Below are 111,080 nucleotides of genomic sequence, written 5' to 3' on the forward strand. Positions count from 1 at the left end.
ATCATATTTACGTAGTCCTACACAAGTGTAAGAGTATTGTATTAATCTTTTAAATTTTGATTTTATCATGCATTATCTTATAATAACCCTTATAGCCTGTTTCTTGTGCTCCTGTAACATTTGATTATTATCCCCATGTGGATCAATACAATGTTATCTTATTTTTCCAGTGCTGTATTTCACACTGTGATTGTGTTCATGTATTAACTTCATTTATTAAGGTTCCACGCGCTAAAAAAGTATGGTGATTACCAATAGTGTGCTGCAAAAGACTTTTAACAATAAGTGTACTGCAAAGGATAGTTTTAGTAACTGATACAAACCTTCACTGTGATGAACTACTACACTCAATCAACCCTTTACAGGCCAAAGTTCACTTGAGTTGAGATTTCTTCTTTTTTTTTTTTATTTATCAATTTCTGTGGGTCATCATGATTAGGTAACAGGAAGTATACCAAATAAGGGTAAAACAACAATGAAAAAAAATGTAAGTTTCATCAGAATTTCATCTCTACTTTTACATACTATGCTTCCCTCAATACTTATTACAGATTATACTGACCCACCCCTACCAACCCACCTCCCTTCCCCCAACCCACCCTACCATCCGCCCACCTCTTCCACCCCCGCCCCCATTTACCTGCCCACCCCGCACATTGCTGGTCCTCATTTAGGACAGGTCCCACATATACACACACACACACACACACACACGATAAAAAAACAAAAACAAAATAATAAGCAAAGAGAGGGTTCTAAAGACACGCTCTAGAGGGCATTATAAAAAGATTTCTCCTTTTTTAAGTGGCTTTCTCACATTCTCCAAACAGTCCTTTACAATTCACCGAAACGCCACACTGCCCCTAAACTATTACAGTAAGTCCAATACTAAGGAACCGCACCCTCTCAGCCACTAACATGGCTTGAGGTCAAACAAGCCATGATCAGAGAGAGGGTAACACTTTGCCTCCATTGTGGTAGTGAAAATGAAACTTTGTATGCCAGTTAACTACCCCTTCTACTAATAAAGTTAACTGGAATAACTAAAAGCACAAAAGAAAAAAACACTAGAGTCGAGAAGGAAAGCATGCTGATTGTATCTGAATTTGTCTGCCACAAGATGTCAGCAAAGCTTCTTTACACTGAAGTCACACACAATGAGGGTTTTATCAACAAATGAGGCCTTCTGCTTCTTCATGTTTGAACATGACTTATAAGATAAACAATTGTACAAATCAGTGGTTAATACAAACAATTTCAGTATGAGCACACATCCTGACGAGGCATTATACATGTGTACATGTTTAAAAGTGAGGCAGTATGGAGAAATGAAAGCAGCCCACACACAAGTGGACATTTTCCATGTTGGAAAGTTGTTGGTATGACTCACCAGATAGCCTCAACACTGAGGCCCCTTGGCTGTTCATCACAGTTTCACATTAGTGTGTTAAACAAGCTAAGCTCAGGAAATCCAGCTGTTGGAGCACATTTAACATGTGTCAAAAGTGCAAACCTTAAATAATTTCTTCTTAAGCAGACACGTGTTGGTGTATTTTTAATGTTGTTCCCTTTTTATTAAAGGCCTTTTTTTTAATCACTTTTGTAACCAACCTTGAGTGCCTGGACATGGTTTTTATGACTTTCTTGGTCATAATTCTTTTTGTAACTTCTTCTTCTACTTCTATTGATGTTGTAATAGTTGTTGGTGTTGTAAGTAAGCATGCCAATCTCATTTCCAGCTGGTGATGATGTAATCACTTTCCTTTGTGTGTGAACAAGCCCGATGTAACTTTAGCTTTATTACTATGTAGGGGATTTTATGGTGGCTTGTTTGTTTGCATGTTACGTGACTTGTTCTGAATTGGCTCTTATGAATCATTACTTAGCATAAAGCACTGGAGACTCCATATAAAAAGGGTGGTGGATGTTGAACACACAAATCAGATCATCAAGGTTTTTCTTTGGGCACACTTGAGAGACCCAACTTTAACATTTTCCTGCAGATCAGTTTCACCCTTCTTCCCACACCTTGACAGTCAGTTATGTTAGAGCACTTAATGACGCATACCTTGTTTCACCGTCACTGATTGAGCAGATAATCTACCTGAACATCTCAAGCAGAACAAGTCATACATTACCACAATTAAACTGAGCACAAACTACACATGTTACAGAAAACAAGCTTGTATTTAAAGAGAAACGAGAGAGAGAAAGATTTTTAAAAAAAGAGCAGCAAAACTGGTTTTAATTCAGAAGCTGCTAGCCTACAGCCAGCTAAATCAGTTCTGTTCCTACACACTTATCTTCAACAGGTAGTTTTTATTTATATTGTATTAAGTTATAATTTGGCAGTAAACATGCTTCATGGACTATCAAGCTAATAGTTTAATGTCCTACATACAAAGCTTTACCATGGAGGTGATGAGTGAAATATTATGGTTTTGGATGTGATCAGTTTTCCATCCACTCCATGTGTACTGGGCCAAGATGTCGTCACTTTCCAAACAGTCTGCATTCTAGAAGCTCTAAAACTAAAAGTGGCCCTCGCCCAGATACAAGTACAAGAGCAAACACACAACCCTTAATAATAATAATAAATACTTTATTAATCCTGCAAGGGAAATTACAATGTTTTCACTCTGTTGATAGAATACACATTACACACAGCCCTGAAATACACACACATGCTCAGTACCATACCTGCACTAATGAAGAGATATCAGAGTGAGGGGGCTGCAGCTGTTGATAGAAAGGCACCCCGAGCAGTTTGGGGTTCAGTGCCTTGCTCAAGAGCACCTTGGCAGCGCCCAGAAGGCGAACTGGCACCTCTCCAACTTGAACCAGTGACCCTCCGGTTCCCAACCCAACTCCCTACAGACTGAGCTACTGCCACCCCAAAGGTTGGGAAAGTACACAGGACAACCCACGGTTTGACATTGGAGAAGATTAGTTTAATAAACTCTGTTAAGTTGCTGCTGATTGGCAGTCATGTTGTTAGTCTGTACATCTCTGAGCGGTGCTCAGCTTTCATCTACGACCCGTCCTGCAGATCTCTCTCCCGTTGCACCATCTCCTCCCTGCTACCTGTCAATCACCTCCAGCTCCGGCCGTGGCTCCAGCTGTCTGGCCCTCACCGGCCTCGGCTTACGCATCACCTCGCCTCAGGCAGCAAAACCAATTAGTGTCTGATAGTAAAGCAGAGAACTTCTGAGCTCTGTTTTAATTTCCTTCTCCCTGTGACCACAAAACAATCTCCACCATTGACCCAAGGCATCTCTGGTCAAGTGGAAAGATTTTAGAGGGCTACAATAATGATTTTGTGCTTCATTGTTCATGAAAAGTGAAAAATAAACCGCCTGCCTAATGTCGTTAAAATTCTGTTTGTATTCCTCTGTGTGTTTGAACGTTGAGGTATTTTAATATTTACTTACTCTTTTTTTGAAGCGTAGACATATTTACATTACAAATATTTGATTTCCAGCCCTCTTAAACTCCGTCATTGAACACCAAACCCGTTATACTTAACAGAAGCACTGCAAGCACAGTGTTCTGGGCAACATATTTTAAAATTATGAACTTTTGTGATCCGTGCTCAATGTTTCAGGTCTGATTTCAAAGCCATAAACCAACAGTTGACTCTGATTTTCTGAACCACCTTTAGGAAACATCAATCGGTGTATTGTTGCTTCGTATAGTTTTGTGTTAAGATTATTTCATGCAAAAGAGAAGCAGACTGAAACTTAGAGAGAGGGAGAGAGAGAGGGAGAGAGAGAGAGAGAGAGAGAGAGAGAGAGAGAGGGAAATACGCTTAATGCCATATGAGATTACAGATTGAATTTGGTCGTAGATCAAAGAGATTTTAGAGGGATACAATAATGATTTTGTGCTTCACTGTTCATGAAAAGTGAAAAATAAACCTACTGCCTAATGTCGTTAAAATTCTGTTTGTATTCCTCTGTGTGTTTGAACGTTGAGGTATTTTAATATTTACTGACTCTTTTTTTTAGGCGTGGACATATTTACATAACAAATATTTTATTTCCAGCCCTCTAAATAGAGATGAAACAAATAATAACATCCCTTTTGAATCTGTTTGTTTGTTTTATCTGCATGTATTTGTATCCAAAATGTGCTTTATTGTTTCCTAATGAGTCACTGTGTGTTTTTGCATTTGGCTGACAGAACAAGATTAGCTGCTGTGATTGTTTCCGTTGAACAAAACCCAACACGGTTAGTAACAAAACAAAACATCATCCTCTGTCTGAGTCATCTCATCAAAAGTTCCCACTCCTATTGTTGTTGGTGAAGCTGGCAATTAAGGCCAATCTATCTCGGTGCTTTGTGGGAGTTTTGTTCACCTGCATCGATCATTTTGTCATTTCTACCTCTGCACTGCGTTCTGTTTGGCTGGCAGTGTTGGGCAAGTTACTTCCAAAATGTAATACATTATTGATTACTAGTTACTGTCATTTGAGAGTAATTAGTTATATTACAATATTACTGTCTCTGAATTGTAATGCTTTACACTAGTGCTGTCAAATGATTAAATATTTAATCGCGATTAATCGCATTAATGTCATAGTTAACTCGCAATTAATCGCAATTAATCGCACATTTTTATCTATTCTAAATGTTCCTAGATTTCTTTTTGTCCAATTATTTTTCTCATTTTAATGCTCTTATCAACATGGAAAAGTGGATCGGCTTGCTTTGTGCTTTTGCTGCCTGGCTTTGACGAGGGGGCGGAGAATTCGCATCAGCTGTATGCTTGACCATCAAGTGGTATTTCAGACTGGACGTGCTGCGATGATAGCTCAGTTCACAACGACAAAACACACAGATCACTTTGGTCTTGTCAATGGAACCATTTGGCAACTTTTTAAAAGTAAACTTTCCATTCAGAATCTTATTGGCATCCATTTTGGCGTCTTGCGCTCGCCATCCACTCAAAACGTAACGTTAGCCTACTACTCTTTGGCCGGCTCGCAAGCCCAAATAAGTGTGTGCGGCGTGCCTGTTGTTATGTTTCCGGTCTAGCTAGATCCGGTGTGGTGTTGTAGGTTTTCTAACGTTACTAGTTGCTGCAACAGCATGTGAAAAAAACGACAAAGTTTGCTTGGCCAAAAAGAACGTTAATCTTGCGATAAAAAAATTGACGCCGTTAAAATGGGTTTGCGTTAACGCCGTTAATAACGCGTTTAACTGACAGCACTACTTTACACTACTTTTGCGTTACTTTTGAGTCTCTTTCACCAAAATAAACGCGGAAGTATAACTTGGCAGGTAGCTTGTGAATTTCACCACGGGATCAACAAAGTCTCATCTTTATCCACTATGTACATCATAATTTATTCATATTATTTTGTATTATTAATCTGAATCTACAAAGTAACTAAAGCTATAAAATAAAGGGTGCCCAGATGGCTCAGTTGGTAGAGCGGACGCCCATATATAGAGGTTTACTCCTCAACGCAGCGGGCCCGGGTATGACTCCGACCTGCGGCCCTTTGCTGCATGTCATTCCCCCTTTCTCTCCCCTTTTATGTCTTCAGCTGTCCTATAAAAATAAAGGCCTAAAAATGCCCAAAAAATAATCTTAAAAAAAAAAACATAAAAAAAAAAAAAAAAAAAAGCTATAAAATAAATAGTTAAGTAAAATGTACAATAGCCTACTTGACTCTGAATTGTGGTGGACTAGAAGTAACCAAATAAGTAGGAGAAAATGAAAATACTCAATTAAAAGCACCTCACAATTGAAGTAGCCTACATTAATTCCCAGTTATCTGTCAGTTGCTCGGGCACATTGCTGTCGGCACTGACAGGACACAGATGTCCCTAGCCTACCGTCTCTGGTTCTGGCTCTGACCACAGGAACAGTGACGGGACAGCTTGTTTCAACGCAGCGTAAAAAACTCCTGAAAATAATGTCCATGTCGCAAATATATCAGTCTCTGTCGTCATTTCAACCACCGAATCCAGCAACAGGAAATAACACTCATGGACTTTTTTTTGTCTGTGCCAAAATGTTTCTCAGTGTTGGTGAATTCTTAAAAAAACAAACGCCACTAAATGTCGGGTTAAAATGCGTTGTAACTTGCGTTACTGACATTTTATTAGTAATGTAAATAGTAATCATTACAGCAAAAAGGAATAATATGTAATTGCATTACTTTTGTAACGCGTTACTCCCATCACTGTTGACTGGATGCAGAGGGCAGCGCTTCAGGAGAAGATTGACAGTCATTGCCTTGAGATAAGGAGGCCTGGAGGTGGCTGGAAATAAACTATATCAGCTTGGACACGCTGTGATATCTGTATTATTTGGACAGTTCTGTGGTTATGAGTGGTAAGGAAAGGATCATGGTTATAGTTTGTGATGATGACGTGATCATTTAGTGAGGGAGGTGAGAGGTCAGGCTCAGTATATCAGGGCCTGTGCACTATCCTCTCAACTAGTGAATGATCTCTATTTTTATTGTCCTAAAGTACATTGTCTTGTTATATGTTATCATGTACTGTACTGTCTGTGAAAAACTATATGATTAATAATTAATGCATGTGTTTGATTGCAGCTGTTGTCAGCGCTTCCTCCAAAAACAAATTTCCTACGGGACAATAACGTTTTTTTCTTATCTTATCTTAACCCGGGTCCGATACTTGAGTTGGTTCACTAACATCTGGGTCCTTATAATAACAGGTTGAAGGATAAATCAGAAAGTTTGCAAACAAATTTGAAACAGAGACTGGAAGTCAGTTCATTCTGATGAAGAGTTTATTAGTGGATAATAATAATAATAATAAAAAAAATTTAACTTGGAGGGCTGGCTCATGATCACATAAATACTTGATATTCACTTTTGTTGCACCATTTCACTAATCATGAGAACATAAAGGCAACTATATTCAGCAAGGACTTAGTTCAGTTCAGTTGTCCCAGGGCCGTCAACAAAAATGGTCTGACAAAATGGCAGAGCAAATTGTGCATGTGGCGTAAAGAGTAAACAAAATATATTACTTTTTAGGCTGTGAACTCTACGAACAAAACCTCTGAAAATCTGCAGGGTTCTTTTTTGTTTCCCTTCAGAGACAGTGGTAAAAATGCCCAATGACATGCAACAACATACTTTCTGTTACAGACTGAAACTGTGTCACTGTGTTTAAGGGTACGGCACCCCGGAACCTTTATTAATTAACCCAGGTTCCCCCAGGGACGTGAAGAGGGGTACCCCGCCCTGTTGACATGTGCTGCTACCTGTGTGTTTTTCTACCTGTGTATGTGCTGCAGACGTTAAGTAAAGTCTGTTAACCGTTTCAAAGTGTGCGTGCATTATTAACCATCTAAGGTTATAACACTTTCCATTATATTTTTGATATATTTTGAATTGTCATCTGTGTTTTTCTTCTTCACATAGGCTAAATAAAGGTATTTCCACCGTAAAGTGGTGCATAAAAGTGTATCCGAATGGAGGAAATGAAAAAAGAGAAGCAGACTGAAACTTAGAGAGAGAGAGAGAGAGAGAGAGAGAGAGAGAGAGAGAGAGAGAGAGAGAGAGAGAGAGAGAAGGAAATATGCTTAATGCCATATGAGATTACAGATTGAATTTGGTTGTAGATCAAAGAGAAAGATGATAAAAAGGATACAGCATGACAAAACCACCACACACACACACACACACACACACACACACACACACACACACACACACACACACACACACACGTAAATGGACAGGACAAAGTGAACAAGGGTTTGCATCATGTCCTCAGCTATGAAACAAAAGGCAGGTGATTTAAAGAGAATCAGGATGCTGAATCACCAACGAGGAATCTCTCTGTGGTGAAATGAAAACACGATAAAAGTAACTAAAAAGAGAAAAAGAGGCAGACAGAAGGTGACAGAGAGAGAGGGAGATCAGAGTTGTCAAGGTAGACAAAGGAAAGGAAGAACAAACAAACGTTTCTTCTTTCACCTTAACTGTCTGTCTCTGTCCTTCTCATCCCAGCTCCCTTTTATCTGAAATCATGAAAAAGGAGAATGCTGTTTTTTTCTTTTAAAGATGCCAGAAATATATTATGCAACGTTTCAACCTGAGCTCTTCATTAGATATCTGATGTTAACAGGACTTAAGGTCAAAATATGAAAACACTTTATCACATGGGATCATATTTTGATCAATTTGTAAAATGTGTCAGTCGGATAGGGTTCATCTTTTCTTTTCTACTGGCTCTCCAGCCTGCAGGATGATAGCTGGCTTGACCCTTGAGCATCAAGTTTATAATTAAAAACAGCACCAGCTTTAATCCCAAATCAGATTGCAAAATAACTCTGCAAAACACTACTAAAGCAACAACTGCAAGCTTGACTCTATAAATAGAAATATGTTGTGTGCTATCTATGTTGCATTATACTGGCCACCTGTAGGACTTTAACTATCAAACTAAAATGGAAGGAACCTCTCTGATTTTCTCAACAAGCATTCATCCCATCGACTTCACACTTGGTGTGTGGGTTGCTGAGGACCCAAGGAAGTGCAGTGTTGAGTGCGAGCTCTTTAGATCTACAGGAAATATGTATTAGTAGTGTGTTACATACACACTTTGTAGTTTATTACAGAACTGTTACACAGCACAGCATTAGCTTTGTGTGTCTTTGTGCAGGCATGGGTGTATAGTGTCAAGTATTTTTTATTTGTTTATGTAACTGTTTATACATAGCAGGAAATATGTTTTCCATGTCCAAATATTCAAAGACACCCCAGAAACGGGAAAAACAAATTAATAAAGTGTGGTAAATGTTGAGCTTCACACAGAGAGGAAACTATCGGTTTCCCCAGAGCCTCCCTAACACCACATTATTCCAAACAAATTAGCCGTATACTTATGATATCCCCTCTGGAGGACCAGCCTTCAGCTAATTAATGGGATTTATGGGATGCTGCTGTTTAAGCTTGGTGATGTCTTTACGAAGGATAAGATGGAAACAGATGGAAATCAGCGAGAGAGAAAGAGGACCAGCGATCCATTTATCACCATCAATTACACTCATTTTTTCAATTAGCCTCTCATACCTGTCGGTGTTTAGTTCATTATCGCTGCTGTAAACACTTGGAGCAAAATGCAAGAAATATATGCGCATATTGAAACACATTAACATACAAAAGAAATGCAATTAAGCAAGACAGTCAACAAAAAAGGATATTTTTCAGCTTCTACAGGCGCAGCTGCTACCTATACTCTTTCTCCATATCCCATGGGTCTATACAGTACATGCGGAGGAATTTTAGATATTTTTTGGAATGAAAAACCATGTGACGCATTCTAGCTGTCGACCACGGATGAAAATAAGAATGTGAAGCAGAGCCATGACTATAATCTAAATGGCAGAATATAAAAAGGGTCGACAAAAGCAGGTTTCACACTGAGATGGAAAAATGAAACCAGGCAAAAATCAAGACACACTGACAGGAGCCGCAGAATAAAACAAAGTGAGGATGAAGTAGGTGGAGGATGAAGGCTGTTTTTTTATCTGAACGTGTGACACAACCAGCATTCTTTCTTCTACTTTTGGCAGGAAAACCACTCTCTCCTCCTCTGCGAAAAGAAGCAGCGCATCAACACGATAACATACTGACAGGATCCAACACACACAGTGCCAAGAATTCATAATAGAGAGAAGGTTCAGAAGTATTTATAATGGAGAGACCAGCAGCTCAACTTCAGCTGAGGACAGGAATTTTAAACAGACATTTCTAGTATCTTAAAGCAACCTCACATGCAAACAGCTGCACAGACATCCTTATACTGACAAACAACTTGTTAAATAGGCCATTCACTCTATTGATTAATCAGCGTATGCATAACCATACTACATTCATATACTTCATCATTCAGGGCTGTCTCAGTCTCTCTCACCTAAACCAGGTAAGTTACAAAATGCTGCTTGTATCAGTAAACATCATTAGTACAAACCAGACATCAATATTCCTCAGTGTAGTGCCAAAAAAACTCCATATTCGCAGGCTAATTCTAAATCACATAACATTCATGCCAATATAATCCCCCCCAAAGCTAATACAAAACTCAAGAAAATCGAGATTAACAATGGCCGAACCTAACCAAAAGTGTTTTTAATTTACCTGAAAATGTTGATGGTAACTGTAATACATCATAATGCTAAACATGAACAAACCCGGGATAGTAAGTGGTTGCAAAGCTACAGATTATGGTATGTTGAAAAAAATAAGCATGATTAGAAATATGTAAAAGTGTAAATGGGATAGATGTTCTGTCACTCACTTTGAGACTGTTCTGCTGAGACTGTGACAGAGCAGCAATAACAGAAATGTGCAATGATGTGTGAGTTCTTTGTCCAGCCTCCTTAATGTTGTCTTCAACAGTCTCCACCAGCATCAGAAGCTTGTAGGAAAAACACACTCCGCCCATGTTAACATAAGGCCCTTTATCTCATAACTATAAATCCCCCAACAACAGTGTGCATTCAAAATTGGTGGGGAAATGGCGGAAACAAATAAAGAGTCTACAGCTATGCTAGCGGCTCTGTGTGAGGCTGTACAATCAAATCAGGGACATCAGATGGAAGTTAGCCTTCTAGGCTAACTATATAGATTAGTGGATGGCACTGACAAAACTACAGTATGATCTCAGGCTTTCAGTGCAGATCAGTCACTTTCTTATTGAAACCAGTTTCATGAGCTGCTGTTATAAGTTAAAGCGCAGTTTACGGTGTCCTTTCATTGTTCTTACGGTCACACACACTCACTCACACACACACACACACACACACACACACACACACACACACACACACACACACACACACACACACACACACACATTGATGGATAGATAGATATGCACCTGCTTAAGTTAATTTTACTGTTTAGTGCTGTTGACAGTGGTAATTAAAAGCTAATTAGAAAGGAGATCAGAGCAATCAGCCGTGTAACACATGTATGGGGAATCCAGCTTAAATTAGTTTCTCCTTATTGCCAAGCACGAATGCAAATATATATACACCTTCTTATATTCACTTTTTAAACTTCAGCATACAGTAATAGAGGAGACTAAAGAAGGGAAAAGCGAGTTTAGCTGTTGTTTGAAATGGAATGAAACAAGATATTCTTCTGTAATCTTTGAGGGTTGTATTGCACACACACACACACACACACACACACACACACACACACACACACACACACACACACACACACATACACACACACGCACACACACACATTGTAAAAACATCAAAACAAAGTGAGTCACTTTTCCTTTCTTTAGTCTCCTCTATTACTGTATGCTGAACTTTAAAAAGTGAATATAAGAAGGTATATACATTTGCATTCATGCTTGGCAACAAGGAGAAACTAATTTAAGCTGGATTCTCCATATATGTGTTACACGGCTGATTGCTCTGATTCCCCTTTCTAATTAGCTTTTAATTACCACTGTCAACTGCACTAAACAGTAAAATTAACTTAAGCAGATGCATATCTATCTATCCATCAATATCACACACGCACACACACTGTAGAAAATATCAAAACAAAGTGACAACAGCTGTGGAAAATTAAGAGCTTGTCCAACTGTGTGTACCCACGTATGAGTCATCTGTCTGTGTGTTTTTGAGAACGTTGAGCACCATTCAAAAGTGTGTGTCTCTGTATGTGTGTTGCTGAGCCTGTGTGTGTGTGTGTGTGTGTGTGTGTGTGTGTGTGTGTGTGTGTGTGTGTGTGTGTGGATCTAGGCAAGTGTTTCCATCAGGGATTCATAATGTGTTTGATCCCTTTTCTCTCAGAGGGAAGCGAGGCGTGTGAAAATGATAAAGGATGCGAGGAAGCACTGTAGCCGACTCAAACACTGCCAGCTTTTGACTGACGGCCGCGGCTGCCAAATCTATTGATCAAATCGATGTATCAGTTCCGAGAGTCAGATCTGAGCCACACAGACTTTACACCAACTCTAACAGCAGCCTTTAGAGGATCCTTCTGAGTATGTCTTGTTGTGAAACTCGACCTACCACATGTTAAAACAACTAATTGCCTCTCACTGGAACTTTTGTTGCAATTGACTCATGGAGACAACTATGCTCATTTCAGCTATTATCTGCATTAAACTGTTGCTAATTGCAGCATTCTGTATGGCCGGTGCTTTGCTCAAATATACTTGGCTAGTTAACGTCAGGCTGCTCAATTTTATTTACAGTCAGTGCAGCGAAGTGACTGCCCCTGCTGCTGGCATATGCATAGGAAAATTAAAAGCGCAATTTGATCCTCCCGCTAATTGTGAATGCTGGTTTTAATATTTGAGAGAAGCTGACAGAGATTGGGATGCCAAAAACAGAATTGTAGCCCTTATGGCACCATATGCTTTGTGATTATCCTGTCACAGCCTCAAAGATCTTCTAATAGGAGCCATGTGCTCCTTTTTTCAGCAAAGCACTCACACTGATTCACTTCACACATTAATGCACGGGAGATGTCAAGTGTGACAGCAGTCTAAGTGCCTGGTCACTCCAGATAGTGGCACCGCAATATCAGTGCCATTTTTTTTAAACTTACAGGGATAAGTATGTGACAGTCAAGTTTTTTTTTTTTAACCATTTAACATTATGTAAATTATTTCCTCACTAGAATGCTTCATGTCTGGCATGTGGCTCTTAATATAATTACAATATTAGTACTCATCCAACCCGTTCTCACTCTGAACTCGTAAAATACGGACGTTCGGACAGTGGCTGTCGGTGGCTTTCAGCGTCTGAAGCGACGAAAAAAGCGCCCTTCAGTGTGTTTGTTTAACGTACCGGGGAAAGCAGCAGCTACACGGGGTTTAACGAGTAGTATGTAAGGCCGAAATTCCACATAGGGATGTTGGTTGGGGTGGCGGATGGGTCAAACACAGGACTTTCACCTAGGAGACTGGGGTTCGTGTCCCGCCTGGCACATTTCTTAAAGTTGCTTTTTTCTTTAACCGTCCCGTTATTCCCGCGTGTCACGGAAGAGTAAGCCCACCCACGACTTTTTCCTAAACCCAACCGTCCCGTTATTCCCTCGTATCACGGAAACCTAAGCCCATCCACGACCTTTTCTTAAACTTAAACCGTCCCGTTCCCGTGTGTCACAGAAACGTAAACCCACCCACGACCTTTTCCTTAACATAACTGCGTCAAAAGGGACGCCAATAGTACCGACCAAGCACGTTTAGTTAAAGCACGTTATATGATGCTAAAGGAGACTTTTAGCGTCAATAACAACAACAAAGGCACCTGACCAAGCGTCTGTATTTTACGAGATGGGAGTGAATCTGTTGACTCATCATACTTTGATTAGAGATATTTTGATTAAAGGAGGGGGGGGTGTAATCAGAGACAGTAGAGGAACAGAGTTTGGGATGCTGAGGCTGACACATCAAAAGTCAGATCACGACACCTCTATTTACATGGAGTCAATGTGACTCTGAGACGGACTGGGCCACGGCATGCAGACAGTGTCAGTGGATTTGACAAAGTAGGAAGCTCTCAGTCGGCAGCCCGCAGGGAGCAGGAAGCCACGGCGGACTGACTGCTGAGTGGGTTTCAGAGAATCAGACACACCTCAAACACTGAAGACTGAACTGAACAGATGCTCGAGTAAAGACTGCATGTTGTGTAGCGATTCAGTACATTTGTCCACCTACACACTAATGAAAACAAAACCATGATTGCTTATCCATACTACACATTGTGCTGTAATTATTCTTTGAAACTGAATAGAAATGCTGCATTTATGGTTTATTCTAGTATTTCTTTACATCTGTGCCAATCGTTAATTGCCTCTCGGCACACATTCAGCTCATATGAGAGATCCTACGGCTTGTTTTCCTCGCTTCACAAGAAGACATTTGGTTCATGCCATTCATTTTGTTTAGTGTGGAAAAGAACATTCCCAGAGCAAGATGATCCATCACAGCAAACATGAAGTGTCTAATTAGTTTTCTTTCAATTTCAGTGCCGTCATCTGACACCAACAGAAGTCCTTACCAGGAAATTAACCTCATATCACTTCAGACACAACCATGTTTTCTTTTTTGTACTTTTTATATCTGTGAGCCTCAACAGTTTATAGAAAAATGTTTTAAAAAGCGAGTAAATGTGTGGGGAAACTCAGACATCAGCAGGAATTACAAATGTAAACTGGATGTAGAGAGAATCAAACATACGTAGGTGACACTGGTATTTGCATTCAAGGAAACTACTTCACTTTGTACTCTATAATAGTTTCTGGGTGAAGTAGTGAAGTACCTTAAGGCTATGTAAGGCCTTAGAAGAAATAGATATAAAGGAATAATTCAACATGTTGCTTTCTTTGTGAGAGTTTGATGAAAAGATTGATACACTCTCACGTTTCTGCACTAAGTATGGTACTGGAGCCAGGAGGTGATTAGCTTAGCATAGCATTAAGACTGAGGAACAGCTAGCCTGGCTCAAATTTGAAAAAATCCACCCTCTAAAGCTTACTAATATATAGTAAGCAATGTTATTCCAATACATTTTTTGTCAAATTCAGAGAATATCTCCTCTCGTTCACCTAGCTCTCTATTTTCTGTGTGCGCTGAAAATGGCTGTGTAAATGCAAAACAAACAGAAAGGTGTGCAAGAGCCACAAAACACTATTCCAGCCAATCAGCAACAGGTGGAGCTTGCAAGTAAGTGATGGGGCGGGGGAAGGCAGCGGCCGGGCCAGGAGTTGTCAACAGGAAGAGTTGGCAAATAAACAGCAAAAGAGAAAAAGGAATGAAGAATACAAATTTCAAAAGAAGTTGTATGACTGGGAAAGAAGGAAGAGCTATGTCAACATTGGTGAGGCGTTTCAACCATGGATTCAATGCTGCAGAAACCTCCGTGATTTCAAAGGAAAGAAAACCGATGAGTCGTTACGGACAAGTGAGTAATAACGTTACCTTCGCTGTTTCACTGTTTGCTGTATTCAACAGGTCAGTTTAACCCCGTACGTTTGCTATTGTTTGTGATGGCTGCATACCAACTGGCTGGCTTTACAGCAGTAGCGACAGCTTGGTAATCCACAACCTAAAGTGAGCTAAGATTGACTCTGCCATTTTTTTTTTGTCAGCACAGACACTAACAGAAGTGGTTGCTATGGCAATGTGCGTCCATGAATCTGGGGGGCGGAGATTCTGAAGTGGGGGTTGTCCTTGTTTGGCAGTTGAGTTCAAATATCAACGATCTTCACGCAGCATCACTTACTGCACCTTTAAGTGTTAAGTTAAGGCAAGTGAATTAGTGACCAGTGGGGATGACAACACGCCTCAGAGCTCACCTGCCTAACAGGCAAAAAGGAAGGAAGCACTCTGTACATCTTGCACTAGTGCACAACTGTCTAAATATGGTCTCCATCCATATCAACATCAAAATATACGATGACAGACAAGATGGGACTTGTGCCTGATGTTTGAATGCATTTCTCATCAACAGGTTCGAATGATATCGTATGGAAACTTATGCACAACAATTCGTATTGTATCTTACAAAATTACAGCCCAGTGGTCACTGTTAGGCCTACGTGACAGTTAAGTTTACAGCCTGTGTTTTTCATATTTTAATACATGCAGAAGTTCATGATAAAATATGTCCCGCAGAAATCCTTGACAACATTCCTGAATCTGCACCAAAAACACATCACTCGTTTCCTGACCTACAGCTGAACTTTCCAACAAATCTAATTAAAATCTGGTCACACTTTTGAGATATCCTGCTGACTAACAAACAGACAAACAGAAACAATTGGGAGTGTTCTTGGGACCGAAAACAAACCCTCCTCAGAGGAAATAATAACTGTTCAGTGTGAAACTGACAAAATGTTTGATGGGATTTTTGTTTGTCTTTCTACCCAAAAGCAGAGGATATCTGAAAATGTGTTGATTTGCTGACTGAGCCAACAGAGGGTATTGTTTGGCCTTTAGCCTCCTGTGTCCTAACACACTGATTAACAAACATGGCAAAACTCATTTCTAACTAAAAATCTGCCCTTTTTGTTTCCAAATTAAGAAAAGCAATGAAATAACTTTTTTAGCATAATGAAAAGCCCCACTCATCTCTGGATGAGATGGTTGAGAGTAAACAACCAAATTATGCTCACATGAATTGATTCAGATCTTGTTGTAGCTGCAGGTGCCATCTTTCTGTCGAGAGTGAATTTATTCCAACTAATTAGGATGTTGTCGGGATTTTAGTGAGAAATACATGATATATTTAAATTAGGGTTACTTGTTTGGTGAGAATTGGTGTTATTGCTGAATATGAAATGTGGCCATATGGTAGAGGTAAAAAGAAAAAGACAAAGGGAAGGTAATTCATATTCTGGATTGGATGCATATATGTGCTGGCATGGTTGCACAACAGTTGTCTTTGTCACCATGCAAAGACAATTATGTCCCTTTCTAAAGAGGCTAATAAAAATAAAGAATTCTTCTGATGCAACAGACTTATCAAATATTTGCTGACTGCAACTTTTCTGCATCTTATCTCTGATTCTTGTTTTAAAACTAACCTGTTCACTGATAATAATGAAAAAGCAGCCTCTGCCGCTGATATGCAGAACTTTTATGTTTTGTCCTGATGTTTTGGAAGCCCTGCAGAGTTGTGTTTGGTAAAAACTCTGGAGATTGGAGTAGAAAATAAAGGAAATCAAGCCACAGCATGGCTGAGAGATTGTGTGGGATGGTGGCACACAATCAGTGTGTTCATGTATTCCAACTTAACTGTGAATGAACAAAAACAACTTCCAGCCAAAGTTTGCTTTCTTCTTGATGTCCATCCAAAGGGATTCCCCCTGCTTTTCAGCCATCATGCTAGAACGGTTTATTATTTAGATGATGGGGAAAGACAAGCAAGAATCTCAGATGAGATTAAACTAGGCTGTATGAAGGTTAGCATAATGCAACAACCCTGGATGAGTTGTGTTTACTATCTAATATAAGACAGACAAACTGGCAGGAGATGTGGAAGGAATAGGCCCTTTTCACATGTCATTGCAGGGCAAACACAGGTGAAATTGGTCAAATCAAATGAATTATGGTCCAGTTCTATTTAGTGTGTCACAGCCATTTCAGTAAGCCAGCACCTGCATAGCTCATACCAGGGCCCTGGCCCCCCTTAATGGAACAAGGCCATAATTAATGTTATTAAATACACCTGTGTTTGCCCTGCAACGACATGTCAAAATGGCTGCTGTGAAAAGGGCCTTTTGAATCACTAGTCTTATATATGTATTCTGCAAAGTATATAAATACTCAAATTCAACTGATACTGAATTCACAAAGTAACATACGTCGAATTTAACACAAAAAATAACTTTAGATTTGGGTCTAAAGGCAGATACACAAAGAACAAAGTGCTAACATGTACACGCCCCTATCAACCTGACCACACACCTGTGTTGGTGTGCAGAACTTTTTTTTTTTACAGAAAGGCTTATATTGGCTAGCTTACCAACACATACCATCTCATTCTAAGCACTTTGTCTTTAGTTTATTCCTTCTACGATACAGATGTTATGATTATATGTACCCCCTGTCAGTGTAGTCAAATAATAACATGACAGTCTCTGCTTGACACCAGCTTATCTCTGTGAGTACCTATAGTAAGAACGTCAAGGATGAGAGGCTGAATGTGCTGACAACTTAAAAAACAAACACCTCGCTGTAAAAACAATGTAGTGATTATATATGTTAATATAGAGAAACACCAGGGAAAGACAATAGTGCTGAGTACAGGCAGATGTGTTAACGGCAAAACAACTACCCATTAGATGAAGCGGAGGAGGAGGAAGATGAGGGAGGTTGACTGTGTGGCAGGGAGAGTAAAGTTTTCTTTTTAACCCTTGTGTAGTCCTCAGGTCAAATTTGACCCGTTTTCAAAGTTCTTTATATCAGAAATATGGGTTTCTTTCAACCTAATTGCCAAAAAATTAACATGGATGCATGGATGTACATACAACGTTCTTTGCAAGTAAAATTAATGATGACTTTTGTTCAATTTTGGGTGTTTTATTCAATTTTATAGCATTTGAAAGACCCAGAGGGACATTTTTTTTTCAAATGCACAACAAGTTAATGGTCGACAGGAAGGCAACACAAGGGTTAACAGTGAGGCGATGACTGTTTCCTCAGAGGGAAGACATTTCATTTATCCTACAGAACGATGAGGGTCCATACACATGCAGGAAAACTCTGAGGCCATTTTTCCTTCAGGCGTTCTGAGGTGTCAAAAAGACTCAGAGGCTCCTTTTCTTGATTTGCTGGAATCTGTCACTGTCCTGCAGAGTTCAAGGATCGGGATCAACAGTAATCCATCTCTGCCTTGACTCTCTGGACACTTGGCTCTGACCTTGAGCCATAAACAGCATTACTGATGTATTATAGCAACTGAGACTGAATAATTACACAGAAGAGGAGAGGACATTTAGCACACAGCCTGGCACTCTCACGGATGGCTATAAATATGGATAGAGAGGTGTGATTTGAACCATCGCAAAACTGATTATATGCCGAGAGATAAACACCATGTGGGTGGCCATTATGACTGAGCTGGAACACCAGCTCGGGTGGTTTCCAAGCAGAGCTGTCACTCTGAACCTCATCTGTGTTTAATGAATATGTACATGGCTGCAAATGTGTTATGTAAAACACACAAGCAGTGATGACTGCGGTTTGAATACAACAATGTGCAAGATGGTTTGGATGTGTAAATTATGCTTGGCAGAGGTGTTCCGCCTGTCCAAGAAGATCACAGTTTGAAATGTGACGAGGTGAGAAATGCATGCCATTAAACAACATTGCAGGTTAGCGAAAAAACCCAGGAGTGCATTAAAGTGAAAAGTTTCCTTTTCTCTATAAGCAATCCAAATTGCGAAATATGCTTCTTCCAGCTGAACTTTGGAGCTATGTGAAGTTGACAGCATAACATATAAGTGGTGTAGGCCTATTTAGCTCTGAGTGTTGGAAACATTTATATTAATGTTGTAAAGTGTCAGAGTCAGATGAGGTGTTTGATAAAGCCTCTGAAGACCCACACAGGTGTTTTAAGATATTCTGGTTGGTTAGAGCTCTGCTGAGGTCTAAGGTGGGCCGGAGATTTGATGGGAATTCATTACGTCACAAATTTCATCTACCAATAAGAATGATAAAGCCGTCATTTGTCCTGCCCTTACAGGTGCAACAAGGCTAACAGGAGACACAGGGAGATGTCAATCAATCAGAGTATAAACACCCACACAGTCCTGGGAAGAGGTCCAATCAGCCAGAATAACTAAAAAACAGCGGTGTGGGTGTCCAGGGCCTTTAATTAAATACACAAAGCAGTGAGGTCCATGCTGACAGAGAGGTATATTTAGCATTCAGAGAATCAGGTGATGGAAGTCAGGTGTCAGCTGAGGCAGGTGAAGTGAGTGCCTCCCTCATGAGAGGTTAGGGTTCATATTTGAAGCCACCTCTTGTCTTTTTAATTTAGTTTTTTATTCTAACATGATTTTAACTTTTGTTTCCGTTTCCAGAGCAGTTAAATATTTGCGGCATATTTGAAAAAAACTCAACTCTCCCGTCTTATAATGAACAGATATCTGGCAGCTTTGACACTTCAAATGTATTTACCCCAGATTAATGATGCTAATTGGGCAATTTTGAAAAAAAGGTCTGAGAGCTGCTGCAGAAATAAAGAAAAAATAATGTGAAACTAAATGTAAGACACTAATATTCTTATGCAGCCACTGATGAGAGACTCTAAATCCACTTGTTGGATGAAAACAGAATAGAAGCTTTTTAACCCTTGTGTTGTCCTTCCGGGTCAAAATTGAAAATGAATTTTTTTTTGACATCTTTGACGTTTTTGTCACTTATTTTGTTGTTGTTTTTTTAAAAGTTTTTGTCTCTTTTCAACGTTGTTGTAGCAACCCCCCCCCCCCCCCCCCCCACTACCACCAGTTTACACTAACAACAACTTATTATCACTATTTTTGGAATTTCTGGTCACTAAACCTTATATAGCCTATGAAATTATATCTAACTTTTGAGTTCAGAAAGTAAGAATTATTTTGACTAATATTTAAGATCAGAGGATGTTGATGGATAATCACATAATCGGAAAAACAACACAGACGGTGCGTTCAATGAAACTGGTAAACTACAGCCTCGTGGTGCATTTGAAGTTATTGTAAATGTCTTTTTCCCATCTGGTGGTTGTTTTTGTCGTTCAACAGCAATTTACTAGTGAAATAAGTTATTATTATTGTTATACATTATTATTAAATCATTTAATTCTGACCATATGGCCTTAGCAATAAACAAGCCGTTCTTTAATGTCACCGACTGTTGTTTAGTACCCTTTTTTTTTCTTTTCTTTTTTACTTCAGGCACCGTTAATTATGTATGCGATTAATTTCGATTAATTAATCACAGAGTATGTAATTAATTAGATTACATTTTTTAATAGATTGACAGCCCTAATGGAAATATTTATCCTGTTTCTTGCTGGGTGCATGCATTATCCTTTTGCAGAGTGGTTTTGCATCTTTAAATACATTTTGAACGATGAATAATGAAGGAGAAAATATGGTTTAAATGTCAGTCTGTGACACTGTTGTGTAAATCATCCAACAAAAAACAGTCACATTATGCAAGATATCTTTTTATTTTAAGGTTCTTGATCTTAACATTCCAAGCTTTAAAGAAAGATATAATGTAACAGGGTTAAAAGATCATGTTATCTGTTATTTTGGCCAAAACACCCACTTAAGGTTTTTACCAAATGTTAAGTTAAACTTAAATCAAAATGAACTATGACTTTCTCAGCATTGTCAGAACTGATCTCCTCCCACACTCCCACACTGCCTCTGGCCGTGGCAAAGAACTGCAATCACTGGGTCAACACTTTGAACAGCAACGATCAACCCCATCAGATGTATAATGGCTATCTTGTGCTGTGGGGTATTACAGATTAAATCAAATAAAGTCTGAGAGAACAGTTCTGTGCCAGGTTTCTCATTTACCTAAGCCAGTCAGTGCAGCTTTTCAAACAGCAGAGAATTTTGTTTTTATCATTCCCTTGTTTTAACCACATTAATATGATGAATTGAGAGGACATTTGGGAGTATATTTAATAATATACTGCATTCATGTTTTACTTATAATAATAATAAATGTTATGCAGCCACTGATGAGAGACTCTAAATCCACTTTTTGGATGAAAACAGACTTTCTGAACACAAATAGATGAATTCCATCTCATCTTCTGAGAGTCTGTGATTAAAAGATGTCCTCTAGAATTCTTATTATGGCATTGCAGATTAGCCCAACATCCTCTGGGTGTGTTTATTCTTCATCAGCATTCTCAGCATTATCTCAATTTAGGAGTTATAGGCAGCTAAGCACCTAATGTTCTGAGAGCAATTGCATTAAACTCAAACATATTTCCAACAGACCAGCAGCAGTTTGGGATTATTCCACAGTAGATAGTTGTTCTTTCAGACGGGCCAGCTAAATTTACCCTGAATAAGAGCTCTCATTTTACAATCGTCATGGCATGAGAAAGAATTGTGATTTAGACAGATGAGACGGGACACAGAGTCCCAACAAACAGCACATAGATGCAGGAGCTGAAGTTCCATTTCTTTCTGTTATCTTCCCCTATGTCAACCCGTTTTCACTGCCAACTTGTAAACTACGGACGCTTGGTCAGCGGCTCTCAGCGTCAGATATGACGCAAAAAGCACCCTTCAGTGTGTGTGTACAACGCACCGCGGCGCGTGAAGATGATGAAGTATTGAGAGCGACAGTGGTAGCGAGTAGTATGAAAGCCCGAGATTATGCGTAGGGAGGGTGGTTGGGGTTAGCCTGGCTCCGCCCTCCTACGTACCTACGCTCAATTTTCATTTTCCTTCAGTAATACGTCTGGGTTCGCGGCATAGTCTTGGGTTTTCTCCAGCCAAATTTTTGGCGGTCCAATCAGCGAACAGAGGGAGTAGCTGAGAACAATGACGTTGAGGCCGTGCGCTAGAGTTGTAGAAAGATGCGAGCGAAGCCATTCGGTCCGTTGTGGCAACTCTGCCGAATATCCTGAAGTTAAAGCCCGAGCAACAATCTTTGCTGAGTTTTGTTGGTGGCCATGATGTTGTGGCCCTCCGCCCCACGGGGTTCAGGAAAAGTTTGATTTTCCAGCTCGCTCCGTTAGTGGTGAAGGAGTTGGTTAAGGTGAAAGCTAGCAATGCTAATGCTAAATATAAACCTTGTCATTCTCCCCTCTCGTTGCACATGTGCATGACATACGTCACGACCAAACATTAGCGATTGGTTATGGCAGATCCAGAGTGGCTCTGGGCAGATTCAACAGTTTTAAACTTCAAACGAGTACCCGCTTTCAAGGAAGTTAACACTTGTCAATGGAGAGTGGCCAGACTCTCTGTACAAATGAAATGTACGAGAGTCTGGTAGGACCAGGCTAGGTCGGGGTGGTAAGAATATCATAAATAGCTGTATTTCTGTCACATGGATGTTAGTGTGGCTAGTCTACACAGCATTCCGGGATGGGAGAAAAACGTGCTCTGGTTTATTGGCATTTCTTTAAACCAATCACAATCGTCTTGGGCAGCGCTAAACGCACAATGATGATGCCTCTGCAAAATAGCCTCGGGAAGGAACTTGTTTGGGTGGAAGTTGTTTTAGTCGTAAAACAGAAAACTCAGATTGGACAGATAGTCTAGCTAGCTGTCTGGATTTACCCTGCAGAGATCTGAGGAGCAGTTAACCGTAGTCCTCATAAATCCACTGTTTTTCCACTGAGAAAATCCACTGAGTTTAGAATGCCCACACAAACAAAGTGGAAGGTGAGGGACATCCGGCGGAAATTTCCGGCGGCACCGGAGCAATCCCAGAAATGAAACATCGTCGATATAGACTACATGGATTTTAACATGTTAAGTTTTTAATCTGCATCTAGATTTGCATCAAAAAACATGTTTTCTCCTTTTTGGAATTGCAAAATTTCAGATTGATGACCATGAGTTACGGTAACCTTAATTCATCATGTTGCTTTATTCTTGTAGGATTGTTAAGCATTGATATGTGCATGTTCTCTAAAGTTGGTTGCAATTGCATTATGCATGTTCTTTCTAAAATAGACCACACTACAAGAATTTTTAAAGTAATTATAGAAAAACAGAAGTCAAACATAAATCAATAAATATCTTTTTGGGGATTATCAAAATACTGGTTATTGTTTGGTGTTGAAGTTGGTAAAAAGATGATGGTGTAAAAAATAGAAAATAAGATTAATAATAAATGGGTGAAAATGGGTGTGTATATACCCTATACCTGGCAAATTGAGCCATTATTGTTAGTATAATTTAATATGTGGTTCGTATTTGTGATATGTTGCTGCTGTGCAGCATGCACCATGGGAAATGTGAGATGAAAGGAAAGAGGAAAAGGGAGAGGAGAGGGTTGACAGCCATGTTGTGATATCTGATGTGGTGTAGGTGGGTAACTACCAGTGTCACTGCTTTGAATAAAGTTGAAAAACAAAAGCATCCAGTGACAACTAGAACTGTGAAAAGGTTCCTGTGATTTAGGTGTCATGTGGTCGCACTGTGTCTTTCTCAACTGACATCTGCTGCAGCCGAGAAAAAAAAAGAAAAGAAAAAAGTTGTCATGAGCTAAATTTGACTCAGTGGGAGTTTCGCTTCAGTAGTCCAACCTGTGGCCTGCATGCTGCTGACCCCTGACGACTGCACTGTCAGTGTCCAAACATGGGCGGTCCACATGCTGTCAGCAGGGCCTTTTTAGCAGCACCGTCCAGCTGACACGAGGGACAGCGGGATCTTGGCTGTGACACGGCCGGCAGCAGCAGCAGCAGCAGCACACAGCTGAGAAGTCTTTCAAAATCAATGAATGTCACATTGATATTTTGGATGCATTTCCTTGCATGATTATGATGGATGCACCGGCGATACAGAGCCAGAGGTCTGTGCTATCGTTTATAATCAGGTGGTTTTTGAAGCTGTGTCTGTTTGTGCTGCTGCAGTCAAATGGGATCTCTAATCAGATAGCAGGCGGCTGTTAGTTATCCAGATCGCATAGTGTTTGTAGAAGAACACGACATCACAAAAGCTCTTCTCCTCTGTTCAAATTAAATACAGTTTTAGTTATTTTTAGAGCACCTGTATTGACTGAGCAGGATGTAAAAGAAGGCTGTGCAATGCATATGTCCACAAACGTCTTAAAGGCAAGTATGAGTTTTTAGTTTCTTAAGTATCTACTTTTAAACACCTCCATTTAACACAGGATATGTCTGCGCCCTAATGAGACACTTCCATTATTCATTTGACTGTACCTCTGGTTTGCTCAAGTGCGTCTCTCTCAAAATTAACTCTACTACACAGTCCTGAAATTTCCACCACAGCCAGACCACTAACATATTTTTGATGAGAGCAGCTTTACTGTAGTTAAAGATGCAGTAGGTAAGACTTATAAAACTAACTTTCTGTCATATTTGCTGAAACTGATCCTATGTTTGAGTAGAACTACATGAAGCAGGTAATTAAAAAAAAAAATCCAGCTCCTCTGGCACCACCTACAGCCTGTAGTGCGATTTGCAAAAATCCACCGCTCCCTGTTCAGATCCTCCAATCAGGGCCAGGGGGGGTGTCTAACTGCGTGTCAATCACTGCTCATGCACACACAATAAGCTCGTTCGAGATGAGCCAGGTCTGCGCAGAATTGATCACCGGCGATTGCTGCCCAATGCATGCCGGTTAGATTTGTGTCCGACTTGATCCCGACTTGCTCTGACGCCATGCACACGTGGGCAACGATAACCTCACGAGATCAAGACGGCCGCAGTTCTGAGACGCAGGCAGCACAGTTGCTTTTCACCTATTGCAAGACCCAGGCGGACACAGGGCATGCTGGGAAACGCCGGCCTCTCAGCTGATCTAACAGCTGATTGGTTCAGAAACGACTCAACATGATGACGTTTTATATAAACTTTTTTATTGATTTTGAATTGGAAGGATTTTAACTGCTATTTGTCTGATTTAAAGGCTTATTCTGTACAAAACACGTGTGGCTGAGAGTTATGTTTAGAAGTCAGAGAGACTAAATCTGTTCAGATTACAGATCATCTACAGTCTGTTGTTTATTAACATCAGCATCAGATCACATGTAGAGCGTTTTGAGAGCTACTCTGTCATAATTAAAACAACTGGAGACTGTGTAAAAGCTGATATATGGGTCTGATAACATTTTATTAAATCGGAATCGGACCACAGTGTTTCTGTGACTTCCAGTTCAGCCTGAAGGCTGCTGGAATCGGCTGGAAACTGTCCAACTTGACAGCGGATTTTTGTCACCGCCTCTGGCTGCTGACGCCTGCTCTCGTCCACTTTACAGGCGAGGCGCAGTTCATCTCGAACGAGCCTATTCATTCTGACTTGTGAGGGGAGGGGCTTAGGAGACCGTTTGGGCTTTAGCAGAAAGGAGGGGAGGGACTGAGAAGTTGTTGATGTTCAAATTCTTTGGCTAAGTCCTGGATCTTCACAATCCTACCTACAGCACCTTTAACCAACCATCACTCACACACAAACAAAAACTTTAAACCTCTCTCCACGGATAAAGCAAACAAATCTAACCCTAAAACAACACTATTTCATGAAACAAAACTGACTCACATCACAGAAAAGTTTTATTTTACCAAGCAGTTGCCTGCTGTTTTTTTGTGATGCCGCGAAGCAGATTCACAAACCTTCTCAGAGACTTTGCTGAAAGGTTAAATCCAGAACACAAACTTGACAACCTGAACTTCTGTCTTACTGATTTTACTCTTCATCTTTTCCTGTATGAATGACCATAAAACACACATGTACATATGTTGAAGTGTTACCCATATGTTTGTATGTAGGGCTTGGGGTTGGGCAGGGGATGCAGAATGGTGCACGTGTAATGAAGCAAGACAAGGACAAAACCCTAGCATTGTAATCAACGTATCATTGTAATATTATCTGGTAACATTTAATGTTTAATAGTCATATTTACACCACATTTTAGCTCCAACCTAACTTAGTCTGGGAGTATGCCAATGAAAATGGGCCACAACCCAGCTTGAATTTGTTGCAGAACTCTATTTAAACATAACACAAGCCTGTTTTTTTGCCCTGGCCCCTTTCAGAATCTGTTCCCTCCTGTTTCATTGCCATATAATAACTACAGTTTCTCCTAACAAATGAAGCTCACATTTGTGGTGTTAGTTTCCCTATTGCAGTCTAATTTTAATAATCAGAATTATGGCATCACATTGTCATATAATTCAGATTTAGTTGGAAAAGCATAATGTTCATATAATTGTCCTCACTTGGAATAACCGAGGTGATGATCTGGACTTATGATCTGAATTGGTGCTGCAGCATGTGTCATTACAACACGTCCTCTTGTTGTTCTCCCTAATGAGGTGTTATTAGAAGCATGTAAATAATACCTGCTGACACCACGCAGTCAGAGTCCGTCTGTCTGTGTGTGTGTGTGTGTGTGTGTGTGTGCGCACGTGTGTGTAAATGGTCCGTGTGTTATCATTTCAGCCACTAGCGAGACTAGCCTGTGACAAGAATAAGCACGACTTCTCCAGCACATGAATGCTTCACAAAGCAGCAGAAGGTGAAGTTATTTCCTCTCTGCAGACAGATGCATTTTAATATCCATCAGAAATGTGACACTGTGAAGAATAGACCCATCAATAGCAACTTGTGGGCATTATATTTTGTGATGAAAAAGTGGCGTATTCCAATAAAATATAAAAAAAAATCTGGTCACAGCACAGCATTTAAGTGGAAATATGGATTTTGGAGTTTTTCAAACTTCAAAATCCAGTCATTTGCTTAAAGCTAGGGTACGCAGTTTTCTGAAAAAGGCAAAACAAATGCCAGAATTTGAAAAAAATTGCCCTCTGCTTGCAGCTCTCTCCTCTGTCCTAAACCCCTCCCTGGCTGTAAACCCTCTCCTCTCCCTCCAGTAACCTGCTCAAGTGTAAAAGGGAGGGGTAAGGGGAAAAAAGTAATTGGAAGGTAGTGTTACGGTTCTTGGTTGGGTGGGGAGCAACAATAGGCAACCGAAGAGACAGACTGCTATGCAGAGTTTAACACGTTTATTTGATAAAACACATAAAAGCCTAATGCATTCAAAAACATCTAAAACACAGATACAGTAAAAGTCTTTGACTAAAAAGGGGGATTGAAATGTCCTTGTGTATAAGGGGTTTCACCGCCAGTCGACTCCCGTGTGCTGTAGTCGCTGCCTGTCCTCTCCTCTCCATAAAATGTTTTAGTTGGAATTGTGTTGGGAACAGAAAGTCCACAGTAACTTCATCTGCCTCAATACCTTTACTATTCAGAACTACACTGAGAGCTGGAGGCAGGAGAGCCACAGAAAGAAAGGAATATAAAGCAAAAGAAATATAAAAGTAATAATTCATCAGAGTTAAGTTTTTCTTGAAGCTGCAATATAATGAAAGAGAATCATGGTGGGTTAAACTTTTTGAGAAAATGAGAAATGTGAACGGATACATTTTGCTTTGCCATACTTCATAAAGAAGGTGCAAAAAAACAAAACGAAAAAACATAAACAACTGGAAATTTAAATAACTAGGCTCTCTCACTCAAAACAGCAAACATTCATTTTCCATGTTGGAAAATGTATTTAAATCACCTCGGACCCAACAATCCCATGAGTTCCTCATACAGTTCCTCATTTAGTCATTTCAAACATTTCAATAGGACAGAGAAAAGACTGATTGGTAGGAAGAAAATATTAACAATTCTACTGACAGTATTGATGTATTATAAATTCAACACGTTCCATGTGCATCTATATACAGTCTTTACAAAAATACAACCACAGAAGCAAAAACAAAACAAAAGAATACAGAACATGAGTGTATTAGTTCTGTTTGTGTCTTCCTGTTGAGCCTCTGCTCGGGCTCAGTTTGTAGTGTAAAGCACTGAGGCTTGACAAGGCATCGCTGTCTCTCCTCAGCTCCGAATCTCCATCTAAACCTAAATAAAATATTCTTTCTGGTTCTCACTCGGACCGTTCTGTGAGCTGGTCTGGCTGCTGAATGCCAACTCCGGGCTGTCTTCTGGCTTTACTGTTTTTACTTCCTGGCTCTGACACGTCCCTTTCCTCCTGTAGAGGACACGGGCCATTATGGCTAATGCAGACACGGTCACAAAGATCACCACCGCTATCACACCTGCAAAGCAGAGGAAATGGCAAGTTATAGCGGCTCAGCAGCGGTTGTCTCGCATTGCCAGATCTTCCTCCACAGTGCTGCGGAAGAGGTCTGGCTAGTCCACACAGCTTTCCGGGATGGGAGAAAAACGTGCTGTGGTTTATTGGCATTTTTTGTCAATAAACGTCGTTGATATAGACTATAGCAGTGGTAGTCTATATCCTCGACGTTCCACTTCCAGGATTGTTCTGTTGCTGACGGAAATACACTGGATTTCACTCATTTAGGCCGGATATCCGTTGCCTTGGGCTTCCTTTATGTTTGCATTTTAAACTCCGGTGGATTTCTGAGGACTATGGTTAACTGCTCCTCAGATCTCTGCAGGGTAAATCCAGACAGCTAGCTAGACTATCTGTCCAATCTGAGTTTTCTGTTGCACGACTAAAACAACTTTTGAATGTACACGTTCCACCAAAACAAGTTCCTTCCCGAGGCTATTTTGCAGAGGCGCCGTTGCTCCGTCTGGCGCTTAGCACCGCCCAAGATGATGGTGATTGGTTTAAAGAAATGTCAATAAACCAGAGCTTTCTTCCATCCTGGAATGCTGTGTGGACTAACCAGACCCTCCTCCGCAGCGCTGTGGAGGAAAGTCTGACAAACGAGACTATAGCAGTGGTAACGTGGGCTCTCTTTACTCACATGGTGTAGGTCATGTTGTTTGAGAGTGGACTAATTAGGGACTAATCAACAGAAAAAACGACTTTCTTCACAGTGAAAAGATAATCTACAACATTGGACTGTTAGATACAAATACAAAACAACAATTAATTGCACAAGGATTTACCCCTTAAAGTCAATATTTAGAAGAGGCACGCTGTGAAAGTCTTTAAGCTTTACACAGCTGGACACCTTTTCTTAATTCTTTCTCAAAACTGCTCAAGGTCTGGCAACTTTCCTGAGGATCATGAGTGAACGTTGATTCTCTAGTCATGTCAACAATTGTGGATTTGGATAAGCTGGAGGTCTGATTTGGATAGATTAAACGTTGCTGTGTTGCAGACATTCCTGTGTAGCGTTGGCTGTAGATTGGCATGCACCTGCAGCAGCTTTTCCTTCAGGGCTTCTCTGTGTTTTGCTGCATTGATTTTACCTGCTAGTTTAAGAAGTTTCATCTAGAAATGTACATGATTTCATTGACCAAAACGATCTTGAGACAGAGCCCTTGACAATTGTGGTAATCCTAAAAAATAAAATAATTTATGAGTTAACGTCATTATTGTACAGTGACAGAAGTAAAAAAAAATTGGTTTAGCAGTAATGATAACTGTGAGGTGAATTAGAGAGGAAAATGTCTTCAAAATGAAAGACTCCCCATACAAGAAATGTATGTCAAAGTTGTAATATATCCTTTTAAAAGGGTTCAACTACATCAAGCAAGAATAAAAAGTATTGTTTATTTTGAAAATTGAGTGTTACTTACACAGACAGCTACAGTGGAGTAGATAGTTGCTGTAAATTCCCTGCTAAATAATGTATGTTTCATACAGTAGCTAATTTGATAACTGTGAGGTTTATCTGAAGTTTATGCATTTACATGATGCCAGTTGTCTCTTACATACTGTATACGTTAGGATATTTTAGCATGCAGGTATTATATTATAATTGAATGCTCTGTGACTTTATAAACCTTTTAAAATTGAACAGATTCAATCTGAAGAACCACATTGTAGATGAAACATTACATTAGGATAAAAAAAGATTAGATTAGATTGCTTTCGCTCCATCATTAGTGGTGCAGTCAGCCCATTTACCCCAGGCTCTCAGAGCAATTTCAGCTAATAGAAGGTCTCTGCAACGGTATTAGCAAAAAAAAAAAAAAAGAAAGTACAGTCGCTGTACTCGGAGTATAAAGTAATTTGTATTCCAATTGGTTTCCTTTGTGGCACGGTCACGCTGTTTGAGGGACAACCTAGGGCTTTCATTCAAACTAACTAACTGCTACACAGCATGCACATTTCATGAAAACGCTCCAAACCAATACATATTTCAAAAGAAAGGAAAAGTCTACACAAAACTTAAATATACACATTGAAATTTGTAATATAACTATTGAATTGTATCCATCATCTCACTGTCTGATTGAGGACAATGGCAGCGTGACAGTGAAAAACGTTGCTGCTGCAGTACCTCCAATCAGAGCTGAGTCACTCCTGATGGCATTCACCAAAGGCTGACCTCTTCCCACTGATCCAGACTGGCCTGCAGCACAGAAACACAGAAGAAAGATAAAGGACAGACGGAGATGCAGAAGTGAAGTAAGAAAGGAAAGAAAAGACAGGACAAATGCAGAGGAAGCATCACACGGGAATACAAAGAGTGATGAGAAGGAAAAAGAAGAATTGGTGAGCAGATGAGAAGAAAAGAAAAAAGAGAGAGGAGCAAGGAGGTCATTTGTGAAGTGAAAAATAGAAATGGAGAAAGGTACTGCAGAGAGATGCTCAACAGAGACATAACAGCAATCATTTACAGTCATATACCATCAGTTTGAGCAGATAAGGCATACTGGATACAACAGCACACCTCTACACAATTCTCTGTATGAGTAACCACAAGGGAAAGCTATGGTAGAGGAAACTCTTCCCTGGTCTGCATTAATTTCCTCATCTAGTGATCATTAACCCAGTGTCTTTACATCATTAAACACCCAAAGGTCCCATCGCAAAGTTTGAGAGGCAGCACCCACACAGAAAGTTTACGCCTACGAGAACCTCAATACTGTTTATTAATTTAAACCCCTTCAGAAAGAGGATGCTCTAATTGTAGGAATTTACATTCAATATGCGGCTAGAGTGTCAGTGCGGTCAGCCAAAGGTTTCTAAGGAAACATTATAAAGCCTGGGGATTGGGTTTGCTACTTGCTGACCATTATCCTCTCACTTATTAAATCCGAAATACATGCAACACTTAGAACCTTAGTCCAGGAAACACATCTCCAAACACACCCCTTCTTTAACTACAAATCTCTACATTTGACATTATTTTTGTTAGCCATTCTACAAAGAACAACTTTTAGATTGAGTTCCTGTTTCCTTTGTTATCCATGATTTCTGTGTTCGTCATTCACTTATCCACTGTAAAAAATCAATGTGCAGAGATTCAAAACACACACACACACACACACACACACACACACACAGTGTGGCTTTAGATTTGAGTCTGCATTGTAAAATTGAGCACTGCATTTATGTTAATATTGAAAATTAAAACCATTTAGCTGTTGAGCTAAATGTGCAAATGGACTTGTTCTACTAACAAAGGATAGTTTTCCTCAAGACCTGCATTAAAAAAAAACATATGCTATAGTAAAAAAAAAGAAGAAAAAAATTGTGAGAGAATACTGAGTAAAGCTGATGCCCAACAACTGTTCAATGTACAGGCAAAACTTTAACTTTTCTCTTATAAGTGTTAAAGTTGAACTGAAGTTTAAATTATTGTCACTTTTTGTGGAAGGAAATATAAAGTGAGTATGCTTCTGCAGCTGCTGTGCGATAATACATTTTAAAAGAGGATAAAAAACGTTTTTGGACATATTTGAGGACAAAGAGTCAAAGTTTCAATCCTCTGTGTTGATGTTTTTCCATTGCAGATATTGACATTTGAGAATTGGGACTCCTGAGAGAAGCACTATGAATTTGTTTCTGTTAAATGATTGGTTGTCTGTCCTTTTACAACTTTTAACATTTGGGAAGTTATGTTATTCCAACTACAGTGTAATAAATCAAATCAGGTTTTTTTCCACATATCACACACACTTGAAATTACATAATTAAGTATAGATGGAGCCTAAGGTGGTGAAAATGCCAATAAGGAAAACAACAACAATTTCCTCTGACCTGATAGGTGGTGTGTCGTTTCCGCTGCATAGGGATTGGCTGAATTGGAGCCACAAATGGACTGGACCAGTGGGCCAGTAACGATGACGGGGCTGGGGACTGGGTGGAGCAGAGCAGCTTTCAGAGGGCTGATGGAGTTAAAGAGGACGGCAGACAGACAGCCTGTGAAACCCAGAGAGGCAAGCTGAGACAGCTCCGGATCCAACTCACCAGAGTCTGGAGAGAAAGAGAAAGATTTGACCTCAGAAACCCTGACACATATATCAATTGCTGAATGCCGATAAAGAAAAGCATAACATCTTTTTAACACCCTATTTCTTAGTCTGTCTCTGAAGGCGCTCTTCAGAAAGAGCATAACTAGGTCATGACAAATAAAATTAAGTAAATTACAGTGAGGCTGTCTCTGTTACATGTCTGATCTGTCTGAGGCACACCAGGCAAAAGGAAACAAGAGCAGAGGTATTTTGGTAGAAACGCCTTTCATGCTTAGAGGTTAAACTGTTCAGGCCGACTCCCTAGCTTAGTCGGATTTCATATAATGCAGTGGCCAAATAATCAGTATTTGCTTTCATCACCTCCAAACAGTGTTCCAACATTTATTGTGACCTGTGTCACATTTTCTTGGCCATCAGCTCTGTAGACGGCCATATTGGTCTGTTTGTTGGTCCCACCACTTTGGTCCCGACTTCAACATCTCAACAACAAGTGGATAGATTACCGTGAACGTTTCTACAGATATCTATGGTCCCCGGAGGATGAATCCTACTGACTTTGGTGATCCCCTGACTTTTGCTTTAGCCACCATGAGGTTGACATTTGGGGTCATGAGTGAAATGTCTCAACAACTATTGGATGAGTTGCCATGGAATTTGCACACATTCATGGTCCCTAATGGATCAATTGTAATAACTTTGATCCCCTGATTTTTCATTTAGCACCTTCATCGGGTCAAAGTTTCAGATTGTTCAATACTTTGTTTTATGACCAAATACCTGTAAAACTAGTCTATATCACCTTCCGCTTTCTTTGTGTTTGCATTTTAAACTCCGGTCGATTATGAGGACTATGGTTAACTGCTCCTCAGATCTCAGGTCTGGCAATGCTAGACTACTGTAAAACTAACAACATTCCCATCAGCCCCTGTACTTTGTGATTAGTGCTAATTAGCTAATGTTATATTGTAGCATGCTGAGCCTAACTGGAGCCTCACAGAGCTGCTAGCATGACTGTAGACTCTTAGATAGGAGCGTGTATTGCTCTCTGCCACACAGTGTCTTTTTGATATTACCAAAGTTGGATAATGTCAATTATACACATTGTGGCTTTAATGTCGACCAAGTACGTAGCTTGATAACTGGTACCATGTGTCATTAAACTGCATTGTCATATAAGGTTTTTTTTAATATGACAGCTAACAGGTTTCAGCTGTCATATCAAAAAGGTTATTAGTACTTTACCGTTTGCAGTCATCTCCCTGTTGTTTTTTTTGAATATTATTTATTGATGATATATTTGGATCACAATGACACAGTTAAGGTATAATTTGATGTTTAATTTGACTTTCTCACGTCATAAACATTATGATCTTTCTTTCTGGTCTACCCCTGTCTTATATCAGGAAACACCAATGATTAATAATTAATACACTTATATTTTGTTCAGTTATTCTCTTAGTTAAAAGAGCCTTGTGCTGTTGCATTACTTGTGTTAACATGTGGAAAAATATTTCTAGTTACATTCACTTCTGGAAGGTCTAACCTACCACCTATTAAATTGTGATTTGAATAATGTCCACCTTAGTGCCGGGCATTTGTATTTATTTCTATGTTTGTTTTACCTGCTATATCGTCTAGACCTAAACAGCTGCTCCGGGGATCCAACCATCACGATGGAAGTTTCCAATGACTCTTTGTCTGATGAGGCAGACCCTCTCTGAAATGAGAGTCTGAGTGCTCTGCAGTTTAAAAGGCCTTGTCTGGGTTTGTGTAGCTGTCTCACTTACCGTGCACTCTGCCGAGGACCAGTGACCTGATGGCATTGAATTCTACATCAGATGTCAGGTTGAAGTCCTCTTTATTGTTCTTGTCAATCTGAAAGAAAATTATGATTTCACTTCAAAATAAGTTTAGGAAAAAAACACCTCAACATCGCAGGTAGGTAAATACTTTAAACCATACGACTGATTACACAACTTAAAATGTTAGTAATTTGATTTGAAATGTACACGTTTCTGCAGATAAAAATGCTTTGTTTTTGTGATTTTCCCCATTATTGCACAACTTTTACATCTGAGCAAGGATGCAATATACTAAGATGGGTAGAAATTCTGGCTATTGTACTACAGGGACCTAAGATGAGAATTAGTGAGACAGTGAACTAGAGGTCCATATGTGGTGTTTGTTTGTGAAAACGCAGATGAAGGTACAGCTGTGTATCATCAGCATACAAAGTGAAACTATCATTAGGCAAAGATTATGTCATTGAATAAAGTGCCACAACATTAGTATAATCTATAAAAAAGGCAACTAAGCATTTTATAAGCAGGAGGATCTTGTGCCCAAAGCCAGCAGGCCAAGTCTTATTTTGAAGGTAAGACAAAAAGCACTTTGAGAGGTGTTTCCGAGCTGCTAACCACATGTTTTTGTCCACTGTTTCACTGCAACTCAGTCTCTATTATCTGCTGAGTGTTTCCTGCAGCTAGTCACCACTGTTATCTTGTAGCTTTCCCGCTGGCTGCTGAAGAGTGACTCAGGGTTCAGTACCGACTGAGAAAAATATTTCAGTGAGCGTTACCTGCACAGAGACGGCGTCTGCCAGTCTGCTGATGGTGACAGCATGTAGCTGTCCGTTGGCGAGGTTCCTCACTTTGCTTCTCAGGATCTCTACATCTTTGCTGCTGTCCAGTCTGTATCTCACCTCCAGCATATCTGCACACACAAATCAAACACAGGATCCTAAGATCTTTATAATAAAAAAATGATCAAAACCAACCTTTTATTATTTAAGCATATATTGTGTTACATGAACAAAAAACAATGTTTCTGTAGAAAATTATAAAGAATATAAAAAATCCAATTAAATTCGTCTTGGACTTTATGACGTTCTTGGCACACAGCAGTAATATTAACAAATGATGAGCAAAATACCATTAGCCAAGCATGGTTCTTCATTTATACAATCACTTTGAATATTTAAGATTTTAACTTATAAAATAAACATATTTTTGTAAATTGCTAAAAGCCACCCAATTACTTGTAGCAAAAACAGAACCACTAAAACGTTCAGTTATTTTCTTTGCTGAATCTGTCCTCGTACCAGTCCCATACTTTAATATACATCTCTTTTAGAGTGTTAATATGTATCAAGGGGGATCTGGATGATCCAGTGCAACAGCAGCTGAATAATAAACCGAAAATGAATTCAATATTTAGAAAATTAGTGCCAAGTACTGACAATAATGGTATACATAATCAAGTTCAGTTATATGATTCTATGCCATTCCCATGCACACAATGTTTGCAGCCTGTATGGATGATAAGACATGCAGTATAGGAAAAGACTGGAAAGCTTAATTTCTATTTTACATTGCAAGCACATAATAACTAGTGCATATTAAAATATTTTAGAAAGTGAAATGAGCATATCTTGGAAAACAATTGTGAATACATGTAATCCTGATGCCACAGTGTGATATGACGATAGGCAGATAGTCAGAGAAATAGAGAGAGAGAGAGCAGAAGAGAAAATAAGAGAAAGTTTTCCAAGTTTTCAAATCATGCATTATTTATATTTTTCGGCTTGATAATTACTTTTGACACTTAATGCTTGCCTTTTGTACCGCACTTATTAGAGGAAAAGAGACAGAGAAAAGTGAGAGGCAGTTGAACAGTTTTTACACTGTGATGACCACGATTAACAAGTCACAGGAGGTGACTACAGAGCTGATAGACCCAGATCGCACCACTGACATGGAGATAGTCAGCAAGCTTGTAAGTGGTGAAAAGTTGGTGATGGCTGAACTTTTTGCCTTTTCAAAAGTTGTTAGCAACATCAGATTTCCACATGCCCTTGTTTTCTGAAGAAAGAGTTACATCTGGCGGGTGTAAATTGCAGGATAATTTGTTTCTAACAACTGAGAACTGACCAGTTCTCTAGTTCTCTTAAGTGCTTTTAATTATAATCATACTTAAACATGATTTAAAGGGGAATACAGTTAACATAATCTATAATGTTCAGCTTACACTTTGAAAACTGACAAATGATATCCCTGGAATTTGATTCAGCCGCAGAAAAACCTTGAACCCTCATTTTTTATGAAAAGAAACAATGTAATTACAATATGTTTTATTAAAATTATTATTTAAATAATATAATTAATTAAAGTATGATAGCCATTCATATTGGTGCTTTGTTTGTCTTCTGGGTTTGATTATCAATAACGCACTGTAGTATAAAAAGACCAAAATCAACAAGTGTGTTAGTCTGCCTCTCAATACTTTCCAAATTGTCTGTGGCACTCAGTCCCAAACCCATTGATCCTTACTGAAGATGTAGTCCACTGAAAAGTCACATTTTATCACCAAAAGAAACCTGTTCCTGGGAAAGTTTGAACTGCTGGCAACCAGCTTCCTTAAAGTAGCCTATTCACAGCTAATCTAGGTTTATTAGACTTCTTTGGCCTTTACAATTCAAATGACCCCACTTGCCACTTGCCTGGCTTAAATCACAATGATGAAACACTGAAGTGAATGGCAGCGGAGGAGAGGAAAACTGGATGGAAGGAGCCATAAGAAGAGCAAAAAGTGAACAGAAAGGAGTTGGAGCAGACAAAGAGGAGGCGACTGACAGGAAGTCTGCTTTCGGAGAAGAAGAGGGGGTTATGGATGATTCCAACAGCCAAAATGTATCGACTCTGAGCATAAAGCACATTATCCGACAGTTAAGAGGCTTTACATCATCCCTCTCTACAAAGCATCACAACTAAGTAACACAAACTCAGATAAAATCAAAGTTTTCACACGTCAAAACATGTTTCTTTCATGTTAATTCAAAGGATTTACAGAGCCACTAACTAACTAATTAAAACCCTAATTATTTAGGCACCGTTTATTATAAATACTGATGCCATACTGGAACACTCAGGGTCGCCCAGTGAAATCCAGTGAACAAAAATAACAGGTTACAAGGGTAAAATAGAGGAAGAAACAAGCGCCTCCATTCAGTGGAGAGGCAGATTAGCCCTATGACAATGCTAAAGGCCAAACCCAATGAGTAGATGCAACATAGATTGCATCAACAGAAATTAATAAGTAAGTATACAGGTAAGTGGATCCAAGTGCTCACCATGCTTGTTGAGCAGCAGAGCCAGGTACTCTCTGTGGTAGGAGCCGACGTAGAGGAGCAGAGCGGGACTCTGGCTGGTTCTGAAGCTCAGGGAGACGTTTTCTGCTCTCAGGGTCATGTCAGAGGATATGGAGGAGGGCAGGGCGCTGCTGCTGCTGCTCCTGTTCAGCTCATTAGACACCGGCTCCTTGATGGTGTAGCTGACGGCTGTTCCCGACTTGAAGCTGGCTGAAACCTCTGCAGGGAGGGAGATAATGTCCGAAAGTTTAATTACAAAGTAAAGTTACTGCAGTTGTCTTTTTTGTTGCAGTATGGTAAACAGCTGTGCTGTATGTGTGGGATGTGCAATTTTTGAATTTGGCTGTTCAAAGTTTGGTTTACAGCTTTATTTTTGCTTTGCAGACACAGTATAATTTTCATTGAAATTTGTATAAGTACATAGGCTACTGTATGTCTTTGCTCTGCATCTAACAATTCATCTTGCAGGGGAAAGTACCAGTGAATCATAAACTGTTCAGCACCTCAGCAGCACTAACAAGACCTAATTAGTGAGCTCATGCCACAGGAAAGCAGCTGACAGGTGAAAAGAATAATGCAAAAAATGTGACTGCCAATTATAACACTGTCGTGTATCAGAGTTGTGATTTCCATCGCAGATACACCCGTGGAGCTCCAACAGACAACAGCTGGGCATATTAATTATTGAACAAATATGAGGCTGTGATACTGCGCTGACGTGATGACTCAATATTCCTGTGATAACTTAAGTAACAGGAAGTCGAGGTGTGTAGTCTTACTTGAAGGCAACGATCATATGACTGGATGTCTCCATCAGGACTTTTTTTTTTTAAGACAATAAGACATCTTTTGGAAATGTTGAGTAAAAAATCTGCACATAGCTCTTGCTTTTCATTTTAGTATCGTACAATTACAATACAGGTGGTCATCGAACTATAACGACCTGTTCCACATTGTAGAAATCATTTAAATATTGAGCCATGGCACTGACAATCTTTTAGATAACAGGAGCCTATCATTTCTGTAGCCTACTGCGAAACAACAGACTCCCAGAACGCCTTTTTCTCGACTCACATTCCACTCTCCACACCACTGTCTTCGGACAAGAAGTCACAACGTGAGATCAATAATGTTGTCACTTTAAGTAACAATCTGAGCCTCTCAGTAGCACAAAAAAAAAATCTCGCTATTAGACACAAATGCATGGGGAAATGTGGGCCCAGGTTGAAAAAAAAAAAGAGGTAGTTACCCTTTAAACAGGCCAAAATATTATTAACTCTGTTGTTTTATGCACTAAATGACAGTTTCCAAAGATACCAAATGTGTCAGGCTAAATTTCAGGTAATAATTATTTAATGATGCACAGGAATTAGAAGAGGTGGAAGGGATACAGTATGTATACAATACTGTCACACAGGACAATATCGTATACATTTTAAACGGTAATACAGTTTATACCGTTTAAACGGGTACCTGGGTTTGTTACAGCACACAATATGCTCTCAAAATCCCTATCCTTTCCCCTCTTCAGCTGCTGCTGGGAGATAAGTGACAAACCCTGTGTACCTCTTTCGCAGAAGGCTCCAGTATAAGCAGACGGGCCACAGTCACAGGAAAAGCTGTTTGGCCTCTCCACACAGCGGCCTTGGTTCTGGCAGAGTGAGCCATAGCTGCTGCAGTGGCCTGGACATCCCGCCTGAACCCCGGGGGTGATCTTTGCTCTCTCCTCCAGGTCCAGGGTGACGCCATTCAGCTGCAGAGAGCGAATGCAACCCCGAAAGCCCTTCTGCCTGGACGCCGTGCCTCCTAAAGACACTCACAAAGAATAAACTTGAACATGCTGCAATGCATCTTGTCTCTTCTTTTTATTATTTTACTCTCCTTAAAATACCTTGTTTTGTCGATCAACAGTCTAAAACTCAAAGACATTCAAGTCACAATGATAGAAAACACAGAAATGTGGTGGTGTAATCCTCAAAATTGAGAAGCTGGAACTGGAGAATGTTTGACATATTTTGCTTGATGAAGGATTCGAAGCAATTCATCTATTATCAAAATCATATCAAAGTCGACTACCATATACTGTGCTGTGTATTTGAATCGCCCTTTTTCCTGCTTTTGACCGCAAAGGGTCTCACACATTGCTTATGCATAGGCTGATGCTTCCAATGCCAAAACCTGGGAGAAAATATGCCTATTCAATAGCTCTACTCAATATATCTACCGTAAATGACAAGTTATGGCCATTTTCAAAAGAAATGAATGGAAAGCAAATTGTATCATTGTTGTGATCAAATTGGGGAGCGACATACCCTGGAAATCCAGAGTTCTTGCGAGAGCACAATTTGAATTTGCTCAGCAAGTCACTCTGGCATTGAGTAATGATGCTCATTAACTATGCCCTTGTAGCCGAGCTACACCAATCACATCGGTGTATCTGATATAGGCGAGCCAGAGGCGAGCTAAACAGATGACGACAGTTTAATCTAATAGTTAGCTCCGCTGGTAGCTAAGCGTATGGGGCTCTGGATACGTCACCCAGTGTATTGTTGTGATTGGTCATAGTGTTATCCAATTGCGTGCAGTGAGATTTTCAAATGCATGCTTTGTGCTGCCCCTTGAGTTGGGCCATTTTTATTACTTGATGCCAGACCCTTAATCTTTCGGATTTGGGTCTGGATTTCCAGGCTACGAGTGACACTGACCGATACCTGATTTTTATTATAAACAGCCGAACATACTCTGCACTTCCAGAAACAAAGATGCGTCACCACCCTCATACTGAACTTTTGAAATAATCAGCTGATGAAACATTGTGAAACACAAACTGGCAGGTAAAAAAATTCAAGGAGTTGACTTTTTACTGGCTGTCTGTCTGCCAGCTGAGCTGGTTGTTCATATCTGGAAAGTAGGCGAGCTGTCAATCTGTCTGATAGTCTTCCTGTCCTTCCTGGCTGGCTGACTGTGACAGGAAAATATTTTCCCCTTTTCCAGGGCAGAATTTAAACTAATAAAAGTTATTGTTTTCTTGCATTACAACCTCCAACTGTCCTCAGAGTTTAGGCTCTGCTACATTATAATTATCTCAGAGTACTGGCAACCTCAAGACTGTTACGATGAGATAAACAGCTTTCCAGGACTGCAGAGTTGATGAGGTTCATATCAGGGCCCGGAGTTTTATCAGGAGCTGTCCGGAAGGGACTACCTGAACTAATGGACTGGGTTCAAACACTGTACCAAGGTTACTGCAAGAGAACTGACCACTACAAACTGCTTTTCACTGCATCATCCTGATGATATTTCTATCAATTTGTGAGGATTTTCTCTCAGTCTATTAAGTGTACACGTATAAAGGTATTGCTTCCATAACCTTGGCCTGTATACCTTAAATTGCTAAGCTTTAGGAACAAGGATTGTTAACGGCTGATTGATCTCACTTCAATTTGTCAATCAATAAATAGAGACAGCACCGCAATGTGATCCCTGTAGAGTGTGAACTAGGATGAGAAGCAGAGTGTTAGTGTGGAGTTTTGCTGAAGGCTTTAGTTTCTGTCACTATCTGCTTAGGATACAGAGTAAAAGAAAGAAAGCTAGTGGAAATGTGTCCAAAACTGCTGATTTGTCTTCCAAATAAAAATCTTATGTATGGACAAAAAGATGGTGTGAATACCGTGTTGTTGTTTTTTCTTTGTTAAGGCAGCTTTGAATTGCATTTCAAGCTGTGTCACAGTCACAGTCTCACACACACACACACACACACACCTATAAATAACTGGCTGTTCAGCTGCAGGTGGATGTGCCCATCAGCAGGAGCCTCCTGCGTGGCAGTGGGGAGCTCGTCGAGGCGAAGCGATGCCTCTTTAACGTTACGCTCTGCTCGAATGCGATGCCACCTGTTGTCGTTCAGCGGGGAGCCAGCCTTCACACGAACCTCCAACGGACCGTTACCCACATCAAAGGAGAAGAGGACCTCGGTGGACGCTGAGTCAGGAAACGAAGAAAATCACGACTTACTGTTGCTGAACATATTTATTCAAGTCCCTTCTTTGCATCCAATTATCTTTTCTTCTGTATCACCCTTCACTTATTGTTGTTCTTCAGGGGTTAGCCAGCACTCCGCTATCAACACACAGACATAGCTACAGTATGCTGCTCCTGTCCCATGATTCAATTGTTGTTGCTGTTGATCAAATCATCCCCTAATTTCTGATCTTGTTTATCTATATTTGTAAAATGTCTGTGGAGATTCATTTATGCATCCAGGTAATTGTAATTTCAACAAAGTTTTAATTTAAAAACACTGGATTCAAAAATATAAAATACAAGACGTTTCAGTGTTCATCCAAACTGATGAAGGTGTTTGGATGAACACTGAAACGTCTTGTATTTTATATTTTTTAATCCAGTGTTTTTAAATTAAAGCTTTGCTGAAACTATATTTGTAAAGTAAAACCTACAGTATTTCTTTTTTAAACAGAAAAAGAACAAAAGAAAAAAAAGGAGCTGTACCTTCTAGCCAAGTATTTACATGTCAGAAATTGTTACCTACAAAGCACATTGCCTTGTTTGGAACACACGGAATCTATGTGGTTTACTCATTGATTTCGAGACTATAAAGGGCTTTTTATCTCTTCCCTCTAAAGACTCTCTTGTTGCTAGTTTTTCTGTTGTTACGCTTTTACCAAAGACCAGGTTTTCCCTGAAGCCCTTATTCCCTTTAACAGTTACACCATCTGCAGAGACTAGAAGATGAAGTGATTTATGTGGTGCTAGTTGACACATTGACACATGAGCTCTACTGGAACTTAGATAAGAAATATATTGTGACGTAATGTAAGTATTTAAGAAATGTATAAGTAAAGTGATGAAAACACAAACGACGTGTTTCCACTGTATGACTAACTACTGTGGTACGGCTCTGCTTGACTCAACTCACTCTTTGTTTGGTACCAATACTTTTCTCAGGGTTTCTGCAGGCTTCACCAAGTCAAATTTAACCTTTTGTAAGACCTTTTTCAGACCATTACGAATGAAATTTAAGACCTGTATCACAATGGTCTCATTTGTAGTAGTAAAAACAGCAAATTATATTTGGACTAGCGGCAGAAAGAACTACAACACCACGGAATAAATAAAAAAAATTCAATGAGCATTAGAGGTAGCGTTACATTGACGTAGGAAAATTAAGACGTGTTTAAAATTATTTAAGACCTAGAACACAATACTTAGCGAATTTAAGACTGTTCAAGGCTAAAAATTTGGATTTTGAAATTAAGTTATACTTTTTTATACTTTTTAAGACCCTGTGGAAACCCTGTTTTCTCTTTTTCTTTTCCACTGTAGATGGTGTACTATGCTCAGCTGATCGACACAGCGATGCAGCGTGAGACTGCCGTGACATCATCTTCAACGCATCACTCGCTGAATCCTTTCATCGTGCACCAAACAGAGGAAGGTCTGCACTTTGTCAATTGTACAGCGTAGTGTACGGTGTAGTTTTATGGGTCTCACACATTGCTTATGCATAGGCTGATGCTTCCAATGCCAAAACCTGGGAGAAGATATGCCTATTCAATAGCTATACTCAATAGATCTACTGTAAATGACAATTTATGGCCATTTTTAGAAAAGAATTAACGGAAAGCAAATCGTATCATTGTTGTGATCAAATTGGGGAGCGACACTGACCGATATCTGGTTTTTATTATTAACAGCCAAACATACTCTGCACTTCCAGAAACAAAGATGTGCCACCACCCTCATACTTAACTTTTGAAGTAATCAGCTGATGAAACATCGTGAAACACAAACTGGCAGGTAAAAAAATTCAAGGAGTTGACTTTTTACTGGCTGTCTGCCAGCTGAGCACCATGCTGGTTGCTCATATCTGGAAAGTAGGCGAGCTGTCAATCTGTCTGATAGTCTTCCTGTCCTGCCTGGCTGGCTGACTGTGACAGGAAAATATTTTCCCCTTTTCCAGGGCAGAATTTAAACTAATAAAAGTTATTGTTTTCTTGCATTACAACCTCCAACTGTCCTCAGAGTTTAGGCTCTGCTACATTATAATTGTCTCAGAGTACTGGCAACCTCAAGACTGTTACGATGAGATAAACTTTCCAGGACTGCAGAGTTGATGAGTTTCATATCAGGGCCCGGAGTTTTATCAGGAGCTGTCCGGAAGGGATTACACTTCGTCAATTGTACAGCGTAGTGTACAGTGTAGTTTTGTGGGCTGACATCTTTTTAAATCTGTGTCGAGTGAATACATAAATTGCAGCTGCTATTAATGGTAGCTTGGCTATTGGTTTGTGCAGAATGTCCCGTGTAGCACTAGTGGCGATTCTCTCAGAAAAATTCAGGTATATGCACAGAATAAGTACAATCTGTACTCTCACTGCAGAGGCTGTCCGCTTTTTGTCAGTCCAGAAGCTGCAGCTTCATATATTAGAACATGGCACCATTGGCCAGCTGCAACCTTAAAACCTGATATCTTGCATAACCTAGTTTCCTGTGTGGATCTTTTACACAGTATTGTATAGTGATCATAAAGAGTTACCTGTCTACAATGGTAGATTAGTTTTCTTTGGCAAATCCATAAAATGAAACACTTTACGGTTGTCATAATAGACAGCACACACTTTGTGTACTACCATAAAATGTTACAGTACGATGATTTCAACACCAATGCACTACAGCGATACACAGAACTATAAACTCTGATGGTTATAAAGGAAAAGTATTGCAGCGGACTAGAAGAATGCCACAGCAGTGATTTCCCAGAGGAGGGGAAAAAAATGTTGGTGTTCCTGGAAAAGTATGTTTTTTTTGGAAGGGTTGAGAAGTTCTGAGGGGGAGATCGAGGCAGGATCATCACCACCAGCTGAGTTCAATCCAGGTGAAACTTAAACTCCGAGGATGATCCTTCCTGCTCAGGTTGTACTCGCATCTAAGTAAAGTCCGGATTAAACATCTAACCCGAAAGGTTTTACTTACAGCTGAGTTCAATCCGAATGAAGTCTTTGATGCCCAAGTTTTCCAGGAAGATGCCGGAGGATGAAGTGGTTTTAAACAGGAAGGAGATGTCTGCGCTCAGCTCTCCGTGGAATGTGGGAAAGTGGAGGTACGACGTCTCTTTGTCAAAGAATGCAGCATTCCAGACATTTTCTGCAAATAAATGAAAAACTATTATCATCATTATTTTCATGGTCTTCAAATTACAATTGTAGAGCACATGCGTGAGTTTGCAATTCGGCTATTACAATTCCATGCCATTCAAATGTCACTAATTCTTGGCCAGTATTGAACTGAGACATGACACACAAAAAAACATGTGACAACAGGTGACACTGAGGCCTCTGAACTTGACTTACCGTCTCCATGACAACGGAGAGGCCCCACTCTGTAGGCACTTTCTGAACCTGGCCTCTGGACATCACCCAGCACCAGAGATCTGACAGGGAGGGTCTCCTTATGGGTCAGCAGGCCCGAGTCATTAGCCCTGGAAAGTAGGGAAAAGGACAAAGTGGAAGAAGAAGAAGAAAAAGTGGAAGAGGAAGAAGCTGAATTTAAAGAGGACACCAAAGACTAGAGGGGAAAAAGATTACAGTAACTTTTACCATGAGCAAAAGAAGACGGATCAGAAAGAGAAGAGAGAGCATAAGAAGTAGTTTGATTATCATTATCATCTGCCTGTCTATTGGTGTGGTAGCTAACGGTATCCTTTTACATTAAATCAGTCAAACTTTTTAAAGCTGCATAATTCACTATTTTGTTGTAGTAAATAATGCCGTACCCAGTGTTGCCACAGTTACTTTGAAAAAGTAACTTAGTTACTTTACAGATTACTTGATTTTAAAAGTAATTTAGTTACTTTACAGATTACTTGATTTTAAAAGTAACTAAGTTAGATTACAAGTTACTTTATTAGTTACATTCAGCAGCTGCTGACAACACCCCCACAGCCTCAACATAAAAATGACAACCGGTTTACTGTGAGGCAGCTCGGCATTGCCAGTAGTAGGGATCTTGTTTATTATCGCACGAAACGAAGGCGAGTCAACCGTGTTTAAGGGCAGCATTTCCTCTACAACATACTGCCCGACCAACTTCTTCAACTCTCCCCCACTTACTGGTTTTGCACCGAAGTCCAGCTTTTGTTGTTTGGGTGGTGGGGGACCTCCTGCTCTCTGCTTCGCACCACCTGGGGGGACTTGCTCTGTAAGTTTGACTGCAGTGCTGCGACTCCAAATGTTTCTTCAAATTTGACGTAGTGTTTTTGTAGCTAGATAGCACTTTGTCGCCACCAGCACAGAGTGTACAACAAACCTTAATATTGCCATCTTTAGCTGACACAAGCTCAAAATAGTGACTGTATTTCCAGCTAGAAAACGCGCATCTCTCTCCTCCCTCCATTGTTTTACGTTTGTGTCGCTGCGTGGTACACGTGACCTGTCCACATGCTGAAAACGTGACTTGTCGTCGCAAACTTGACTTCACTCCCCGAGATGCAAGAATAAAGTAAAAACAATATATATTTTTACTAAGGAAAATGACAAAAACAGTAACGCACAGTGACTTGGATAAGTAACTTTAATCTGATTACTGGTTTGGAAATAGTAACGCGTTAGATTACTCGTTACTGAAAAAAGTGGTCAGATTAGAGTAACGCGTTACCCGGCATCACTGGCCGTACCATTCAGTGCGGTCAGCATCACAGTTGCAGTAGTGTTTGGGGTCCACACAGTTCTCCTGCAGGCCGCAGGAACACTGCTGGCTGCCTGGAGGAGCCCCGCCCCAATACGTCTGCACCTGTCCTGCACCTGGACCCCCCACCCACCAGCTGGGCAGAGGGCCGTCTGCAACACACAAATACACTCATTATTGTCACGTGTCTGGACAATGCACTACACAGCAAGATTCAAGATTTTTATTTACCATTTGTGCATACACCAAACAGTCCAGTCACAGAGGAATTATTTGAGTCAAGTAAAAAGAGTTAAGGGCAAAGAAAAGCACACCAACTAAAATAGATAATACAAGGTAAATAAATTAAAATAAAATAAGACAAAAAAAACACTTAGATACTGTACAACAGAGTGCAAACATATAATAAATGATGAATACAGTAACTGGAGGATACAACTATGGGGGATATTGCATTTGTCACGACAATAAAAATTGAAAATATTGCACAGTAGTTCACAGTAGAGTGAATTAGTGAGGATTATTGCATATGTTATCACAGTTAATTGTTCAGTGTTTTAGTGAATATATAGCATTTTGAGGAGCCTCTCCCCAGTTACTCATGTACATGATATCCTAAAACTTCCATTTTTGTATTGACATTTTTTAAATACTCCCTGTGTTGGTGTCACAGAATATTATAGAATGTTACCCGGTGTGTTTAGGAGGCGTGACTTCCTGCAGTGGTAGGTCAGTTCCTGTTCGCAGTGCTCCGATTGGCCAATGACGGCCGCCAGCTGCTTCTCCTCAGCTGTGTATTCAAAGTGAGCCATGTGCTGATTCTTTCCCGGCGACGGTCGGACTGTCGTCAGATCTGTGTTATTGTGCTGGATCACCATCCACGTTTTGTCCTCTGGTGGAGAGACAAAAGGAAGAAAGACAGAGCAAAAAAATGTCTGCATTTTACTCAGCATGACTGACAGAAAGGATGAAAAAAGACAGAGGGAAAAGCTGAACATGTGCCCAAAAAAACGATCTAAAAATAAGGAAAAGCTGGACATGAGGGTGTGTTTTGATGCGTGCGTGTTTTGATGTGTGTATCAGCTACCTGTCATGTCGCAGTATATTAGCTGTGGTCTGATGTGTCCGCTGCCATCCACATCAATGTAATAATATCCCGACATGTTGCCTTTGTGTTTGTACGCCTCACAGGACTGCTCGAATATCGCTGACGAGAGAGAAACACAGCATCACCATCATCATAAACATTCCATTCCCAGTCATTCATATGTTTTGCTACTTTTGTCTGCAATTGATTAAAAACAAAACTCTTTTCCTAAGCTTCCTTCCCACAACAGATCCTAAAGGCACAAAAATAATTCCATAAGTACAGGACACTATGCAACATATGTAATCCATAGTTGTAATGCAGTTTATTTATTCATTTTTAAAGCAGAGGTATTTATTTCCACTATCAAACTCAAAGATCTTAATTGCTTTTCTATATATTATGCTGGCAACCCATGGTGCTCAGAAGGACTTCCAGTTGAGACCCCCACACCACATTAGGGAATCTGGACATGGAGACAGGGTTCTTAAAGGTTTCTATGGCTGATATATATGTCTGTTGTATTATATTGGGAAAAAAATGTAACATCTTTGGGACTCATCACTATTTCTATATATTGTAATTTATTTCAAGGCTCATTGCTGGTGTCAAAACAAATCTGGAGCCTAAACAACATCTTGGCTGTAATTTTTATGTTTTGGCAGATGATTGCCAAAGGAGCACTTTGGTCTTCATAAGAAAACAATAAAACTATATTTGAGCACTTCTTTCGCAAAATCAAAGAAAAACCCATTTACACTTAAATACTAAACAAATACACATAGTCAAAAAAACTACTGCAACATCTTTCTCTAAAGAATCTTCTTCACGGCTGAAACCAGAATATCTTTTTTACAGTAGTCATTTAATGTTCTTTCTTATTTGCCCCTGTTTTTTTTTAAACATTTCAAGCTCTCTTGTTCTGCCTCCCTTGTTCCTTCTCTTCTTCTAAATCTCCCTCTTTTCCCTGTGTCGACTGAGATGCTCACACAATGATGATTGCAGGAAAGAGGTTTGGTCTCAGCCTGACCTGCCACAGCAACGTCTGCAGGGACCTCAACTTAAAAGCAGCAGGTTCTCTCATTACAGACGTGAACATACACGTGCAAACACACACACACACACACACACACACACACACACACACACACACAATGATGATTGCAGGAAAGAGGTTTGATCTCAGCCCGACCTTCTGCCACAACGTCTGCAGGGACTTTCTCATTACAGACAACATGTGAACACACACACACACACACACACACACACACACACACACACACACACACACAGTCCATACTGTGTAGCCTTTAAACAACAGTAACCAACAAAGCCTCTTGCCCTTACAGCTGTGACAGGTGGCTCCGCTGTAGCCGGTGCTGGAACAGTTACAGTGGAAAGTGCTCCATGATTGACTGCAGCTGCCTCCGTGTTCACAATGACTCGGAGAACACCTAAGTGCCAAAGAGAGACACACATTTAGACTTCTTTACCAAACTCTTCTTTACCTTTCCCAGAAGCATTTTGCAGAGTAACACTGCATTGTGGTAAAATAACTTCATAATGGAAGGCTCACTTTTTCACATCGTCACAAGCCAACAACAGGAAGAATGTGTGTCACCGGTACTGGAAAGTAACTAAATATTTTTACTCAAGTACTGTACTTGGGTATTTCCATTTTCTGCTACTTTATAGTTGTACAATACAGAAAGAAATATTATACTTTTACATTCTTTTAAATACATGTCTTTTAAGTTCCCAGGAACAGTTAGTGACCCGTTTTCCATCACGCAGCAGTGGTTGGTCAGCCAGAGAGGGTATGGCGGAGCTAACGCAACAGACTCGCTCTTTAACCTACTTATGTGAAAAGCACCGTACTGATTTTTGCAGTCTCTCTTTGATAGGTCGAAACAGAGATCTTCAATATTGTAAATTTAAATACAAATTTAAATGTGTGACTTTTAATTGTAACAGAGTATTTCTACACTGTGATATTGATAGTTTTACTTAGTAAGTAGTATGTCTGAATACGTCTTTTCTTCACTATGGATGCCAAGTACAGTTGTGACAACTTTCTGTTTTGAAAGCGAAGGGGAGGACTCAACACATCAGAAGGGGGAAAGTAAACAAGAAACAGCATGTAGCATTAGCGTTAATCAGAGATCAAGACACTCCCAAAATGATCATATTTGTTAAAAGAGCACAAACTGTAAAACAAAGATTGCAAGTTGTGAACAAAAATACAGTCTACATGACTAATGTCTAATTCTGTGCTCTTTTTATCAAATTAATTTTTAATTTGATAAAAAGAGCACAGAATTAGACACACTCTCATCAGGTGTACATTGACATTAAAGTTCAGGTTAGTCTTAGATTTTCATGTAACAAAGTAAAACAATTACATTAAGGTTAGGGTAAGGTTCTCCAGATGATTAAAAAGCAAAAACTTCCACTCACAGTTTTCCAGACCTGAACCTAGGTCCCTGAAGATAAAAGTAAATGTACTTGTTTATTCGCCAGCCTATAACCTAAAAACCTTTACTTTTTACTGCATTCAATATGAAACTACTGCTTCTTTCTGGCTGTGCCGCCTCATTTATCACAGTAATGAAAGCATATGGCACACATTGCAACAGTACGCATTTTTTTATGTGTTTTTAATACTTTTTGGACGACAACAATAATAACAGTAAATGGCACAAAGGCAAAAACAATATCAAGCTTTAGCTTGCTAGTCTGTTCTTCATTCATTGCTGGTTTTATCTTTCAAAAAAATGTGTTAATAATAATAAAACCTACTTCTAAATGTTTGGTACATTTGACTGACAAGGAAATTGTAGACAGGAGGAGTAAATCAGAAATGCTTTATACCTACATTTGTTTGAAGCAGTTTGAAGGGTAGTGCTCAGAAATGTATCCCAACACCAATAACGACTGAGGCAAAGGCACTCCAAAATGTCCCTGTCATCTGAAGCATCTTTGTGACAACACTGAATGGAGCAAAGCTCTGTCTGACTTTAGCATAAACTGTGGCATCCAAAATACACACTCAGTGGAACATGTTTGAGCAAACTCCGCCGCTGTTAACTTGGACTTTTCCTTCACACTGTCAGCCCTGTGTCAGGACCGTAGCTCAGGACTGAGCTGGGTGGCGGCAAGCTAAACGAGTGGGATACAAAAGACATAGACATAGAAAAACAGTGAGAGGAAAGAGGCAAATGATGGAGATACTGTAAAGAGAGAGGGAGAGAGAAATCCAGGAAAGGGAATTAAGGTTGAGAGACGGATCTAAGGAGAGGAACGGGGGAGCAACAAAGGGGATGAAAGTTTGGATTAATGTAACTCAGCAGCGACTGGGTGGAACATATTTGGAAGGGGAAATGAGGTCAGCGTGTCTGCAGAGAGACTGAAAGAGAGCGGGAGAGCAGCATGTATTTTTAATATTTTACTTAGTGGGAAATTCACTGTTAGAAAAAGCCTTACTCAGCAGGCTTGTCAGATGGTAAAGTTTGGTTTTTAGCACCATTTGCTTTCATTTTATATTTACTCCACTACTTTGTCTTTTAAATATATGCATCATAAATTCTGGCAGTCCATTGTTGCCTCGATTATCTGCAAACATGCATACGCACATCGTGCCAAACAAGTGTCTCTTTACTGGGTCCACTGATAAATTCTGTGTGCATATGACCAGGCGAGCAGCACTTATTTCAGTAAAAAAGTACACTGCAGGTTGGAGGTGAGGGGTTGGAGAAGTGTAAATCGATTTTTCAAGTTGACATTTTATTGAAACAAAAGGTGCTCAGAGAATAATACATATGCCATATACCAGTGGGCTCTAAAGATTTGGAAAAAAGGTCTAATGTCATATTCTGAGAGCAATGTATTATTGCTCACACACAACACAACATTAAACTGACACAGTGGAGCTTGACTTGACATTTTCTGCAATACAGACATACTAGAGGCCGCGGTCTCTCCAGTACATGATGATACAGAAATGTCTATAATAATGATTCTGTCTAACTGTGGTAATGGATTTTTCACTGTACAATATCTGTGTTGGTTCAAAAGAGTTTTAGTACTCAACTTTTATGTATACACATATGGGTCTAATATACTTGTAAAATGTAATAGTATTGTTATATACATCTAAAGTGAGGCACCATGATTTTTTCAAACTATGTTTAACTTTACTTTAAGCTAAAACTGCCTTTAATTGATGTTTACATCTAAAACGCACACGTTAATTGCTAACAGATGCACAAACACAGTTAAATACCGAATTATAATGCACCAGCAGTTTGTTCAAATGTTTTTAATCTAAATACATTAGGACATTTGGTGTTTCTGAGTTCAGGAGATTCCATCACAATAGTGCTAACTGTTTTTCATAACACTGATTTTCCCCATGGGTATAGTCGGCCTCCAAGAGCAATGGAGTACGAACGTAAAAAGAAAATCAACATAAGCAAGATGATAATAGTGATGATAATCACCTGGGAACACTTTGAACAGCAGAAGCAGAAAGCAAACCAGGCCAACAAGAAATACTTTTTCAAACCTGCCCATACTCTATCTACTGACAATAACTCTAAAACAATATATCCCAGACTTTTTTTCAAACTCAATCACACACTGAGGCACAGAGCCAACCAACTGTGTTGCTGCCTCTCAACAAATAAATCACATTTTGAAGAAACAAAGAAAGCAAAACCCCATTTCAGTTCAGAGAAAGGAAGCTGCACCCCATAGACAAAACAATAACTGGATTGTTTTCTTAGCGGGAAAACATTAGGACTGGGACACTGTTGTCATAATTCCCTCCATATCCAATCCACTGCTGTCTAATAATCCATGTGTAATACCATTTCACAGGAAACCAGTCACAGAGCCTTCAGAGGGGGATTAACATGGGGTTACAAAGGAACTTTATCGCATCCTCTTTTCTGACAATGCTTTCTAACACACACAATTGGTATATACAAAATGGTATTATACATAGTAAAATGTACCAGACAAACTTTTCCTGAATAAATAAGGTAAGAACAAATGTAGCATTTAGCTTAACATTTGCTTATGTCAACCTCCCCTGGATAAACATTATCAAACAAATGGTGCTTTTAGGTCTGACCTGTCAATGATGCCACACATGTCGATCTGCAGGTTACTGTAGTTTCCCATCAGCCTCTGCTGCACCATGATCAAGTCCACTGGCTGGTTGTCCACAGTCAGTAGACGCATGCAGCCCTGGAAAGCCTTGAAGGGGTTCATACAATCCTGGCTGCTCCCTTCAGCAGGGCAACCTGCACAGGAGAGGAAACAACATCAGATAACACAGAGGAAACCATGACGTCCACCCTGAAGTTCAGGGTTTGTTATTGTTATTGTTTTTTTTCTGATACCAGTCCTAAAAGAATACTTTTATAACTGTGCTAGTGCCTAAATGGTGCCTGAACCAATTCTTAAAAAAATAAGAGCACAAACCGACAGTCTGCAACATTAAAGAATAGCTTAAATGCTAAGCCATTCGTATATATAGTCAAATGCCATATAGTCAAAATTAATAATTTATTTAAAATGTAATAACAATAACTTATTTCATCAGTCAATTGAAATAACAATTGTTAAACAACAAAAAGAAGAACCACTACAACTTGAGTTTCTCTAGGTGTACTTGAATCCACCATGAGTTTATGAGGTGCAACTGAATGCACCATGAAGTTCCGTCAGTGTTGTTTTTCCAACATCTCCGACTGGGTATGTCGAAAAGTGCAGCTGGGCTAAACTGTGTTTTTGAAGTACAGCTTTAAGCATTTTAACTGTGTTAAAGCCAGCTACTAGCTAACGGTAGGGTAATGTTACCTGCTGCCAAGTGTAATATTAACTAGCGTCATGTACAGGGCACAGAAATGAGGCACCAAAATCTGCATTGCCATTCGGTCCGGTAGATACCGATCGTATAGGGGTTTCGTTATCCAACCCTACCTTTATCCTCAAGTTTAAAAGTCTTCAATAATGATTACATATGCTTGGAACCTCTGAAGATTGTGTGCTTGTTTATGCATGTGTTCATTTATTTATCCCTCTCTTACCGCCAAAGAAAAGTTGACTTCCCGTGGTAACAAGAAACGGGGGACTGGCATGAGCAGTGGCTCCTTCCCCTTCGTCCACAGAGACAGTCAGATGTCCTTGTCTTGAGATCAGCTCCACAGAGTGCCACTGACCGTCATTTAGAGCCGAACCTTAGGACACACACACACACACACACACACACACACACACACACAGGAATATTATAATATCTACCACGACACATATATTGACTGTCTTGATTTTATTTTCATGAAGGTTATGATTACAATACAAAAAATCAGTCATTCAGTTATTGATCTGTTGAGGGAAATTCTCTGTAATTGCCTTCAGTCACAGGGAGGTCAGAGGTCAAGCTCAGCAACAAATAAATGCTGTTGAAACTGGTAAGGATTCAGTATCTGGCTCAAACACTCCAATATGGAGGACAGATTTTTCTAGACTTCAGGCTTCCTAGCATTGACATTGACATATCATAGTTTTTGCTTCTTATCTGGAAAGGTGTGCACATTTGTTTTTGTCTGCTCTGTGTCTTATAATGAATATATATAGGATATTTTGTATTGTGTTCAGTTTCCTGCAAAAGGCCACTGACAGAAACAAAAACCAACCAATCCTTAAAAATAAAAGGCATTCCTGTTCATGCTGGGTTACATTACTAAAAACAAAAGTCCGTTCCTCCTCTGTTTCATATGTGCTGTGAATATTTGATGTTATTTGGACCATGATGTAACTGCACACAAATGGGGACACTTGAGTTGAGGAAATTAATGGGGCCGTTCTCGATATTCCGAACATTAATATAGCAGCAAACAAATATTTGCTATGTAAAGATATAGTGGAGTAATGGCATCCTGAGCAGAGAATAAAGTCACACTCCCTCTGTGTGTGTTGTGATCCAAGCTTCTCTGTTCTTTGTTTTGATAGCCGGTCCGGCCGCGTATGCATGTTAAAAAGAAAGAAGAAAGAAAGAACGTAGAGCCGCATGGAGGCAATCTCAGCCCGCTATTTATTTAACAGACCCTTTAAGATTTAAGTTGGAGGTTTGGGGTCAGACTGACCTGCACTGAGCTCCAGCGGTGCCCTGCCCGACTTGAGGATCTGTAGATGGAGCCTGGCTCTGCTCAGGTACAGCCAGACAACAGCCCCTTGCTTTGGGAGATTAAATGTCAGCAGCAGCCCTGCCTTGTTCCACGTCCGAAACTGAAGCCCCACCGACGTTGCTGTTGATGATAGTTCTGTCACTCCTGGCAACCAGAGGAAGCTCTGGGGACCAGTGAACGTCATGGCAACAAAAACGGGTTCAGCACAAGAAAAGGTCACATTGCCCTGAGATAAATGGAGAAGAGGAGAGGGGAAAATATATGGAGAGAGAGAAATTATTACAGCAAAAGAGGGAAAACACGTTGACGCATGAATTTGAATTCATTTCCAGGGCTGCGTGGCGGCGCCCTGATGCACAGAGATCTCATCAGCAAGTCTCCTTAAAGAGCATGAGAGAATTACCATAATGATAATAGCTAGGCTTAGAAAAAGCACCAGGAGATAAAACTGAAGACGCCAATTGTTACCCAACTGCTTCCAAAGGTCATAGAGGAAGTATGGGGGAGCAGAAGGGGTGAGAGACAGAAAAAAGATAAGAGGAGAGAGCAACAATTAAGGGATTGGGAGCAGTTGGTCATCTCTGTATACAGGCTCATAGTTTTGAGAAGCAGTAATTACAGTAAATCCACTGCCAGGGCACCAACAGTGATAAGTTACACCGCAGGTTCCCCACTGGGTTTCTATTTTCAGTGGAGTACGCAACACACAGACAATTGATCGAGTCTAAAAGCTCTTTGTGGGATAGTTAAAAGCGATACACAGTCATGGAGACTGACAGGGAGAGTGCCGCAGAGATTCAGCAGTGTTATGCATTAGCTTAACACAATCTACAAGGACACACACACACACACACACACACACACACACACACACAGAGGTACAGGGACATGCCTTCTCATTTACAGTAAAAGGGATGTAAGTGAGGGAACATATATTTTCCCTACTTTTTAAAACTTTAATAAGTGCACTTTAAGATAACATTTTTCAACACTTCTCAACCCTTTTTCTGAGATAAAGAGTCAGAGATGCTTATTGTGTACTTAACTTTCCACCTTTATTATCATTTTGTTTATTTTGATCATGATACTGCTCAACGACGGCTTTCCAACAAACACACACATGTTGAGTATATTTCAAAATAATTTTTGAATAATGATTGTGTAAATATCCTGGTATGTAAGCAATAATACACACGTGTCCCTATGTCCCTTTACACGGCCTCAAATAGATCAGATAAACCAGTGGATCCAACTGGAGGCCCCTGTGGCATCCATCAAACAACATAGTGCATATTGTGTCCAGTGTGTCTACGGAGTGTGTGTGGTAATAAAGAAACACACACAAACACACTTTTTATAAGCACCATGTAAGCCAGTTTACCTTCACAGTGACCCGCTGGTCTTTCTGTTTAGCGAGGTCTACCAGGTTCACGCCGTTGTAAACCAGGTTTTCCAAACAGCCGTGGAAATTTCTGTTTGGCCCGATTGACCTCCGAGAGCCGAGGCCCTGCTCTGCTCCCACACTCATCTGTACGGGGGAAAACATAGAGACAAATATTTGAAAAAATACAACTTGAGCAAATGTGACTGTAGTGGTATCCCACACCTACTAAGACAAAAACACACCTGGCTATGGTCCCAGTGGGTGAATGTTGGTGGGATCTGCACCCAAAGTGTGCTTTTGTCCACGGTGAGGTTGAGGTGAGTGCTGTGATGCTCCACTGCGACGTGGTGCCAGTGTTGGTCGTCTAACAGGCTGCCCAGAGACACCAGATGGTGACTGTCGGGAGAAGAACTCCTGCCTGGAGCGCAGGAGGAAGACAAAGATAAAGGAGAGAAAGGGGAGAAAGTTGATATCTTGAACTTGTTTCATAATAATAAAGTCTTCATAAAGTTATTATGCAGATGCTTGAAAACTGGCATTGCTATCAAATATTTGAGGTTCATTCTTAATTTTTTTTTTTCTAATGTTTTATTCATAGAAAAAAAATCTGTTTTCATATCTTTGTATTTTCAAGTTGACTCCTCATGAACTGGCAGTAACTGCTGTTTTCTAGGTCTCTTAACTGGTACATTAGGGTCACAGTTTTCTGTTGGGGAATCACATCTCAGAACCAGAACCAATTCTATATCTACAACTGAGAATGAACCAGAAAACAGAGGTGATAACACATAATTAACACTAAAAGGAGCGGTAGAAAGGCATAAATAAATGAAAGGGAAGGTTCTCTGCCATGTTGGCAGAGCGCAGTTTCTGCTGAGGGAGTGAGGTGAAGACAGAGCTAAATGCACTCGGCCATTAAATATGAATTAGATATTGTTTGAAAGGAGACAACATTGTCTGTGTGGGAAAAGAAGTCAAGAGAAAGAGAAAGGGAGAAAGAGAAATGGATACAGAGACCAAAACTGAGTCATATGTGTCCAGTCATCAATCATCATTGATCTGTCAGACAGATGGCATAGCAGAGGGAGGGACTAGAGAGCGGGAAGGAGACAGACAGAGAGGGAAAGAGTGAAGTGTACTTAATCATCATTGATCAGCAGACTGATGTTGGTACATGTCAGAGAGAGAGAGAGAGAGAGAGAGAGAGAGAGAAACCGGGAAATGAAGGCCAAGTCAAGTGTATTTAGTCATTACTGATACATATATGGATCTTTAATTGCAACCCAGTCTCTGAGAAATTATGCCTATATACCGCCAGTTTGCAGCAGCAAATACATTTAGAAAGAAACGTACTGTAATGCTGGTCCGAGCTTAGGAAATGTTGAAAATAAAACATATTTGCAAATTGTTGATATTGAACGTATCAACAAAATGTTCTCTGACAATTCATTACTGTATTTCATTTGTTTTCATACAACATTAGCTCTTGCAATTCGATATCTGCTTGTGGCAACTAAAGCATCGTTAAACTTTGTTACGGTTATGCACTTAAGGCATTTGGTTTTGGTTCCAAGATCTTGGTCCTGGTTTATAGTGAAAAAGTCAACAGTTACGTGTTTACTTACTAATATACTAATATGTAAACCCCTAAACCACAATTCTTTTGTTTGCTAGGATGCAGTTAATTTATGCAGTGTTCAACTCTGGTGAACTTTGATCAATTTCAAACTGTCTTGACAGTGCTAATGTTTGAGGGAACACGAAAACCAAAAGGAGAGATAGTCCCTACTCATATCCATTTTGCCATGGATGAAACTACTCAACTGAGTTAAGCTACAGCATGTAATTCAACTATGTCACCAAACCTCTGGTTTTTCATTAAAAACATGAATGAGTCAGCTTCTGGTGTGAGCAGGCACTGAGGTGTCTACCAGTCAAGTAAACGCCTGACGTTTGTATTATTTTATTGTATTGTGATAGTATTTCTGTTTTGTCTACTATCCATATTGGTCGCATTTGAAAATAATACTGTGGAACTATGAAACTGCTATGGAGCAGTGTTTTTATGAGTGAGTTCCCATTTTGTTTGTGCACGCAGGAGACACCGTCCTACCTATGGTTTCACAATATTCCTCCAACCCGGTCTCACGGCTATCTGATCTAGCAGGGAGGAAGAAGACAATGTGGGTTACAAAATGTTCAAGAAATCCACTTTGCAAATGTCTTAAGAGGAAGGAAATACAAAAGACAATGTATTTTGGTGAAGGACACCTGTATTGCTTGTTTACCAGAAAACTTCACAGGGCACCTTCAAATGTTTCAGAAGGACAAGGTTATAAAAAATAAGGTTTTAAGAAGGTGCAGAACTTTCTTTTATACCCGACAGATAAGCACAAGTTGAAACCCTTTAGGTGTATTTTCTGTCCAGGTTTCCAAGTGGCTTTACCAGCATAGAAGATCCTTCACGGTGATAATTTTCCCCCGACAAGAGCCCTCATGTTTTCAGCACTTAAAGAAACCTTTGGGAGTTCCCCTGTGTGATTCTGGAGATCAGTGGTTCACTGAGGTTGTCTTAATTTTCAGTGAGTATCCTCAGGATTCATGTCGCATTTGTTAAGCAATTTTTTAAGGGAACTGTCCTGTTTTTATGACCTGAGAAGCTGCTCAAAGTTCATTAAAGCCTTTTTAACTGTGCAGGTTCCTGCGTTACATCATTCCAGACGTGTTCCCCAAGACAACATCACCTAATCATCTGCTGTCTGCTTCTGCATTACTGCTCTTCGCTGTGACTCCAAATCTCATTTTGTTGGAAGACATTGACGGCTCTTATCAGATGACAGACTGCTGTAATTGTTTCAGCCTTTTCATTTTATTTTGTTCAGTTTACATGATTGAGACCAATCAGTCAACACGAGCATCCTCTGGACCTGCTCACAACAAGTGTTCCAGGAGAACATTTCACAAATGTTACACGTTTGAAGACTTTTTAAGAAGTCTGGTCAAAAAAGGAACAAATGAGAAAGTTATTACTACATTGATATTCCACTGCTGTTGTGCCTTTTGAGGGTCTTTTTAAGATAAAAAACAAGAGTAAAGTTTTGACTTTCTGTCATTGTACTTGAGTTATATTGTCGAATAAAAAGTGTCTGTGCTGCTAGAATCAAGCAGACACTGTAATTGTTTCCTTTTACTTTTATGTCTGTGGCTGTCCACAAAATCAGTCAACACAATCAGCAATTTGTAAACGTAGCAACATAGCAATACCTCCAGAAAGAAATTTTGAAATGAGGTTTGTTCGAAGAAGCCATGTTTCAAAAACACTTGTTTCAGACAAATGACTAAACGCAGGACCATTTGAGCCTCACACAGGCTATGCAGCTAATCAGATTGTCATTGTGAGCCAAATATCCTCTCCGTGTTACAGGAATGAGTCAGCTGTGGGCAGTGAAGTTAAGCCCAGCTGGCTCTCTCTGACATGAGCACGCTGCTTCCTGGCTGAAGGCTAAGCTGTTTATTTACAACCCTGTAGGGCTGAACACAGCTAAGACACCACCCTATCAATCACTGCATATAGAGTAGAATAACATGGTAAGTCAGTACTGCAGAATCGAACACGACACACAGCCCACCATTCACTGGGAAAGCTGAGTTGACAGACTGTATCCAGAATGCGTCATCGTCTGCGTCCACTCAGCATCTCTTCTTTAGCTATATACAGGGACAACAACTGCATGGCAGGAATAAGTTTAACATTTTTTACAAATAACATTTGATCATTACAGCATATTAAGGCCCTTGTAAGTAACAAATAAATATATTTTGGAGCCAGGGAAGGGGGTAATATTTCAAGAAATAAAACTTAATATTCTAGATTAAAGTCACAAATTAAGGAGAATACAATTCGGAAAAATTGTGCTTTCTTTCGCCAAGGAAAGCTGTTAAAATAATGTTCAACAGTCTCAGTTTTGTTTTGAGAATAATAATACCAGTGCTTTTGACACATTTCTGCCTTACAGTCCCTTGAGTCCATTATTGCATGATGGAGGGTCCAACAGTAACTAAACCTAGAGCCCAAGCTGTTTTAATACGACCACAAATCAATCTTCTTTATTTCTACAGCTTCTACCTGGAACTCTGAGCATCACAGGCAGCTCTGTCAGCTCCTTAGGGAAGAATTGAAGCCTTTGACTTCAGGTTATAAGTTAACCACATGGATAAACTCAACAGATATCTTACCTGGTCTGCTCTTTCTGTCATTTTGATGTCTTTTATGTACACATACAGTATCATGGGCTGTACACTGCGCCTTTATGCAAAACATTTCCCTATGAGAGCAAATTAGTTTTGGATCTTAAAATTTAGTTTAAACTGATTAGCAATTGAGCTTACATGCAATGTCCGCAACCTGCAGTGCAAGGAATTCATGATTTATATCTGTAGGCAAGCTTTTTCTTACTTTATAGAAAACAAACCACCAAGTTATGTCCCGTCTTCCTTCTACATCCCAAAAAAATTGCCAGAAGCACGAGATCAGTGAACATTGATTCCCGGTGCTGTATATTTACTCTCAGAAAGTATTCTAGTGGCAGAAAAAAACTGATCTTAATTATGAGCCAGTGAGCTTCAGAACTATAAACCGTCATTTTGAAGAATGCATAGCGGCGAGGAAATGAGATGCTTTTGGCGAGAGCGCATACATTTTAATAAGCTGGTGTGTTTATTCAAACTGTTTGGATGGCTCTAGGGAAACAGAGTGGAACTAAATGTCTCCTGTTAAGTGCTGCTGAAAGCTGCTTGCGGCACACAGGGAACAAAACTCATAATGGGGTGTTATAGTGGGGGCCAGACCCGCACACACTGAGCAGGATTTAATGCAGGTAAAGGTTGAAATTAGTTAATTATCTCTGTAAACTATTTTAAAGTTTAAAGAGGTGCACAATGTCCTGAAATTAGAGAGGCATGCTATGACATTTTTAGTGCTGCTCATAGGATGCTGCGCTGTGGTTGACTCCTCTGAGGTATGTGTAAGAAAAGAAGGAACATCCAAAAGTACATGTTTTAATTGTGTATGCATGTTTAAAATACAGTAATGTTGCCCTCTCTTCTCTGTTCAATTTTCAATTTTGAAGAAAAAAAGATTGGCTCATACGGTCCTTGACTGCCAGAAAACTCTCTGACCTCTTGATCATGACAGCCTTTGGGTAATGTTCAAAAGGCACTACGTCATCGTAGAAGCAGTTTCTCTCAGTGCCTAAGATGTTTTTTGTCAGCATTTTAATTTTAGTTGATTGTTTTATGGGTATGATCATGAAAACAAACTCCTCGCTTGATCCAAAACTGTCCCTGCTCTAAACAGTGATCAGAGATTGAGGAATAACCAAACTTGGCACTTACAAACCGAAAATCCAAAATCCATTAGTGTGCAAGAAACAAGTTACAGGCTGTGACAAAAAAACACGCAGCGACTGTTTCAGGCCACAATTCAGAAGCAAGTCACAGAGAGCTGCTTCTGACAACAACTCAGAAACCCATGACACAAATTTCTGTGTAGCAGCAAAGCAGAAAAAGATGATGATGGCGCACAATGAACCTTATTGTCAGTCTTCAAAGATAGCAACAATGGCTTACAAAACCATAATAAACAATTTAGGCTTCAATTGTACTACCCTTTTGTGGCAGTTTGTATAAAGCAAAAACATAGAAAATGTGTTTTCTTTTTTTTTTTTACGAATGGCAAATTTCCCCCCTCAGTTTATTTTCTGTAAATTTTCAGTCTATTTTCTATTGTGCACTTGCCGGGTGTATTAAGTATTTAGTAATGAGTGAGTGATTACCAGTTTGTGCTGCTCTTTGGCTGGTTCAGAGCTAATCAGGATCAGCTTCCAATTCACAGGTGCTTATGAAATGATCATTATGGAATGATTCATTAATATACTGTAGTAACTCACGGTATACTCTAGTAACATATAGTCTACTATATAGTCCTTAAATGAAGGTTGTTCAGGAACTTCTCATTAATGATTGATTAATTAGGTGGTCGTTCCTGATTTGTTTCTCAGTAACTACTCACATTTTCGCGTAAGGTAATTTAGTAAGTGTAACCCACATGCAATTTGATCAACTCACTGAATAAATTATCATTGAAAAATTGCAATTTTAAATGCTGCTGTCAATCCTTTTTGTTGATTTTCATATTTAATTCAAATCTAAATTTGTAGAGGTCCACTAATTTTGGTTCTTATATAATTCTTTTTGATGTTTACGAAAACGGAAACAAATACAAAGTAAACAAAGTAAGCAAGTGCACCCACCACTTCATGAAGATGCAAGCTTTCACTATTCTTCTACTATCTATAATATCGATATATTGGGGTGGGAGTAGCTCAGTCTGTAAGGAGTTGGGTGGGGAACCGCCGGTTCAAGTCCCCATATGGACCAAAGTATGGTGGTGGACTGGTAGCTGGAGAGGTGCTAGTTCACCTCCTGGGCACTGCCAAGGTGCTCTTGAGCAAGGCACCGAACCGCCAACTGCTCGGGGCGCCTGTCCATTGACAGCTGCAGTCCCCTCACTCTGGCATCTCTTCATTAGTGCATGTTTAGGTACTGAGCATGTGTGTGTAATTCAGGCCTGTGTGTATAGTGTAATAACAACAGAGTGAAAACATTGTAATTTCCCTTTTTTAATAAAGTATATTATTATTATTATTATTATTTAAAGCAGAACCCACTTGACAACATAAAGTTGACTTAGCTTGTTTAATACAAAACAGCAGTGCTAGCGTCTGCCCAACAGAAACCACCTGGCTACAAGTACCTCGTGTGTTCGAGGATTTCAGAGGTGTACCTTGTCGGAGGAGCAGGAGAAGCTTTCCTTTTTCTAACTCTAGGGTGAGGCTGTGTGCGCTCTGTCCCTCTGCGTGAAGGAGTGTCCCAGAGTTCTTCAGGGTTTTAAATATCAGAGAGATGCTTTCTTTGGTCATCTGTTTTGGCCTGGGACTCAACCTATAGAGAAGGCTGCTCTGGCCATCGAGGCTCACCACATCTGAGTCTGAAAATCAAAACCACACATTAGAGGACTTTCAACAATACATACAGTATTATGCCTAGACAAAACAATCCTTCCACACACACAAAGTTGAGTATGCGGAAATTTCTTCATTTTGAGAAAGTGCAGCACTAAAGAGTTTGAGACTCTCAAAACAGTCACAGTCAGTCAACAGTCAGTCTTCAGTCACATTTTAGTTAGTCTATATCCACGACCCTCCACTTCCGGGACTGCTCCGTTGCCACCGGAAATTCCGCTGTATGTCCTTTTTTTCGACCAGATTTCCGTTACCTTCCGCTTTCTTTGTGTTGGAATTCTTAACTCCAGTGTTTTATGAAGACTATGGTTAACTGCTCCTCAGATCTCTGCAGGGTAAATCCAGACAGCTAGCTAGACTATCTGTCCAATCTGAGTTTTCTGTTGCACGACTAAAACAACTTTTGAACATACACGTTTCACCAGAACAAGTTCCTTCCTGAGGCTATTTTGCAGCGGCATCGGGGCTCCGTCAGGCACAAAGCACCGGCCAAGACAATTGTGATTGGTTTAAAGAAATGCCAATAAACCAGAGCTTGTTTTTCTCCCATCTCAAATTGCTGTGTGGACTAGCCAAACCCTCCTCCACAGCGCTGTGAAGGAAGGTCTGGCAATGCAAGACTACATTTTAGTTGTTAATTACAAACAATTAGAATTTACTCCAGCACCAACAACAACAATTTATATGTACAATCAGGGTGTGATTTTCCAGGGGGGATGCGTGGGATTTCCCCCTTTCTAGTCTATATATCCCTGCCTCTGCTAAATTATTTTTATCCCCAGTGGGGACAAAATGTATCCCCCTCCTCAAAGTGATCAATGCTACTGCACCAATAGACCATTATATACCTAAAATAGAAGTATTTTAAACTAAGTAAAGCACTGTAACGTGCGCTGTAACATGGTTGTATTTAGCCGCTACAGAGCTCCAGGATGCCGGCTACCAGCAGCAGTTGTTTAGCCCCCAATAGGTGACTGTGAGCCGGGTACAGGCACCGCCAGATAACGGTCCTTTCAGGGGCCATGTAGTGGAGTTTAGCCAGAAAAAGTTAGCGTCATGCGGCGATGACAATTAAGTTTAGGCACCAAACCAACTAGGAAAAAGATTGTGGTTTGGATTAAGACATTCCCGAGGAACGAACAAGCGTTTTCTAGGTGAAAGTATTTTGTTTTCGCCGCGAAGTAACAAAATATTGAAGTGCATATTTAAGTGTAGCACTATATCCATGGTATTGCAAGGGGATTTAACTCTTGCATGTTTTGTTTTGTTGTGCATGATCAAAAAACATCCCCTCCTCTGCCTTTTTCACAAATCGCACCCTGTGTACAATACTTATAAAAATTACTCTTTGGCAGAATTGATTTTTCCTTTGACTTTACTCTGAAATGAGCCTGTTTTCATGCTTATATGATTCAATAATAACAATTTCAATAAACACATTTTTAACAAACTAAATGGAGTTCTGAAAAAATGTTTTAACTTAAATGTTTTCACGTTTAATGTAATATACCACTTGCATGGTATTATTGTTTGGTCTTCATCATCATCTGTGTTATTATCTGGGTTGTGTATTAAGAATTTTTGGATTTTTCTAATCTGCCCAGAGCCATGAACTAAATGTAGGTTTTCCTAAAAGAAAGTAGATAGAGTGAGAGATAAAGCATAAACAAAATGTCCTTTACAGAAAAAAACTAATAGTTTAACTGTCTGCATATGAGAAGCAGATTATGGACCATAGATCATGTCACTCTAAAGAAATTGCTAAACTAAGATTGCTTATCATTGCTGTGCTACAAATCTCCCGCCTGAAGTGTCGCTATCAAAGCATCAAATTAAAAATGTCAGCTGAGATGCATCAATTTAAGCATCCGGTGTATTTTATTGCTGACAGTGATGCTGGAAACAGTACAAACCCCGAATCTAAATTATTCAAAAGTCAAAGCCTCAAAGTTTTTTTTTTCTCTTCCTCTTTACCTTTTGGATGAAACAAGGAAGTGTTGCCTGCATCCTAAAAATTAACTAATCAAAATCCATTTATTCTAGCTGAGAGCAACCATTAAATCAAACTAGACCAATTTGCTTTCTTTACCAACCACACTCTATTAAAGATAATTCATTCTTGTACCAGGGTTACAAAAAAACTCTGTTTTAATAATGTTTCATGCATTGAGTTGTTTTAGTCCCTCATGTTTTGATATTACGTAGTTTTATATTTGTTGTCTGGGTTACAAATGTCACAAGGTTCAATGTCCCTCTTTTACCCGTGCAGTGTGTGGTTTTCTCATTTTTCATTGCCTTTGTCCACAGGGTTGGATCAGGTTTTTTTCTTTTTTTAACTACATAGATGGATTTGCATGACAAGTGTGTGGAAATCCTGTGTCGGGGCAAAGAAGCACTCTATAACTTTTCACACTGGCTTTCCTTCTTACAGACAAATTACTTCTGCCTGCGTCTAGTAGCATAATGAAACTTTCTCTGCCAAACAGCAGACACAGGAAGAGGCCTTCAATTACTATGATGGCCAGAGCTGGTGTGTCCTCTCCTGCCTCCACTTCCCTCACCTCTTCCCTTCCATGCTATTTCTGTTTTTTCTTCCGAGTTCTCACTTATCCTGCAGGTGCTGCATATACGGTGCTTCTCATGTCGCTTAGATTGCCTCCTCGACTCCTCCACTTGCCTCCCTTCCTCGCATCTTAGTCCCTCCCACTGAGGAGGCACGGGAGAGACGCGAGGAAATCGCAGGACGAGAGAGGAAGAGAGTAAATGTGTTTTAGAGGGATGAGACGTCTTTTCCTCTGAAGCGTTACGTAAATACGTCAGCTGTATGGGCGGAGGTAGCAATGGTTTTCAGCTGCATGGCTTCCGGGAAGGCTGCTCTCGTGTATCCTCGGTATTAGCTCCTCGGTGATCCCTCCTCGTTGCTCGCTCCTCGGGGCAGAAATAAGAGCTTTGAGACGGCCTTCACCGAGGATGGGACAGAAGAATATCCGGTTCAGTCGAGGAGCTATCAAATAAGCGTCATGAGAAGAACCCAAAGGCTCCCGCTGTTTCTAAATTAAGCCTGATCTGCTGCCTGCTTCCCATCTGCTCCTCACCTCCAATTAGTGCCATCTAAATATTGTAGCCCTATGGATACTACATATAAGGTGTGTTTCCATCCATTTTTATATGCACATCTTTAATTTGCACCTGAGATTTGACATGCTTAAAGTTTGCAAAACATAAACAAACAACAACAACAAAAAAACACTGCAAAAAAAAGTTTTTACTCTTGGATGAGATAGATAAATTTAAAACGAAAATCTGAAATCTGATGCACATAGATTTTTCAAATAGCGTAAATAATACCTTATGGTAATAAAAAAAGGACAGTAGGAGTAGAAGCAGTTGCTTGTTCTCATATTTTTAGTTTATATCTGTAAGTGGAGGATACAAGAAAAGCCACAACTGACTGTAAGGACATCCATAGGTCTCAAGTCTGAGTCCAATCCGACCATTGGGGTTCCAGTCCAGGGGGATCAGTCGGACGTAGCGGGTGATCACTGGATGCTGGAGCTTGTGCTGGACCACACTGTCTGCGTTACTGTTACCTGGAAAAGCCTGAAAAAAAACCATTGACAACAGCAAATTAGCATATGTTCTGGCTTTCCATCAATGCATCTGTCCATCTTTTGAGACACCACAAATTTAACTTTGAAATCACTCCCTCTGGATGTTTATTGTAGTTAAGCTTACGGCTAAATAAGTGAACACATTCTTTTATCTTTTTATTGAAGTTGAAGTGCAACCCCCAAGGCTTCTGTGAGAAGTGAAACGTTGGATTTTCCTCTTAATGAAGGGAATAAAGTGGAGATAGGGCCACGTACCTGGTAAATGGATTCTCAATCAGGTAGAAAATTAGATTTGTGAAGCATTAGCTGCAGTCTTCTGTTTTAGACGCCTTGGTAAACACTTGGTCCATGGAGAATAACATTTATTAACCTCTGCGATCCAAGGGCACTCTTTCTAGATTTGTTTTAACCCTTTTAAGCTAAAAGGTTGACTCGATCTTAAGCTCTTTTATCAACTTTCATTATAAACCATAAACATTTTCTTCACTTTTAGTCTACTTTGCTTTTTCTTTTCAGGTACTCTGCTTCTTTTGACAATGACAAAGAAGTAAAATAGTCTTTTGTAAGAAAAACAATACTTTGATTGTTCTCCAGTCTGAATCTTGATCTCTTTGTGACTCAGTGTCTGCTCCTCCTAAATTACTTCTGATTTTTGTCTTGATTTTCTTCTATCTCAGCCCCTTGCCATTTCAGAGTTTCACTTAAAAACTAAAGTCTATATGTCCTCTGATCAATTTATTTGTTTTTAAATGTATATGCAAATACTGTAAACTCAACCTACAATTAAACTGCAGAATTTTTGCACTGTTATGAAGTCAAGTCTGTACATGTCTGCAGGTTGGCTTAGTGCTTATGTTGTGCCCTTAACTGTTGCACTTAGTGAGTGATGATGTCCTTCAAATGAACCCATCTGAAATGTCCTTGTAATCTTAAATTGGGCGGAAAGTTAACATTTCCTTAGAGGAAGGAGACCTACATGTAGTGCATAGATAGTGCGAGTACTCAAAAGCTTTTGCAACATTTCCATATTTGCATCACTCTGTGATGCTGTTACATTTCCTCTGAAATGTTAATTTATCTGAGTAAATTCTCATCATCTGAACCATATAGGTTACTGAAGTTCTGTGTTACACTGATCTCACAACCTTGGGCTATGTTCACACTTAGCATCTTTTTTGACAAGAAAAAGTTGACTAGGGCGCTTTTTGGTTCCAAAAAGCAGCCGAGAGCGTCTTTTGTTGCTATAACAACATATACTGCTACAGTTTCCTAGAGCACTATGTGGAGCGGTGCTAACGTTAGATAAAACAAAGTGGTGGAGCGAGCTAGAGAAAGAACAGAACATGTGATACAAGATACATCAAAGTGAGTTCCCTGTACAGGGAGAACCCGGTCATATCATATAACACGCTGTGCTCTGACTCCATTTTTTCGTATTGTTATGGAAACGACAGGTCTGGCTACTCCACATGTCATTGGTCGTCTGTCAAAAAACATGTTGAGGAAGGACGTTTTTTTCAGAAAACTTTTTTTAACTTCAAAAAGACGGCATGAGCTGCAGAAAAAAAGTCGCTGGTGGCGTTTAAAAAAACGCTCACGACTTTTTTGAAAACATGGTTTACTATAGGATTATAATGTAAAACAGACGCTGGCAGTTTAAAAGAGTGAACCAAGTGTGAACATAGCCTAAAACAGCCGAGCCTGACAGAAAACAGAGGGCTGACCTCCACAAATGACTGTTTCCTGCTGAGGACGTTGAGGAGAACAGCTTCTCATTTAGTTGAGGCATTGAGGCATTTTTTTGAAATATGATCCAAGTAGAGGTAGGAAATCCTTCAAAGGGAGACTTTCATTACAGACAGAAAGAAGGAAAGTAAAATGGTTTGAAAAAATCTGAGAGGAAAAAGCCCAGAAAAAGCTCTGGTAAAATTGGATTTGTGAGCAAAATGGAGACGATGTCAGAAAGTCTCAAAAATACTATAAAAATAGGAGAAATATCATTTTTAACCCAATTGTACTTCACTCAAACTATCTAATAGACAAACTCAGATGCATTGTTGATGGATATTTTAACCTCCCAACATCTGATAAAGCAGCATACCTTCAGCATGGACTACAAAAGGCAAGTTACATTCACTGCATTGATTCAAATGTTGCTATACTCTGATCAGTGCACAGTAATATGTGACATATTATTCTATCTTAGCCCCGCCTACTACAACTTTGAAAAGAATAGACAAAAACGGATAGTACAAAAAGTCTTTCCTCATTGTAAAACATCATATAAGATACAGGTAACTATTGCACTCAGTCCCATGTACACTTCCTTTTTAACATATGTATATGTTGTGTTTGAACCAATCTCGGAACCCATCGGCTGTCGGTCTGACCGTGATTTAGCCTCTGGGGGCAACGGACAATATTTCAGGGGTTCCGAGCCAGTGGCTCTCTGGGCCAAGACTTCCTTTTCCGTGCTCTGGTCATTGTTTATAGTCCATGCAACCGAAGACTGCTCAAACGTCAATTCTATTCGGACTACAAACAGAAACCAGAATGCTTCCAATACCAAAATCTTGTCCCGTCGCCTACATATTCTGCATTTATATGCACATATCTGTTTATAAGATTATACCTGACTCAGCAGCTGTAAGATACATCATGTCAAATGAAGAATTGACTCTTTATACAGAGAACATGTAAATGGTAAGTAGATCTGACTGTACTGTGTCTCTGGGATTAGTTGTTGATTCAACTTGATACCTTCTAACTTAGTTGAATATACTTTTTTTTGTACTCATAAGATGACTTTCAGTTAACCCACATTTTTGAGGCAGAAGGGGAACTCATATTCTTTAAGTTGAACCAATACGATTAAAATGGCATTGCCGGTAAACACAACTGTTCTAACTTTGGCAGAAAATCTCGTGGTCGTCAATTGCTCCGATTGAGAAAAGAGGTTTACAGGACCTTTGACATTTTCATCTCATTTCCTTAAGAAACAAATAGGGAATGAAAACAAATTATCCATTTTAGAAACTGCTAGCAACGGTTCATGCAACTAATTTACTAAAAGTAAATGCATCCCACATGAATTATTCAACCTCCACACCTTCACGTTGTACTCCACTTTAATGTCCACCTACAATTTCTAGTTTTTCTCACTATAAGCACATAAAGTCCATGTTTGCACTTCATGATGACGCTCATTACCAGAATGGCATCTTCAGCTGTCCTATAGGGAAATCTACGATATACTTCAACTTGTCCTCCATTAACCCTTGGGGTGTTAATGCTATATGTCCTGATTAGCAGAGTACATATTCCCAAAAGCATCTGCTCTTTCACACCTTTGCAGTGGATGTGAAGAGAGAAAGAGGAGAGAAGATGTGAGAGGAAGGGGAAAATTAGAGAACGGGAGAGCATTACTCAGCCTCACAAACTCTGGCCCCAAAGCTTAAAATGAAAGGGAGGTCCTGGGGGAATTGTGACTGATGAAGCAACTCAGCAGTCGACTCTGTTCCCCAAAAGCAACACTAAACTAGGCTGACTAATATGTTGAGCTTTGGAAGGACTTTTGAGACATGCTGTGGATTTATCCTGATTTATGCTGAGTGTGAAATCAACAAGCTTTTAAGCCGCGAAAAGCTTTTCTGTTCCTTCATTGAAGGAGTCTTAGCCTGACATTAGTTTTACCCTCGCTGTGAGAGTCTTACCGCTCATCAACTTTAAATTGAAGCTGTTCTTCACAGCATCACTGTAATTGGGAGAATGTTCTGTTCTATACGCGGAGCTTCGAGGTAATGCTCGACTGCCTCTACCTACTAAAGTGTAATGTGATTAGCAGTGAGTGAGAGAGAGACCCTCGGTGAACATTTTAAAAAGGAATTTATAGATTTGGGAAATTTTAATAAACTGGAGAGGTTTCCTTGAGATACAGCATTCATTTTGGCCAGGCATTCTCCACAGTGGCAGAGGGTTTTCAATTAATTGTGCTGCTCTAATGTAATGCTGTGCCCACGATATTTTCATAGTTCACAGGGTTTAGTTGGCCCATCTGATAACCCTAACTCATCATTTAGAAAAGGGGAACTAAGGGGGACTAATGATGGCTGGTAATGAACAGCACACTCCTGGAAAGGTGGTGTTCAGCACCGGTGTAGCTTCAGCTCTTTTAATGGAGCTGTTTAAAAGTTATCTTCTTTAAATGGACTGCATTTATATGGCACTTTTATTCAAAGTGCTTTAAAATGTTGTCTATCATTCACACACTCACACACACACACACACACACACACACACACACACACACACACACACACACACACACACACACACACATACATACATACATACACACATACAGACACACACTAGGGGTGTTGAAATGAATCACTGCATAGATGCATCGCGATGCCGACGTGGATGATTCAGCATCGATGCAGTGACAGACCATAATCAATTATAGTCTACTGATGTTGCTTGTTGATTTTTGTCTGTTGTCTGCTGTGTTCAGACTCCGCTACATTCAGGAAAGGGCTTTTTTTAAGAGCAGATACAATAAAAAGGGGAGGTCATATACATCTGACTGCATCGGGATATCGGATCAAATCGTTGACAGGATAATCATAATCGAATTGAATCGTGAGACCAGTGAAGATTCACACCCTTAAAACACACACACAACACACACACACACACACACACACACACACACACACACACCAATGGCAGCAAGCTACCGTGCAAGGTGCTGGCCAACCATCCAGATTTGGGGTTCAGTGTCTTGCCCGAGGAGGCTTTACATGAAGGCAAAACAGGTAACAAATTAAAATCAATGAATGGATTTAGTGGTGGTAAAGTTTGCTGGGAATAAGAGGAACAACAGGAACAAAATATTTCTTAACACTCGTTGAACTCGTTAACATGTTTTTTGAACTACTGTATGCAAATTTTTTTGTTTTCTGAGAGATTGCTCATTTTTATGAGCAGAGTGTTAGAGTTTTTTTTTTTATTGCTAAACGACAGTGGGCGCAACTGGAGACACGTGCAAAACTCTAACTACAGTCTGCACAGCAGCAGTTCATGTGAACCAAACTCTACACACTTATCCCAGATACCACAACACTGTGGATTTAAAGCCCTTTGTTCAAATGCTAACACACGGCTGTCAAAACTGTTAACCACACATTCAAAACAGATTGGCTTTCAGCCTGGTGCATTTCAAACACTGCTGATTGCAATTTCAGCTGAAAGCCTAAGCAGGTGTCTCGTTTAACACATACTGTGTGTATATATATATATATATGATATATATGATATATATATATATATATATATATATATATATACAGTGCTGCTCATAAGTATTCATACCCATGCTAAAGTTGACTAAAAGAGGAATAAAAAAAATTATCTTTTAGAAATTGATCTTAATGCCTTAATTAAAAAAATGAGGAAAAATCCGACCTTTTAAGGACACCAATTTTTTTTGTGAATTAATAATGTATTGTAAATAAATAAATGTTCTTCCTTAAAATACAGGGGCCATAATTATACATACCCCTATGTTAAATTCCCATAGAGGCAGGCAGATTTTTATTTTTAAAGGCCAGTTATTTCATGGATCCAGGATACTATGCATCCTGATAAAGTTCCCTTGGCCTTTGGAATTAAAATAGCCCCACATCATCACATACCCTTCACCATACCTAGAGATTGGCATGGTTTTATTTCAGTTAGCCTAATAGCTGGTTTGATTTGCATTGATATGGATCTTATCTCAGTTAGCTATTAGGCTAACTGAAATAAAACCCCTGTCATCCCCTCTTTGGCCATTCACCTACACATTACATACTTTATCATTCCAATATGCATTTTGCACACTACATTTGCACTATTACTTTGCACTCTACATTTATACAATATATTGTGTTAATGTGCCTATATGTATGTTGTCTCTATTGTACAGTATGTGTCTATATGGCCAATAAAACTGATTCTGATTCTTATATAAATATATTAGGGCTGTCAATCGATTAAAAAAATTAATCTAATTAATTACAGACTCTGTGATTAATTAATCAAAATTAATCGCATACATAATTAACGGTGCCTGAACCGATGCTTTTTAAGAAAGTAAAAAAAGGAAAGAAAACAAAGGGTACTAAACAACAGTTGGTGACATTAAAGAACGGCTGGTTTATTGCTAAGGCCATATGGTCAAAATTAAATGATTTAATAATAATGTATAACAATAACAATAACTTATTTCACTAGTAAATTGCTGTTGAATGACAAAAACAACCACCAGATGGGAAAAGGACATTTACAATAACTTCAAATGCCACGAGGCTGTAGTTTACCAGTTTCATTGAACACACCGTCTGTGTTGTTTTTCCGACGGCAGCTCGGCAGCTGCAGATTGTTACATCCCGCTGTTGAGTCACAGTCCTCTACAGTAAAACACAGTCAAACTTTACACCGTTCAGCGTTAGCTGTCAGCATTTTAACCGTGTTTAATCCAGCTACTAGCGAGCGGTAGGCTAACGTTAGCTGCTGTCGAGTATAGTGTTAACTAGCTAGCAGTAGGCTAACGTTAGCTGCTGTTGAGTATAGTGTTAACTAGCGTCACGTTCAGCTGTGTTTGTGTTGCCTGTATGGTCTTCAGAGCATCAGAGAGAAGCGCAGACATATCAGTGGCACCAGATTTCGGTAGCCAGGGTTGGCAGGAAGAAGATTTTTACAAGTAAATGTTCCAATTAATGATCCAGGCAGCACATTCTCGTCTCCCTCCTTCATTTTACAGTTGAATGGTGGTTAGAACGGCTCCGGGTCAAACGTCAATATGGAATGGATTAATCTGTGTTATTTTTTTTAACGCGTTATTTTTTCTCAGATTAATTAAAAGAAATTAACGCGTTATTTTGACAGCCCTAAAATATATATTTATGTTTTATTTTTTGGTACCATGGTTGTTAAAGTTTTTTAAAGGTTAGGGTAATGTCAAAAATAAACGTTCTCTAAAGGTTCTGGGAACGTTCTGAGAACGGTTGATGTAACCAAAAACTAACATTCCCTAAACGTCAGGAAAACTTTCCATGGGAACCAAAAACTAACCTTCAGGGAACGTTCATGCAACCAAAAACGAACGTTCCCAGAACGTTCTGGGACCCAAAAATTGTTACCTGGGAACCCTTTTTAACCATGCGCCTGGCGCACGGACCCTTTTTTCCGCCGTTAAACTAGCAAAAGTGGATTCGTACACACCCTAAAAGCACCTACACCAGGCGCTTCACGCTGTGCGCTTAGATCATTAAAATAGGGCCCATCAGTGTGTTCCAAGTGACAGTGTGTGCTGTCTCGATGAGGACTGTTCAAAGTGTTTCGCTGCACTGAGCCTGTTTTGAGATGTGTGAAGAGTTGTGTTGCAGACTGTGGTTGGAGTTTTGCACATGTGGCTTCAGTTATGACCATTGTCATTTAGCAATCGAAAAAAAAACTTTTTGATAAGCGTTTTGATACTTTCATCTACAATAGAATCGGTGTCATATGATTTTGCGCTACACGTCACGTAACGTAATGACATCAAAGCCTTAGCTTACTGCTGCAAAAAAGAATGACTGCTCTAGCTGTTATGGTTTTTATTTTAGATCAATTTAAACAGGATCATGTAAACAATAATCTCCTGCCGGCGAAATGTCAGTTCTCTAAGGGTTAAATAAATAAAATCAGTGATGTCTGGTTTTGGTTTCAAGGTCCTGCTGTCGTGAATGTTTGCTTACTCACGATCCCTGTCATGGCTCACTGGGACACTTGAATGTGACGGATCCAATGTTAATGTTTTTCCTTCTGTGACTTGTCAAAACTTCTGCAGTGAAAAAGGCCTTTAGTCTCTGCTGGTTCTGTTTTAACTCTATAGTTGCAGACTCACTTTCCTCCGAACACTGATGAGTCAGTCCTACAACTGTTTATTACATTACCTTTTACAGCTGTCATTATAGTTTTATTATAATGCACTCACCCCTATACTGTCTTCCTGTCGATGCTGTTTCCAGTTGTGTCCCGTGTCGCTGAACATCAACAGGTAGGCCGTCAGCCAATCAGAGCTGCCGTAGCGGCCCTGCGTAGAAACAGCAGTGATTTGTGTACGCCCACCCAGGTCGACCTCCAACCACTGATATCTGTCTGAACTCAGAGGAGACCAACCTCCAGCTCCTGGAAGGAGAGAGAAACACCTTTGTATCATCCAAAGAAATAAGTGCTGACTTTTATTTCTCTACATAAAAAAGTATGTAGAGAAATAGTCTGAACAAACACTGATAATGGCATTAATACAGTAGACACTTTTCGCAAGAAAGTTAGTTAAGAGTGCTGGAAAATCAAAGGAGAATAAAATGTGGAAAGATCTACGTGGCTGGATCCTTAGTATACTATCACTGCATTAACAACAACAAATGTTCAGACATAGGCACTTCCCCATAGTTTAAAAGCCCTGAGCGCAAATGCTTTATCAACTTATTTCTTTGATGTTTATTTTGGAACAGTCAAAAGAGTTTAATCTGTATCTTAAGGACTGTTCTGCACATAATATAAGCTGCAGCCGAGACATTTATGGTAACAGCCTTATACTAAAGTGATTAATTCATAGAATATCTTCATATAATCTGAGAACCAAGGCAGAGGACCATAAGATGAAATCACATTAAATAATTAATATACCAAGAGGTGTGTGTATGTGTGTGTGTGTGTGTGTGTGTGTGTGTGTGTGTGTGTGTGTGTGTGTGTGTGTGTGTGTGTGTGTGTGTGTGTGTGTGTGTGTGCTGAGTCATACCAAAGTGACATTTCGCTGCAAGAACACCATATGGACTGATTGCCCTATACTGTATATGCATGCGTTTGTACTTCTACTTTGTGAGGACCTTCATGATTTATTTATTTTCTCAGGTGTTTAATAGTTTATGATGCCTCTGTTTTTTTTGTATTTTACTTCGTTGTTGTTGGTTGTGTTGTTTTTGGTTTTTATCTGCTGTTTTTCTGGAAAGCATTTTGTAACCTTGTTAAGAAAAGTGCAATAGAAATAAAGTTTATTATTATGACTTAGTGCATTCCCTAGACCCTTACCTGAGGGTGATCAGCATTCTTCATTCATCAGAATCAGAATCAGAATCAGAAAGGGCTTTATTGCCAAGTACGTTGCACATACGAGGAATTTGTCATGGTGTTGTTGGAGCATGTCACATATACAAATACAATATACACATACAAATATAAGAAGGATAAAAAGAATATAAACAATATAAGTATAAACATATACACACAGTATGTATTAATAACGATAAAATTAAATTAAATAAATAGTAAAATAAGTTAAACAGTAGTAAAAGGAACACTACAGCAGAGTAGGTACAGAGTAGGTACAGTAGGTACAGAGTATTTACAGTGGGGTGTGGAGAGAGTCAGGGTGGATTCCGGGCCTTGTTAATAAGACTAGTGGCGGAGGGGAAAAAACTGTTTATGTGGCGTGAGGTTTTGGTCCTGATGGACCTCATCCTCCTGCCAGAGGGGAGTGACTCAAAGAGCTTGTGTCCGGGGTGGGAGGGGTCAGCCACAATCTTTCCAGCACGCTTCAGAGTCCTGGTGGCGTATAGGTCCTGGAGCGGCGGCAGATTGCAGCCAATCACCTTCTCAGCTGACCGAATGACACGCTGCAGCCTGCCCTTGTCCTTGGCAGTGGCAGCAGCGTACCAGATGGTGATGGAGGATGTGAGGATGGACTCAATGATGGCTGTGTAGAAGTGCACCATCATTGTCTTTGGCAGGTTGAATTTCTTCAGCTGCCGCAGAAAGTACATCCTCTGTTGTGCTTTCTTCACGAGGGAGCTGATGTTCAGCTCCCACTTGAGGTCTTGGGAGATGGTAGTTCCCAGGAAGCGGAAAGACTCCACAGTGTCAATTGTGGAGCCACAGAGGGTGATGGGAGCAGGTGAGGCTGGGTTCTTTCTGAAGTCCACAACCATCTCCACTGTCTTTAGAGCATTGAGCTCTAGGTTGTTTTGCTTGCACCAGTTCACCAGGTGGTCAGCCTCCCACCTGTAGGCGGACTCGTCTCGATCAGAGATGAGTCCGATGAGGGAGGTGTCGTCCGCAAACTTCAGAAGCTTGACGGACTGGTGACTGGAGGTGCAGCTGTTGGTGTACAGGGAGAAGAGCAGAGGAGAAAGAACGCAGCCCTGGGGGGATCCGGTGCTGATGGTCTGTGAGTCGGAGATGTGTTTCCCCAGCTTCACATGCTGCTTCCTGTCAGACAGGAAGTCAGTGATCCACCTGCAGGTGGAGTCAGGCACACCAAGCTGGGAGAGTTTCTCCTGAAGCAGAGCCGGGATGATGGTGTTGAAGGCAGAGCTGAAGTCCACAAACAGGATCCTGGCGTAGGTTCCTGCGGAGTCCAGGTGCCGGAGGATGTAGTGGAGGGCCAAATTGACTGCATCATCTACAGACCTATTGGCTCTGTAGGCAAACTGCAGGGGGTCCAGGAGGGGGTCGGTGATGGCTTTGAGGTGTGAAAGCACAAGGCGCTCAAAGGACTTCATAACCACAGAGGTCAGGGCGACGGATCTGAAGTCATTAAGTCCTGTGGTCCTTAGCTTCTTGGGGACAGGGATTATGGTTGAGGTCTTGAAGCAGGCTGGCACGTGACATGTCTCCAGTGAGGTGTTAAAAATATCTGTGAACACTGGAGACAGCTGGTCAGCGCAGTGCTTCAAGCTGGATGGGGAGACAGCATCCGGTCCAGCAGCTTTCCTGGGATTCTGTCTCCTAAAGAGTCTGTTGACGTCCCTCTCGTGAATGGAGAGAGTCGTCACTGAGGTGGGAGGGGGGGTGGAGGTGGAGGGGACCTTTAAGGAGGGCATTGGTGGGGGGGCCCAGGACCCTGGTGAGGTGGGCGAGGTGGAGGTGATGCACAGTGGCTGTAGCTGTAGGGAGGTGTCGTGGGGGATGGTGTCAGGAATGTCCTTTTGTCTTTCAAATCGACTCATCGTTCAGGTCGTTGGCTAGGTGTCGGCCATTGAAGGAGTGGGGGGTTTTAGGCTTGTAGTTGGTGATCTGCCTAAGTCCTTTCCAGACAGTCGCAGAGTCATTAGCTGAGAACTGGCGTTGGAGCTTCTCAGAGTACCGATGTTTAGCCTCCTTCACTGCCTTGTTAAACTTGTACTTCGACTCTTTAAATCTGTCTTTGTCCCCACTCCTGAACGAGTCTTCCTTAGCCAGCCTTAACCTTCTGAGTTTGGCTGTGAACCAGGGTTTGTCATTGTTGTAACTCACCCTGGTGCTTGATGGAACACAGCAGTCCTCACAGAAGCGTGTGTACTCATCCAGACTGTTGGTAGCAGTCCTGAACACATCCCAGTCAGTACAATCCAAACACGACTGGAGATCCTCCACAGCCTCACTGGTCCACTTCCTTGATGTCCTCGCTACAGGTTTGCAGAGCTTTAGTTTCTGCCTGTAGGCGGGGATCAGGTGGACCATGATGTGGTCAGAGTGCCCCAGTGCAGCACGGGGGACGGCGTGATAAGCATACCTGACTGTGGTGTAACAGTGATCCAGAATGTTCTCCTCTCTGGTCGGGCATTTAATATGTTGTCTGTATTTAGGGAGTTCATGAGTGAGGTTCCCTTTATTAAAGTCACCAAGGACAATAACTAGGGAGTCCGGGTTGGTCCGCTCCACACACAGTATCTGGTCGGCAAGCATGCACCTGCGGTGAGATGTAAACACCGACCAGAATGAATGAATGGAACTCATGGGGTGAATAAAAAGGCTTACAGTTTATGGTGAAATACTCCAGGTCAGGAGAACAATGCTGCTGGATCACTGTCACGTCGTTGCACCAACCGCTGTTGATGTAGAAACAGATTCCTCCACCTTTAGTTTTGCCAGAGAGGTCCGTGTCTCTGTCCGCTCTGAAAAGCTGGAAGCCTGCCAGCTGCAGCGCAGAGTCCGGTATTATTCCACAGAGCCACGTCTCCGTGAAGCACAAAACAGCAGATGAAGAAAAGTCCCTGTTTCCCCCCAACAGCAGTTGTAATTCCTCCACTTTGTTGGGCAGAGAGCGCACATTAGAGAGGAATATTCCAGGTAACGGTGTGCGTGATCCTCGCTGGCTGAGACGCACCAGCGCACCGGCCCGTTTCCCTCTCCTCCGGCGTTTCGCTGCGTGAGCAAAGGTGAGCGCACCTTTGACCAGAATGTCCAAAATTTCCAGTGAAGGGAGAAGAAAAGTGGGAAATAAGTCTGATGGTGTTATTGCCCTGAAGTTCACGAGCTCTTCACTTGTGAATGAGATACGGGTACCATCGCAAGAAACAGAATTAAAACACAAAACAAAACAAAACAGAGCGCACCAACACACCGTGTCGCCATTCTGCGGCGCCATCTTCATTCCTGTACCTGGCCTATTTTACAATTGTCTTTATCTGATTCCAACCCAACTTGGGGGCCACTGGTTGTTAACCATTTCTAATTGAATGCCTAACCTCAACCATCTTATCCCTGGGGCATCTCTGGGATCTTACCCCAATGACCACCATTTGCTGTCACATCCACCATCTCATCCTGGGTGTGTAACATTAGAGTGCCATTATTCTCCCCTTTCCATGGGGTTTGTAATGGAGGAGAGTCTTGAGCAAAGCAGTGGTAGCTAAAGAGGAAACAATAAACTAACCCTAAAACCAAGTCTTAGAGCTATAGTGCGTTGTTTCTGTCTCCCCCATGATGAATTCTAAGTAATGACAACAAAACTGTCAGCGCATCCACATGATACAAGCCTTTCGTGATCGCACAGCAACCCCACCCCTCCTCCACGCAGTTGCTAGTAGCCAAGAAGGACACGGAGGATTAAAAACACATGATGGACTCTTTAGAAGAGGTAATTATCTTCACTTGATTTTCTGTATGTGAAAGTCGCCGGACGACACAATCTTCTGAACATAGCCATACAGAGAGTGTTTGTGGTGCTGATAGTCTTAATTAGCTTAGTAGCAAGTCATTTGGCAACAGCTTGAATGTAACGGACATTCATTAGTATCAAAAAGTTACGCACTAAAGCTTTAACCCAAAAACAGTCTTACAAAGACATAAGTTAGGGACAAAATGTTTCCCACTTTCCAGAAATGGTCCTCACAAAGAGTACATGAAAAACTCCATCTTAAAACACTTTTGTATTATTATAATACCAATCAGTCATAACAGGCCATAATTTACACTTATATTAGTGGAACTTTCTTCATATTTGAAAAATATGTCTGCTCACTTGTGGGTGACTTTGAAGACAAATCTCTAATTAATAATGACAACCACAGATCGTATCAGTGTCATCCTTTTGTCACTACAGTTCCTTCTGTACTACAGTTCCCTGTGAAGAAAGTTATGTGAAAAAGGAAACTTTTGAGTCTGGGCGTTATGCCAATTGAGCCACTTGCTATCAGTTGAGTTAGAGACTTGGGATCAGTAGAGTTAGAGGTTGTGCAAAAAACCCTTCAGAGAAAATGAAAGGAAAATCATTTTGTGCTCGCTTACACTTTTGAATCTTCTCCTAAGAAGTCTCAAAATTTCCTCATTTCCACATTAGATGGATCAGACCCCAATTTCATGTGGCAACACACTGGCTTTCCTTTTCCAGATAAGGATGACTTACTATAGCAATCAATTACAAAGTTGTACCCAAGTATCTGTCTGCCTGGAATAAAATGAAATGTGATGAAATGCCCTCTGTAAATTTTGAACAGATATAAGCTGTTTTGAGATGTGTTGGATATCATGTCTGGATATCATCTGTTGCAGAAAAGGCATAAAAAAGCCATGCTGCAACACGTTTCACCACAAGCAACAGACTTTCTTTGAATAACACTCTTTAAACTCTTTTCACTAAGCGCTTGAAAACATATTTTGCATGCAGTTGTTAATCGGTAATGATTTGATCAATCATGTATATATTCATAGACAATAAGAACAACATTTACTAACAGTAAGCTTGATAGTATTTGTTTTCTTCGTAGACATTTGTAATGCACAGGTTGTGGCACTTTTTTTTGGTACAAAAGAGTATCATTCTTTGCTTTCAGTGCTTTGTGTAGTTTCATCTAATTTATGTCCCTCTGAAAAGCCTGCAATTTTCTCAGAATTACTAGATTTAATATTTTGAATGCTGTTTGGCCATTTAATAAATAATGAAATGCTGGAGCAGAGGCAGCAATTTTGATGAATAGCGTTTTAATTCAATTTAAAGGCAATATGATCACAATTGTTATGCAATTATAGCATTTCTCACATTATTCTCATGGCAGTAGGTTTTAGTAATAAAATCAGGCAACCCTGGTGCAGTCTATGTGTCACTTTAAGCCCATTCACTCTTAGTGTCCCAGGATGAGATTTGTTTATTTCACATACTTACACTAAGAGACAAATAAAAAGATCCTACACAGAGGGGGTTTCCAGTTACACTTTACTTGAGTAATGCAGTAAAAACAGCCTCCCATTTGTTTAAACAAATCTATCGTAATGGGGAAAAGATGTAAGTTGTATTTTACAAGCTTTCAATGAGCAATGATTGATCAAGTAGAATTTTGCATTCTTTACCACGTTCATTATTGGATTAATCCAAAGGTTAACAGTGCAACAAGACTACTACAGAGCAGAGTGTTTGTCTTAAACAGGGCTGTGTGTTTCCTCCAAGAGTCTCTGCTCATTTTACTGGTAAATTAACTCTGAACGATGCAGCTCCTCAGAGAATGACTTTGGAGGGTGAGGAGGGTTAGCAGCAGCTGGAGGAGGCGAGAACGACCAGGGGGTGTTCATTTATCCAGTGATTTCTACAGGGAACAGCTGGGAGTCTGGAATTAAAGCAGTTTTCATTTTCACATCGATGCATTTTGTTAGCTTATGTTGCTGCATTCATAACTGAATTCGCTTTATTGATCAGTCTAATTTAGTTCTTCACTCTAATTCAATTCAAATCTCTGGCAGAGAATCAATGAGGCACTGTAACCTGCAAGGTGTTATTGTTAGCAAGAAATCATTGACATGGAATTACAAGAGCTAATGAGCTAAACCATCGCCACTATGACGCAGAAAGTGAAAGCTCTGTGGTCGCTCTCAAAGCTCATTACGTGTCGGAGAAGTTGGTGTGGTTTGATTGGCTTTAAATATCATATATATGCACATTTAAAATATGCATATATATGCACATTTAAAATATGCACAATTTAATAATATCAATAGCAAACTTTGGTTGTAAATCAGATGCATTTTTAAGAGACTGTGTACACAATGGCATCTATGCATGAGTCAATACTGTTTTACTAACTGCCTGGTTAAAGTTCAAATAGTCTTGCATTGCCAGACCGATGGGAGACAAACATGCTCAGGTTTATTGCCATTTTTTTAAACCAATCACAATCGTCTTGGGCGGCGCTAAGCACTGGACGGAGCAATGGTGCATCTGCAAAATAGCCTCGGGAAGGAACTTGTTTTGGTGGAACGTGTACGTTCAAAAGTAGTTTTAGTCGTGCAACAGAAAACTCAGATTGGACAGATAGTCTAGCTAGCTGTCTGGATTTACCCTGCAGAGATCTGAGGAGCAGTTAACCGTAGTCCTCATAAATCCACCGGAGTTTAAAATGCAAACACAAAGAAAGCGGAAGGTAATGGACATCCGGCTGAACTGAAAGACATCCGGTGGAATTTCTCATTTTCCAGCATCTTTAGTTTCTTTGTTTGTGCAAGATTTTTTTTTAAATGTCACTATCCTTCCTTTCAGTTTCCGACTTGTGTCATTACTTCTTCGTCTCTTTGCTTCCCTCTTTTTCTTCCGTGCAGATAAACAAACTTATGTTTTGCCATTCAAAAGCATCTGATCTTCCTTGACAAGCATCAGATCCTTGTTAATGCAGATCAAACGCAGAACAGACAGAGCAGGGTGACTGAAGTGAAAGAACACAGCATGTGTGTTTGCTCACAGCTTTTGCCATCAAACACACCAAGGAAATAGCAACCCGCAGGCTGTGCTTCCTGCAGTCTCCCAGGTGGTGAAAATCATTCAGATCCTCGAAGACAAAGACATCGTTTCTGTCGCATTCTCGTCTCTGGAGTGTACGTCAGCCAACATTTTTCTAAAAGAAAACGTCAAAACAGAGGTGTTTTCTCAAAGCCCCTGTATCAGCACTTTTGTGTCAATTCTTCTGGTGACAAAAGCCAACCTTTAGCAAAGTGTGTGATTTACACCTGCAATATAAGTACCTGAAAATAGAGCAGAAAGGAGGCAATTACCACTGTTCTGTCTTGGGCTTTATCTGTCTGTCTGTTTGTCCATCATTCACCCAATGAGGCGTCCGTCAGTTTGTGTGAATCCAACTGAGCCTTGTCTTTGATGTTGTGTGCGGTGTGTCCTGTAGTGAAGTGAATCATTAGGTGAGCAGTGCTGCTGCAACACATCTGAACAGAAACAGAGGGGAGCTTCCTTTCACAGCTTATTTTATCTGCCCAACCGGTGAAAACACTGACGGTAAAAAATAAATGAAAAAATACTGAGAAGAAAAGAGGACAAGATTGCAGCGATAATTTATTGATGATAAACTGCTAAATTTTATATGTGAATATGGGGAGTATAGCTGAGGGAGAGATGGAACAGTTGAAAGATCACACTGTGGCCGAGTGGACATGTCACAGGCCTGAGGGAACGCCTGATGTTTCTTAAGAACAGTAACATCAACTATTATAATGGCCTACTAATCGTTAATTTACCTTAATCTAGAAAAACCTCAACTTCAGTAGGCTATATTCTATTAAAACAAAACTACCACTGAGGTGTGTTTTATGCATGTGCACAACTTCAGTCTGCAAAAATGAAGTGTGCATCTATATTCCATAAATATGAAGGTAAAGCTGGAAAAGACCATCTGTAAGTTATGCAACAGAAAAAAATTAACACACAGATGCGTCTTTTTGAGGGGGAAAATGACTCCACAACAAACACAGAAATGCAACCCTGATATTCATTTGCATTATTGCCTGCTAATAGCTAACCACCGGTACCGGATACATCCAGCTGACACATGGGAGCTCTCATACAGGAAATATTGTTTGTTTATATATTTTTTTTTTTTATAACTGCATGGTAAAATAATAAAGCCAGTAGAGAAGAGCAGTGGGCTGCTGTTGTTAGCCTGCTATCCTTGCTAGCCCCTGCAGTTTGTGTTTACAATCCTACCCTCGCTATTTCCTGTCCCCTTCTGCTTTTGGCCACACCACGCGAGTACACTTCCCCTGGTGGATTTTGGTCTGACTTGAAACCAAACAAACAGATCAACATTTCTCAGGCCAACAGTATGAAGAGAGCCCCCCCACCATAGTGAACATGCTAACCACTAGGGGTGTGAATCTTCACTGGTCTCACAATTTCAATTCGATTACAATAATCCTGTCATTTCAAATCAATATCACGATTTGTCACCTCCTCAATATTATTATATATTACTACACATGGTTTTCATTGACAAATTCAAGGAGTCAGACATATATGAAATCCCCTTTTTATTGTATATGCTCTTTAAAAAGACACTTCCTGAATGTAGCAGAGTCTAAACACAGCAGACAACAAAAACAAAATAAGCAGCAATCGGAAAATCAACAAGCAACATCAGTAGGCTATAATTGATTATGGTCTGTCACTGCATCGATGCAGTATCGTCAGTGTTGGGCAAGTTACTTTTAAAAAGTAATTAGTTACAGTTACTAGTTACTTCTTCCAAAAAGTAACTAAATTAGTTATTCAGTTACAAATTATGAAAGTAACTAGTTACTTCAGAAAGTAACTATTGCATTACTTTCAAGTACATTTTTAAATGCTCAAATGTGACCCCACCTCTACCTACCCCTCTTTAATGGACCTTAAAATACATGTGCATGTTCAATTATTTATGATAAATCTGAATATTATAATGAAATGGACACTTAATACAATACATTATTAACAGAAACAATGTACACAAATCTAAACTATTTTAATGTTGCTGTGGGACAAAGTGAGACCAGCCTCCAATCAAATGCCATGTATGTAGATATTATGTTTATATAGTGGATCGATACAAATAACACAACACCTCAACAGGCCACAACTGGGCAAAATTAAATGATGCTTGTTAAGCACTATACCAAAAATAAATAACAAAAATATACAGTCTTTGTAGTGCAAATAAAGTAAGTGGCCTGATCTTTATACTTTATACTCTACTATACTTTATACTACTTGTGCGCTGGTGTGTGGGTTGAGCCGGCATATGTGTGTGTGTGTGTGTGTGTGTGTGTGTGTGTGTGTGTGTGTTGGGAGTAGGTGATAGAGCGAGGGAGAAGTGAGAGAGTGACGGCGATTAGCTTTCGAGTGAGTACCGACTCTAGAGTCATACTGAGAGAAACCAAGTGTCTCCCCTGTTCTTTCTGTCCACGGTGGAAAATCTGTAGCAGGAAAAGTTAACCCTCTCCTTGATTTCATAACGCCATACCTGTCTCTCTCTCGTCGACTGACTCGCTTGTGTTGTTCGTTGTGTGTCTGACTACGCGTGCTTACGAACACCCACCCAACTCTACCTCTGAATGGCTAACCATGACATTTTACTCAACCTCAGCCAATCGTCAGCAGTTATGCGCTTGTGTCGTGCACTGCCCACTAACCAAGGAAGAACAGTAAAAAAAAGTATTTGCCTCTCAGCTCAGACTCAGAGATCTAGTTGGTCTGATGAAAAAAACAGCTTCAAATATAGTAACGCGCCGCATTTTTTGGCAGTAACGGTAACGGCGTTATTAAGATGGGAAGAGTAATCAATTAGATTACTCGTTACTGAAAAAAAGTAACACCGTTAGTAACGCCGTTATTTATAACGCCGCTATTCCCATCACTGAGTATCGTCCAAGTCCGCATCGCGATGCATCGATGCAGCAATTCATTTCAACGCCCCTACTAACCACACATACTTATTAACCAAAAAACATCAGCCAGCCACGATGATGGTTTGCAATAGTTACTGTTACTCACCTTCTCTCCGGTTCAGCTTAGCAAAGCCCGGCCCATGGCTGCCCGACAACTGTGAGGAGCTTCTGAAGGACAATGGCAGTAGATTGGATACCAGCGGACTGTGACACACCTCTGTGAAACACAGAACAGAAGGAACAGACGGTTTAAAATTGTGACAGAATATACAGGAAACAAGAAACCACTGACCACTGACCGCTGCGGTCCTTCCTTGAAACCTCAGTGGTCTCACAATAAGAATGCCAAGTGAATGTCTAAGATTTATGGAGCCTAATCACCATTTATTAGGCCTGATATCAGCCTTGTGTAAACTGTGTTTTGACTATAATTAGACCCTGCTGGATAAATAATGCATTGTGTCCTAACTGCCTGACAGAGCAGACACATTAATTATACATTTTTATACCTATAAGACTGGTAACGCTGCATGTAACAAAACACACATTTACCTGCTTTTTAAAGGTGCTATCGGTAGGATTGCGAAGATCCAGGACTTAGCCAAAAAATGTGAACATCGACAATTTCTCAGTCCCTCCCCCCTTTCCGCTAAAGCCAAAAACGGTCTCCTAAGCCCCTCCCCTCACAAGGGAGAAAGGATGTGTGTGCATGAGCAGTTAGACACCCCCCCTGGCCCTGATTGGTGCATCTGAACAGGGAGTGGTGGATTTTTGCAAATCTCACTACAGGCTGTAGGTGGTGCCTGAGGAGCCAGATTTTTTTTTAAATGACCTGCTTCATGTAGTTCTACTCGAACATAGGGTCAGTTTCAGCAAATATGACAGAAAGTTAGTTTTATAAGTCTTACCTACTGCAACTTTAACTAACTTATAGACACGAGTGCATACACTTTAACCCTTGCACCTGACAGTAGATGAACACACACAACACATTCAGTTTTTTGTTTCATTTTGTATATATTACATTTTAAATTTACATACAAGTGCAAGTTTAAACAAGGAAAAGTTTTATGGTCAGCTCATACTTGTAGTTGAGTTTCATTTATGTTTGATTTAGTTATTTAAATGAGTTAAATTTTTCTTGCAATACACAGCACTGCAAACTTTTGGTGGAGCTTTCAGCCTCTGTTAATGGATGTTTCCTTTGTCACTGAGAGGCAAATATCTCCGAGAACAGAGATATCTCCTGGAGAGATTATATTAATGAAGGATCTTAAGCTGTCTTTACTTTTTTTAGTCAAGATTTAATCAGACTTGGCCTCACTGCTTTGATATTGGATTCCTGCCTGTTAAGAGAACTTACACAGAAGGTTTGACTTTGGTCTCTCTTTCATGGGACTTTGCTATTATCTGGCTCTGGTCATTGTTGTGTTGTTTGCACGATGCTACATAATCTGTTACAATACCTTAGCTATGTACGTAAACATTAGGATGATCATGAGTTTAAACTTTATTCATTCAGAAATGTATGAAGGATTAAAAATGTCTCATACCTATTTGTTGTTTAACTAAGAAATATTTTCTAGTAGAGGTGTGACGAGATCTCTCGTAAGTTATACAGGAGAGAAGCCAGTTATCTGAGTTTGTGGCAAAACCTTTCAGTGCTCGGTTTTCATTTTGGGACTTTTGATTGAATAAAGGACTATTTTTCCAGTCTTATTCCTTCATTGTAGTTTTCTGTAAAATAATGTTAAAATCTCGTCTCGTCTCGTGAGCTGGGTGTCTTTGTCACACCCCTATTTGCTGGTATTTGAAAGTGTACACGGCATGGACAACCCTAATGACTTTGAAGCTGTGAAAGAGTAAAGAAGTGAATCATAAGCAAAAGTAGCCAAGTGGCATGCCAAGTGTAAAAATAGCCAGTAGCCAAATAAAACTAAACTTGTTGTAAGGACATGAGTAGGGCTGGGTACTGAATTCAATACTTTTTAGGCACCGACCGAATTGCCTCTTTAGTATCAAGCATCGAAAAATGCCCCGTCATTCAATACCCAATATCAATACCTAAGGAGTAAATCTCATAAGCCTCAGTGAGCCAATAAGCATGCAGCATGCTTCTACCAAGATCTAATAATGTTTGTGATTGGCTGTTTAGCATTACATGTCGTAGAGACACGCAGGGAAAACTCTATGTTACGCACAGAGATGTGGCTCACGTAGTAGGAGCTGAAAAATAAATAAAAAGATTTGTGCCGTAATGTTGTAATTTCTTTTTGTTTTATAAAATTGGTATTGAAAAATCGTTTAGGAACCGGTATCGAAGTCACGGTTTTGGTATCGGTACTGGTATCGGTATCGAACAATTTTGATCAATACACAGCCCTAGACATGAGAAATATATACGTATGTTTGGTGCTGAAATTTGCAAAATCTATAAAAACAAACGTGTAATGCAGTTGGAGTCTGTAGCGTTGCCTTTAATATCCAGCTCTGAAAGCTCCAAGTCAACATATGTGAACTCTGTTGGCAGTTGGTACAGGGGAACAACTCTGGATACTAAAGAGAATATATGATAATAAAAATCCATGAATGCCAAGTCAATACTTGAAAGGTTTCTCCTCGCTGTCTTCAGAAAATAACAGCGAGTGAATTCAGAGAAACATCTAATGTTGAGTTTGAATTTGAGGTGTGTGCTTGATTTCAATTGATCAATTTAAGTCCTGAGTCTCTGTGCCTATGACAACTGTTTTGCACCATTTTGTCTTATGAGGTGCCATCTGATCCATATTTATCAGCCTCTAAACATCCAGGTTTTCATTCATCGCCCATTCTTTGGCTTTTGAATTGTATATTAGCCTTTAATTTTATATCAAATGAGCTGTTGTAGACACTGAATGCAAGACTACATTCAGTAAGGACCGAATGAACTGGGCACACATAACAGAGGTACGATCTCTTCATGTAAACATGACCAAAGTTTCACATTCTCACATCGCTTATTAAAGTAAACAGTGTGAGATCTTGAAAATGTTTGAACATATAGTATATTTTTTGAAATTTACATAATTTGTTCAGTAAACTTAAAACACCAAAGAACCAACATTTGTTTTGTCATGAACCGCAAATAAAGAGAGAGATAATGCACTCAAATTAAACATCAATTATATTGCAAAAAGATATGAGATGTGGATGGCAGTAGAGTCAGTGTCAGTGTCGGTCAGTGGATGTGTGGGAGAAAAAGATTAATGGACCCAAACAAAGCCTTAGAATCTCTGACAGAGAGACTAGGGTGGCAGCTTTTAGAGTGATAGCAGCATACTGTAGAGCCCCAGGCCTAATGGACACCCCTTTGTACTTTACTGAGGAATGTATTTGAAATGTTTTGGATCATTAATAGATGTCTTCGTAAGTCTCAGGTTTATATAAGTGAGGCAGAAACAGAAATGTTAAATCCAGACAGCTAGCTAGACTGCTGTCTGTCCAATCGTAGTTTTCTGTTGCACGTCTAAAACAACCTTTGAACGTACATGTTCCACCAAAAACAAGTTCCTTCCCGAGGCTATTTTGCAGAGGCACCGTCACGAGTTCGGCTCTTAGCGTCGCCCAAGTGGATTGTGATTGGTTTAAAGAAATGCCAAAAAACCAGAGCTTGTTTTTCTCCCATCCCGAAATGCTGTGTGGACTAGCCAGACCCTCCTCCGAAGCGCTGTGGAGGAAGGTCTGGAAATGCGAGTCTATTGTTTCTCTTACTTGAGTTATTTTGAAGTACAACCTAACATTCACATTTACAGTCTGAAGACGGATTTCAGAGGCACACACAGAGGACTGAGTGTTCTGGCTGCTAAAGAAGTGTTTGCTCCATAGCCCTTGGCCTAAACAGAGATATTGTGAATCATTAGTCTGTCCCACCTTGTCAGTTCTCACATTCAAAGCTCTGTGGGTTTGAGAGCACTATAAACCTCTCACGGCTCGTAGTACCCTGCACTTCCATGACACGTGTTTAATCATTTTTTATTCAGCAGATTGAGCTTCACCTGGTATCTTCACATCTACCTCTCTCTCCATTCATAGCATCCACTTTGCCACATTGCAGAAATTGCACAGTACCCACAACATTTATGATTAAATCAAGCTGATGAGCATATTTCTCCACTTCAATAACAGCGATCAGGAGATTTACAGGTTCACAGCTCTTTAAGGGTACTGGACACTCATCGTTCAGTGCTGCTCGGTGTGCATCTCTCACAACGTCGTTGCCATTAAGCCATGCATCTCTGAGCACAGTAATCACATTTAGGCCCTCAAACATGAACCATAATCCTCCAAATAAATGAGCTTTTTGCAAACCTTACCCGCACAACCTCAATCCACAGTGTCAGAAGAGCCAATGCTGCTTTTCCTTCCAATTAAATTGGTATATTTGTTCCAAGAATATGAATAAGGGACTTTTTCTAAAGCTGCTTTTCAATATTAAGTAAGTATAAAATAAGTAATGTATACAGTAATGAAATGCATGCCTTTTCCCTGCCACATGATGCACTCATTAAAGTTTAAATGTAATATAAGAACAAAATGAGAAAGAGAGCGAGAGAGCAGCTTAAATAGTGCATGAAATGTACATTTAAATCACATTTGACATTTTTGGTATTTAGATGTAATTTTTTATCCAGAGTGACATGGAAGCCCTCCTCCTGTGCTCAGAGAAAGATACTGGAGAATTTCCAGATATTGCAGTCATCTATTGTTAGAAATAATAGTACATATAGCCTAATACATCTTAAAATGATCTTTAATTAAGATCATCCAAGCTGAGTAAGCACTGCCATGTGTGAAAAAAGAACTGAAATAATTAAGTGGATTTTTCCTCCCACTCCTTAAGACTAATCACAGGAAAATATATGTTGATGTTGTGCTGTGATGTTATATGTTAAGTTGAGTTTAATTTATTTTTTAGAAAAACAGAGCAGTGTATGAACTTGAGATATGAGTACTAATTATTTATTTAATAATGGATCAAGAGAAAAACAAAATGCTTTGTGCACCATTTTGACTGAGGATTTTGTTGGCTGAAGAGGATGGGGAATTTATTTGACATGGTGTGATTTGTGGGGCTGTACTTCATCAGATTGGTCTTATGTGTTCTGCTCTGCTCTGACCTGTCTGACTTCATCCCAGCATGCCTCTCTTTTTGGAGCAGAGCCTGTCCGTCAAACAGCTAGTGAGCTGTGAGGATCAGCATATCCTCGGCCTGGAGGCTGAAAAACATTTCCAGTCCTCCATCTGACAGTCATAAACACACCTGGCACACTGGTGTTTTTTGTGACTAGCCTTCTGAAGCTTATCCAGTCTGAAAATGTCAGTCAGTAGCTCAATATACTGTTTGTGTAAAATATACAGTGCAAAGTGCGGACACACATCACAAACACTTACAGACTTAAAAACACTCCACTCCACTGCAGAAGCACCACATTAAGGACTTTTTGTGAAGTAAAATGTGATCATACATTTTGTGTATGTCACACTTATAATGTTGAAGTGTTGTTGTTTGGTTGAATCATGCGTCAGTGTATCCACTTTTTGAATGTGGTGTTGGATTGCATTATGGGAACCCTAGTCTGGCATTGCCAGACCTTCCTCCACAGCGCTGCGGAAGAGGGTCTGGCTAGTCCACACAGCATTCCGGGATGGGAGAAAAACATGCTCTGGTTTATTGGCATTTCTTTAAACCAATCACAATTGTCTTGGACGGCGCTAAGTGCCGAACGGAGCAACGGCGCCTCTGCAAAATAGCCTCGGGAAGGAAGTTGTTTGGGTGGAACTTGTGTACATTCAAAAGTTGTTTTAGTCATGCAACAGAAAACTCAGATTGGACAGATAGTCTAGCAAGCTGTCTGGATTTACCCTGCAGAGATCTGAGGAGCAGTTAACCATAGTCCTCAGAAATCCACCGGAGTTTAGAATGCCAAAACAAAGAAAGCCGAAGGTACCGGACATCCGGTCGAAATGAAAGACATCCGGCGGAATTTCTGGTGGCACTTGAACAAGCCCAGAAGCAGAACGTCGTGGATACAGACTATGGGAACCCTAACCCTAACCCAAACACTTATGCAAAAAGTTGAAAATAAACTGTTAAGCCAAAACTAAATGATTTAACAGAAGTGCATTGAGAACATTAAACAAATTATTTGCAGATTTTAGAATTGTTCCTTTCCCTGGTTACAAACACACACAAAATACATTGTACAAGTTTGTAACACTCAGATACCACACAGAGAAACCAAAGAGCAAGAGTAAAAAAAAAATTAAAAAAAAAATGTCCCTCTTGATATGTGCCACACAGATTAAAAATCCACTGGGTTTCTGCTCTGAGCAGAAGCGGTTTGTAGTCTCCTCCCCTGGCGGGAGGGCCTGACCGTCTGTATAGTGGAGAATTTTCAGGCTGTGTGTGCGCCATACAGGAAATTGTAAGCAACAGCGAAGTTACAAGTCTTTCCTGTTGGTGCTGCTCTTGTGTTCACTGATGCATGTCCTAAGTGTACTCACTGCCTTGCTCACATCTAATTTAGGACAAGGGCATTGAAAAAAACAAGTGGCACCTTGGGAAGCACAATTTCTGTTCAACCACCTTAGTTTATAGATTCACTAAGTTTGTTGTAGCATGCCAAGAGTGCTCGCTTTAGCAGAACTTCACTTCCTCTCCTCTTTTGAAGCAGAACTTACATTTAAGCTTTTCATGAAACCATTTATTTTATATGTGCAGTTGCTTCAGAAACAATGCTGTTTTCTGACATCAACACATACTTTACAGTTTTGTCTACTCTTTTGAATATCAGAAGAGCGGTGTGCCGCTGCAGATCCTTTTTACTCTCAATTCGCCAGGTTTAACTTTCATCTCATCTACGCAGACAGAAAACTGAAACTCCCACAGCAGCAGTGTTGGAAAGGTTAGAGAATCTGGCTTGTGAAGAGAAAGTTACAGACTTTAATCGCTGACCTGGCGGGAACGATACTACTGACACGTGTGCCCTTGAACAAAGCAGTTTAAGACGTTCCCAGTGGAGTGGTGTTGGAATAAAAAGGAACAAAACAATCAAATCATTAGAGGTATGGTGGAAGAGCTTATTGTTAGTAACTGTTCAATATTCATTAAAAAAATCATCAAAACACTGAATCCAACTTCATTTGTCTTCAAAATAGCTGGTAGCTACCAGTTAATGATATGAACAAGAACAGTTTTTGTCACAGCAGGTGACTTTCTCTCATTTCATACACTTTTTACTTTTAGTCATTTGGGCAAAGACAAGAAAAAAGTCTTCAGGTTCTTACATTTTGCCAAAATCACAGGAAAGAAAAATGTTCACAACCATCATTAAGAAAAAGAAAAAACTGAGACAGCGAGTTGAACAGGCACATGGAGGCAAAAACATTTCAAAAACACTGCAACACTGCATTGCATCAGCAGAAGAACTTCTACACAATGTTTAAGTGAAAACCGAAGTACGGTGAGCACAGCACCACTATACCCATGCTGTTGAGGCCACGTGGAGTCTGTACAGTGGTGTAGTCTAATGTATTGTAGTGGGTATACTGTACTGTATATTGGCCAGAATCTGTCTTTGGGGGATGGGGGGCCATATCATAGTGGGGGGTCTGGGTGTCCTCCCCCAGGGAAGTTTTGAGCATCAACGACTTCATTTCCTGTATTCGGATACACTTTTATGCACCAATTTACGGTGGAAATACCTTTATTTAGCCTATGTGAAGAAGAAAAACACAGATGACAATTCAAAATATATCAAAAATATAATGGAAAGTATGTTGTTGTGGGTCATTGGGCATTTTTAAGTGGGTATATGGAAATCCTGGAGCTTTCTTAGTGGGTATACAGCGTATACCTGCGTATCACATAGACTACACCACTGAATGTGCACTCATTTAGCCTTTACCGGCACTGCAGTACCTAAATTATACATAAACATCAAAGACAGCAGTGTGTGTTTGTGTGTGTGTGTGTGTGTGTGTGTGTGTGTGTGTGTGTGTGGTAGAGGTCAGCGACACATGGCCGCCTCATTTCACTGGTGCTGCAGTCACACTTCATTATGGCTTCATGTTACAGGCTCTGGCCCAAGGAAATGCTAAAACACAATCGCCTGTTGATAAGTTCTGCACTGATAATCAACATCACCTTCTCCTTTGTTACACTATTGATTCCCGAAGCAGGTAGATCAGTGTGCAGACAATGCTACTGATCAGCACTTCTGGAGTTGGCAAGCGTTCAGTGTAACACACAAACACATTTCAGAAGAGGCCCGCTGACACGGGGGACTGAACCCAGACTTTCTCTGTGAAGGAAAGACTCCTAAACGTCACCCTGCTGGCTCTAATTCACATCCAGAGTTGGTCTATTTCGAAGTCCAGGGTCCTCTGTGTCAATATGGGAACATTTTCTTAAAAATGTAAATCTGCTTCACTGATATCCAACTAATATAAATTATTGTACAACTAGTATAATCCCTGAAAGTGGCTGTTTGCAATGAAACACAGTTTATGATAATATTGCAACCCGTTGTCACTCCCAACTTGTCAAATACTGACGCTTGGTCAGTGGCTCTCAGCGTCAGATACTGACGCAAAAATCAGCCTTTAGCGTCTGTATGGAATGCACCGGGCGTAGCAGCAGCTCGACCACAGCGCTGTAAGATGACGTAAGATTAAGAGCAACAAAGGTAGAGAGTAGTATGAAAGACAGAAAATCTGCGTAAGAAGCCAGGTGGGACTATTAGATGGGTCAGACAACACAGGACTTTCACCCAGAAGACTGGGGTTTGTGTCCCGTTCTTGTCCCGCGTGTCACTGAAACGTAGTTTGTAACCCCACCCACGATCTTTTCCTAAACCTGAAAAGAACCAAAACTGTCCCGTTCTGACGCTAAGAGTCCCAACCAAGCATGTCTAAATATGATGCTAAAAGAGACTTTTTACGTCAGTAACAAACGCCAAAAGCACCTGATGAAGTGTCACTTTTTGACTATTGATTACAAATGATGAAACTACTTTAAGAAAAAGTCTGATATCTTAATTACTGTATATATATATATATATATATATATATATATATATATATATGTATTATGGATTCTTCAGGGTGAAGTTTGTGCTATGGTTTGTTTGAGCTCAGCATACCATTTTGTAAATATGCAAACCATTGATTATGCATATTTCACGACATTTCCCTCTGTGAAGCAGTGAGAAATTGACATGGATGCAATGAAGGTGGCACAGACCCTTTTCTTGAAATAGTTATGAAGTTAAGTTCAGGTTTTGAAGAAGTATTAGAGTATAAAGTTGTTGAAAAAGCCTTTCAGCATTTTCAGCTCATTTAACTTGAACTAAATTAGGTTCTACTATACAACTCAACCCAGAAAGTCAGACTGTGTAACGGAGAATGGTTCGTCATCATTGTTAGATAGATTGACAGATACATTTTTCAAAATTGCAATATGAAAGGGGAACCTTTGATGCTTAATTATCTGAGTGAGTGCATTAGCTTTGACAAATTTTATGATCATTACAAGCAATCTTCTGGTGTTTTCTCCTAAGTGCACTTAGTTTGGATGATGCAGAGAAGGATGAGAATTACAACAAAAAACAATTGAAATATGAGTCATGATGAATATATAAATAAACAAAATACACCAATATCATCAGTCTCTTGGAGCCGCAGCAGGTAAGAGTTTTCTCAACTGTGACCTGTAGATTTTGTCATTGAATCCCTGCTAGCTGCAGGGCTGCTGTTCTGTAACTCACCCTGACCTGAAGTGCCATAAAAAGGAGGTGAATGTTTCGGAAATACTGGAGGAACTGCAGGAGTGCTTTTCTCATTCTGTGCCATCTTCCATCTCATTAACTGAGTCATTAAATTGCTCACAAGATACATCATCTCTGTTGCATCTTAAAGTTTTGGCTTCGACTCAGCTTTGTCCTGGGGTGTTCAATGTCAGCCACAGTCTCTAATACCAATAACATTTTGTCTGCACTCATATTAACCAAGACACTGCATCTGATGTAATTATCCCTTGTGGGCAGCCTGGAGTGTAAGAGGGAACAGATGGCAGCCTACAGTGTAAAGGAATATGGAGACAGTATGTATATCTTTTGTTATATTATGCCCAGGACTCCTCCTCAGAAATAAATTCTGGCAAATAATATATACCATATTGGCTCTGTTAGTCGCAATATTAGTCTCGCATTGCCAGACCTAGCTCGACAGAGCTGTGGAGGACGGTCTGGCTAGTCCATACAGCATTCCAGGATGGGAGAAAAATTTGCTCTGGTTTATTGGCATTTCTTTAAACCAGTTACAATCGTCATGGGCGGAGCTAAGCGCTGGACAGAGCCACGGTGGCACTGTTGGCAACTTGTTTAGCTGGAACATGTGTACGTTCAAAAGTTGTTTTAGTCGTGCAACAGAAAACTCAGATTGGACAGATAGTCTAGCTAGCTGTCTGGATTTACCCTGCAGAGATCTGAGGAGCAGTTAACCATAGTCCTCATAAATCCAGTTTAGAATTCCAACACAAAGAAAGCGGAAGGTAACGGAAATCCGGCTGGAAAGGGTGTCATCCGACAGAAATTCCAGCGGCAGCAATACCGGAAGTGGAACGTCGTGGATATGGTCCAGTGCCATATCCAAATTGCAATATTTGTTAAAGGCAAAATATGTGTCAAAACATTCTGAATTCAGTATTGTGGTGCTGCAGAGACGTCCCAGCCTACAAATCGCATCCTACAGACTAAAGAAAAAAATCTTTGTTTGGTACAGTACACATCCTCCAAAAATTACACTATAATCATTTAAAATTTTAAGAAAAGGAGATTAATGATACAAAAATTATAATTTCCTCCAATATCGTGTATCATATCGCAATTGCAATATCAGTCAAAATAATGGCAATTTGATACTAATTACTACTCACTTCTGCACCTACAGCCAGTGTTGCTTTTAGTGGTGTAACGGACCACAGTTGATCCGTGGTCCGTACGGATGCATGTGAACCGCGGATCAATTGCAAAGTTTAACCATAATAATAGTGTGAAATACCTTTTTACTGTTGCTGTTACTTAACATAGGCTGATAAATCTCTCTCAACACAGATTTCGGTGCCACTTAAATGTCTGCGCTGCTCTCTGATGCTACGAAACAGACGTTAGAGGCAACAGAAGCATCGCTGCATTTCAAGCTAGTCAACACTAACGGTACACTTGGCAGCAGGTAACGTTGATGTTAGCCTAATGTTACTGTTAGCTAGTAGCTGGATTAAACACGGTTAAAATGCTGACAGCTAAACGGTGTAAAAGTGTGACTGTATTTCACTGTAGAGGATTCTAACACCGGGATGTATAACAGTCTGTCGCTAAAACTATGAGCTAAAAGACACAAACTAGCACTAGTCACTGCTGTTGTCAGAAAAACAACACAGATGTGAATGCTGCGTTTACTTGAAACTGGTAACGTTAAACTTTGTTTAAAGTTATTGTAAAATACCCTTTCCTCATCTGTTTTTGTCATTTAACAGCAATTTCCCGGTGAAAGAAGTTATTATTGTTAAAGTTATTGTTAATAATAAATTAAATTCCCACCCTTTTTTGTGCTGATCCGAAAATGTATACGATCCATGGCTCAAACACGCTTTTATTCAGTCCAAACCAGGACCCACTGCTGTGCAGAATGACAGAGCAGTGTGACCTTAGCAGAGTCTGACAGCACTGTGGACCAACTTCAAGTCATCAGAGCTGATGACAGGGCCATTTGATGAATGAGTGTGTTTAGGGAGCCAGCGCTCCAGTGTAGTGGGACTGGCCTTCAGCAAATATCATCAGTGGGTCACAAACTCAGGTGGATAGACTGCAGCATGGGCGATTTTAGATCCTTTTTAGGTTGGGCTCAAGCATTTGCAAGGCACTGTATCCGTGTCACATTTTCATTAGGGGCTGAGCCCCCCCTAAAGATCTGATCCTAGAATTGCCCCTGGACTTACAGGCCTCAGTTTTATCACTTAACTACTTGTCCCTGGGTTAATAAATCTAGATTCCTGACTGACTGTTATAGGTTTACCCCAATGGCCGCTGCTGCCAAAATGTAGCCTTGACTTGATCAGATCACATTCATGGCTCTGAACGCACATTTTCATAAATGACACGAAAGAGGAAATACAAGAGTGGGCTCCTGCTCAGCTTCCTCTCACTTTTCTCATCTCCACTGTCACAAACTCAAGCATCCCATGAATCAGTACAGTGGGGCTTTGCAGGGAAATGCACACCACTAAGTAGATTATAATTACAAATGTATGTTCCTCTCAAGACATTTAGCACAATGAGAAATATGAAATGCTGATATTCTGTTTGAAATGGGCAGCACAGAGACATTTTCTGTCTGCACCATTTGTAAAACTATACAACAGGACATGTTCCAGCAGGAAAATAATCAGAAATTGGCAAAAACAAATAACATCTGCAATCAAGATTACAGGTTTCCCTGACATATGATGTAGCTACATGTAGGGTATGTAATGTAAACAATGCAGTAGCCACATATACATGTATACATCTATACCACGTATATTGGAAACATTTGTAGAACAGAACAGTGGGAAATCTCAGGTTTTGGCTCACAGTGATTTCTTTTAAATACTTCATATATAATTACTTCATTTATTTGAACCTGTGGCCACGTTAAATATAAACATCCAACATTGTATATGACAGAAAATATGGAAAAGCATAATATGTCTGCTTTAAAAGAATGTTTTTTATGTAACTTACGTATGTGGCGTTAGTTAGGTACGTAAGTTACGTAACAAAAGTAAGGTCAAATAAGTCAACGTTGACTTGATTTTTGATTTTATACGGGACAAGAACAGTGATCTCCTGGGAGAAAGTCCAGTGTTTTTTTGATACGTGGGACGTTATAACTGACGTTCTCAACTACAATTCCAAGTTGTTTAAACTACAGAAATCTGTTTAGAATTATCTTAATAAATACAGGTAATGCAACAAGCATGTAAATTGCGCTGTTTGTTTATTCAGAATGGAATGGATCGCAAATGGATCCGAATGAATAAACGTAAAAAAAAACCTTGACCCTAGCTCCCTCAGCCGAATAGTGTGGGTAACAGATCAAGGCAGCAACATAATCAAAGCCCTGGAACCATATAGGAGACTTTCTCGATCACCGTAATACTGTCCTTCGGCACGGTCTGCATGCTGACGCACTGGCCATGAACAGTGCTGCAGATGAGGGAGACACGATGTAGCACAGTTAACCTCACACTCAAGTTAGTGCAGGACATACACCCAGAGCTACGGGAGAAGCTGGAGAGGCATATCTTTCTCCCCAAAGAATAAGGCTAATAAAGTAATGATTAAAAAAACACAAATGCTTGATCAAGGGCCCGGCCCGGCCCGAGGATAGCGGCGGAAAATATCGGCCCGGCCCCGCCCGAGGGTTGAGTCGGGTCCGGTTCGGGCTCGGGCTCGGGCTCGGGCAGAGAATCTAAACTCTACTGTGGCTTCACAGCAAGAAGGTTCTGGGTTCGAATCCAGGTCATTCCGGGCCTTTCTGTGTGGAGTTTGTATGTTTTCCCCATGTTTGCGTGGGTTTCCTCCGGGTGCTCCGGTTTCCCCCACCATCAAAAAACATGTACTAGGTTCTCCAGTCAGTGCCCTTGATCAAGGCACTGGCTCAGATCTGGAGTTGGTCCCCGGGCGCTGTAAATGGCTGCCTGCTGCTCCCTTGAGGGGTGGGTTAAATGCAGAGAATGAATTCCGTTACATGTATGTATATGTGACAATAAAGTACCTTTACCTTTATCTTAAATTACTGACGTTTGGTCAGCGTCTCTCAGCGTCAGATACTGGCGCAAAAATCTGCCTTTAGCGTCTGTATGGAACGCACCGGGCATAGCAGCAGCTCGACCGCGGCGCTGGAAGATGACGTAGTATTAAGAGTGACAACGGTAGCGAGAAGTAAAGACTGAAAATCCATGTAAGGACGTTGGTTTGGGTGTTAGACGTGTCAAAGAACACAGGACTTTCACCCAAGACTGACTGGGGTTTGTGTCCATCACTGAAGCGTTACATTTTGTAACCCCACCCACATTCTTTTCCTAACCCTAACTAAGTGGCTTTACCCTGCACATTAAAAAATGACGCCAAATTGGTCCCGACCCAGAGTGTCAAAAAGTGACGCCAAGAGTCCCGACCAAGTGCATCGAAAAATGACACGAAAGGCACCTGATCAAGCGTTGTTTTTTGACGTGCTGGGAGTGAGAATGTGTTGACAGTGACAGCTGCCCATCCAATTGTTGTGGGGCAAACATAATGTAAACAATACATCTAACCATTCATTTCATTCATCATTTAGTCTCTAGCGGAAAAACCAAAACCACCAGAATCTACAGCCCAGGATCCATCATCAGTCAAAAATTTGCAGCTCTAAATATCTCTGGGACAAACCAGCTGACTCTGACATGACAGAATTCAACACAACCTTTGCCTCTTCTCTGTCTGCAAGCAGCACCAACTGACACATTAGTTTTAACTTGAGAACCTCTATACGTGGCCATTGGTGACTGTGAGTGGTGAGTCATTCGTTATCTGAACACAACATGTGCACACACAAGCACACTATAGCCATTATGTGCACACACACACGGAAGTGCTGCTTAGCATTCCATTACACTCCTTTCATTATGTTCACACATGGCTATTCGCTCCTTATCTCAGGATGCACACACTCACACAGAAACATGCACAAATCCGAGCACACAGATACATCTGCGCACACACACAGGTTAGGAGCGCAGCGGTATTATCTATCATTACGCTGCGATTAGAACACACACTCCACTGACTCCAAATCCGCTGAGAGAAGATCCAAATCTAATGGAGGACTTATGCAACCACACTGGAGAGACAGAATAAAAATGATCTTGCGTTCCTTTTTGAGTGTCTAAAGTCTTGTGTGAATTTTCTTTATAATAAGAAGCAGCCTAGAAGCACACTTTGCCTCATAAAAGCACTCTCCGAATGTCAGCAGTAGGGAGCGCTTCTCCTTACTTATGCATTTGAGTGAGAATTCTGCAGATAATTGGAGGAGACATGTTTGTGCTTTCAGCGGGACTTGCTAGGCTCACATAATTTGTTATGGACAATTGTGTGGACCAAATTTGAAGTTGATTGGATGAAATCTCTAGGAGGAGTTTGTTAAAGTATGACGTGGAAATGGCCAAAATTGCAAATTTCGAACTTTCAATTCAAAATGGCAGACTTCCTGTTGGGTTTAGGGTATGGCTCCAATGACGTTTTTTGTAACCACTGTTTATACAACGCGAGTGAGGGGGGAGCAAGCGCTGAGCTATCATTTTCTTGGTTGCAGTTGAGCCGGCTAGCCAAATTTTCCTCTGTCTCCCTAGCCGGTGTAATTTAGAGTCGTCATTAAGTAACAAAACAATCAGGTCAGTAGGAACTCAACATCCTATCACATCAGATATTATTGATGTTGTTTTATTCCAAAACTGCACCTGTTCACACTCACAGAATAGTGAGTAATGACAAAAAAACTGTTGGCGCATGCGTCCACATGATACAAGCCGTGTTGCTAGTATTAAAAAAACATGATGAACTCTTCAGAAGAGGTAATTATCTTCACTCGAGTTTCTGTGCGGGTAAGTCACCGGACGACACAATCTTCTGAACATAGTCATACTGAGAAATACAGAGAGAGTTGTGTGGAGCTGATAGTCTTAATTAGCTTTATAGCAACTCATTTGACAATGGCTTGAATGTAACGGACGTTCATTAATATCAAAAAGTTATGCACTAAAGCTTTAAGGTAGAGTACATTTAAGGCAAAAAAAGGTTTCACAGCAACAATGTTGTTAATCAGCATTATTGACTTGACGATTGCTGTACCAAATGCTGGGAGTTGTTGCCCACCTTTTGAAATTTCAGGATGATCCCAATCCCCAGCCCCTCCCACACCTGCATTGACTACATGACTTTGCTTTGCCTGAAATTGCCTCCTCCCCAACTAGTTTCTGTTGAATGTCTGCTCTATTTATCTAGTGTCGATGTCTCTATTATGATTTCTTGATTCAAAACAAAGTTATCAGCAAGGGCTTTTTTTAAACTCAACTGTCCAAAAAAAATATCAATATTTGACAATTGTCTAAAATACATTTAATCGTTTATTTACATCCCATTCCAACGTTTTCCAAATGATTGCATTCTACAAAATCTGTGCATGGCAACTACGGTAAAGATCAGGGAAAGATCATGGTTACGATTATTTAAATAGCTAAAGTTAATTACATGTCTGTGACGGGACACATGAAAGTCAGACACTCACAGGGCACAGTACTTCCTGCAATGGCACTGAATGTTAGTGTTGGGCGTAAGTTGTGAGGTGCTTATGTATCCAATATCAGGTAACTAGGTTGAGTATAGCCTGACAGGATTTACGTATTGTCCAAAACTCTTTGTTGCTATCCATCAATAAGCATGTTTGTCTGTTTAACAACAGGACAAAAGACACATCGGCGAGTCCAAGCGATGTTTGACAACACAACATTTATTTACTAATTTGATCATATATAACACTACTTGTGTGAACCCAAGACTTTTATAAATTCATTTCAAGCACTAAAACAATTGAGTGAAGGTTTGTTTTCACAAGAGATTTGAGAAATTTCAAAAATGGAACTTCAACTTTTCAGCTTTATGGCCAAATTATCTCTTTACACCTTACTCTGACACAAATGTGGACCCCACTTTACAGATAGCTGAGTGTGTTCTGGACATTTTGATATGAAACACATGGGGATCAGATTATATACAAATACCCTTAAAAGGTGAATTTAAAAAGATATCTAAAAATGCCCTTGGACCTCAGAGGGTTAATTTGATGCAACTCTGGATCCAGAGTTATCACTTTTAAACATTTTCTTTTGTTGAACTCAAATATTTAGAGCAGCGTTGGTGGTTTGTGGTGGTCTCTGTTAGACATTTTGTTTCTTTATGAAGAAAACAAACTCATGGCAGACTTGTCAGCCATCAGAGAGCTCCAACATCATGTCACAGAAAGGTCTCTCTAGCGACTCCACCTACTGCCTTTCCTAAATAGGTCCACAGCAGCTTCAGTGCTGAGCTGAGCAGGGCCTCTGTGCCCGGCTGCAGAAACAGAAACATCTGCCCTACCACGACGGTTTTACCTCCTTTGTTCACTCTGACAAATAGCTTGAGTTAAACCTTGCCGGTGGCACTGGCTCAGCACTAACACAAAGTCAAATAAAATGTGGAGAGAGGTCAGGTGCTCTCTGAGAAAGTCTAAAATGGGTTTCAAGCAGTACTTATTGATTTGAGAGGGACAGTCACATTTTCTTTTTCTTTTGGTTATGGTTTCTGATAACATCACTCTGCTGAGTCCAACCCATTTCCTTCAAGGAAAAGACATCTCTTTATCTCCTTTATTTTACTCTTTCAAAGCCCATAATGTCATGGTGTGCCTTGCCAGCAGCTGTTGTTTGTCAAGGGGAATATAAACCTGACGTGTTAATATTTACCATTTATCAATCTGTCCCCACTCCGCCCACACTGAATCCCTTAATGGTATTTGATTTCCTCAAATGTTTGAAAAATCTTATTTGCCCAGGCATATTGACTCAGAATACACTCTAATACAACATCAGATAAACATTTACCCTCTGACCCCCGCTTTATTAGACTGTGTTAGCATACTTGTTATATTGCCAGTGTTTGGCACATGCAAACAGCTCCTACTGTATGTAAAATGATCTCTCTGTTGACATTTCCATCAGCACAGTGTATGATCAGGATCCCAAATAGATCATAAATTATGTTCTGCGCTTTTATGTCCCAGGCTTTTTGAGACAGCTTTACTTTTTTCAAAGTCGCAACAACTCAGATTTTAGTCATACAGCTTGTATTCCATGCTGTACCCAATCACAATTCTCTGTTTCTCAATTCTCAAGTTTAATATGCTGAGAAATAAGACACAAATGTGAAATGGTTTGAAACTGGAAAAGGAGAGATCATTTTTTATTAGTATTTTGAACTGCATGAAAAGCAAACTTCCAGAGGGCTCGTGACATATCCCACCACAAAAATTACGTTGACAGAGAAAAAGATGAAGATTACATGAAAAAAAAACAACACATTTTTGGTCTAAAGTTTGCTTTTAACAACGGTAAAGCAGAGACAACAGTCTTTCTCCTCTTCCTGGTCGTTTTCTTCTCTATAAACAACAATAAATGCATTTTGATCCATAAAACCAAACCAAATCCTCTGAGAAGAAATAAATCATGAATAATTCAATTACAAAAACCTCCTCTAATAAGAATGATGCCCTGATTCACATTCATGCAGCCATATTTCAAAGTGTGACCGCGGACCTCTAGAGCCTGTCCACTGGAGCGGGTGAGGCTTGAGTGCCTTGCTCAAGGGCAGCTGTTTAATATGCTGAGAGAGAAGAAAGTGTTTCTCATTCACCTTCTGCACCCACATGCTTTCTACACACCGACTCCCACTGCCCCATTGAAGAGCGGTTCATGGAAATATGTGCATAAAATGTATGAAAAGAAATCATTAAAAAGATATCACTGTGCATTTTAGAAATCCCTAAATGCAGATGCCTTTCAGAAAGACTCATTTGCAGTTAATTCACAACATGCACAACCAAAAAGTTTTTACAAAGAGGGAGAAAATACCTGTATGATCTCAATAATCAATAATATATAAAATAAACAATTTTTTTTGATTTGAGATGAATGTAAAATGATCTTTACTGTCACCCAAAATGAAAATCTCACTGCACTCACCTCCTCTTGTCACCATGTGCGAGGTGAAAAGTATCAGGGTGACCTGCGTAATAATTCCCCAGACTTTTTTACTCCAGAGATCCATGATGAAGTGGAAGGATGCTGCAGAAAAGCCCACCGGGTGAAGGAGGGAGACAGTCTGCCTCGCCTCTCCTCTTTACTCCACTTCTCCTTCACACTCTCACACTTTCCAGATCCCTGCTAAATTTTGCACTTTTGCGTCTGCAGTGCTCAGCAACATCCGCCTGGCTCCACAGCAGCGGAGGCGAGAGGCTACTTTCTGTTCGGCTGCACTCTGCAGAGTGAGGGGAAGGGAGAGAGTGAGGGAGAGAGAGACACAGGGAGAGAGAGAGAGCTTTCACTACTGTCACAGCTCCAGTGAAAGGTACTTAAGTCAATAAAAGGACTTGGAAGACCGTGCGCTCCGCCAAAGTCTTTCAGCAGAAAACTCACTGCAGGCTACACTATTCTGCTCCGACAATGTTTGGGAAAGTGTCGTCTTGTGTCCCATTAGGCTCCGGGCTGCTGCTCACAGGCTGTTTGTCATCATGTAATGCAGCAGTTCAGGTCAGCTGGTTACGGAAGAGCTTCCCAGCACAATGCCTCAGTCACTGCAAATCAATTGAAAGTATCCCACTGAGAGAGGATACAGGAATTAAAATGACTATTCAAAATCTAATTATAGGTTTTATCGGTTTATATTTGACCCCTTCCTGGGAAATAGATCTAGTGAAAATGGTTGTTTTTCTTTCTTTTCTTTTCGTTCAGGTAAAACTGAGATTAAAATCTATATTTTAAGACCTGACCAAAATCTGAATAAAACAATGGTATGGCAATGATTACTAACAGAAAACGTAATCAGGCTAAGACACTGTCACAGCGTATAAACAATATGCATTTACGGTGAGCAAACAAGTAATTTTCGAAAACTGGATACAAATTGGAAACACAACCACTCACCAAGAGTGTTATTTTCCAAGTCCTTTAAAGTTGACTTGAATAATAACCCATGGAAATTATAGGTTCTTCTGTACCTTGGTCCAAGTGGAAAGTACAGTGTATTTAAAGAGTAACTTAACACCCTTTGAAAATCCTGTTTTTGATGCAGCAGAGCACACTTCTTAAAGGTCAAACAGACTTGAAACTTTCAGAGAAGGGACAGCAACATCTGAATATCATGAGAAATACTCCATTCTGGTTTTGGTTTCATTGGTTTTTCCATTTGGGCTACACAGTGCCCCCACAGCCTTTCAAATGCTGATGGACCAGATACTCTGCCAGCTTTCTGATTTAGTATGTGCATATCTTGAAGATACTGTTGTTTACAGCGCCACCTGGGAGGAGCATGTAGGACACTTGAAGGAAGTCCTGGAGCATCTGCACTCGACGATCAATCCAGCCAAATGTGTCTACAATCCAGATTTTGATGGAAAATGATGTTATCTTGCAAACAGATGCATCTGTGAGTCATATTGGAGCTGTGCTTCTGCAGGGACCAGCAGAAGACCGACATCCTGTTGCCCAGTCGCTATTTCCCAGGCAGGTACGCTATTCAACAAAATGAAGCCTTGGCGATCAGGTGGGTGCTGGTCTCCCTAAAGTAATCCACCTTAGAGACTCAAAACCTTTTTCTAAAGAATTTAAACGTGTCGGAGAGAAACCGTTATTGGGATTTAATATCCCAGTTTCCGAGTGCTGTTGGTGTTTTCTAACGCACACCTTCAGACTGTAAAAGAAGATGGTATGATTTAAAGCCTTATCAATGCGCTTCAGTTACCACCGACTCTCTGAAGATACAAATAATTTCACTGTAACTGTGTGTGGTTATCTTTGTGAATTGGACTGTTTTTGCAACAAGGTTTTGCATAAAAAGGGGCCAGTTTTGCACCAAATGTTGCGTAGTACCTCATTTAAATAGCAAATAGCACAGGAGCACTGAGGCGCTATTTGCTTGGCAGCGCAGTTAGAGGTGAATTTCTTTGATAAAGTCTGTATTTTTAGAGAAAGAAACTTTCCAAAAGTTTTTTTGTCACCACTTCCTCTCATCCATGTCTTTTTGTTTAATCACAAAGGCTTGTGATTAAACAAAAAGACATGGATGAGAGGACTGATGATATGTTAAAAAGGATAGTAGTTTTTTGTACATCTGACACAATCACTCTCTAGTGATAATAATTATCTATCATTTGAAAACCACCACAATAGGTAAGTGAGAGAAGTAATTTCTCTGTCCAAATTGGGTTTTCACACACAATACTGTGTAAATATGTCAGTTCTGCAGAGTGAAGAAAGAGATTATGCTGCAGTCTTTATCAGTATTGTCACAGTTAATATTACTATTCCTGAAACACGTCACTGTGCTTGTTTTATCTTCCATGATGACCCACACAGGGATGTCAGAGAGTCGGGCGGCATGTGAATAAGGCAGGCTCGTGTGTGGAGAGGGAGCAGAGATACCGACCTATGCTGCCTGCGTCGTACTGGAACTGGAGTTTTTGTTTTAAACATTTTAGAAAGCGAGAAACAGAGAAGCAGATAGAAACACGTGTTTCGTGCATCTGTGTGAGAAAAGTGATACTGAGCGTATGGTACGTTAATCATGTCTTTTATCTCATTTGTGCCTACATTTGGATGAATTGTTAACATTTCAAAAAGGTTTCTACTCAGGTAACTTTGTCTAAGGGAATAAAGATTGTCAACGCTACTGTAGATTACAGTTTTTTCCGATCGCTATGACAATTTTTTCAATACTTTTAACAACTTTCCTAAACTCTTAACGCACCAACACACCTACAACACACAATTGACAAAACAGTTAATTTCATGCTCAAAATCACACATTGAAAACTAAACTCTAACACAAATTTTCAAAATACAATAATTCACTAACACAATACACTATGTCCACCAAAACAGTGCAATCATTCTTCCAAAACACTAACACATGTTCTCTTCCAACAGGAACATTTAGTCAATCACTGCACAATGTCATACAAAACACTAACATCACATGGAATTACAGAAACTACATTATTTTATGTGTCAGGTCTGCCCTTATACAATAATAATAGACAATAGTATATTGTATTGATCATAGATTGTGTTTTACACTGCAGTTTCTCTTGAAGCCTCTCTACAGTTTTGTTTTGTTGGGTTTAGTAAATGCATTTTGTTTCTTTTGCTGCAGAAATTCAATACAAAAAATGAATGACCCATCTCAGAGTAGCTTTATAGAATGTACGGTTTACTGTATGAAAAAAAGAAGACAGAGACAGAATTGTCCTAGTACTCGTCTTCCTCCACTATATAAAGCTCAAATATGGGCCGTTTTATGAAAATGTATGGCTAATTGCAAATTTGGTAAGACGTGTCGGACTTCAGGAGCTCCACACAGTCTGACGAGAAAGCGGCAGCCTGCTGGGCTCCATACCCAGTGAAAGTCACCGTTTCTGTGTTATTGGACTACTGGCTGCCAGCTGCCGGCATAACTATCGTATATTTACAGTTTGAATTTCGTCACGGCATGTATATCACAGCTACCCTAAGGTCTTACAAAGCTAACACTTTTGTCCGATTTCAATTGAATGCATTTTTGTGAATTTCAGAGGTCTCGTTAGGAGGAGGCTAGCTAGCTCTCATTGATAGAGCTCCATCCAGCTCACTTGCGGACAAGAGGCGTTTATTTCCCTGATCGTTTGTTTAAATAACTCAACACACATATCCATTATAAGATTAACTGGAACCTGTGGTAAGAGATTGCGAGCGTAACAAGCTTGCTGACCGCGCTCTCACTCACACACACCGGCCATTTAACAGGAAGAGGGGAGGGAGAGCAGCTACTGCAGGCCCTGGAGCTCTGTCAGGGCAGCGGCGTTTGGTAGTCCAGTAACCCAGAAACGGTGACTTTGCGCAGGTATGGAGCACAGCAGGCTGCCGGCCGTGACGGTGCTCCATCTAGCTCACAGCGGGCCGGGGTCTGTGAAGGAAGACAGGCCGGGTGGCAAGGCAGCAACCCAGGCAGCATCGGCCGCTGAATTCCGAGACACAGTCGGACAAAATTTGCAATTAGCCATCAATTTTCATAAAACAGCCCATATTTGACCTCTACATAGTTGATTTCTCGCATAAAAAAGTCTCAGAAGTGAATTTAGTGATAAAATAGCAGATGAACAATGTATACAATTTCTGAGATCTGTGCAACCTATTCAGAAGACTACCTGATCTCAGATCAGTGGTGTAGCCTATGTAAATGTTGGGGCGTGACAAAGATAGAGACCAGAGCCAAATAAGATACAGCCACATAGTTGACGTCAACTATGAGCGTCGTTGAGATTTGCCCGTTTTCAAAGGCAGTTTCAAATTGTGATATTTGCAGAGGAAAGAGGTGTCAATGGGATTTTGAGGTTCTATGTATGTCCTATTTACCCACCAAACTGTCATTATTCAACTATGACAAGGTAAAATCGGTTTTGCATTCTATTACCCCTTTAAATACTGATAACTAAGAACTGAAACCATCCAGTGGACTCGGTTTCCATGGTAGTGGCAGTGTCAGTCTGTTTGTTGGTAAGTCGGTCGGTCGGTCCAACACATGAAATGTCTGAACAACTATTGGATGAATAGCCATTAAATTTGCTACCAACATTCTTAGTCCCCAGAGGATGAATACTAATGGCGTTGATGATCCTCTGACTTTTCCATATTGTGTTTTTTATTGAAATATCTCAACATATATTGCATTAAAGCTTTAGTGCGTATGTTTTTGATATTAATGAACGTCCGTTACATTCAAGCCATTGCCAACTGAGTTGCTACAAAGCGAATTAAGACTATCAGCTCCACACAACTCTCTCTGTATTTCTCAGTATGGCTATGTTCAGAAGATTGTGTCGTCTGGCAACTTTCGCACATAGAAACTCGAGTGAAGATAATGACCTCTTCTGAAGAGTCCATCATGTTTTTTTAATCCTCCGTGTCCTCCTTGGCTACTAGCAACTGCGTGGAGGAGGGGTGGGGGTGCTGCGCGATCACGGAAGGCTTGTATCATGTGGACGCGCTGACAGTTTTGTTGTCATTATTTAGAATTCGTCATGGGGGATACAGAAACTACGCACTATAACTTTAATTGCCATGAAATTTGGTACAAACATTCATGTTTCCCGGAGGATTAATTGTAATAACTGATCCCCTGACCTTTATGATGCTGATGTTAGCATGTAGCTCAAAGCACCACTGTGCCTTAGTACAACTTCACAAAGCTGTGAGTGATGTCTGGTGCACTTATGCAGTGACAGACGCGCTTAAAACTACATTACATATTCCCACAATTCCCAATGTTGCTATAACACCGATAAAATATAGAGATATTGTAATTGTTTAACATTTTTAATGCAAGTTTTCCACAAAAATGGTCAAGCTGGAAGATAGCTTATAGAGGCACATCCAACGTCTTGGCTAGCTAACTGCACAGAAGGACATGTTTGTGTGCTCACTGTGCCCATCCCATCTTGAGAGACCTACATTTATTTTTGCACATACTGGAGTATATTACATAATATAATTACATAGAAGTGCTTAAAACACATTTTTACAGCTGCCTACCGATTTTTTTTATATTTCTTCAATTACACTCAACGTTTTGGAAAAGCCACTATGAATTCAGTCAATTTGGGTCACAATCACACAAAAGTCTCTGTAAGATTCTAAAGGGATTGATACAAAACGCTTTCTTAGACGTATGAAATTGAGAATCTCAATATAGATTTGGGTATACAACAGACTTCTGCAGGAGTTTTAAACGTCATTAATAATGTAACTTTTATTGTAAATAAGCACCTTTGCATTTTATTTTTACAGTTTATTTTGAATTGAAATACACTGTGAAAACTAAAACAGCTGATGAACTAATTTGGCTTGTTTTAAATGAAACAACTGACTTTTCTTTGACATTGTGGTGTTTTATGGTAAATTGCTTGTTTTGCTTCGACTTTGTCACTTTGCTTTGCAGCTGTATTTAAATCCCTCCGCAGCCTCCTGCCAGGTCTTGTTTTGTATAACTCATTTTTATTTTGCATACCAAATGAAGCCTGCCAATGACTGATGCACTCCCACTCTACTTTATATTCACAACACCTGCTGAGAGCTGTGTGGGGATTTTGGCTTCGGCCAGCAAGCTGTTCGGCCAAAACACAAAAGACTCTTAGAGTTTGTTTAAGAGGTGAGAAGGGAATTTTTAAACTTGATGAAATGAGGGAAAAAACTAATTTAAAGAATTTGCTCTTCATCCCATGTAAATGTAGAAGCATTTTGTGGGTCATGAGGGTCTGAAACAAATCCTTTGTCTGGTTTTATGTGTGAGAGAAGGTGATTCTGCTGTTGGCTGTAAATTGTCAATTGTTAATTTGGGCTACAGGCGCATCTCTCTTCTCTCTTTAGAACAAATCAAGATCATATTTTACTGGTTTCATTAATACTATAACATACTCTAAACCTTCTGCAGAACCTGCAGTATGAACCCTCCTCCCACCAAGACTGAATGTGGGTTGGACTCTACTAAACCATAAAGATGGTCATGACATTTAATGTTATTGATGTTTATTGACATT

General features: G+C 40.2%; 1 protein-coding gene and 1 long non-coding RNA gene across 2 annotated transcripts; both read right to left on the reverse strand.

Moving 5' to 3' along the window:
* Positions 1–12,951: 12,951 nt before the first annotated feature.
* LOC116061739 lies at positions 12,952–13,208 on the reverse strand. Its single transcript, XR_004107799.1, has 3 exons — positions 13,165–13,208; positions 13,039–13,102; positions 12,952–12,984 (listed from the first exon to the last, which is right to left on the reverse strand). It is a non-coding gene; the product is annotated as an uncharacterized LOC116061739 (long non-coding RNA).
* Positions 13,209–27,184: 13,976 nt separating this feature from the next.
* Positions 27,185–104,808, reverse strand: LOC116061746 (contactin-associated protein-like 4). Its single transcript, XM_031316087.2, has 24 exons — positions 104,476–104,808; positions 85,687–85,797; positions 74,620–74,813; positions 66,441–66,588; positions 62,751–62,954; positions 56,149–56,324; positions 55,904–56,050; positions 54,481–54,748; positions 53,422–53,571; positions 52,461–52,632; positions 48,674–48,780; positions 47,327–47,446; positions 46,931–47,131; positions 46,229–46,391; positions 44,907–45,034; positions 44,530–44,700; positions 41,299–41,517; positions 39,103–39,342; positions 37,519–37,755; positions 34,969–35,102; positions 34,178–34,265; positions 32,176–32,391; positions 30,470–30,541; positions 27,185–28,303 (listed from the first exon to the last, which is right to left on the reverse strand). Exons 1-24 carry the CDS (start codon positions 104,558–104,560, stop codon positions 28,107–28,109), a joined length of 3,948 nt encoding a protein of 1,315 aa, XP_031171947.1. The 5' UTR covers positions 104,561–104,808; the 3' UTR covers positions 27,185–28,106.
* Positions 104,809–111,080: the final 6,272 nt, after the last annotated feature.

The sequence above is a fragment of the Sander lucioperca genome, chromosome 15 (genome assembly GCF_008315115.2).
Source record: "Sander lucioperca isolate FBNREF2018 chromosome 15, SLUC_FBN_1.2, whole genome shotgun sequence".
NCBI lineage: Eukaryota > Metazoa > Chordata > Actinopteri > Perciformes > Percidae > Sander > Sander lucioperca.

Excerpts from the sequence above, each read along its gene's own strand:
- LOC116061746 (XM_031316087.2), bottom strand. The coding sequence starts at position 104,560 with ATGGATCTCTGGAGTAAAAAAGTCTGGGGAATTATTACGCAGGTCACC. Across the intron at positions 66,589-74,619 it reads GACAGGAAGACAGTATAGGG|GCTTTTCCAGGTAACAGTAA; the intron begins GTGAGTGCATTA and ends GTTTTTTTTCAG. Across the intron at positions 44,701-44,906 it reads TCTCCGTTGTCATGGAGACG|AAAATGTCTGGAATGCTGCA; the intron begins GTAAGTCAAGTT and ends ATTTATTTGCAG.